Source organism: Juglans regia, chromosome 7 (assembly GCF_001411555.2).
Source record: "Juglans regia cultivar Chandler chromosome 7, Walnut 2.0, whole genome shotgun sequence".
NCBI classification, from domain to species: Eukaryota; Viridiplantae; Streptophyta; class Magnoliopsida; order Fagales; family Juglandaceae; genus Juglans; species Juglans regia.
Genome location: NC_049907.1, coordinates 36,193,621 through 36,336,285, shown reverse-complemented (window position 1 = coordinate 36,336,285; position 142,665 = coordinate 36,193,621). Strand labels below are relative to the sequence as shown.

The following is a 142,665-nucleotide window of genomic DNA, read 5'->3' as shown; positions in this document are numbered from 1 at the left end:
TCAATGAGCTTATGATTTTGTAGCTGTCCACCCTGCACTTAAGTTTCTGTTTATGTGGAATTTCAGGGAATACAAGAGGCTGATAGATCTTCTGAAGGGTTTTACATCCGTGCCGGCGTTACAGTCATACAAAAAAACTCGGTAATCCTAGATGGTTCTGTGATATAACAATCTGTCCATCCTCTTAAGCCTTTTTTTATTGGTTCGGATAGAAAGCAAGAGAGAACAACACTCGTGGTCATGTTTTCCACCATAACCATCAATGTAATGAAAACAAAGGAGATCAAAGCATGTGTCATTGGATGTGTTCAATCCTTATCCGTTTATGAAAGAGAGAAGTTTTTATCTATCTGAGAAACTTCTAACCTTCGTTTTCTTTTTGGATGAATAAACCCAACGTCATAGCTCCGTTTTAAAACATTCCAAATTCTTTATAAGAAAGAAAAGAAAAAATCTTATTAAGGTATGCTGAAGCTATACATGTTTCCTGCTGGGGGAAGAAAAGGGACTTGGAAATGAAACATTTGCCACTTAATTGGAAATCCCCAATAAGACAAGATTGTCGAGTTTTTTCACTGATATACATCAGTCACTATTCACCTCTACATCCTATACCTGATAGCTTTTTTCATTTTTTTTTTTTTTCATAATGTAAGGTAGTGAATAGTGACTGATAAGAAGAAATATTCATTTCTAATATGACTAGAATATCAAAGCAATACTTATAAAAAATTGTTTTAGACAGTCCTTTATAATATTTCAGTTAAGATGCTTTTCAATACAATGTTAACACAGAAGGAATTCGATCACTTGTTATGTAGATCTTGAAAAGGTAAACTGGTTTTTCGTCTTTCATTTATTTTTTGTTCTCTTTTAAAAAGATCACTTCAAACATACAACAGATTAAAAAAAAATGCAAAACCAAAAAGTGGCTTGTTGGGGCAAAGTTTTAAGACAAGCAAAATTCATAACTCATTTTGTTAATACCCATTTGAAGGTGCGTTATCACAAGATCCTATTAAGGCACCATGTATGCCGTAACATCCAGTTCATCAACAATTACCTTTAACATAGTGAGGTGTAACCAAAAGCCTATTGCGACATATATTATTGCTTACAAACTCATCGCTTCTTTGACACAAAGGTGGCACAGTTATGCAGATATATGGAGAAGCATATACAAGAAGAATAAGAAGCTTTTTTAAGTGAGTAAAATTTCATGATCTCTCCCCCCACCCCCCAAACAAAAAAAAAAATTCTCTGCTCCCACAACAGAAACAACTGCTTCTTACACCAATCGGCGTAAGCACAGAGCTTGTGGAAGGATTTCTGCTCCCACAACAGAAACCCTTCCACATAAAGTTCTCTGAATTGATTTTGTGAAAGCACACATTATAAAGTCAAGTAATTCATTCACTTGTCAAGATATGGCATCGGTTACATGAAAATATTGGTTGTCCATAAAGGAAATACATTGCAATATACTTCAGCTAGAAGCAACCATTATATTATAGAGAGCAATTTATCCAAAGATTCCCCAATCTGTTCCAGCTGAAAACCTTCATATGCTCTTCCAAACTAAACCAATTACAGAATTTTGTCCTTTGTCTCAAGCCAAGTTAGATAAATTCACACTGGTGCACCGAACATTTAGGGTATCACTTCCACCTACTGTATCTAAATGCATGTTTTCTTTTGGGTTTTTTTTTTTTTTGGGGTGTGTGCTCATTTTTCTGAATGAATAAAACCCCCGAGTCTATAAAATAAGTTCTTCACAGTTAAACAACAATTCATTTTCGTATCTTTTCAAAACAAATCGCTCCTCTGACAATAGAATGCTGGTAACAGTACATTTGTTCTCCGAAAATGGTTTCCTACCTGTTCTTCCAGCTCGATGAAGATAATCTACAGCAGTTCTTGGCAGATCAAAGTTGTATATATGAGTTGTTTCTGGCAGGTCAACTCCCCTAGCCGCTATATCCGTTGCTACTAGGATATAGTTTCCTCCTTGTCTCACTTCCTGTATTGAAAAAAATGGATTTACCATAACTAGGGATTTTGTGTTCTAAAACCTAAGAAAACAATTTTCCTGAAACATTAGTCCATCTTGTGTGCGCCCCTGATTAAAGTCTCATACTTAAAAAAGAACCAATCTCTCACATTCATCCATAGTGGAACTGAACACCACTTACTGAGAGAGAAGCTGCTCGTAAATGGAAATTCGTGTCTTCTTCCAGAAGATGGATGTCTGAGCAACCCACATATGAAGCCTTCAAAAACTCAACTAATAAAGTGGTTGATGGGGTATTTCCAGCCTTCTTTGACTTCTCAGACTGCAAAAGTAGATAAGATATAGATCTTAGTTCACCAGATACATCCTCACATTTATTTCAAAAGAGAGAACTATTGATCCCAATCCAGATCCAGATCCATCTCCAGGGATCAAAATCTAGTTGATGACTACATCCCATACAAACTAATGCAACTGTGCTACCGATTCCTAGCTTCAAAGATCTCAACTGTACCTGGTCTTTTTCATTCCTATTGTGGGCTAGAAAGATTAGTACATCACTACATCTTGGTCAACGAATACAAGGCTCGATTGATTGTGTTGACATGAGTTGAATCGGTCTATTAGACAATTGGGCAATTTGGGAAAGGGTGGGGGACTCAAAGTTGGAATATATTGCAAGATTTATTGATGCAGCATAATGATCTTACATGCTATTCATAAAAGATATATTTGATGCTAACATACCACATTCATGTCAATATATTACTTTGTGGTTTGGACGTTATATCTTCACTAGACCCATGAGATATCTATATATACCAGGTGATTTGTCTGGCAAAATGGCCAATAATAACCACAACACCTAGTGGATATCTTCATAAAATAATACCTTCAAAAAGACATTGACATACTCACCAAATTAGTTTTAAGAAATGAATAAATAGAGAAGGATATATTCTGTGGACCTGCTCACCAACGAAGATAATGCTAGACTCAGGTGCATCAGACAGTAGTAAAGAGAGCAAAATCTGATGCTTTCTGTTCTTGCCATAAATCTGTCATGCAACACAGGATTAGCACGTTTGAAATGAGAAGCACAACAGAGTATGACTTACACCCTAAAGATTTCTTACCACGAATCTATGATATAGGCATGATGGCATGGGCTGAATTGGATTGGCATGGACATGAATCACATCACTCTGTTAATTGTATGAAAATCATAATATGCTAGAAAAATGGTGGTAGTATCATGTCAAATCCAAATGAAGATAACAGTGTAACCAGAAATATCAGCAAACCTTGGTCCACTTTTGCTGTATACAGTCATGCAAAAATCGTCTGTGCTGAGGGATGGAGGCACTGGCAAAAACAGTCTGACGGTTGTTGAGTGATGAATATGAGGTCAAAAGCTTTCGAAGAGAACCGACTTCTTTTGAAGAATTGAACATGAAATCAACCTAACACAATTATTAAACTTGAAATTTCACTCTTTGTAGAAGACTATTTCATAAAATAAAGGCCTGTAGAAAAGGAATAAATAAGATGGCAACAAATAGAACAGTTCAAGTGAAATTAGTCTCAAACATATTTTTGGAACAAAAAATCCTCTAAAGCAAATGCTGCCTTCCCTAGTTTTCTTAAAGTGCCAATAGAGCACATATAAGATAGTCAAATCCGTGCTTTTGTTCCTCTTTTTAAACAAATATTGTCTGAATTCCAGGAAGACTCATCTAACATTTTGTAAGCATAACATTCGTTTACACATCTTTAAGCTATAAAAAGAGTAGCCTTCAAAACAAAAATTAAAATTAAAATTCAATTACCTCATCAATTATCAGTACCCTCATTGATTCGAGCTTTAAGGTTTGCTTCTCCAGCATCTGGCACAAACTTCTTATTGTTGCAACAACTATTGTAGGGGGCTCTGCCTGAAATTTTTATGCTTTGAAAAATCACTCAAAAGATATGCATAATCTTTTTCTGGCTACATAGTACTATCAGTAACTGGTCAATAAGCAAATGCGGAAAGCTAAAAATCTCCATACCAATTACCGCAATGCCACAAAAATGACAAACAAAACAAAATTGCAACCTGTTCAGGTCAGGACCATAGTCTAAATCATATATATTATTGCAAACTATAACATATCATCTGAAATACCAGAAAATTCTACAAATGAAGAGGCTAATAAAAAAGAAACTACAGAGCCTTTCATGAATCTGCATATGAATCCACCTTGCACTGCAACTTATAATTCAATTACACTCCCCATCCGGCTATTCAGTCCAACTTAAGACCCAGTCAATATACGTCATATTAAGACTTAAAAAGCTCCTATTCACCAAGAAGATTTTCCATTAAAATGCGAACACAAATTTCAGCCCTTTTTTAGAGCAGAATCCCATATGCTTAGAATCAACCGACTCCACAGTCACTCCTCTGCACGACTTCTTTTTTTAATTGGTAAACAAAATTTGTTTTTCTTATGATAACTTGTTATACATTCCCACCTACTATGGCACCAAAAGAAGCAATTATGTAGTCAAATTGTATCACATAGGGCACTGTGAGAGCAAAATAAGCTCTAGCAAGAGGAAGACCCAAGGGGAAAAAAGCAACTAATTGTTTCATTTTTTATTGTATATTTGTTGCATGTTTTCTCAGAAGGGGAGGATTAAACCGATGTTTAAAGTTCATTCAGAATGTTAAGCACGGAACAAAAGTTTCAGCAACAGACATCGGCACCTTATCAACTACTAGCCTTTATTTCACGAACATCAAAGCCATGAAACTTTATAATGAAAACAGAAATATGCAGCACCTTTAGCCAACTATTGTGCCTTCTCAACATTCCTCCATCTAAAAGAGCCATGACAGTACAACATTTCTGCTCCAATTCAAGTTCAACATGCTTCGCAGCCAACATCCGAGCAACTTTCGTGACCTTTTATAGAGAGAGAGAGAGAGAGAGAAATAACAATATTATTATAGTGCATAGAAAATGAGAAAAATAAAACTTCAAGCGAGAGAGAACTCAAGAATGACACTCTTACTTGCATGCCAAGTTCCCGGGTGGGCACTACTATCACTGCTTGCACAGCGGATTTTTGAGTGTTTATGACAGAAAAGATCAGTAGAAGGTATGCCAGTGTCTTCCCAGAACCTGTCTAAAGGACCCCAACAAAATATATATATATATATATACCACATAAAGCCTGGTCAGTACTGACAGTACACATCGGGACAGACATGAATCATACGAAAATACTATTAATTAAAGTGAAAAAATAAAACGCGAAATCAGTTCCGATGGCGCAGACTTAACCTGCGCATGAAGAATGCAATCGCACCCTGAAAACAGAATTGGCAGTGCTTGTAGTTGTACGTCTGTTGGTCTAGTATATCCAACCTCCTCAGCCCTTGAATATGAACGTTTATTTCAGCTTTATTGCATTTCCATTTTCTAGTATCTCTCTTGTAATTTTCACATGTCATTACCATGTAATCAAATGATGAACTTTATTGATGGTATGGTAATAGAAAGAACTGGTTTAAACACAGTGACAGAGTTAGAATTAGACCTGCGTATTACGTGTTCGGGAACGTGACCTTGGCAGATTTCTCGGAGAGTGGGAGCTTTCTTTCCAGGATTTTCTTCGATGGATATGGAAGAAGAGTTGGGAAGGGCTTGTAAAAGCCTTAGTTTGGATACTGGGTTGGGGAAGATAACTTGATTTGTGAAATTAGTGGAGAACGGGATTCTGGGTTTAGGGTTTTGTGATTGGAAGAGAAGCCCAGTAACTGAGAGAGTACCCATTTTGAGTTCCGCTGAAACTGCGAGCGAGAGAAGGCCAAGATATGAGCTTGGAGATGACCATATAGCCGTCTATGAGCGCGGTACCTGGACTCTCAGCAAGGGACTCGCGTGTAGGGTAGTAATAGCCGCTGGATTGACTTTGTGTTGTACGGAACCGTTGATAATAATTAATTAGTGCTATCTTTTTAAAAAAAAAAAAAAGCACTAATTAATTATTATCAACGGTAGATTTTTTTTCTGAATAGATTTTCTTGTAGTGCTATCTATGCGTACAAGAGTAGATTTTCTTAGCGTGTATTCTAGACATAAGTTTCACACTTCTTATATCACTAAAAAATATATAATTTTACTTTTTTATAAGATTTTTATGTAGCATAACTCTTCTTTAATAATTATGATCACTTCATTCTAATTAGTTGAAATATTATGCATCGTGGTTAATATTTTCTGAATTAGGTGTGATTTAAATAGTTAAATGAGATGTGATAATTTTAGATAAAAGTTAAATGTTGAATAAAATATTATTATAATATTATTTTTTAATATTATTATTATTATTTTAAGATTTGAAAAAATTAAATTATTTATTATATTTTGTGTAGAAATTTAAAAAAATTATAATGATGAGATTAGATAAAACAATATAAAACATTTTCAATATCCAAATAAGCCTTAATAAGTTCAAAAATTGAGGGAAAAATGACACTTATTAATACAATATTATTGAATTGGAATAAGGCGCAAGAACCTCTATATTACAATCACATTCTACTCTTATCCTATTGTAACGATATTATTCATCAACGGTGAAATTTTTTATTTAAAGACTAAGGGCCGATTTAATAGTCAATGAAAACGCTACAAAAACATAGTGTAATAAAAGTAAGGCTTGAAAATATGGTTTGATTCCAATTGATTCAAATTAAATCAGTAAGAAATCGAATCGATTTTAGTGAACTTTTTGAATTATTCACTGAACTGCTTCAATATATCAATTTAGACCAATTCTAACTGATTTTAGACTTGTTTGAATCAATTTCAACTGATTTAAAACTGTATTTATTTTTATGTAGTTTAACAACTGAGATTTCTTTTAATAAAAAATTATACTTATCATTTCTTATATCACACACTAACATGTGATTTGTCATTTTTATTCTTATACTTCAATACATACATATTAATGTGTAAATATATGTGGTTAAATAGAATGATAAATCACATATTGGTATGTGGTTTTTTTAATTCTCATACAAAAATATGAGAGAAATAATTATATATTAACTTTATCATCATTTTATTCAATAAGAAGTTAAGAACCGCAAAAAATTAAAAGATAAAACATGTACTTCTTTTTTCCTCTATGAACCAAAAAATTTGGAGATAAATGAATATTTTAGATTAAATTATGATTGCACATAAAATACTAAATTTGAAATGTGCTTATAACTTAATGATTTTTATCTTTTTGGTATACGAGGCAATAAAATGTGGATAATTGTGGTTAAATATATAAATTACAAATTTATTGAAACTATTTGGATTCATATCATAATTTTATTAAAACTAGTTAATAAATTTATATTTTATACTTTTGTGTATACGACATGAGATGCTTGTATTGCATTATATGTGATTTTTAATATTTTTATCTATATTAAAATAACCAATTCAAAATTGTCATGAATCACTCAATTCGTTGAATCAGTCCTTACCTGAATCTGTACCTGATTCTAATTTTTCGAGTCTTGAATAAAAGTGAAATGAAAGTTAGCATCTGACATAACTCAAATGGGTAGTATAAGGGGATTTCCCCCTCACTCATAAGCCCACTAGGCGCTCGGCCGAGAATAATGGGCCTCGCCCCAATACCTAGCCCCAAGGCCAAACTTGCCCATGAAGTAACTTGCCGATAAGGAAAAGTAAGCAATGATGGCTGATGTGATGGACAGGCCTGATGTCGCTTGGTCGAACCCTGCTCATGGGGACTCATACAAGGCAAAACAAGAAAGACGAATGACCTTTGATCTTTTGACATGAGAACATTGACAAACCATCAAAGATACCAGCAAAGTAAGGCAAATCAAGGAACTACGGTACATTAATGGCACTACTACCCAAGCTACACACTACATTAATGACACCGTCAGAGATGCACCCTGAATTAAAGGGCTCTGATAAAAGGAATAGTAAAAAGAACATGAACTCCATGGGGGCAAGCACGATCTGTCCCCCCTCCCCCTAAACTCCCAGTATAAATAGTAATTTACAGGTACGACAACGCTCTCTCATCTCTAGACTCTCTCATTATTTACAAACTTCTAAAATACTCTACTAACTTTGGCATTGGAGTCTCCCCAACTCTAAGGCTACCCTATCCTAGTTTCTTTCTTCTCTATTTTCGCAAGCCCAATTTTGAAGATCTGAGTTGTTGGAACCTGGCTCAAAGACGTACGAAACACGACGTTAATAGTGGCGCCGTCTGTGGGATCCTTGTAGATCTTGCATGTACTTTGTATGCTTGCAACACTCCATTCCAAACAACTCGAAAGCTCACCAATAGTGCTGACAAACATGGAAGCTGACCAACAAGGAAGCAAAACTCCCAGGATTGGAGGAGGAGACGCCGCAAAAGAGAGGCGAGAACATACCCAAGAAGGGGTGCCTCCGAGTGGTAGGGTGAACGCAGTATGCCTCACGATGGATGACTACACCTTGCCGCCACCGCCCGTTTGTGCCCTAGCTAAAGGTGAAATCCAAGATGAGCAGAGACTTAGAAAGGTAGAACCAAACGAGCTATTGGAATTTGTTCCCTTAAGCTCGAATCGACCATAAGCCACGAAAATGATCGATTGCAAAATGTTGCCTGAGGTGCAGAGCGCCATGTAGCAACTCCTCGTCGAGCACCAAAATGTATTCACTTGGAGCTACAAGAACATGCCCGGAATAGCCCCCAAAGTCATACAACATAGCCTTAGGATAGACCCAAATGCCCAATGGGTGAGGCAGAAACGTCGAAGTGTTAGTGTGGAAAAGAATGTCGCCATAGCTGAGGAAGTGCCTCTTAGCCGTCGGATTCATCCGAGAAGCCCACTAGCCAGAATGGTTGTCCAACGTGGTTCTTGTGAAAAGTCCGAGCGGCAAATGAAGAATTTGTATTGACTTCACCGACCTCAACAAAGCCTGCCAAGAGGACAACTTCTCACTTCCCCGCATCGATCTGATCGTCGACTCCACGTCAAGTCATCATATGCTCATCTTCATGGATGCTTACTCTGGATATAACCAGATTCACATGAATCCAAAGGACGAGGAGAAAACCTCATTCATTACCGACCGAGGCATGCATTGTTACACGACAATGCCTTTTGGGCTGAAGAACGCGGGGGCTACCTGCCAACAGTTGGTCAACCATATGTTCAAAAATCATATAAGAAGAAACATTGAGGTCTATGTGGATGACCTGTTAGTTAAAAGTGGGACTCTGAAGAAACACTTGAACAATCTGAGGGAGGCTTTCGCAATATTGAGACAATACCAAATGAAGTTGAACTCGGCGAAGTGTGCCTTTGGCATCAGATCAGGGAAGCTTATGAGATTCATGGTGTCAGAACGCAGAATCATAGCCAACCCTGAAAAGGTGGAGGTTATCCTCAACATGGCTCACCCTGAAGCATAAATGAGGTGCAAAGACTGGTTGGTCGAGTGGCGGCTCATAATAGGTTCGTGTCAAGATCCACCGACAAGTGTTTGCCTTACTTCAAAGTTCTGCGAAAGACACATGTATGGAACGGCGAGTGTGACCGTTAGGGTTTTGTTCAACATAATTAAAATTAATCTATTTAATACTCTGTTCATATCAGCTCTTGCATATTCAATGCTCAGTTCAAGCAAAATTGTAGAAATAACGGTGTAGATGCTAGCTATCGAATGTATTAATCTAGATTAGATGAATGTATTAATCTAAATTTTTCTGTATATAATAAGATGAATGTAATTAAACTAAATGAATCTTTTGTTGTATGTTAGGTTGGTTCTTGATCTTCGATATAAAATGCGTTGTCTAGCATTTTATTTTGAAGGAATATATGATGATAATAGTTCAAAAGTTCTTATGTTGGTGTATCGGGTTAAAGATGCCTTGACTCGTTTATACGATAGTTATTGTAAAAATGACGGAGGTGATGTTGGGGCACAAGATCAAACTATAAGCCAATCAAGCGAGAAATGAGCTAATACTACAAGTGCAATTGCTTGGGCAGGTGATTTTAGATCATTTAAATTGGCTTAATTTAAGAAGCGTTTGAAGAACTCTTTGGTAAGTAAATTTGAAGTGGAGAGATATTTTTCTGGAAAATGTAAATAAGATGATGCTAAATCCAACTTGTTGACGTGGTGGAACGTTAACCCCATTAGATAACGCGTGCTTTCAAGAGTTGTGCGGGATGTTCTTGCAGTTCTGATATCTACAGTATCCTCTGAATGGGCTTTTAGCACAGTAGCCCAAGTACTTGATTCTTTCCGTAGTAGCCTATCTTAACTTATGGTAGAAGCCCTTATTTGCACACAAAATCGGCTCTATTCTTCTTCTATCCCGATTAACATTCGCTGTTTAATAGATGATATTGAGGAGTTTGAGAAATTTGAGAAATTTGATACAGGTATGTAGTAAGTATCATTCACCTTTTCTTTTACTGTCTCTAAAGTGTATATCATATTTTGATTTGTTTTAATTATTATGCTTCTTCTTTTTTCTCTTTTGTGTAGAGCTTATGGAAGACCTATGGAGTTCTTCAAGACCTACTTCTTTGGTTGGAGATAATTAAATTTAAGGTAGGTCATCTTTTTATATCTTTCCTCAAGTTTTTCTTTTCATTTAATGTAATTAATAACTTTTTATTGGAATTAACTGCCTGATTTATTTTCATACAGTTGCAAGGTTTGTTGAATGAACTATTGGAGTTGGTGGCTTAGTGCATAGCTATTTTGTTCTAATTGTAAAGTTTCTTATTGGATGTTCTTGTAATTTGGACTTGTAATTTGGATTTGTAATTTGGACTTTTAATTTTTTAATTTGGACTTTTAAACTTGTAATTTGTTAGACTTTTGGACTTGTAATTTAGACTTTTGGAATTTAGACTTTTAATTTGTTGAACTTTTAGACTTGTAATTTAGACTTTTGGACTTATTTTATTTCATAGCAAATTTCTTCTTTATTGCAGATCTTTTGTTTTCAATTTTTGTAGCAGTTATATTTATAAGCTTAAAGTAGATTTTTTTTTTTACAACATATTTCTATTTTCAATTTTTGTTTTATAACAGTTTTTTTATATCATATTTCTTTTACATAACAGATTTTTTTTTTTTTATAAAGCATATTTTTGTAAAAGTAACATATTTGTAAAAAAACATATTTTTCTAAAACAGTTTTTTTATAAACAGATTCTTTATGAAAAATTTGCATTTTATTAAAATCGAAAAATCGGACCGAACAATACCGGAACTGGTAAAACTGGAGGTACTAATTTAGGAGGGTAATCAGTGCGTAATCGGTTTTTGAAAATATAAAACTAATACATACCGGTTCGATCTTAAATTTTGTCTAAAATCGAATCAAATTGGACCGATTACATCCCTAATGCCTCATTAAATGATCATGACAAAAAGAACAGTAAAAAAGACATAGACTCCATGGGGGTAGGTACGATCTATCCCCCCGAACTCCCAGTATAAATAGTAATTTCCAGGTACAAGAACGCTCTCTGATCTCTAGATTCTCTCATTGTTTATAAACTTCCAAAATACTATACTAACTTTGGTATCGGAGTCTTCCTAGCCCCAATACTGCCATTTCCCAGTTTCTTTCTTCTCTATTTTCGCAGAGCCAATTCTAAAGATTTGAGTTGTTAGAATCTAGTCTAAAAACGTACGAAACATGACGTTAATAGATAGTATGTTTCATTTTTCCCATTTAATGATGTACTATACTCTCATTTAGCTTGTATCATACTAAAGTGACTCAACAAATCCAGCAATCATTAGATTTAACTATCATTTGTTAAGATAAAAATCTCAAAAACTGACTAATCATCTACCTAGTAGGAGTGAGACGTGATAATATGAAATAACCAAAAATACTTCTATTCATTTCAAATGAAAATGAAAATATTTTTGTTCGACTCAAAAAGTGAAATGATAACATAGCATAGTTGCACTTTTTTTTAGTCTTGAGTCTTGACCCCTCTATTTCGCTGTATTTATTAAATGTCTATCTAATATTTTTTTAAAGTTTTTTTTATTCATCATATGTCGATGGTATCATTGTAGCGTGAGTGAGGGGGTAGGGTGAGGGTGAGGGTGAGGGTGAGGGTGAGGGTAACTTCCTACCAAACATCCAAGAATCTAAGATGGAAACGTGATTATGTTTACAAAAGATGCCATTTTATTTGGTGTAAAGCACAAGTAGTTTGTATTTTGATGGCAATAATAAAACTGCCCCTCCCTCGTATTTGATGGTCTAAGACTCTACAAAATACACATTTTAGTTGTGATCCTTTCTTTCCCACAAGTCCATAATATCTTAAATGCTTTTCAGATGATCTTTAAAAAAAAAAAAAAGAGTGCTATCGTCACAAAAATATTACATAAAAATAATTTTATAAATTAACGTGATTTTATATCATCTTTAAATTTATTTTATCATAAAAATAAATTTATAAATAACAAATCATATCAAACCACGTCAATGCGTGATATTACATTTTAGTTATCAACACTAATCTTTATTGAATTACTATCCAAATAAAACAGAAAGAAAAGGGTTTAAAAAAAACTAGGATTTCTAATATGTCGACAACATTTCACACGATGAGACGACACGTGTAACCTAAGTTGAAGGAAGTTTTTTGTTTGATTGTTGTTGACTTTTTATGTTTGAAAGCATATGTTCATTGAAACGATGACGTATGTAATTATATATATAAATGAAGGAAACTAGAGGGGGAGCATGATGGTGGGTTTCAACGTCCAAGTTTATGTTTTTGTACGGATATATGTATGCAAAAGAGCATTAATTATTGGAGAATCCAATACTAAATTTAAGGAAAAAACTCACTGAAATCTGAAACGATAGAAACTCGTAATTAAAACAGATTAGTAAGCAATAAATAATTGAGATTTGATTTGATTGTATCAAAATCAAACCGTCTGAATCGGGTTTTTCTTTCCTGCGTTTTCTGCCTTTCACTCTTCTCCTCCACAATTCTTTTCTTTGACCATTTACTCTCTCCCTCTCTCTCTCTCTCTCTCTCTCTCTCTCTAATTTACTAGGGTTCCTTTCTTCTTCTTCTCCTCCTCCTTCCTCTCCATAAAAGTCTCAGTTTTTTCTCGTCCATTGTCTGCAATCCTCTTCCAACTAACTCTGCCACCAACAATGGCAAATATTGCTCCCTCTTCTTCTCCGTCGTCTTCGTTGCAGAATCCGGTGGTTTCAGCTGCATCTTCTTCCTCTGGAGTTCCCGATGATGCTTTCGAAGAATCCTGCAGCATATGCCTCGAGCCCTTCATCGCTGCTGACCCTGCAACTGTATGATCCTGACATTAGAATATGTTTCTTTATAATTATAGTACGTGTTATGGGTTTAAAAGAGTTCTGTTTTTTTACTGAGTTGGAAAGAGATCGTGGAGTCTGTTTGGCTTCGGAAGTACTTTCGTTTGATTCTGACACTAATGGCGGAGTTTATTTACTTTTTGGGTTTCTTTTCTTTTTTTAGTTGTTTGTTGGTCTGTTATGAACGCGAGGAAAGTGGTTTCAACATGCTAACCTAAGTGATCCTGATTAATAGCCCCTACTTTCAAAGGAACAGGAACGAGGGAAAATTACATAAATTATAAGAGACTTGGACATGGGCAATTGAATTATTGGAATTTTTATGATATTAATGCTCTTTCTATTTTAGTGGGCGTTGGTTTTCGGGATGCGACTCTGTACCAGCGATCATAATGATCACTGTGTCGTGTTAAAATTATATAATAAGTGGGGAATGTTATTCAGATCAATACTCTGATTTATAGTTGCCCATTTTTGCTCTCTGAATTAGTTACATTTTGTTGTGATTTTCTTATAAAAATGAAGTTCTATTTTGTTGTAACTTGGAGGTCATAATTGACAAATGTGATCTAATCTTTCTTTACTTGGAGTCACTGATTTGTGTTCAATCCGAATTTTATATAATTGTGAAATCTGGAAATTTTATCATGATCAGGAGGATGAATCATTTTATAGTGAGTTACCTTTTTATGATATATATATATATATATAGATCCTTTTATAGTGATTTACTTTTTTATTATATATATATATATATATATATATATATATATACATATATAGGAGAACATCTGTTTCTTGAACCCAATTGAAATATACCAATAGTAAAGCTTATGTTTTCCATATTTCAGTGGAGGTACGAAGGCTTGGGAATTTTGAATAGAAACAATTGAAATCATTATTGCATCCAGTGTGTTTCCTTCTATTTGCTCTGGTTGATGACATATCCAGTTATGATTTATAATAATTCCATGTTGCATGGTATATGATATATTTAGATAAAAAGCATTGCACGTATAGAAGAATGATGCAAATATGTATACGCATCTCTCGAAGCAAAACATGCTTGTTTTTTTTTTCCTAAAACTTGCAGCTTGGAGGGAGTTGCACCTGGGTTAACTGTTAAATGGAATTCTAAACTCCTCGGGCCTTGTTTCCTCTTTCAGATTACGAGTTGCAAACATGAATATCATCTTCACTGTATCCTTGAATGGTAACATAATCACTTAATATTTAATTATGTTTATTTTCTTCAGCAAAAAGTACATGATTTATGCCCACCACACATGCATGCCTGCACACATATGATGTTGGCAGTTTCTACTTTATGGATTTATGTATTCTTTTAGGTCTCAAAGAAGTAAAGAATGCCCAATATGTTGCCAGTTACTTGTCTTAAAGGACCCTGCCAGGTATATAATTCTTTGGGAAAAGATCCTGCCCTCCTCCTTTTATCTTTTTTAATATCCTTGATTAATTCTGCTACCGTAGCCAAGAGCTTCTAGCTGCTGTGGAGATTGAAAGGCGTTCAAGGTCAAGGAACATTTATTCATCTGCTCCCACAGCTCTTCATAATTTCCACGAGGACTTCGATGTCGAGCACGTGAGTTATTTTATTTAATATGAATTCCAGTATCAAGAATCTGTAGGCTTGGTGGTTGGTATAGTGTGAAAGAATTGCTTGTTGATAAGAGGTGAAACTAAAACTTCCAGGACACTTATTATTCAGAAGACTCTGATTTTGATGAGCGTATTATGCAACGTCTGTCTGCTGCTGCTAGCAGAGCTCGTTATATTCACAGAAGGGAAAGACACAGATCTTCTGGGCTTGGTCCTTCCCAAGTTCTTGCTTTCACCTCTCCTGCAAATATGTCACCGCAAACATACATGACCTCCCCAGAAGATTATCCAAATTTAAGTTATGGGTCACCCGAGGGTGGTTCACCATCTTCTGGCATGCCTTCTGCTATCAACTTTCGACCTCCAGGAGCAGTGGATGTTGATCTGGTCCCCAGTACTTATCTCAACAGAGACAACCCTGTTAATCCCAGGTATGTGCCCTGGACTTCTAGTCTACTGTAACGTGATTTCATGCTTTGGTATTGATTAGCCTTGCTTGTTGTGGCATCATCTTGTTTTTGCCTATGTTGAGTTTTGTCATCTGGTTTGTTATATGTTCTTTGGAATCCATGCTAGATTTTTATTTTTAGAGGAATATATTAATCTACCAACACAGCATTACTTGTTAAGTAGTTCTTCCCATGTCTTATTACTGTTATGTGTCATCATCCAGAATTATTTATAGCCAGACACCATCTGATGGTCCAAGAAGACCAAGTGCATCTGAGATATTCTTTCCAGAGACACTCAAATCTAAATTGTCTGCTGCTTCGGCCAGGTAGATATGCTGCCTTTCAGTTCTCACTGTAGCTGATGTTTCCTCATTTTGTCACTTGTATTGTCGTGTGTGGATGTCTTGTAACAGATATAAGGAATCAATCTCAAAGAGTACCCGAGGCTTTAAGGAGAAGCTACTTGCTCGTAATAACTCGGTAAAGGAGCTAAGCAAAGGAGTTCAGCGTGAGATGAATGCAGGAATTGCTGGCGTTGCTCGAATGATTGAACGCCTAGATCTTACTTCAAAACGAACTGGATCCTCTATTCCTGTTCCCAATTATACTGAAGGCACTTCACACTTCTCCTTCAAAGGGAAGGGTGTGGAGGAAAATGTTGGTGTGCAGTCTCTTAACAAAAGTAGTGGGCAAGCTCCACGTGATTTAAGTCCAGGTGCAACCTATATCTCTGGTGCAATAGTGGGACAATCAGAAGATCCTCATGCGCAGGTTCTAAAATTTTTTCTTTAGATGTTCCTCTAACACAACTCATTGTTGAAAAATTCATCTTTAACATAGCATTGGAATTCATAAGCTGGTGATGTTGTAAGGAGACGCCCACTGCAGTTTCTTGATGTTCCTCAACAACATGCTGAGTTCCCCAGGGACTAGCTCAGGTTGAAGGGCATGGAGTTTGGGCTGACAGCCAAACAACTTGATAAATGACTAAATATGTATAAAATAGAGTAATCCAAAAAAGAAACAAAAGGGAAAAAGAGGATGGATGGATTTTTAAAAAGCAAACGCGCAGATTCAGTTTATTGTATTCCAGTGCGCACTTGTGTGAAAGTTGAGTAATATTTTATAGATAGATATTCTATGCTGAAGCATGGCTAATCAAAATTTTATTTTCCCTTGTAGAGTGGACATTGATGCTGCCAAGTCTGGTACTGGCTCTTCCACCAAGTGTGTTTCATGAGCACACCAGGAGGCATATGGTGCAAGTGACGAAATGTGTTTTAACCAATCTGCTGGTTGGTTGGCGTCCTGCATACCTGCCTGTAGCCTGTATATGCGACTGTGTTTCCTTTCTTCATAGATTAGTTTAAGTAGATAACAGAAAAATCTGAAGAGCTACCATAACCGTTTGCATTTTTTTGTTTTTTTTGTCAATTTTAAGGTCTTTCGTTGTGTTTTCTAGTTTATTTTTGTTAACTGTTTCCAACATTATATGTGGGTAAAGCCTTAACGTTGATTAGGTGGCCGTGGATTATATGGAAAAGGGTGAATGGCTAAAGAAAGTAAAACTCATCATCCTTCCGTGTTTAGACCTTTTAAAACGTCGATGTGTTTAGGAACCCATCATATTTTGTTTCCAGAGGTAGGACATGTAGCCGGGACTATGTAATTCCTACTATAATGGCGTAGGTTTAGCACAGAGTTCGTCAGGAATATGGAATCGTTTTGATACTGTGCTGTGCATGTGCTTGCAATCGGCATCAATGCTGGTTGCAGTGACATGCACAAGCAGAGGCGTGCAATAGTGTAGCTTACAAAGCTTTCCAAGTGCATGCGACTCGTCTCATCTGCTTCAAGGCAATTAATTGTATACCCGCACTGCCGCTGCAACCATTATTAAGGTGTTTGAGTTCCCTCTGGGTTAACCGAAGACTTTTTCAAGCCATGTCTCCGCAATCGACGCAGACAAAAATAAATGAATATAGAGCCTTCACACCCTAGCTGTCATTGTCCTCTCGCTCTAGCATTAACGCCTAGGTGGCCTCGTCCTTTTCCACGTACACTCAGTGACGCCGACAAGACGAGCGTAGCACAGTCTTCCTTTTTCAATTGCAAGATTCACCTCCGATCACAAAAGGCGGCGACACGGTTTGTTAGGGCTATAGCAAACTCTTCAGTAACTTATACAATTCCCATATTCAGGCAAGTTGTTTAGATAGGGGGGAGAGAGAGCGAGAGGAGAAGAATAAAATCAGGCCCGCAGGCTACAACTACAAGGGGATCAAATGCTTCAATGGATAGAGTTTTTAAATATTTTCCATCGCATTTATATAAACAATATATTGAACCTGAACTGTAATAATATTCTTTTGTTGTCCTCACCAAGAGAATGCTTCAATGTCCCGCGGACCATTTACTCCAGTAAATTTTACATAGCATTTGAAGCCATAAATAAGAATCCAAGACAGAATGAAAGAGAACGCTCCATCCATCTCTTAATACTCTTGGCTGTTGATTTTTTGGACTGTAGTGTGGATGATCATGCCAACTGAATTGCTATAACCATGGAATGCATGTTTCATGTCAAGCAGGTTTGCGACCCCTTGCTATTGAGGACGATTGTTCTGCTTTCTGTCTCGTGTAACCCAGGTGGATTAGCTTTTGTACCAACAGCTTCTCAGCTTCGGCCTGAGGAGAAGAAATAGATCAGTAGACAAATCTCTAGGATATCCAATTCATACAGCCAAATGATGTATTAACTAAACTAATAAAACCCATATGGCAAACCACATTTAACTAGCTAAAACTTTCTGGTTTCTATTTGGTCCCAAAACTTTTGATTTTGGAAAAATTTTAACAATAAACTTGAGCAATTTGTTTCAATGAAAACCTTCAACCCAACGGTCACTTCCCTACGACTAAATTTCTGTCTTTTCACTCTGCATCTCTCACTTATGGCCACATGAGGGAGATATTACACAGTGAGAGATGCATAACAGCAAAGCGTGAATCAGATGCTCAGTGTTGGTCAAAACTGAAAGCAGGCTATTGGAAGATAAACATTGAAACAAATTGCAAAGTATGGTAAAAGGGCCAAAATGCAAAAATGGAAACCCCAGTTTTGAGGAGCAAAAATGAATTTGCCCAAAAGTATATTTACACCAATTGTGGGTCTCTGTGTGTGTGTGTGTGTGTGTGAGAGAGAGAGAGAGAGAGAGAGAGCAAACCTCAAGCATAGGACTATTCTTTGGAATATTGGAAGCCAGGATTACATTAAGACCAGTCTTCAACACTAACAAAAGTATTGCACGTTATTCCACGCACCAAAAACATAAGATCACAGAAACATCACTAAAAATTCTAAACTTACCTAATCGTCGAGCAATTCCTGTTCCTGTATTATCAGAAGTTCCTCCAAGTATGGAAGTAACACTAGCCATATCCTTCTGTTTGAGTCGCCAAATAGCGAAACATAACGTCAAGTTACGATGATTATAATTTATGAGCATAAAATGAACATCATGCTCAATATGATCATCGGTAGGAAGCTGAATCCTTCGTCCAAAAGAAGGAAACTTTGTTTCAATGATACGCAGAGACCAAAATATAAAATCAAATAACAAGGTCTAACTACTCACAGGACGTGTAGGCGCAGCTGCGTATAAGTTTCCTAATTTGGCAGAGCTGCAACCGATCCACACATATATCTACACTCAACATCATTTTCCAACAAGGTAAATAGAAACCCATTAAAGATATAAGATAAATAAAGAATTGGTATCAATAAGAGTTACAAGTATGAATATGCTAAGTAAAAAAAAAAGAAAAGTAATTTGGACAAATTACACAGCCTCATCAGCTAAATTCCCTGAATTTTTTTAATTCAATTTTATTAATACTGACTCAATCCAAAAATTCTCGGAAACTGACCGAAGTTCGTAAAAACAAAATGATGATCAGCTTCATCGATTAGTAAAATTATAGCCAAACAGAAGGGGTCGGAGATATCGATGGAGGACCTGTTTGGGAAGTCGGAGAATTTGAAAATGAAGAGGGACGTCGTTGAAGACGTCACTGAAGCAAGTGATCTCTAAGCCAGCACCGTTTTCCTCCTCCGCGTCAACGCCCTTATGGTTAAGATCAGGTTGTTGCAGCAGCTGCTGCTGCTTCCCTTCGAAAATCTGGGCGGAGTTTAGGGCTTGGTTCAGAGCATCCACATCCGATCCTCCACTAGCCATTAGCAACTGCAGAGCCAATTATGCGGTTCAATTCTCCGCTAGGGTTTAGGGGTTTTTCTTTAGGAGATTTTGCCGCTGGGGTGGAGAGAGCGAGAGACAGAGATGAGGCCCAATAAGAACTGTGGACTGTGGGGGGTTGTAGTGGTCGGCAGATAGATAATTTTTTCCCTAAAGCAAATAAATATTTTATTCATATGGACGGTATTTCAAGTCCAATATATGAGTTCCAAATCAAAGCCCGAACCTCAAGCAGCCATTCGGATCTATTCTTGCAAAGTAATTTTTGATCTTTTAAAAAGTTTTTTATACAGAATTCGTTAATCATTGGCTTTTCATTGAAAAATATGGCTCTAAAAGATTATTTACACTCATGACGTGTTGAATCTTAGACATTGAAGGGAATGATATTCTAAGGCCAAGGCCTTCCCCATTTGGGCCAACTCTAAGACTATTCATCCGGGTATAATTTTTATCCAGCCCGGTCCGGAACCTGGATAACCGGGTTATCTGGGTTCCGGTTATGGGTTCCAGCCAGGATTGTATCCAGGCCGAAACTCGCATCACTCCTAACTGGCCCAACCCGGGCCGGTTACGGAATTGCATCCGGGTGCTGGATTTTAACCCCGGTCCCAATTTTAATAATTAAAAAAAAAAAAAACTGAAGCCTAACTCTAAAGCCCCCACCTACTCATTGGCTGAATCCTATCTCACTGCTCTCCTCTCTCTCTCCCCCTCGAGCCATGAAACCCTAGCCTTCTCCTTCAAGTTTTGCCGTCGTCGTTGCTAGCCGGACTTCCGATCGGTAAGTCTCTCTTCTCTCTCTCACTTCGGTAAGAATCTCTTCTCTCTCTCTCACTTCAGTAACTCTCTCTCTCTCTCTCTCTCTCTCTATGAGCAATGCCTTTGGACAAATCTTATGTGGGTATAGAGTATATGCAATTATTTTTCTAGATTTGCTCTTTTTTGTTAAACATGGGTTTTTTTTTTAAGTTTTTGAGGGTTTACGTTTTGGTTCTCCTAACTCTCTCTCTCTCTCTCTCTCTCACACACACACACACACACACGCCGAAACCCGCTTTCTATCTCTTGCTCTCACGTCGAAACCCTAGCCTCCTCTGCTGATCAAAGCGTCATCTTCATCCTCATGTTGTCGTCTTCATCCTTGGGTATGTTTTATTCTCTCTGTTTGTTTTATTCTCTGTTTGTTATTTTGAGTTTGTTTTGATGAGAATGTTTGAATGTTTGAGGAGTATTTTTATGGGTTAGATCCTTGTGCCGTTGTCTTCATCCGTGGGTATGTTTTATTCTCTCTATATGTTTTGTTCTCTGTTTGTTGATTTTGAGTTTGTTTTGTTGATTTCGACGAAGGTCTTGTGAGATTCAATGCTTTCTCTTTAGCTTTGTTTTTAGAAGATTTGTTGTTGGTGGTGAAAATTTTGAAGTTGAATTTAATAGATAAGAAGTAGCTACTCCATATATATTACAAACATGATTATTCGGTTGTGATGAGTTTTAGACTTTGGGGTGAAAGTGATGGATTAATGTTTTCCTATATCTCCTCTTTTTTCTTTAACATGGGTCGTTTTTCACTACTGATCTGTCCAGATCTTAAGTTTCTTCAGCTAAAGATCTAGAAAGGAGCAGAGGAGCAAATGCTGCTCATGACCTCATAGACCCTTTCCCCGTTCTAGCACATCTGGGTATGGAACTCTCTCTCTTTTGTGTGTGTGTGTGTGTCTTGGTATGAGTTGTTTTCTTGAGAGCCAAATAGAATGTCTTCTACCTGTATTTTTGAAAAGTTTGACTTGTTATGCAGCAGTACTGAGAGAAAAAAAAAATGTAAATTTTTCATGTCTGAAAAGTCTTTACAAGGGTTACAACTTCCCATTATTGATTTAAAAATAGAACTCAGTGATCAACATCTTTTTTTTTAGTCCATCACTAAACAAGTCTTCAAAGATATTGTATCTCAATACAATTTTCTATTGGAATCTATGCTTAGCATTGTCACAATTTTCATTTACATGTATATATATTGCAGAGAAAGAGATAGAAGATAACCCAAAGGCTTTCATGAACTTGACTTCTTAGAAAACAATTTAATAAAATAAAGGCTTTTACTTGAAAAAAAAAAATCCGGGTACTACCCAGAACCCAGATTTTTGAATTTAAAAAACCTAGATCCATCCGGGTTCCTGCCCGGGTTAGGGTTCTGGCCCAAGTCTAACCCGGACCAACCCGGTCCAGATATATCTGAGTTTCCGGGTTGGAATCCTAATGAACACCCCTAGCCAACTCCTTGGAGTTTGCTAGGAATAATATTAGATATAATTATGAGTGATCAAGCATAAATTTAATATTTACTCACTTTGTTAAAAGAAATATGCAACATTTGCACACCCTATAACTACAATTATCATTTTTCTTTATCTTGAGAGAGAAACTTGAAGTTATGCTCTTTCAAAGGGATTTTATTGTTTTGAAAAATACATCCTCGCGACACATTTGGAAAAAATCCAGGAAACCAATAGATGAATTTTTCCCTTTCTAGTTTATATGTTTACTCGTTTAAATGTTACTAATTTATCATTCTTACCGGTTGACTTGTAGTTCAATTGGTATGTCCTCCTAACAAAAGAAAGCATGAGGTCCTTAAGTTGTAACTTTTACGTGGAATGCACTCCTATTAGAAATATCGAAGTGGAAGAGGAAATTACAATTACCATCGGTGCAGCGCACAACGTAAACGAGTGATATGCAGCACACTTGAAAACTCACATCCTGTAGGATAAACGCCCAAGTTTGGATACTGAGAATATATTCTCAGAATACTTCACTACTATTTATCATTTTATTATTAATTTTCACATACTTTTCACTACTATTCAATATTCTATTATTATTTTTCACTACTATTCACAAAATACTTGAGAATACCTCACTACCCAAACGAAATCTTATTATTATTATTTTGTAGAGAAACACTTGTCACGATGCAGGAGAACCACACCTTATATCCGATAAACAAGGATAAAAGGGAGAAGATAATACATCCAAGATATCTTTGGAAAACATCTGAAATGCCAGAGACCACACTTTATGAGTTTTATTACCCCGTCGATGTGTCATTGGGGTAACAGATTAGATATACAACTTCACAAAAGATTCAGTGCTCATCTTATATTGCATACAAAAAAAAATTAAGCAGCAGCTTCATATCTGCTTCAAGATATGCTCCCCACCAGAAACTTTGAAGTCGGACGGATTTTCCTCAACATTAAGAACATTAACTTTCCCATCGACCACCAATGCAGACCATCTACACCAGAACAGTAGCAATGTCTTAAAAGTTTAACAATCTTAGTGTAACATCCGCCAACCATTCTTGCCTATGTTGAATGAACAAGGATCTCTCCATTTCATTTGAAATGATTTCCAAGAAAGTATATGATACAGGTGTTATACCTTTGAGAGCGAGGTCCAAGTAAAGCAGCAGAAAGATCTTTCTCCAATCCCAAGCTCTTATGGAAGCTTCCATCAAAGTCCCCATAAAAGTCAATCTATCAAACCAAATATTTGAAAAACAGACCATGTTACTTCAAGGCATATCAGCACATCTAATTATGAGGAAAATACAAATGTTTGCCATAAACTACCAAAATTGACACTTTATACTCTCTGATTCCCATTGATTACCAAATAACACTCTCATCCAATTCTGACTGGTAATATTGATGAAAAATATGTGAAAATAAGTAACAGAATACAATATTAACAATTGAATTTTAGCAAAAAAAAAAAATTTGAATTTTAGCGAAGGTGCACATTATATGGTAGTTGGAGGATGCAACAAGTCAGTTCTAATAGTTGAAGGAGCACATTGCAAAGTGAGTGTTGGAGGGTGAAAAGTGTATTTTTCCAGCTACTTATTATTGCTTCAGATGAAAAAGTGAGCCACAATATCACCATCTTAATAAAGCAGCATCAACTATAATATTGTATTATTAGACTGCTGAACACATTATGTGAAAAGAAACTGACAAATTTAGGTGAAGTGATAGTTCAAGCATGTCAACTAAGTCACAAGCACAACAATTGAGAAAGCGGGAGATACAAACGTAACTACATAGAGCTTCAAATGCAAGTGAAGATACAAATGGAATTAAATACTTGGCAGAAAACAAGCGACTCAAAATACGTTAAAGTTGGTTATTTGGATGGCAAGGGGTTGAGACTTCAGGATAAGCTTACAACATCTTTGGCTTCAAGTTTCTCTGCCCAGGCATTCATGGCATATGGATCATTAACGGCAACACAAATTACAGAATCAACCTTTTCAGCCCTGAACTTATCAATGTTGTTCTTGTAACTAGGTACATGCAGTTGTGAACAAACTCCTGTGTATGCACCCTGTAATATGTTAAATGCAAATCATTAATATACTTCTAACCAAAGTATCAGATTAGATTATATTGCAGATATAGATTTGGATTCATCTGTGTCTTGAACATAACTACAAGAAGAATATGATAAAGTAAATTCACTGATCTTCCATTGTAAAAATCATTATTCATAGCAAACAACTTTCGAAAAAAAAGCAAAGAAAAAACTATAATCAAGTTAACTACTTAAAAAACTATAATCAAGATAACTACTTTAGATTTACTGCTCAATAAATTTTAAAGCCTCAGAATAATAGCATTACTTTGAGATGATCGAGAAACTGGTTTTGATCACCTCACTGTTTATAAATGATCAGCAATCAAATAGCTTCCAGATTATGGCGCCAAAACATAAACTTTTGGTTGGACAAAGTTGCAGAACTTTTGGTTGGACAAAGCATGTGGAACAGCGAGAATATATAATCGAGTCAGTTAAAATTTCTGATTCTGATGATTATCACTGTTTTATTGATATAAATTCCACACGAAGAGCCTTCATCATTTCCTTATCAAATAATAACATAATCCCTTAAAGATACAAAAAATCCCAATGATTGTCAAACCATATGTTACACACCGTGTTGCTTCCGCTTTGCAAATAAGGTTCCAGCAGTCCTCAGGATCAAGTATTCAAGAAATCAAACACGCCAATCCCAAGAACAGATTTTTTTTTCTTCAAAATACCAAAGTGGGTGCTCTCCATATACCAATCTACTGGCCCTTTGCTTATATTATTATATAAGTATCCATTGTGATGTGCCCATTACACACCTCTTTTACAGTCATAAATATCCTTTTATACTCGTATCAAAATGTAACTCAACTAACGGATGACAAAAACCACGCCATCACTTGCCTGCATTAGCTTCAAAGAAAGTTTGGCTTATTGTATTAAACCCAGTTCTAGTGACAGTCCAGCCTAACTCACATCTCACAGTCCAGGAGATGCTCGAGACTTGATCTCACACATGAACTCTCATTCAGATGAGGACATGGACAGAGCCTCACCAACCTAATATACATATCATCATGATCATCCCAAGACGTTACTGCTAGCTAAAACTTAGTTATTAAATAAGCTGTAATCTTGAGTTATCATCTGTTGTAAACTTTGAGATGGATACTATGTCTACTACCTGATTGTATTATATAAATACATCAATACACTGTTCTGGTTAAGTTGACCAAAACCACTCATCATAGATTTCTTTCATATTGGAGCTGAACAAAATCATCAAAAGGAGTATTATCCAACTGAACAAATATATGTTACATACAGATACGGAGTAACTTACAGGGAGCCCAAAGATGACCACTCTTTTGCCCTGGAATATCACGCAACAAAAGACCCCCCAAAAAAGAAGAAGAAAACATTAGATTAACAGTGGGTGGGTCTCAAAATATAAAATAAAAAAATAAAAATCAATTTTAGTTGTGCAAAAATTGAACGAAATGAGAGGTTGATGATTTTAAAGAACAAACCCTGAAAATGTCTTTGAGAGGAGTGGTGGCGAACTTAGAGGACACACCCTCATCCCAGGTACGAGCCTTCTGCAGAGAAACATCCGGTGCGGCAGCAACAATGTCAGTTCCCGCCTCCACCTTCGCCGCAAAGGCCCTAAACGACGTCGCCCCGGTTCTGATAAATCCCGCCATTGACTTCATGGAGGAAAAGCTTGTTCGTTTCAGAATGATGGACGCCATGGGATTGGACTGGGGCTCAACTCGGCCGGTTGAAGATGCTAGTTGAGTGATGGTCGGTAACGCAGGAGGGAAGTGTTTGGGTAGTGCAGCCTTGCAGGCGAGGATGGAAAGTTGGAAAGCATGGTTTTATTAGAACGGCCCGTCCAGTTAGAACGGACTGCGAGTCTGTGATCAGGACTGCTTGAGCTGGGTTTGCAATTGTAGGCTTGTAGCCCTTTTTAATTCCTTTTAACAGGGCAAAGTTGAAACAAAAAGATAAAAAGTTATATATATTTTTTTCTGATTAAAGTCTACGAAAAGAAATGATAATTGAAGTTATAAATAAAAAAAATAATATGTAATTATTTAAAAAAATAAATAAATATAAGACTCACATAAAAAATATTAATTTTTTAATAATAAACTTTATTTTTTTTCAAAATGATTACACGATACTTGCGCACTCTACAAATGTATGTAGCATTATTCTTCTCTGAATATATTACTCACTGTGATATTCATGATTATAAGAGCAATTAAAATAAAAATATCTTTTTTTACCAATCGAAGTGATAAACTTCCACTTGGACGATATATTTCATCTGCCAATAAAGAAACTTACAAATAGATTTTTCAAGGAATTAAGCATAGCTGATCAGTTCGATTGTGATCATCTGCGAGTTTTAACTATTTGCAAGGTTGGATTCTTATCAGATTCTGGTTACTTTTGAGCTCCTTCTGCATACATTTGAAGGTAAACTCACTGTCTACAACATATCAGAAAAAGATCTAATTGCAGAACTATTCTAGTACAGCTCAGTAACTTTGCGCCATATGCAAGAAAGGGAAGGGGTGGAACATAAAACTAAAAGTATACTGCAGATACAAGAAAACCAAATTAATACAAATGGGTAATGAGAAGAACATGTCCGCTCATTTTACGCAACATGGTATAGCCGCAGGGTTGAAAAAGAATCTATCTAGTAACTTCGGGGGATCTAGAGCAATTCATGGTGATCAGCAGACAGCCGCCATCCCAAGGTATTCATTCATACCCACGGCAAGCATCAAGAACTTCTAGGTCCCTATAAATAAAAGATCATAGTAAAGTTAAATCATCTCATGAGCAACCCGAATTCCTTACATTCAGATGCAAACATAAGTCCACCAAAACAAGATTAAATCTATCTGTCTTCAGATTGTTATGCCAAAATCTGGTAGAACATACAGTGAATTAAAATTAAATATATAAGGTTAGTTAGGCATACATTATTTATTTCAATCAGATTCCAACCCTACTCTGGTTCATTATGAATGTGATAAATGACTGCACTTCATCTTACACCTATGGGAAGAATGATTTAGTAACACTTCAGTTCAACTGCAAAGCTCCAGACATTTTCACTTGGGAAGTTACGAGTGCTACATCAAGCCTATTTTTTTTTTTGATCGGTAACTACATCAAGCCTATTTAGCATAAGGAAAATGCTACTTAGCTCCCTCAATGTTACCGCTCAAAGTTACCACTCGAGTATTTTAATTTTTTAATTTTTAATTTTTTTACTTAATAATTAAGGAAGTTAGTGAAATTGTATATTTTTTTAATTTTTTCTTAATGATTAAAGATGTTAAAGAAATATTAAAAAGAAAATAGAACAACAAATTTGAACTAGCGGTATGCCCAGCAATAAATGCTAGACGACATTTGAACTAGCACCGTAAATGCAGTAGTAGTTTACATCCTAGATGTATGGATCGATGACACTGTTGTGAACATAATAATCATAAAAAAAATGCCTCACGACTTGAATTCAAGGAGAAGGAAAACTCCAGACATCAAGCTAGACGTAACTTCATCAAAAGTCAAAAAACAAAACAAAAAAAAAAAAACAAAGTATGATAAACCAGCAACCATCCTATTAAAATTAAAAGAAGCGCATTTGGAGCATGTTATATGCAACAAAAGGCCAGTTTGAAACCCTAGCTAAATATAAGAAAAGAAAAAAGGACCGGTTTCCCAGGTTAACCTATAGCAACAGATAAATAAATTTGATCTCACCAACTGGAAGAGAGATAAGAACCACATAGTTTTATAATCCAGAAACCGATCATAGGTGCATTTTCTGCATAATTGTTTTGTTTTCTTTTTTTATGGATCATCAATATCACATTATGAACACTGAAAAGAACAGGTCAGATCAGTCAATCGTTCAAACTTGTCTTTTTGCACGTTTAAAACAGATATTCCTCAGTAGTAAAAGAAAATAAACAAGATGAGGGGGCGAGGAATATTTTGAAAAATGCTTACTCTTTATTTGTGCGTGCCACTTCTCTATACTTCCATACCAATTCCACTGGAAGCATAGACCAACAAAACGTACTATACCAGCAGCAACAACCTCGACAAAAGCCATCAGGAATGATCTCTGAGGGGATAAACCAGCTGTCGCTATAGACAGTAACAGACCCTCAAAGTTGCAAGGAATAATAAAGCCACCAGATTTTATGCCACTTAAAGCTCTCTTGGCAACTTCATCAGCTTTCATTGAACCAGAGGAGGCTGCAATGATACTGGTGAGCTGTGGTCTTTTCTTGTTTTCTGCAATCAGTGGGCACAAATCCAAAATTCGAATTTAGCAACAGACAACACAGCAGATTAGAGTCCTGCAAAGTTGGAAGCAGACACATGCCAAACAAGCAGGGAAACAGAGAAGCACACATTGGTGCCTCATACACATTTTCTACCAAAGGATACATATAAATAACACAATAGTCATCTTAATCATAACCCCATGCTAGTGAAAGCAACGAAAGATGTAAGTTGGCCACTTTTGGATTAAATAGGCGACAAGAAAGGACGAATGTATCATATCATCGATGCAGATTTCGGAGTACCATAAATTTTACGAACTGTTGCGATCTGTAAATGCCTACATGATTATCGTGTAAGGTATTTATAATTTAGAAAAGCATAAACTTCTCACATCTAAAATGAATGACTGAATGAGTTGGGAATATTTCTCATGATTCAACGTGAGCTCCTAAGTCCTAATCTTATCATGCCCGTCACTTGTAGCAGTACAATGTAACAACCATATGTTGGAACCAAGAAAATAAATTCTGCAATTTCACACCTTCGACGAGGCCGGGAGTGTCAGTGTCCGGAGGGAATATAAGAGAGACATGGATGTCATCCGCAATGACCTCTTGCTGCAAAGCCTCTGCCAAACCCCGGAGCCCAAACTTGCTGGCGGAATAAGCTGTGTAACCGTATATACCCACCTACACAGATACAAACGGTCGAAAAAACTTTTGCTATGTGATAGAAGTAATTCACTTCAATTTAATTGAATTCAGTTCTGGTTCTGTCTCGGCTAATCCTACCTGGCCGGCCTGGGAAGACATGAGAGCGATGGAGGCGGGGCCACGGTCCCTCCGATGAAGCTTCATGGCAGGCAAAGCAGCTTTGATCATATTAAAAGTCCCCATCAGATTCACGTCCAACATGAACCTCACCTCATCCAGTTCCTGCCTCTCCAGCTCCTGAGGTATGAACACCCCCTGATTCACGATCAACACGTCGATTGGCCCTGCCTTCTCCACTGCCCTCGAAATGGCGTCGTAGTCCCGCACGTCGGCCGCGAACACCGCCGCCTCGATGCCCGTGGCGAGCTGGATCGCCTGCTTCGCTTCCTCGAGCTTGTCGAGGGAACGGGCCAAGATAGAGACGCGCGCGCCCTCTGACGCGACCTGGTGAGCCAGGGCGAGGCCGATCCCGCTCGATCCTCCGGTGATGAACACGTGTCGGTTCTTGATTGGGATCCTGACGGGGCGAGGCCGGACTATAAGGTAGAGGAAGAGTAAGAGAGACAGAGGGAGGAGGAGGAGGAGGAGAAGGAAAGAGAGATAAGCGAGGTTGGGGTCCGCCATTGATGAAGCTTCGAAAAAGTAATCCAAAGAAACGGAAGCGATGTGTTTTGACTTCGAACTGTATCCGCTTCAGGTTGTTGTTCACGCTCTCCTTGTGGAAATATACCGCAAACTAGGATTTCATTCTTTTTCCGTAGTTGTGATATATTGAGATAAAAATTATAAATTAAATAAAATATTATTAAAAAATATATATTTTTTAATATTATTTTTATTTTAAAATTTGAAAAAATTAAATTATTTATTTTATTTTATGTAAGAATTTAAAAAAATTATAATAATTAGATGAGATGAAATAAAATAAAATAAGAATAATTGTAAAAACAAACTAGAATATTTATGTTTAAATGATTTGATATTTTTAGTATTTTTAGATGATTTTTGTTTTAAATATATGATTTTTTTTATAAAAAATTTTATAGACAAACGCGTTGTGTCCCCATCGCGGCATCGGCGCCCATGTGGCAAAATGAAAACGGCATCGTTTCGAATGAACAACAATCCCTCCTTCGTTCTCCCATTTCCCTCTCTAATTTTTTCTTTCCTTCGATTTCCCCACCTTTCCTTCTCCGAATCCTCCTTTCCCCCCAGACCTCTGACCCCTTTGATCCCTCCTTCGTTCCCCCCTTTCCCTCTCTGGTTTTTTCTTTCTTTCGATTTACAAGTGATTTTCATGAAAGCTGCGAGTGCTGTTTGTTAGTTGGAGACATCTGCAGGTAGGACCTTGGTGATGCTATCAAAAGAAAAAGAGAAGGAAAAGGAAAAATCAAAGGCATCCTCCGCTGAAGCTGGATTATCTTTCGATAATGTGTTCGGATTTCTGAAAATAAGATTCATGATGGATCTGGTAAATGCTCTAAAAGCAACAAAAAGATCCCTGCAATCTCACTCAAGTAATCGATCAACTTCTTGATATAGTGTTAAAATACGGTTTGCCAAAAAACCACGAAGTTGGTGTGAGTAAATTATCTTCTATGGAGGTTGATAAACATGCTACAAAGGTAAAGGGTAAATCAAAGGTCGATGAGACAATGGAATTAGAGTCTGAAGCTGAAAGATCTGCAGGGCTTGCTAAGGTGACTTTTGTCCTCAAGTGACGTTATCCTGATGTATGTACATGGAGTTGGAGTTATACTCAAACGGGATCTTAAAGGTGGGGAAATTGAAGGAAAGAAAAACCAAAGAGGGAAAGAGGGAACGAAGGAGGGATTGCGGTTGTCTATAGAATTTTTGTTTTTTTTATTAACGTTTGGATAGTGAGAATATTTTAGAAGTGTTGAGAATGTTTGTGAATAGTTATGAGTAGAGATTGGAGTGAGTTTATGGGTCCCATTGAGAGTATTTTGAGTTGTTTTGATGTATGAAGTATTTTAAATTGTTGACTTTTGAATAAGTAGTTGAAAAATATATGGGTCTCATCAATGATTGATTTTATTAATAATGATGATGAAATGATGATTTTATTTATATATTATAATGATAAATATAATGGCATAATAAATAATCCACAAGACAAATTAAAAATCAAAATTTGAATAAAAAATGAAAATTAATTATATTATTACAAATTAATTATAATTATTAATAAATAATTAAAAAATACAAACATTTCTGGTATTGTAGTGAAATAAAAAATTTATATATTATTACAAATTATAAATTCATGGTTTTCGATAACGTGTTATTACAAATTACAAATGCATGCTTTCTGGTAACGTATTGAAATACAAATTTTGGATTTTATTACAAATTAAAAATTCATAACGTATTGAAATATAAATTTTATATATAACATAGCCTAAATCAAAATTATTTGAATGGACGACGGGTTCACACTCGTATTCAAAATTATTATGCATTTCATAATTTGTTTTGTATTATAGGAAATTATTTAAATAAAAATTTATAAAAAATCAATCTTTTGTTATATATTAAGATATGTTTCCAGTGCGCTATTTCGAAATTTTTGTTTCACTCCAAAACTTTTTTAATTAAACTCATTTGAAATTGCCGGGACATCCTCATGCTCCCCTATTATCAATTTTGTCTTATATATATGCTCATAAACACGATAAAAGCTAATATACGATCTTCTACATATATTCCTACCCAACGTCACATCACTTGCATTTCTCATTTAACAAGTATGATAATGATGAATTTTGATTTAAAAAATTCTTTCTACCAAAATTTATTGTAATCAAAATTTGTAAAAATCAATCTTTGGCTATATATTATGTTATGATGACAACTCTCAACTGCGCTATTTCACATTTTTATTCACTTCCAAATTTATTTAATTAAACCCTTTTGAAATTATAATAAAAATTAGAATTAGTTCATACATGCGAAAATCCCAAAACATACAAAACATAAGAAATTCCAACATCCGCAAACACGTACAAAAAAAATAAAAACATACAATACAAAAAAATTAAAACAAGTGTCAATGGGCCTCCCTATGTGCCCACATATTTATTGCGATAGAGTCCCTGGTTCCAGTCATGGCTTGTGCTAAGGCAGATGGCATGTCAGACATATGCAACAAATATTTCGGATTATCCTCAACAGTTTATCCTTCATAAAGATTCGGATTGTTAAATTTACGACATATCTTATCATTCGGTGTAATTGATCGAATAATGTTATGCATAACACAACATGCAATGACAATATACCGCTGTCGTGTCACCCTGTATGGGTTAATTGATTTCAAAATTTGAAACCGTTTTTTTAGCACATCGAATGTACGCTCAATCACATTTCAGAGGGAAGAATGTCGACAATTAAAATAATCTTGATATCCAGAGAATAAGCTATTGGTATGCCGGTCAGACCTATGATACCGCACCCTGGGGTGCGGGGGCATAAATCCAAGTGTGCACAGAAAGGCGGAATCAACCAAGTAATAATAACCTAAAAACCAAATAACAAAAAAATAATGTGGGATTCAAGCATTACGTCAGAACAAAAAATCGTAACTTAATAAATTAATGAAAAACAATTCTTACCCTCAGGAGGCAATGGGAAATTGATCCCTGGACGACTCAACGCATCCATAAATATGCGTGCATCAGGGGTAGTGTCTTCCCAGCCAGGGAATATGAATGTGAATTTCATGTCGAAATCACAGGCTGTCAGCATATTTTGGCTAACTCATTGATGACGAGATAGATACACGTTAGTTGCCTCTGCAGGCACACATGCATCGATATAAGTCCTGTCAATTGCACCATAACATTTCTGCAATCATATATTGTAAAATTGTGAGTTCTCCAATTTTTAATAAAATGGGACTGACCATGGTCTCTTAATTTTCAACCATATATTTCATTTTCTTAAACCAGAGTAACAAATTGTTATCTCGAACTATGGATAATGTGTTGGATTGCCTTGAATATAAGATGCCACCCCAGTTGTATGTGGTACAATCATATCAGGAGCAAGATTACATAGGGTAAGCATCACTGCATGGACATGCCAATTAACGGTTTCAGTAGAGTATTGAAATCGGTCGCCTGTGATTCGTTGAACTTGGGCATGTGCTACTGTGTATGCAAACATTGCCAAAGCTTCCTCCACCGAAACCTCTCTTGCCGATGCCAGATATTTATTCGCCCGCAATGTATTGCATAATGCTTCAAATGCATATATTTCCATCCGAAACAAGTTCCAACAGTTATTCGGATGTCCATTGAGAATTGCAACTATATAGTCTCGTCCACGTAAGCCAATATTATGTTCTGGCATTCGCTCAAACACTGGCAATGTGCTTTCCTCTGCTACTGCCATTGTAAGCATAAACATGTTATCCCACATCGAATTATCACGCTTCCTCAAAAGTAGGTATTCGTCCCACATTGGAGGCTGGTTACTACTATATATATCACGCCTCCTCCAAGCTTCGTAATCATCCCACCTTAGAGGCTGGTTACCACTTGATTCAACTTCGGTAGTGTTGTTTGCCTCTACTTACGGCTCATCATCTGACCCACTTCCAACATTCATTCTGTTGTGTGAAAAATTATTATAAAAAATAACACTTTGATCAATGCTAATAACTAGTAATTCTTTAATAGAATAACAATAGAACACTTAGCAAATAATGCAAGTGTTTTAAAAATCGCATCATTCATAAATTGTCAATAACATGTTCATCTGATACAGTGTCATAAAATCTTACACATAACAAGCACAATAAATACTAACATCCTAAACAGCTCATAAACAACAATGTCAATGAAAACAATATCCACAATAATGAACGTAAAATCAGTTAGATAACAGACAAGCTGCGTCACTGCAACCCCCAGATCCAATCAATTTTGCGGTTTGGGGGCATCATTAAGAATCCTTCAACTGCCTTATCATGCATAAACTTTTCTACTGCTTTTTTATATTGATGTGCAGGGAGCGACGGGGTTATCTCATCCAAAAACTTCATACAAGCACCCAGCTTGCTATATGATGCATCCGAACCAAAGTCAGTCTCATCGCCTTTGCTGCGCTTTCTACTACATTCCTCTAAAAACTGCTTATCCAACTCATTTCTCATTGCGGTGCTGGCGGCCATAACTTTTAAAGTTTTGCTAAATTCTGGGGATATGCTACCCTGGACCAGCTCCCTTCTTCGAAGACGACCTTGTCTCTGTCTCCCAGCTGGCCCATCAATGTCTGGTTCATCTATGTCTATTGGATCCTCCTCACTCGTAGGGGGTTGCTGCATGGATGCAAAATGGCAAACAACTATCACCACAGACTGCCCAAAAATGGTGCATAGGAGATCGTAGTCTCGACAACTATTAGTCTTGAATTTCCTCCATTGGCTACTCACCTAGCCCAATGAAAAAACTTATATTATAATTGCCATATACACTAGAGAATGAGAAGAAATCAATCCTAACATATAACTCGAATATGTATTACAAATTATACTATAGAAATAATTTTTTTACCTTTATTGTGTTAGCCCAATGTTCTTCTGTAGCAATTACAGTTTTTGTCTGTGGGTTCCAACCCATTCCTATTTGGCCCATTAAATCTGTGAACAGTCGTAGCCTCTGCCTCAAGCGAGCGATTCTTCCCCTAATTTGTGACGCATCAATTGCCTTCCTCCCAACTTGAGACAAATTTTCTGCAAGTCTCAAATGATCTCGGTTGGTGATTTTCGACCCAACCAATTTTCCTTCAATGGTCTCTTGGTAGAGGATGTCTACCAACATCTCCTCCAATCCATCGGTCCACAGCTCGTGATCACGTTAGACCTCAGACTCATCCGTCGAGTACTGGTCATTGAAAACATAAGTATGCGAGCAATCCAAAAATCGTATTTCTTGGGGTAGTAGTTGACTAGTTATAAAAATGTTCATAATATTATTGTTTAATGTGAAATAATCATAAATATGGTTTCACTAATTTATTCACATACAACTTTAACTCATATTTATGAACATGATAAAATAACATAGTACCAATATCACTTGATAGCCCTATTAGTATGGTAAAAAGCCGAGATACAATTAGAAATTTAACTAATTAGAATAGTAACAGAAGTTTTACTAACATGGTACCAATGTTAATTAATAGCCCAATGGGTATGGTAAAAATCATGGGTACAATTAATAATAAAAAAAAAAAACTAATCTAGTGCTTTGTAAACATCATAGCAGTTTAACTAATAGCCTAATGCGCATGGTAAAAACAACAAATATTCATACCTCTCTCAAAGCACGCGTTGAAAATTTGAGGTAGTATCGTTGTAATAGATCAACCGCAAAAAAAGTAAGGCATGAGAGAAGCAATTTAAGTAAATTGAAATCAAATTTGATGGTTTAGATTTGCAACCAATATGGGTTTACTGAATTGAATGAAATTCTAAAATCCAATATGGGTTTACTCAATTAAAATCCAAAGAGATTACGTGGAGTTTCCACTATAGTATTTGTTTTTAGAAGTTTAAAAAAAGGCTTAGCTTTAGGTAACGTTAGAAATCCCAAAAACAAAAGGATGTAAACGGAGTACATGAAGATATGAACCAAATTCACAATGAGTTGGATAAGCTTAGGAACATTGTTTAGATGAAGACATTTCATATAGTTTTCTTGTTCACAATTGCAAAGTTAGATAAAGATGTGTTCCACTATTTTTAAAATTTGCAACCAAGAAATGATTTCTTTAATGCATACAAATGGTTTCAAGCTAAAAATGTCAACACCTCCTCAGTGCTCTTGCAGCTTCTTGAAAGCAATAATCTTATAGTCAAAACATTTGATTTCTTTAAGCAAACAAAGCTCTATAAACTGAAAAAATAAACTTTATCCTATATGCTTTTGGAGCTGCTTGAAATCAAAATGGCTAGTAGATGGGGACTAATTTAAGCGCATACATAAATATATATATATATATATATATATATATATATTATAGGTAGTTTCCTATATTAGTCCAAACTGAGAGAGGGAGGGGGAGTCCACAGATGAACAGGGAGGATCAAATAGTTTCATGTCAAATAATAACTTGTGTGCAGATATTTTTTAGAGCAAATAAAAACTGTAGTTAATCTGTAAATAAAGCAAGGTTATGATTTTATGGTATAAGTAAAATTTAAGATATATAATCAACCAAAATCTTCTTATAAAAAGGAAAAAAGAGTTAAAAATCTACGACTAGAAAGTAGACACTTTACTCAAAAAAATGCGAAGGCAAATGGCTTGACAGTACTTAACCAAATAAAGCACCTCCAAAGATATGAATTTGTAACAATGACAAAATTGAGATTCCAACCATTTGATTATGGCATACACCAATTACATCTTCAAATCATTGTAGTCAAACTTAACTAAAAACAAAGAAAAATGATTGAAATCAAATGCATACAAATCTTTGGCTAAAAGAACATGTCATAAAGCTACATTCAAACACTACAAACCAATTGGAGGCTTGATTTCATTCAAATCAAACAAATATTTCTGTTAATGTTCATAGTGCAGGGGATACATGGCCAAATTGAAAACAATGTAATCCTGGGTTGTCACATTGTAATCATGGGCAGTCCAACAAAAAACAACTTCATTTCATTCAAATCAACCTAATCTACGATTGTAAAAAACATATTATCTCAAACACCATGGATTAATGTTTGGCCTCCCAACAGTTATAAAGATGGACAATCGTCTATGTATAAAGTGTTGTTTAACAATATAGGCTCTACACATTTTTAGCAAGCAGTTCCCACTCCTATTCTGTAAATCCTCAGTAATAGGTAGTTTGCTACTTAGTTCATAAACAAAATAGTTTGGGAAAATGTGAGTTGTTGATTAATGTTACCTTGAAAGACCGTGTTCTCAGCCCCGTGATGAAGGATCTGCTGGAAAACCCTATGGGTTGTTTTGATCGAAGGGTAATGCAAGAAGAGCAGCTGCGTATTGTGCCTTTGACCATGGTTGCGTTATAAAGAAATTTGGGGAAAAACTAGCTCACGGGTTCACACTAGGGTTGCGCTCGTCCTTTGTTTGGGAATCTCCCGTAGCTTGGAAATTATGTCCGAGATAGGATGCGGCCCTCGGGAGAGTCTATCAACTCATTTCAGTGCCAAAATCGAGAGAGAGGGAGAGACGGTTTCACAGTGGGGATGCTTGAAGATAGAGAGAGGGTTTCGACAGAGGGAGGTACGATTACTAGACAGAGGAGTTTAGCTTTCACTGTTGATGGACTCCTCGATTGCACACTGGACTCTTCACTGCTTCGACGGTGATGAGAGAAAGTAATCGAGAGAAAAAGGGAAGGGAATGGGGGAAGTTGTCGAAAGAAAGGGAGATAAAAAGATGGGTCAGCTTGGCACTGGTACGATTGCTGGAGGTTCAGCTTTCACAGGGGTGATTTTGCTTGGAGTGTGATGGGTGAAAGAAAGAAAGAGAGAGAAAAGGAAGAAGAAAGGTATTGGGGAGGGTAGCCGAGAGGAAGGGAGAGAGAGAAAAGGTTGGTGGGAGAAATAATTGTTGTTAGTGATGAAACAGTATTGAGATGCCCATGGGTCTAACAGAAGTCTGGAACGAAGATGGTTTGCAGTGTTTGCATTTGAAGTATTTTGATCCGTATGAAACTACTTGGAAAGTGTTGAGATATTTTGACTACCCAAACGTAGTCTAAGAGAATCATTTTAGCAATAAATTTGAAAGAGTTTAATAACAATATTCTATATTTAAAGGATCGAATGGTCTATCATGATCGTGCCACGTCATCGAAGCACACATTACGTGGAGGGCGCATCTAAACGATGAGTAAAATAAAGATTTGTCAAGAAGTAGATTAACGTACTGTTTGAATAGTAAGATGAGATAAAATAATTTTAAATGAAAGTTAAAAGTTGAATAAAATATTATTAGAATATTATTTTTTAATATTATTATTATTTTAAAATTTAAAAAAATTGAATTGTTTATTATATTTTATGTAAAAATTTAAAAAAATTATAATAATAAGATAAAATGAAACTGTTTCTATATCTAAAAGAAGCCTTAAAAAACAGGAGTAAAAGTAAGTAATGTTAGAGGCATGATAAATTTTATTATATGCCATTTTACTATGTTTTACAAATCAAAACTTAAAATTAAAAAAAAAAAAAGAGTCAAATATTTATTTATTAAAAAATCTTAATTTTATTAAAACCTTCGACTTGTAGTGAAAGAATACAATTTACCAAGAAAAATTGAAAGAGCTCTGACATTGAAAAACTGATAATGATAAGCTTACTACCTCTTACCACATATTTACTATTTCATAGTGTATTTAAAACATTTTTTTATTATTTTTTTAAGTATTTTTTTAACATCCTTAATCATTAAGAAAAAAATAAAAAATATACAACTTCACTAATAGTTATTTTCTTAACTATTAAGTAAAATAAAATAATAAAAAACAAAGAGAGTAGTGAACTGAAAGTAGGAATTAGTAAGCCATTATCCAAGATAATATGTAAAACTTGGAAGAGTAATTCTACTCTTAGGCCACTTAAGTCTCCAAGTTTCCAGCAACACACACCAGCTGAGCTAGTTTTTTTTTTTTTTCTTTTATTTATTTTCAAAACGATTCGTTTTGAAGACTAGTCCCACATTTTCGACCTTCTCCCCCAAATCTTCCATTCGGATTTGCCCCTCCGCCGTTTCCTTACCAACACCAACACCAATTGAACATTGTAGTGGATGACATGGTTGAACAGAGTGCTAAAAGAGAATATGAGCATCTTGCAAGTGTCCATTGGGGGATATAAAACATAAAATAAAGGGAAATTTCGTGGAAGGTGACTTCATCTTCGTGAAAAAGAAACCAAAGAGTTGTTGCGGTCGCTGTCATCATCTTCGCCTTTGTCTGATCCCAATATTCCGTCTGTGGTCGTTGTCGTGGGTAGGACCGAAGCTTGTTGCGGTCGTTGTCATCTGGCGTCGTCTTCGTCTGATCCCAAATGTCATACCATATCTCTCTATCTCTCGCGAATAAGAAAAAAGATGGTAGCCATCAAAACCATTCAAACCACTTTCACGGCAACCAAACATGGAATTTTCGGCACAAAAAGACCCCTCAACACAAAGATTTTTTTCCTGTGCCTCAGCAAACTTTTCAACTGTTGAAACATGCAACGAATATAGAAACTCGAAATTATCTTCTTCTTTTTTTCCTTCGTTTCCTCCATTTTCTTAGGAACCAAACAAAGCAAGATTTGATGGTTACCTTTAATAAAGCAGACGAACGTTAGTAGTAGAGCAAATCCAGTAATGTGTAATGCAGAGAAAGTCATTCGTGGGGATTCGCCTGGCCTTTGCAGATGGATATGCTTTCATGGGGATTCGGCATTCGCAAATGGAGATGCATTTTACTCGAAGGAATTGGACTGCTTAGGACTAGATTTTCTCAACTTGGAAAGCCCACTCTACCCAAGACAAAATGCCCAAACAAATGAGAAGGTAATTGATCAAATAGAAGAGAAAGAAGAGTCATGCCCTACAGTCCTCAAAACATGTGAAATATTGCAATGGATAAACGAGAACAGGGTTAAAACATTTTCCAAGGAGGATGCAAAGACTTTTGAATCCAATTCACTACCAATAAAGAATATGTTTCAATCATCAAATCTTTGAAGATTTAATTCATAGCAAAAGAGTAATCCATGTTTTAGAGCAGAGATCTCAACAAAAACATTTGAACCAAAGCTCAAGAAAACTGAAAAATCATGAAAAGAAAGGAGCAATCATGAGCCTAATAATCATACCTCTGTATCTAGCCTGTTGAGAAGTCTCACACGGCTTAGGAATAAATTTATCCTGGTCTTTATAAGGAATTATCACACTCCTCCTATTAGGCCTTTTATGGAGAGAAATGAGTGTCTCTATACAGCCAAACTCGGATTTCCTTTTGAGGCCCCATCCAAATTTAGTTTTAGCTTATCAGCAAGATGAGGCAGCCATTTAACCAAAAAAATTGCTCTAACATTAATCACATGAACTATCAGCTTAGTTTGTAAGACTTGTACTATCTTTTATATTTTGTTGCAGGAAAGGTTTAGGACAAATAATTATAGAGAATCTTTGTCGTAATGTTAATGGAAAGCGTATTAACGAATGTATGTTGACAAACTCAATGTGGGTTATGGCTATCAAGTGTTTTTTTTTTTTTTTAGTGCTGCTTTGTTGACTTGTTTTGTATGATCCTTTTGAATGTAATTGTCGGGGACAAGAAGTGGAACAAAGCAGTTGCATTTCCAAAGATCCAGAACGAGAAATGAACAACATCCACTATCCTCAATGTTTTCTCCACCAAATCTTGTAAGGAGAAGGAGATATCTCTTTTTATTTCTTGCTTGTTTGGCAAACGTTTAGAAATTAGGGGCAACGAAATGAAATAATATTGGAAGCAACCCTTGTTTTGAGTAATCCGGATCACACCCTACGTGTCACTCAGTAAAATGACCAAAAACACCCCCACAATAAAACTCACTTCCCTCATTCACACATTTCATTTATCTCTCTCTATCCTGTCTCGCTCAAGCCCCCGTCCCCGTCCCCGCCCTTTGCCCATCCTCTCCCCCCACCCCCACCACCAGCCCGTGGCATCCTCACCCCCACCCGGCGTCGGTATCCTCTCCCCCACCCCCATTCAACTTCTGGAACCGTGGGTGGCGGCATACGACTCAATAAGGGGCAGAACCCGTATGGGCGAAACCCATTTTGGGAAAGAGAGGGAGAGGGCTATCGTGCTCAGCGGGGCTAGGGGGAGGTCAAGGGGCTCAGTGGTGCTCGACGGTGGGGCAGGAGGCTGACGATGGCGGCGGTAGCAGCTTCAAACCGTGTAGGAGAACCCATTTCGGGTTTCGCATGGGGGTGCTACGCGTAGGGCTTCCGTGGAGGTGTGAAGGTGGTTGGAGGTTGCCGGCGTGAGGAGCCGATGGTGGTGGGCGGTGGCACTGCAGGTGGCGTACAACGATACTGGGTGAGGCAATGAGCCGAGAGAGGGAATCGAGTGGGGGAGAGGGAATCGGGTGGGGAGGGGAAAACGGGATTTTGATTTAAAAGAAAAAAAAAATGCACATGTAAGGTGTGCTACGGATCAGCCATGAACAGGAGCTGAAATTTTGAGCTACAATGCATTCTAATTCATCTTCAAATTTGAAGACTCACTATTCACACTCTATAACCATTATTTTATTTACTTAAATTATTATTTCCTAATTTTGAGCCACAATATATTTAAGTTGAAAAATAATAATGTAAGTATCAAATTAAATTATTAAATAAAATATAGTTAGTGTAATTGTAAAATATGAAAAAATATATATTAAAAATATTATTATTAAAAAATAATATTATATTATTATTTTGATGAATCTAATGACTAATCCAACGTGGGGTTATGGATAGAGAGGTTTTGAATTTATAGAAAATATATATTTTTCATCAAATTCTAGAGATAAAAATGATGAATCCAATGCAAAGGCATTGTCAAATCACTACAAGAAATCTGACATTTTCCAGCGCTACATTTGATCATTTTCGACAATTTATAAATCGCTGCAGGTTCGCCGAAATCCTAAAGCCATTTTTGATCAATTTTGGTGATTGGCAAAAATCGTCACAAAAAAACTACTATTTCCGGCGATTTTAGTCTGTCGAAAATGTTCAAAAAATCGACAAAAATGACCTTCCGGTTGACTTTTAAAATCGCTGAGAACTACTATTTCCGGCGATATGTGTCGTCACAAAAACTTAATAAATCGCCGCAAATAACTTATTATTTTTCTCAGCGATTTAAGATTATCGCCGTTATGAAGTATTTCCAGCGGGTAAGTTTCGCCGCAAAAAATATTTTTTGGAGATTTTATGTCGCCGTGTATATATATATATATATATATATATATATATATATATATATATTTCAGCTATGAAAAAATTATTTGCGGCGAACAAAACTCGCCGGAAAAGATGTTTCAGAAAATAAAAAAAAAAATGCACAAAACAGTATAGAGAAAATATTATACACTTTCAAGTTTTGCAGGCTTCACAAAAAAGATATTATACTATGGATTGCCCTAATATTCCTTTTACATACTCAAAAAAGATCCAAAGTATGAGCTAGTAATATGACCAAAATTGGCATGAAGCCTAAAAAAAACCTATTGATCTAAAATGCCACTGCACAAAAAAAGAACCACAATTGTCTACTACACTAAAATGCCACTGCACTAAAAAACATGGCTGCACTAAAATAGAAGCACATAACAAATGACATGAACCACATTTACATACTCTACCTATCACTGCACTAAAATCACCTACATGTTAAACACATGTAGAGCTCTACCTATCAGCAAAAGCAGGTTCTACCTATCAGTAACTACTTTTTTTTTTTTATAAGTAACAAATAAGAATCTGATTTTGGGGTAAAATAAAGTGGCTTCATTGTAGCTTCTTGCTTGGATAAGATGCTATACAACTGATGTTCATGCCCAATTTGTGCTTTCCCAAGTCTTCTGATTGAAGAAGGGGCAAGGGGAGGTGTTTTTTTTTATCCAAAAGCATGTAAACTAAAATACTTTTCTTGTTCAAGGATTTAAGTACCTGGAAAATGTTTAGCCAAGCTCCAATTGTGGTGGCAGCACGAGGGATAGGCCTTTTAAACATGGTAAGCAGCTTTAATGCATCAGTTTTGATTTCTGTAATGTTGTTCTGCGTTGCATGGAACTTAATCACTCACTTTACTAAGAACCAAAACCAACTTAAAAAGGGAAAAAATGGTGTGGGTACCACTAAAAAAGCATTATATACCAAAGCAGCAAAGGCAAATGCGAGAGGGAATGCACAAGCAAACATCATGATCATTCCAAACTGCAATGCCAACTCCAAAAAATCTGCAGGTGGATTTTGAGTTTAATCAGTCAAAGAAATGGACAATCTCTAAAATCTCATGGTTGTTTAAAAGAAAAACAAGAAAATGAACCTATACAGTTCTAATTTCCAAGTGTACCAACCACACAAGTTATTCTGTTAACATCAAATCAACAAGCCAGCATTATCATTGAGAAAATTAAGGAAAAAGAAAAGGAAAGACCCAAAATATCCAGCACATGAAGTAAATGTTTCATCAACCCTATCCAGTTTGACCCAAAATATTCTGAATTTAGTCCCCTGACCCTTCCCTTCTCATGAGAAATAAAAAGTAAAGAAGGATTGGAGCAAATGGAAAAGACAAACCATGTAGCTTACCATCATAACCTAGAAAGTTGAGATAATGGTAGTATGAAGCCGCCACCATGAAAAGGAAGTAATGTATGACTGCCATGAATACAATACATTAGTAAGGGCCATTAATTGATGTTGAATCTAAAACTGTGGATACACCCACACATAGTAAAAGAGCTGTTACCATAAAGCAGAACAAACATTGGGAAGAAAGAGTTGCAATGAACATCCATCATCCATGTTTTCACAAATAATGACATTCACAAATAACTCATTCACAAATAATGAGGGAGAAGAGGGACTGGGTAGAGAGATGGTGAAGGGCGAGAGATGGCTGGAGGGAGCGAAATGAGGGGAAAACCTAACGCGGGGGTTTTAAATTTAATAAGTTTTTCCGGCGCTTTTGACTCGCCGCTAATAACTTTAAATGGGCGCATTTGTTTTTACAGCGACAATTTTCGCCGCAAATAGTACATATTGTGGCGATTTTATTTAATCGACGGAAATTTAATGAGGCTACAGTAATACAACATTGTTGTGACGACACAAATCGCCGCAATAGGTACAAATGTCGCCGTAAAAAGTAATTTGTACATTTTCCATCCATGATTTCCCATCATCGCACCGAAATTAAGTGGCAACTTAAAAATCGCCAGAAATAACCTATATTTGCGGCGATTTTTGTTGCGACGATTTTAAAATTGTTGAAAAAGGCTAGATTTCTTGTAGTGAATCAATCTTCAAAATTTGAGAATATGTAACTTTTTAACTTTTAACTAATCAAAATATTTAAAATCTACATTAGATTAGTCATCACATTCTCTATAAGAATAAAATATTATTATTTTTTATTATTTATATTTCTTTAATTTTTAATTAATTTTCAAAATCTTCAATAACCTCTAATAATTATATTTATTTTTATTTTCACAATTCAATAATCTATAATATAATAATCTCATATGTACATATTTGTGCATTATCTCTTATGTAAATAAAAATATCATATATACAATTCATAAAAATTTTATATATTTATTTTAGACTTATTACAGTACTTTTCAAATATGAAAATAATGATTACTGTAACTCATATTTTAGGTGAAATTAATTTTATTAATTCAATATGGGTCAAATGTGAATGATTTAGATAAATTTTAAAATAAAAATGTATTTAACTAAGCCAATCCTCAAGGTGGAGGTTGTTCTTTCCAAATTTGGGTTCAAATACTGCATCATTTTGGACTATTTTTGGACTCAGTGCCAGTTGGAGTCCACCTTTTGAAAGCTACAGCTTACCAATTGTGTGTAAACTGTAAAGTAATAGGGGTGGGGGTGGGAAAGTGGACACCCACGACATTCATATTGTCTGTTAAATGATTTAACAATTGTTTGAAACTTCGAAGAGTGGCACCCATATATGAAGTGTATTGGTTATTAGATTTCAAAGCAAATACTCCGTACCCATATCCATGTTTCTACCTTTGTTTCTACTCTTTTATTTCATTCTGTGCGACTTATGACATTTTTTGAAGGCAAGTTAAGCATTTTATAGATAAACTAAAGTATTATAGGGTACAAGTTTTAGTAGGGTGGAAATTTCCTACAGTCATTCTAAAACTAACAGATATATCACATAAAAAAGAAAAAAAAAAAAAAGAGAGATCTGGAGTCAAGTAATTGACGCACTTGACTCCCACCCATGTCCCACTGGAGAACGCCGTTTGAAGCGATATTTGTATAGTCCGTTAAAATAGATTATAATACTTCGACTAAAAACCACAATAAAGGGGGTTGTGCGACTCATGACTTGATCACTAGTTTAGTTTGAAACAATTACCAATTTTCGTGTAAAGATTAGAATATATATATATATATATATATATATATATATAATACCCATCTTCTTCTTCTTCTTCTTCTTCTTGTTTTATTAATCCTATATATATAATAGTTAAATGTTTGAAAATGATAAACTGGGAACTCGTTTGAATGAAGGTTTCATTGAACAATTTCTAAGAGAAAGTATTGGATTATATTTCAGGCATTTTCCACGTACTCAAAGGTGGGGCGTATATCCAGGGAGAATCGATGAGAAGTTTACCGTTGGCTTTCAAACAAAGTTTAGTGTAGGATGATCGAATCTGGGGGCTATATATGGCGCCAGACCCACCTAATAGTGTCAAGCTAAAGCTTCCAAATAACTGGTAAAAGCAGAGAATTAAGTCAACAGAATATCATGAGAAATGGTAAATTTGAAAGTTTGATGCCAGCGCTGCAATTATGCATCTATCTTGCCGCTAGCTCCAACGGAATCCAATAACCAGAGGGAGCAGGAGCATATATTTTTGATATCTTAGTTTCTTTTTCTTTTAGGTTGGATTACAACCAGAAAATTGCTCAAAAGCTGGGGGCTGCGCACAGAATCTCTCTTTTTCCCCCCCACTTTACCCTCGTGAAAACATAAAATCTTCTCCTCCCACGTAGATTCAACCAGCGAATGGACTTACCTTTTTAGAAGGTTGCAGCTACGTACATCTTTATCTGAACTACTGAAATATCTGACTTCCATTATCTCAGCAAAAATAAGAAAAGTAAAAGAAGAAGATTGCTGTGATTTGAGCGGTTCATTCACTTAAAACCAAGTCTTTTATAGCAATATTCGATATTGTATTATGTATGTCTGGTGTGGACCCAAAAGAAGAAACTGATATTCTGCCACCAGGATATATATATATATATATATACACACACACATTGCCAACTATGTTCTTTAATAATTTGGTCATTGCTGTCTGTTGAACAGCAGAAGTTGTGTGTCTAAAAAAGATGAAATCGATGGTCAATCCCTTAAAATTAATGAACGGTACAATTAACAGCTAGCCATACATGCGGCCTATCGTTCACAAATATTGGAGGGGAGAAGAAACCTTTGAAAAACCTGATCTCCATGATCGCCATTTACAAATCTTAATATTTTAGGAATCTTGCCTAATTATTGAACTAGTACTAGAAATTATTCAATTATACATTTCATAAGGGTCTCTACTGATCATCAACCTTTTCTCGGTTTGAAATTAGAATGATGGTTTGAAGAATCTTGAGAAACCATCCTTGTAGTATCAGGCTTTCTACGGGATATTGTGTTGTAAGAAGCAAATGATCTTCCTTGTCTGTGCTTCCTTTTAGGCTGTGACAACTGAGGGATGAAAACTCCGGTCCCTTTGCTTTCTCTTCGGCATGTAATTTGCTCGTACGGAATTGGAGGAAATCGCTCAGGTGGATGGATTGCTCGAGACAAATCCTGCATATATATTCACAACCACACTCGCTAATTAACCTTTCTTACTATATATAAGAAAAACTGATCAACTGTGTACGTACATATATAATACGGGAAAGTCCTACTTCCTAAACCTTTCAAGAGATCAAGGAGATGAAGAAGAACCTGGTAAGACACTGGAAAGTTTGCAACTTGGTCATCTTCCTCGTCGTCCATGATTAAAAGAGAGATCTGTTTGTTTAAATCTGCGAAGAACAAATCATCTTCAACTTCCACAGCCACTTCCATGATCTCTACTCAAACTAGATGTAGCAGATGAAGATCTTGTTTGTCTACTGGGTACAAGGCCAAGGATGAAATTCTATGCTCTTACCTTTCTTTCTTTTTTCTCTTTTTTCCAACTCAATGAGATAAATTGGGTTTAAATAGGGGAAAGGGTGGCCTGGGATGGGTAAGTAGAAGTATTTCATGGATGTAGCAGCAGCAGCAGCAGCAGTAGTAATAAAGAAGTAGAGATGGATGTGCATGTGAGGCGGTGGGGTCCGGGATGTAGTTGGACAATCTGGCTAAGCCCCACTTAACCCTCAAGAATCATGGAAGTGTTATGATATTATCCAGTTGAAGAACGGGATGAGGAACAGCCGATAGGAACCCACGCCCAGATATCCGATCCAAGATAGCCTCAATCTCCACCACTCTTGCTTGTCATTCAGCACCATCTCTCTCATCCTTTACCCAAATGACACAAGCTACTACGTATAATTAATTATATGGTTCATAATTCATAGTCCTCTACATCTTAATAAAATAAATTAATTCTAATAGGGTAATAATGTCCAGATGAAACTTTAGCTAGCTCTTATGCGTAGCTCAAGTATCAAGATATCCAATTGAATAATATTACATACAGTCGTAAAATATACAAACGTCGTGCAATCATTTTAAAAAATAGTGAGATCTACTATTATAAAATTATATTTCTTTTCCATGTAGATATCGTATTTATTCATTTTTTTAAATGATTATCCGACACTTTTATATTCACATCTGCAACTATCATTTCTCTATTCAATAAATTAACTGGCGGCAGAAATTGAGGAAGAAATGAAGAATGTTTTAATATAAATGAAAGATACCAAAAAAAAAAAAAAAGCAGAGAAATTGAAAGGACCTGTGCAAGTAGGACCACTATTCAGTAAAGAAAGAATGAAAAGTTAAATATTTTTTAAAAATTGGTATTGTATTCGTTACCTAGAATGACATTATATTAGAGGAGACAGACAACTATGTTGCCCACAACAAGTGAAACTGCGGTCCGCTTGTGCATGCAGATAATTACACAATGGAAAATTCTTATTAATTCACGTTTGTGGGGATTTTGACAGAAATAAAGATAAGATAAATAAGATAGATTCATTTGCCACAGGGGAACCTTGTTGCAGTGAAAGACTTGTGGTGTGGGGCCGCTAGTCATAATTAAGAAGACAGATTGTTGGTACAGCTCAACATGAACTTGAAGGGTCACGGACCATTAATTGAACCTATGGTTGTGAGAATTCTATTTTCTAACTCTCAGAAAAAAAAAAGAAAAAGAAAAAGAATCCAATAAACGAGAAAGATGACACTATTTTTCTATCCATTTTTCATATTTCGTGCATTTAGTGGATAGCATTAGCATGTTTCATAATCAAGTACTATTCTGCAAACTTTGATTTTGCTCTTTCTCCGGAAAGCAAATATCGAATTATAGATATGGGTATCAGAGTGGTCCACATTACACACTGTTTGCTGGCGGCCAGGGACCCTCTCATTTTGCAGCATGATGGTGCATTGATCTTCACGACCCTTCATTATGATATCGGTTATTCTTAATTATACCATGAAATATGAGCATTAGCTATCATTCAATGGTAGATTGCACTTGTGACTTAGCCGGCTCTCTCTGTTCATCTTTGGATTCTTCCTTTTATTAGCTATCATGAAAGTTTAAGTTGGCAATTTGATTATAGAAATTTCAACATGTGTGGTCAATTCCTAACTACGGGGAAACAAGTACAAAAGCCGAGAGATTTCAATGTCAATGAAATGGTGGAGGATATAAAACATCATTCTAAGGAATGCTGCCAGAATAAGCCTTTTGTTTCAAAGCCAGCAAATACATATATGCAGAAAAAGCATCTTCATTAGTTGGTATTTATCCGAAGCTTTGAAGATAAACAATAAACATAGGTCAGGATCCAGTACAAAGGAAAGGAACAACTGTATAATTTGCATGTAAAACGCCTTAGGAGTCTACTTGTCTCCCATGTATGTCCAATCTCGCTCAGAGGCCTTGTTGGCAGTACTTCAGTCTCTCCTTTGGAAATCTGTCTCGCTCCATTTTTAAATATCTCGAGTCTTGTAAGCGAGACTTTTCTCCAATAAGGTACCCCAAGTTGAGAGTTTTTTTTTTTTTTTTTCTGTGGCCTGGAATTCTTCTCTCCGTTTGTATGGACTTGGATTTGGCATGATTAACCCTGGCTCTGCTCCATACGCTCATCAATCAATTGGTTTCTTAGCCCCAATTACTCAAGTTAGTCAAAAGTATTCGTGAGAGGAACTTTCAACATGTACACAAGGGTGAGACAAAATTCAAATGAACATTATGGGAATCATCACCAATCTAAACCGAGCAAGTCATGCCTGAAGATTAAGAACTATGTAAACTAGCTCTGTTCTCTTGGTAAGGAATTCACTGAATTCAAATATTCTTTAGAACAGTCATCTATGGAAAAATTTTACACAATCAAATCGAACTAACCCTAGGCCTCACCAATTAACCTTTCCTGCCCTAAATTTTCAAGTGTAAATTAGGCACCACCAGCTGTATCCATGTCTGTAACCCCATCAACTCCCTTAAAAACAACACGCAATTTTCTCAGAACAGAGGTTTTCTTGTCATTCTTGCTGGTTGTACCAGTCACATGGAGAGTCGTCTTTGTAGTTTTACCCATTAGGTCGAAAAGTGGTAGACTTAGGTTGGATCGAGTCATCTCTTCCAGTACGGGAGGTGCTTGCATATACAGATTGTTTCCTTGGTGTGTGACGCTAGCTTTTGATAATAGCAGCTTAGGGTGCTCTTCGAGCAGGCCAATGAACTGTTGCCACAAAAAGTGAATCAGGACAAGCATTAAGTAAGCTAAAATGGCAAAAAAATATAATTCAGACTCAAAATGCTTTGAGCATGCTTATAAACACTAGCTCTGTTTTGAGAAATACTACAAAACTTCATTGTGCCGACTATTAAATGAAAATTTGAGGTGTACCATTTTTGGAGTGTACAGCAGCATACGTTTATTGTTAAATGCTAAAATGTACATAACATGAACATCCAGTGGCTGCTGAACTATGTTATGTCAGCATCCTCCATAATCGAATACCAAGTAAACTAAATCATATTGAAAGAATTGTGAGAGGAGACATAACATCAAACAGCTAGCCAAAGTATCAAAACATATGGAGTCTAGTCATTAGATTTGGAGAAGCAAGTGGGAATGAAGTAGAAAAGGCATCACTAAATTTGGTGTGTTCATCTTCAATAAATTTAAACACTGTAAAGTAAAATCACCTTTTGCAGGGTAATTGACGTTTCTAGCTCAATAAGAACGCCTGGACCACATACAAGACAGTCCTTGTCCCTTACAAATTCAGTTACTTTAGTATGAAGACCTTCTGCCCCATTATACCTACAAAGATTTAGATCAGTTTGTAAGGTTTATCAAATGATTGATTAGAGAAATTAGAACCACCACCCAATAAAAGAAGAAAAAAAGGAAAGAAACACAGAGAAATTCCTGAAGTTTATTTTTCCACCTTCAAAATTGAACACCAAATTCGTTAACTTCATTGCTTCAATTGACTAAAACAAAACACAAGCTTCAGTTCTGACAACTGTGAAATTCAACTCTCTAAAGCATTTTACTAAAAAAATATCTCTCTAAAGCTCAAGCATAAGCTTCGATGTCTATTAAACTTTCTCTGAAATGCTTGATGTACGAAGAGATCTTACAAACTGATGTAACTTGATATGATATGTTAATAGCAGACATGAAATTAAAAAAAAAAGTTCAAAGTTTGGAAAATGTAACTTAAACAAAATTAGAAGTAATGAGGGGTCGTAACAAGTACGAAAGATGCAAAACAGACCATTTTGATTATCTCAGATCAATCATCCACAATGTGTTTATGTATAAAACAAAACTAGTAACCAAGTAAATGAGAATGAAAAATAATTTTAGTTTCAGTCTCCAAACTATGCAAGACATAAAGCCATTTATCCAAAAGCCCACATACTGATCAGATGATTATGAATGCACCAACAATTGCTCTTATAACACATACTCATCATCGAGGATGGAACCAGAATTTCTAATCACAGGGCCAAAGCATGAATGAGAAAAAAGGGAGGCTGCGCTAGTTCAGTCTTTTTTTTTTTTTTTATGTGTGCATGGTTTATTGGATCAAATTAAGGGCTATAGGTAAATGGGTATCAAAATGGGTTGGATTTTTGTGCTGCTCACCAACTGTATTGACTTTTGGTCCTGGGCTGTATGAAGAAGATTCTTTATTTTGATAGAAAAAGCCTAATTTTAGACATTAAAATAACTGTAACTATAGTGAGAAAATTTATGAGTAACCCCATAGCGACATTAGGGTATAGAGTCCTTTTGGCCACGCATTTGGGAGTGCGAAAAGGCATATTTTTAGATTTGGGACAAGCACCAATTCGAAGCTTTTAACTTTCCCCACCGCATTGCTAGATGGGCTATGTACCCCAAACCTCCATTTTTTTTTTTTTATAAGTACCCAAACCAACATTTGAAAGGTAAAAAAGACAATGTTAGACATGTTTCAATATCTTTTTTTTATTATTGGCACTGGGTGTTGGAGAACAAAGTCCCGACTAATCCCGAAGGTACACAGACCCTTAGCAAGGAGTTTCCTGCAAGTGCACCTCTAGTAATTCAAGGGGAAGTTCCCCCAGTCCGATGGCCCCTAGAAATTGTTTGCACCCAAGAGGAATCGAACCTTAGACCTGGAGGGAACATGCCACTAAGACCAAGGCCTTTACCACTTGAGCCAACCCCTAGCGGTTTTCCAATAGGAAAATGCTGCTCTGCCGCCCCACTATTACCACTCTAGTTTCCCCATGGACGTGGTATGCCATGTTGCATGCCAGTTCATTAAGTTATTAAAAAAAAAACAAAAACAAAAACTAAACCCACACCAGGACAAGCCAAACCCAGTGGCAGAGAGATTTCTTCCAGTGGCTTTGTGGACAGCCTTCTTTTTTCTTCGCACACTTCCTTTTCCACCAGTGCGAATGGCACTAGCCATTTTCATGAGCCTCTCACGATCCATCTTTGAGAAGTATGAAGTGCAGAACAAAGAATTATGAAACGGAGAAGAGAAGCACCAAAATCCGGCCATTGAAGAAGTTGACCTTTTCTAGGACGATGCTGTCATCCAGTTTCTCAATCCCGAAGTGCAAGCTTCAATTGCTGCCAACACTTGGGTTGTTGCTGGTGAAACCTTTGAAGAACAAGATTTTCACCGGAAATGGGTCTGGCGACATGAGGAAGGGAGGAGGCAAGGGGGAGTCTCTGGTCTAGGGTTCCAAATCTTCAAATTCAAAATATTCCGCTTGATATCAGTTTTGTGGTCTGCTAGTGTTTTTTTTCTAAAAGTAAGCCACGTGGCATGCCATGTCAAGCGGGCACGCCGGGCGGTAACACTCAGGCGGCCTGCTAGCAGAGCTCTTTTCAATATTCTTTCATTTGTATAATGCTTTTTCTATAGTTTTTTTTTTTTTTCACTATAATCAGATTTTTAAATCAGGGTAGGTTAGAAAATCTTTATAAAAAACCATTTTCATCATCTATTCTCTTGATTGCATGTGAGAGAAACGGCCAAAAGGTTGAGACTATGGTGCATTTGGTTTCTGCAACGGGTTCAAGTTTTCATTTCCCTTAAACATAAAGACATCATGGACAGAACCAGGGGGACCATGACCCCCTGGTTCCATACTCAAACGGAGTCAAAGCATCAAGGAAAATATTCTACGGAGTTTGTTGCGAAGCAAAAAATAAAGGAAAAAGTATGACTCACGTTAAATAGTTTGATAGAGTTTTGCTGCATCCTGATGCAAGCTTCAATGTTTCAAGTGCACAAGCAGCTGAAATAATTGCATTGGTGGAAGCAATAGCTGGAATAATATTCTTCACGACCCCCTGTAAACATCAAGGTGAAGCAACATATATAAGCATCTGAACTTTGACCCTCACTTTTTTAATGAATTCTGGAAACTGTATAAAAAAGAACTTCAAGTGAAAAATAAACAATTTTCAGAAGCATTATGATAACATATAGTTACAGCAGGCACCAAAAGCTAAAGTATTCTTAAATGGATTTTGAAAATATATGGTAACCAAAGAACACCAAATCCAACCACAGGGAAATGGGAAGAAAATAGAAAACAAATTAAGCTTTTGAGTAATTTATACCCATATCCTGATAAATATACCTGAGTAAGAGAATATGTGACCCCTGGGATACCAAAAAGCTCAGCTCTCTTGACAGCCTACATATACAGGTAGCATAAACCACATGACCAATAATGAAAATATATATTAAGAAAAAAGTCACTAGATAACACCATTTTATCAACCTCATTATAGACCCACTTCATATGTTCTGGGTCATCTGGATCAAAAGCCTTTCCACTATGAACCTACAAATAAGATGCATGTTTAGAAAATAGAGATCAATTTTTTGTTTAACAAATATAGAGGAATCAGTTTAAACTAACAATTTGAAAATGGGAAAAGAGATAATAATGAGCAAATTATTACCTCATCCCACTTGATTAAGTGGGCATATTCAATACAATGAGCAGCAGTTCTAGGAGTTTCAGCGAGGGTGCATAAGGGAAATTTTACTTGAGGGGGGAAAAGCCAGATTGTGCACTCAAAGCAAGGTGTGACCCCTGGCAAAATAACCCTAGCATGGCCCTTGAAACCTTCAGTCCCACCATCTACCATAGGTTTAATCGTTTCTTCTCGAGCGTTATCATCACAATCATACTCTAAAATTCCCAAACCACAATGAGACATAGCAGATTAGTGCAAACAGAGTCAATACCATCTATTTACTTCGAGAGTGACACATAATGAACCCAGCCCGTAACTTAAAGGAGGCTGCCAGTCAGTATCAAGATTCCTGTAAACCTTTTGGGATTTTCTTTTGCATGTTAGTTTACAAGAAAACTCTAACTGTAGCAATTGAGATGCTCAAAAGCGAGTTGATTAGATGTGTTGTGGATACATACCAAGAAAACTACAAGCTACAGCATTGATGTAGCTCCGAGCCTCAATTGAATCAAGACCAAGGGCAATAATAATGAAATCACTGTAAAAGTCAATCTCTTTGTCCTCGATTCGACCATAATGTGGCTTGATATTTACACCACTGACTCTTTCCATGACACGCTTTGCAGCAACCTCAGCTTTTGGCTTACCAACATCTTCAAATCTTAAATGGAAAATCAATTATTCAACATAACATTTTCAAACTACAATTTGTTTTTGATAAGTAACATTTTCAAACTACAAATTGAAAAGCCAATGCAAGATATGACACATAAAACAAAAGAAACTGTTGGATTCATTATTGCATGGCAGTCAGGGCAGAATCAGGAAATTCAATTTGGGGTAAAATTATAAAAATTTCTTTTGGGGGGCGAAATTAAATTTTAAAATCTGTCTCATATAAAAACCATAAAAAATAATTTTTTTTATTTTTTTTAAAATTGGGGGGGATGATGCCTAGTTCTGCCGCCGATGGCTCATAATATTTTGATGATGGCACAGAAAATACATTGCAAAGATTACATATTTCTTGGGCTTATAATCATTTGCAATACCATTTAATCAGAATGAAGTACACGCTATTTTAGCAACCTCACCTCTAGATGTTTTCAATATACTATTTCAGTCATAAGAAAGATTAATGCCTATTCTTTGATAACTGTCCTCTCAAATCAAGCAATTCGACCGCAACATGTGAAGAAATAATTGGAAAATACGAGGGTTTGCCCATTTTATTTGCTCCTCAAAGGTAATCAATACATACATAAATACATATCATCAACCAGATGGCATATATGATTTGAACGATGCATACATGATAACTCCAAAATTGCAACAAACAAAATTTACATATTATACCCAAGTGTTTCATCATCTTCAAAATACTCGTGCCATGGGTGTCATTCATATTCTCGTCCATATGAGAGAGAATCAAAACTATTGGGCAATAATGAACTCCAATTCAGACAAAACCAGAAGCAAATAATAATAATATAATAGCAATAACAATAATAATAAGACAAAGTTAGAAAGGCTAATAGAGTACCTGAAGAGGAATTGGCGATTGAGATTGGTGACCTCAATTCTGTCCATGTCTATGACCTCGAGATTTTGGAAACCCGAGAGAGCCAAGTCCTTAAGCAGCTCACAGCCTAACCCACCAGCTCCTACCACTAACACTTTAGCAGATTTTGCAAGGTCGTCTCTTAACTGCAAAAACCCAGAAAAGAAAAAAAAAAAGTAAGAAGTTATGACGTTAGAAGAAATTGTAATCCAAATGTTTGCGACAATGACCGATATAGTGAGAGGGAGTGGAGATTTTACTTCTTCGCCGGGATCGAAGTTAGCGCCAACGAGATTTCCGGGGCGGAGGAGCAGCTTGTCGAGGTCCCTCGATCGGCTTGGTTGCGCCTCGGTGTCCGCCATCACTATATCTCTTCCTCTCTCTGGGGCCCTCTCTCACTCAAGAGACTTGGGATTCTGCTGGGAAAGACAGGAAGCCGAAACTCCAAAGGTCCAAAATATCACACAGACGGGGGGGGGGCAGTGTTGTGTCGTACAGTAGCGGTAGCTTGGATTTTACGCTTTGGATTTTAGAGCATCCCATCCCAATTCCCATACCACTATTATCCCTAAAAAATTTAAGAAAAAGTTCAAAAACCTCCTCCCATCCCATTCCTTATTTTAAGATTTTGATTTAGGAAATGAACAGTGATATTTAAGGAATCACTATTCATCTCATAAATCATTTTTTATTAATATTTTATTCAAATAAATAAAATAAATTCTTTTTTCAATCAACTATATTTTCTCTTATACTCATATTTATTATACTTTTAAATAATATTTTTAAAAATAATTTAAAAAACTATTAAAATATAAAAATAATAATTTTAAAAATATTATTAAACCCTTAAAAAAAAATTTAAATTTTTGTTTAAAATATTCACTATAATAATAATTCAAAACATAAGACAAAATATTAAGTAATTAAGTTTGAAAATTGAAGTGAGAGAAAAAAGTAATAAAGAAATAATAGAAGAATATTATTTTAATAGAATAGAGAAAGGATAGGGAATGAGATGTAGAAGGTTTTTTAAAAATGAGTAAAATTTAAGATAAAATTATAGGGAGTGTCCTTTTTAGCTAAAATTTAGAGAAAAATTTAGAGAATCGGATATGAATGCTCTTACAACAACTTTAATGCCAATGCATTGCACACCGATTACCCAATTTATACCAACTTTTTTTATGTGTTTCATACGAATATATTTTCAAAATATGCGAATTTACTATTTACTAAGCTATATTCACTAGAATCTGTGTCACTAATTTCAATTGAGAAAGGGTACAAATTATATCATTATTTGATAATACTTAATAATGGTTTAATAATTTAATTAGTCGTTATAAAAATAAAAATTCAATAATATCGAAAACAATATCATATCACAGAACCAGATAATAGTTTCTTGTATTAATTATTTTAATTTAAATAGATTTTGACCATAATGATTTATATTTTATAGGATAATGATTTCAAGATCCTTATGAACTAAAGGCATGGGTACTATGTAAATGATTGCGCTAAATCCATGGAATCATTCAAATGATTACATCAAACTCCTGTAATTAGCATATCTTCAGATTGTGGCAATTAACTCACATTTCAAAGGTAAGGGTTTGATGGGGTAGACAATAGGGGTAAGGGGATTGTGCAGAGAAAATGAGAAAAGATGGGAATGCAGAAAGGTAGGAGTGGTATGAAATCTAGGGATTTGGATAGTTTCAATACAACCCTTCTTGCAAAACAAGGATGGAGGTTTCTTAAATTTTCTAATTCCTTGACAGCTGCTACTTTCAAAGAGAAGTATTACAAAAAATTCAGCTTTTTGGAAGTTAAACTGGGTTCACAGCCAACCCTTATATGGAGAAGTATTAGCTCAGCTAGGGATTTAATTGAAAGAATGAATTAGATGGAATGTGGGGGATGGGAGAGACATCAAGATATAGGGGCACAAGTGGTTTCTAAGTCCATAATCTTTTATGGTACAATCACTAGTTTCTATGTTGCAGGAGGGTGCAAGAGTTGAAGCTCTAATTGATCAGCAGAAAGGGGAATGGAAGGAATAGGTGATTAGATCGATTTTCAAAATTGAAAAGGTTGAGAAAATACTGATCATTCATTTGAGCAGAGGTAGAGTAACATATAAGTTGGTTTGGGGGCCTTCAAAAAAGGGTATTTTCTCCGTGAGCAGTGCCTACTTTGTGCTTAAGGAAAAAATGGAGAAGAGTAATGGTGAGTGTTCAAGAGAAGTTGAAGGTGATGGATGATGGAGAATGATATGGGATCTAGAAGTTCATGCTGTGACAAAAATGTTTTTATGGAAAGCTGGGAATGACTTATTACCTACCAAAGCAAACTTGTTTAAAAGAGGAGTGGTAAATGATAAAACTTGTCCTATGTGTGAAACTGAAGATGAAACTCTTATACATGTTTTAGAGAGTGTCATTTAGCAAATGATATTTGGGAAAGTGAGAAAAGCTGTGTTCAAAAGTGGGACAGACATGAAGCTAACTTTTGGCTGCTATAGGAGAAGTGTATTACTTCTCTTAACAAAAGTCAACTGGAGGAAATAGCAATGACTCTAAGGAATGTGTGGTTGAGGAGAAATGGAGTGGTGTTTGAAAATAGAATGGAAAGTCCTATGAGTTTATTGTTATTTGCCAAGGCTACTGTAAGAGACTATCAAGTAGTGAGGAACTTTGAGAAATTAGACAGACAAGTGCAAAACAGAAGGGATATTAACCAGAGGTGGGAAAAACCAGAAAAAATATATTTCAAAGTGAATTGGTGAGGAACTTTGAGAAATTAGACAGACAAGTGCAAAACAGAAAGGATATTAACCAGAGGTGGGAAAAACCAGAAAAAATATATTTCAAAGTGAATTGGGATGCCTCTTTGGATCAAAAAAAGAGGAGAATGGGTATTGGCATCATTATTGGAGATGAGAAAGGGAAACTTGTAGCAGTTGTTTGTGATTAGAAAGAAAATGTTGAAGAGGCAGTAGTTGCAGAAGGTTATGCACTGAGGGAAGCAGTAGAATTATGCAGTACTCTTAATATTCAAAAAGCAAACTTTGAAAGGGATGCAATGGAGATCATTAGGGTAGTGTGCAGTGAAGAAGAAATGCTTATTTCTTATGGTTCCTTAGTTGAAGATGTTAGATTTTATTTCAAAAATAGTGCAAATTGGTCTGTCCAATTTGCTTATAGAGAGAAAAATATAATTGCTCATACTTTAGCAAAAAGAACTTTGTTTTTAGAAGGAAAAAAAGTTTGGCTAGAGACTATCTCAGATTGTATAGTGGGATGTTTAAACAGAGATATCAATTCAAATTGTATTACTTGATTCATCAATGAAATACAGAGGTTTATTAAAAAATAAAAAATGAATTAAGTTCGAACTCATAGCCTCTCTCTTACCAAAAATATTAAACATTTATAATTTTTAACTCTGTTACAAAGTAATAATAATAATCTTTCAATACGATTGTATTAGCAAGTTTCTAATCTCTTTTGTTAGGGGTGGCGATTCATATTTTCGAGTAATGTTCGTGTCATATCAAGTCATGAATATTTGACTATATGAGTCAATGCAAACTCAACTCGTTAAGCTAAACGTGTCAAACTTTCAAAGTCTAACCCTACCTATTTAGATAACGGGTTGTGTCGTATTATCCGTTTTGATTTATTTAATAATTGATTAGAAATTTGGCAATACGACACGACTCATTTAAACCTATTATGTAAATGGGTTGAACTAACATATATAACCCATTTGACCTGATTAATATAATTTTATATAAAAATTAAAATCTATATTTTTTAGCAGTCACAATATTTAAAAGAAAAAATAAGACTACCTACTAACAAAAAAATCAATATTTTTCAAATTTTAACATATAATAAAACCAATATTACAAACCTTACTATGGTATATCTATTGGCCAGCTAGACACTTTCAAGAGGAGTTCAACAAATCAAGGCGGTGTGGAAAATGATCTTGATCTGTATTATGTGGTGTATATGGCAAGAGCGCAATGATCAAACTTTCAAAAACAAGGAGCGCCTAAGTGGTCTTCGAAGAAAATTAGAGCTCTATTTTTTAGTACTTTATTTCTATAGGCCATTACTTTAAATTTTAATGGCCTAAATTTTCATAACTTTTTAGTTTCCCTTACTTCGACCTAGATATATCTAATCTCTTGTATACCATCTTGTGTATTTGGCATTTGCCTATCGTTATTAATATATTATTGATTACTTATAAAAAAAAAAATTACAAACCTTACAATAATAAATATGAGTATAGATATAAAATTACAATCTCAATAATAAAAATATAAGTATATTGAGAAGTGCCAATATTACAACTCAAAATAATAAAATTGTAATTTTAAAATAAAATTTAAACTGGTCAAAACAAGTTTATTTCGGGTTAAATGGGTTGACTTATTATTAACTCATTTATAAATCTTGTTTTAACTGATCAATCCATTTTGATCCGAACTCGTTAACATCAAATCTTAACCCACTAATTTCAAGTCGTACTTGTGATGGATTAACGGTATCACGTGATCACACCACTAATGAAAAGCCTGAAAATCTCACCTGCCTGGGTTAATCCCAGAAGGGGTAAAAAATGAAAGACAGGTTCCATGGAAGTGAAATATTCGAAGTCATTGATTTAGACAGAACTCTAACAATGTGATTGAAAGGACATTTTCAATTGAGACTTGAGAGGACCCAAATTTTCTTAGGACTTGACATGCCCTTGGAAAGACAGGTCGACCATTAACCAATTGGTGATCCATTGTCAATTTGTCAAATGGATGCATTAACCAATTCAATTGGTGACCTTATACAATTCTATCAGAAATCCAATGGACCTTCTTGCAGGGACAGTAACAGTATCTTCTTCTTCTTCTTTTTTTTTTTGGCAAGCTACAGTAACAGCATCTTAAATTGCATGTTGTGCTGCTTTCTTTTCTAAATTTACAAAAAAATCATTGTCCTGCCTTCTTCAATGAAGTGCTTTTTCCTTGCAGTTATTCTCTCTCAACTGATCAGCAATGTTGGAATGCTATTTTTCATCAAAGAAAGAGGAAGATACATTTGGTGCTTGATACAAGTTATAATATACAAACAAAATTTTGTAAATTAGGTATAGAACTATACCACGCTATATAATCAAAGCAAAAAGACCCAATTTAAAAATGTTTCTTTACAGTGTCATGTCTTCATTTCAAAAATCCTTGCTCACCCCTGTATCAGCGTCGATATATGAGATCCACTTGAACCCATATAGCAAAACTCCTGTAACTGTCTTAAGTGTCTGTTTTCTTTTATTCTTTTGTCATTTTTCCGAAGTTTGAGTAATCTGTGCATAAATAAATGTCCATCTTTTTTTAACATAAATAAGAAGCTTTTTTTTTTCACCTCGTAATGCTTTGCACCTGATACTAGGATGAGTTTCAGGTTCTAGTAGCCTCACGCTTAAGGAGGAGTGCATAGAGTAGCTCATTCCATGTATCAGGGACTCCGGGGAGACACCAATGACTACAATCCTGGCGATGGATAGCTGCAGGGCCTATATCCGGACCCAGGTAATATAAAGATGAATGTCCATCTTTTCTGCGTGCAGTCATGTGAGTTACATTCAATACCTCAAATTTCATTTCTTGTGATGTGTTTGAGTGAGCTGATAATATAGCATTGGCTACTTTGAAATGCGCCCAAGTATCAGAAGGAACCAACGAGGTTCCCAGATCTGGAAGTGTCTCCAAGTGACAGTTTCCTCCATTCCTCCAATCCCCTCCTCTGTATAATACATAACATAGCAATTTAAATTCCCAAATAGGATGCATACAAGATTACTTCACAAGAAAAGGGCAAAGGATGCATACACGTAGAACAATAGAAAGATGACACAGTTTAAGTAACCAAACAAACCTGAAATGTACAGGGGCATATGTGCGAAAGAAAACCTGAGTCTTGCTTGTATTTAACCGAGTGTGTATCCAGTGCACCACAGTCTCTATGGACTTCTGATATGCGTGCTCTACTTTCATATCCATCTTCACCTCTGCACCTTCCTGGAAGTGACAACCCCTGAACAAAATACATGGATCTTTAATCTTTTCTCCAGCTAAAAAGGAAAAAGAAAAGGGAATTATGAGGCCAGTAAGTTTCCAAAGATGCTCAAAGCTAAAAGATTGATTTCAGGCATGTCTTGTCTCACAGGTAACAGCCACTGACGTTGCCACACTGCCTAACAATTAGCTTTCTCCTTCATACCATGTATTCATTACCCACATTCACAAATAATTAAGTGCAAAAGTCAAATTGGAGATCTATCGACCGAACTCATACACTGGAAATCTCACTTCATTTTAAGTTAAAGATGATAGGATGCTGGGTCCATTTGCCATCATATTATAAGCAACCATTAATAGGTTCAAGGACCCACCCATTCCATCAGTTTCAACTAAAATTTTATTATCTAGGCCCAGGTACCCAGTACGAACATTACTTATCATGGGCATCTTAATCCTTTTCACAGTTGCACCTTGTATTATGAGATAAGTACATCGTAAAATCAAACATAACAAAAGAGTGAAGCTCCTGGAGAAGTAAAGAGAAGCACAAATATAAACATCCAAGTTGGACGAAGAATATCACTCCAAGAACCAAGGAACAGCTTAATCCTTCCCCCGTAAAAAAGAATAGAGGCTTCACCTAGAAGTGTTGGGTTGTTTTTTATTAGCATATATTACTTCATTTATCACTCTTTTTTCTTCTTGAACACCTCTGGCTGGGCCCCTTGCAGAGATCCTTCAATGGAGTTTTTCTTATTTTGAAAACCAGTCCAGTGTAAATTCATAATCAATTATTAGGGAGAAAAAAGCTCATTCCAAATGCAAATGACCATTGTAAACAGAGAGAAAAGAAAGAAATCAATTTCTATTGGATTAAGTTACCCTCTTATGGTCTTCGCATTATTCCACCAATGCCCTGTGTTTAAGACCAGCACATCTGCATCCCTCCACGTCACACAGTTCCAGTCCATTTTATCCAATTTCAAGGTTGTCCTTACCTCCGGGGGAGCTCCGGCAGGGGGCCGGCTCTGTAATACAAGAAATGGAGATCTATAATACTCCACTGTGCAGTTGAAGTCCTTAAACTTGAACACTAAGAACCCTTTGTGCTTTGTAATCGGGCTTCCATTTACTTCATAGATTGAATCCTTGTTAGGAACTGCGGATGAGAGCATGCAGAGGAGGGACTCCCATTGGTTTCTCCCAATTGAATCACCAACAAACACTAGCCTTTTGTTTCGCAGATTTTCTAACATCAGTTTTGCATTAAACCTGTTTTGATTAGTGAGAAGAAAGTGACATACAAATTAGATATCAAAACGTTATTGGTGTCATAAACTCAACCATGTAACATCAGAGTTTATCAAGCATTAACTTATGGACAAGAAAGAAAAAGCTATACAGCAATATAGAGCAATAAGATTTCAATCTCGAAAAAGAAATGGAATTTGTTTTTGTTGCCTAAGATGGTCAAAACAGCATTCAAAGGTTCACGATCAAAGCTACCGTGCGGAGGAAACACTTCAAGTCTAGGAAAGCAATATTTGACAGACTATAAGATAGTGGAAAGCAGGAAACGAAAAAGACAATATATAAATCTTGACAGAATTTAGTTAAAATGAAATTTTTAAGCCCACAATTTTCGTCCTTGCCAGAATATCCACTTATAGAATAAATTTATATCCAAGGCAAAAACTAAAATAAATTGCTCTTTCATTAAGTAGATAACTTTTGGTTGATAACTATGTCCATTAGAACTGACATAGAAATCAAGCTTACGCGTTTTCTGTTATTTTTTTTGTTTTAGGTTAATAATAAAAAAGAAATAGTTTCTTAGACATTTTGTCTATAAAGTGAAAGTCTTCTCCTTCTCTGGAAGGTGGGATTTGAAATCTCTGCTTTAAGCAGAGTGTGATCTCTTAGACGAATTGTCTGTAGAGAGTTCTAGAAATTAAGACCGTACCAGTCACAAAGGAATTTGTGTACTGGTGGAATCCTAACCGTGAATAGTTAGCTTGTAATCAGGATTTTTCCCTATATGTATTAATCACAACTGTACCTTCGCTTTCATAAATAAATGCAGTCTATTTCTCAAAAATAAAAAATAAAATAAAATAAAGCTTACGCAAAGTACAAGTATTAGAATTTATAAAATGATTAAATTCCCACTTACGATAAGCTCAAGTTTTCGGGTACCAGTGGTAATCTTATCAATAGCCAATAAAAAACTTCTTGCCTGCAATAGTCTAAACGCTTGGTTTGCCAAGAAACATTTTCATGGTATAATTAACGTTTTCCATGCTTGCTGGCATATACAATTTCAGAGATAACAAGGTAGTCACTTTCGAAGGCAGACAAATTATAATGAAAGTTTGACAATTAGCCCCACTAGCCTGGCGGAGAAATCGACTAAGAACATAACAAATCCAATAAAAGGTCCCAAGTAAAATAATCAAATCCTTCCGTTGCTGTGAAAATACAGGAAAGTAGAGAAGATTCAACCTTTATCATTGCTGAGAGTGCGAGTATCTCAGCCTCTAAAGTCCGACGTACTTGAAAATCTAAACACTTCAATAATTTTCCTCCAAAAATTAAATTATTTCCCTTGTCTACTACGTTCTCTAGAACCAAATAGTACTAAAAGCAATGTTTATAAGGAAGATAAGATAAGAACCTGGGCAAGTTGCAATATTTGGGTTGCCATCTCCACTTGGTGTAAAACAAATCAGGCCTCCCATTCTCAGAGCACCGGAATCCTTCATCTAAAAATCTGCAGTCTTTAGATCGATACAGAGGATAGTTGTCATCCCACACCCAATCCCCTACAAATATATCACACCCGCCACCGTTTTCTTCAAGGAACTCCACCCTTTGGTCCTCACCGGACCCGTTATTCTGCAACCACATGAACTTTTCCGACTGGCCGGGAAATATTGACCCTTTAGCCACAGCTCTATGATCCAAGTAGAAGAAGCAGCAAATCACAAAGACAGTGATACAGATGAATCCCAGAACACCCACGGACGGCTCAAACAGTCTCAAACGCTTAAATTTCTTGAAAAGTTCAGAGACTGGCATGGCTTCGAGGTCCGGCACAGATTGTTTCTCAGACATTTGAGCTCAAGAGAAAAATCTGGAATCTGGGAATTGTTCCCCTGGTGGGAAAGACAAAATTCGGGTGAAGAACAAACGCAGGGGCAAACGCGTTGTGTGAAAGCAACATCAATAAGTCAAGGATGGCGGAGTTGAAGCATGTCTTGAACAGCTTTGCTTGGTCGGTCAGTTTCGTTTAAGCTATGAATGTCAGTTCAAAAAAGAGAGAGAGATGGGTGCCAAGGAAGCAAGGAAGCGTTCATGCCGGATTTATGTATACTTTCCCATTTCTTCCTCCTTTTTCAGTTACTCTGTAGTTTATATATACACACACACGCGAAGAGACACGAAAAGAGAATGGTTTTGGCAGAACTGAATAAGGATTAAATAGTCGTAGGTATGCTACGGCTAACGAGAATTTAGTTTCCAAATCCGATAGATAATTTTATTCATAAAAGATCCGAGAGGAGAGAGAGATTAAAATAATAATTATGTTTAGATGTTAAATTAAGTTTAATTGAGATGATAAAATATTAATTTTTAATATTATTATTTTAAAAATTAAAAAAAATTAAATTATTTATTATATTTTAAGTTAAAAATTAAAAAAATTATAATAATAAATTGAGATGAATTAAGATAAATTTAAGATCAATATTGAGAGAGAGAGAGAGAAAGGCGGCTCTGTGATTAGTGGAATTAGAAATGTTTCGTGGGGAAGAAAGTGGGCTAAATGGCGAAAAGAAACTGGTAACGGCTAGGAGGCGGTAATCCCACCGTTTCCTAAGAAAGTGTGGAAGAAAGCAATTGGTTGATATGGATTTTAAATAGTTTATGATTGGGTCATCTTGTCCACGTGGGTGATATAGCGCGTGGGATCTCGACAAGTACGATGCAGCTGTTGAGAGATTGAATGGAAAATTCCTAATATCGCATAATTGTTTAAAAAAATATAATTTATTATTAAAAATTAATTTTTTTATATAAGACACATATTTTATTTATTTATTTAATAATTATATAATTCATATTTATATTTATATTTAGTTCTTGTTTATTTTGATAATTTTTTTTAATTCATCTCATTTAATCATTATAATTTTTTTAAATTTTTATATAAAATAAAATAAATAATTTAACTTTTTAAAATTTTAAAATAATAATAATATTATTAAAAAATATATTTTAATAATATTTTATTTAATTTTTTAATATTAATCTCCACTTCTCTCTTTTACAAAAAAAAAAAAAAAAACCACGTCTTAATTATTCGGATTTTTAGGGAACTACACCCAAAACTGGCCCTACCTTACGGACTATACCGTTCGTGGTCATGGGACCGACCACACCTATGATGCTCATGGGCCGCGTTTTCGGCTGAGAATGGCCGACTTTCCACTGTCTTATTCAATTGTAATAGGTCCGATGTTATTGCCATGGACGGTGTTGTCCTTTATGAATTCTATTAAAATAATATATTTTTTTACTATAATTATATTTCTTTACACATATTAAAATATTTTATGTAAATTGCAACAAGTAATAAGAATTGTTATTTTTTTTTCATTTTTGTAGTTTCATAAAACCTTACTTCAGAAAGTATTTATTTTTCAATGGTAACTTGGTCTTCTCATTTGACCAATTCTAACTTTTAAATATTTTTTTGTTTAAGTATTTGGAAAAGATTTAGAATAATTAAGAATAAAAAAATATTTATTTTAATTTTACATATCCTATCTTAATTTTTTTATTAACTGACTCCTTTTAAAAAAAATAAGAGCTGATGAATCAGAAACAATCAATTAAAAATAAAATTTTTTTATTTATTTTTATAGAATATACATACCGGTATTTATGGATCATATCTTTCATTCCATTTATAATTCCTATATTAATAGGAGTGGAACTTCTCCTTTTTCGAAAGATAACAAAAACTCTTCGCCGCATGTGAATTTTTCCTAATGTTTTATTGTTAAGTATAGTTGTTTTATCTTTCTTTGAAATCAGTCTCTTCAAGAAAATCTGCATTATGTAATTTTCTAATCACCCAATCAGTAAAAATCCTTCTCCATCTCACCATTCTTTCTGTGTGAATTATATTTTTTTTTAATAATTAATTCAAATATTAATAGATGATAAATGAGATGGGAGAAGATTGAGATCTACCATTATATTGTACTCTATAACATAACTATTTAGATAATAATAATAATAATAATATATTGAAATATATATTCCAATATTTGTGAGAATGATGCTTTGATGGAAATATATATATATATTTATATATAGATATATAGGGGAGGAATTACCTTAAGGCTTTGGCCTCCCCAAATTTTTTAAAATTTGATGAAAATTAGGTTTTAGAATGTGTTTTTACAAAATAGACTATATAAAAATTAGTATTTGACAATTCCAAAATTATTTTTCTTAACTTGGCCTCCCAAACTAGATTTTTTGATTCCTCCCCTATATATAATATATATATGTGTGCGCGCACGAATTATTGTATTAGCGGGTTATTTTGATTATGTGTGTTTGTGTATTGATAAAAAGAGAAATGCTAGATTTATAAAAAAAAAAAATTACAGAAAATTTTTTATAAATTGACGTGACATAATGTAATATATAATATTTACATTAGAATAAAAATAGATCTATAATCTAATGTACCACATCACGTCTCAACAATTTGTAAAATTAATTTTTATAAAAAAGTTTATAGGCCAAGAATTTCTCAAAAAAATAAAAAAACTTGTACGAACATACGGTCATTGACGCTCATAAAATTTATTAAGATATGAGTATTTATTTATTTTGGAAAACCTATGACTCTTTCTAAAAACGTGTACGTGTTGTGTCTTGACATGACTTGCTCGACTTTGACATATTATCTTCTAAGTTGAGAGTTGGGAAACCTTCTTATATATCTTTGAATCTGTGATCTAGCTTCGACGTTCATGTGTGGATATAAACACTACTCAAGAACGAACTTGATATTTCATATTCCTTCAAAAAAATAACAAAACCACCAATTGAGACGACATTTATGCAACTTGCTCGAAAATAATAGATTCCAAAATTGTTTCCATCGTTGGAAAAGTCAAAAGCCAAGTCGTTGAGAATATCATTAGATCTTTTTTTGTGTACTATAAGATAAAAATTCCATATGTCCTATATTCTTTTCCAATAATCAAAATCCAGGACTTTCTTGGGATCTAAATCTCTAATATATATAACATAATTTTAATTTTAATTTTATATATTATCACTATTTATTGACATTATTATATTTTGTTTAATGAAATGATAAGAATGTAGTCTATAAGCAAGTTCGCACAGAGATGGCAATTGATGTGATTTGATGCCAAAGTTGATTGGTGAAAGTTGACTTAGCTTCATCCATGACGGCAAGCACCGTGCAATATTCAAGATGAGATATGCTTTGTATGTGGCGTTGAGTGTTGATTGATGCCTAATGAATAATGGGTTAGGACCAAATCAAAAGAAAATCATTGCACCACATAATATTCAAAGGAGTGGCCATAAATAATAGAAAACGAACAAAGTCCGAGCAAGGAGGCATTGGCAATAGCTAAATGATAATATTGCATGCTGCAATTTTTATATAGGAACTATTCAGAATAGAATAAAGATATTGAGACTGTTCGAGTTTGTGGGGATGGATCGCATACGAATATCAAGGAGAGTGAATCTGAATCACATGTCGTTTGTCTTGGGGTTCTGAGGCATAAACAGCATAACGTATCCGCCATAACCCAAATTAATGGTTTTCACGTTCTGGGATTGTTTTTGTATTACATAATCTCCTAGAAAGTTGGGTCTAACAAGAAATAAAGGGAAAAAAAATGGGGGGAAGGAAATCTTGATGATCGAGCCTTTTGAGGTTTTATCAGATTATCGGACTTCCGGATCAATATACAAAGAGACAGGCAGCTAAACAAAGCTTATATCCAACATGCACTTCATGGCGTGAACGGCAGGTTTCTTTTATGAAATACTAAACTTTTAGATTTTGATAGTTTGGGGGTGCAATTTGCCCTTATTTGCTAGGCTTTTTGTCATCGACATATCGTGGAAGTAGGAGACGTTTGGATTCGAAGATGACTTGATATGACTTGAGATGAATTAAGATAGGTTGAGATGGATTGTGAATAGTAATGAGATGAGTTGTGAATAGTAGTGAGATTTGTGAGTTAAAATTGCTGAATAATAATGAATAGTAGTGAGATGAGTTGAGATGAACTGAGATGAGCTACGATGTTCTGCGAATCCAAACGTCTCCTTAAAAGGTCTCGTGTCCTTTACAGCCAGGGAGGAATCATCATTTTTGTCCTGTGTCTTGCTTGCTAGTTGCCAGAGATGACGAATAAACCATTACAGAAACTCGATCGTCTCAGGTCTCCCAAATGCCTCTATGAAATTGGGCTTGCAGAAGCTCAGAAAAAATCATAAATGTACAGCATTAATGGCGAGGAAACATGAATAAGCATCTCCATCTTATCCATGATGTTAGGCCCATTTAGGCCCGTTTGGATAGTAAAAACGTTTTGTTTCATCTCATCATTATAATTTTTTCAAATTTTCGTACAAAATATAATAAACAATTTAATTTTTTCGAATATCAAAATAATAATAATATTAAAAAATAATATTCTAATAATATTTTATTCAACTTCTAACTTTTATCTAAAACCATCTCATCTCGCCAAAGGAATGTGGCCTGAATGACATATGTAGGAGAATTAATCTGGAATGTTTCTATCACCCGAAATGCTCAACAAACTCAAGAGTGAACAAGAAACTCAAGAGAGATCAAGAAGATCTTAGAACACGAATGAAGAAGGAACTTTAAGTTCTGTATTATGCAGAAAACTGTTCCGTGCAGAATACAAAGTAATCTATCAACTATATATACAAATGAAAAGAATACATGTGCAATACACGTGCAGCAGTAAGACTATATTTACAATTAAGGGTCTGTAAAACTAACTATTTTACAATAACTATTTACATATTTCAATACTCCCCCTCAAGATGGAGTGTGAATGTCAAGAACACCCATCTTGGAAAGAAGATAGAGAAACTGACTAAGAGGCAAGGCTTTAGTGAATGTATCGGCTAGCTGATGCTGAGAGCTAACATGTAGAGTTCTGAGTACACCAGACTGTATTTTCTCTCGAACCAAGTGACAATCAATCTCTATGTGCTTAGTTCTCTCATGAAAAACAGGATTTGCTGCTATGTGAATTGCAGCTTTACTATCGCAAAATAACAATGCTGGATAATCATGAATAATTCCAAAATCTTGAAGCAAAGCAATTAACCAAGTTAATTCACAAGCAGTAGAAGCCAATGCTCTATATTCAGCTTCAGCTGAAGATCTGGAAACAGTATCATGTTTCTTTGATTTCCAAGAAATCAAAGAATCACCCAAAAATACACAAAATCCAGTCATTGATTTTCTAGTGTCTTGACAAGTTGCCCAGTCAGAATCTGAAAAAGCTTTCAGATGTAGAGAAGAAGAAGATGGCAGAAAAATGCCCTGACCAGGTGTGCCCTTAAGGTATCTTAAGACATGATGTGCAGCAGCCAAGTGTGTTTGAGTAGGTTTATCCACGAATTGACTTAGTGTTTGTACAGAATAGGCCAAATCAGGCCTTGTTATTGTCAAATAGAGCAACCTCCCCACCAATCTTCTATAAACTGTGGGATCTTCCAAGAGTGTAGAATTAGTTCTTGTCAATCGTAAATTAGAACTCATTGGAACTTTGGCTGGTTTACAGCCAAGGAAGCCAGAATCAGCCAAGATTTCCAATGCATAATGTCTTTGACAAAGTGAAATTCCTTTAAAAGTTCTAGCCACTTCTAATTCAAGAAAATATTTAAGATCTCCAATATCTTTAATCTGAAAAGTACTATGGAGAATGGATTTGATGTCTTGGACAGCTTTAAGATCATTGCTGGCCACAATCACATCATCAACATATATCAAGAGGGCAATAAAACTCGAACCAGAAACTTTAGTGAATAAGGAATAGTCACACTTAGATTGTTTAAAACCATGTTGTAAAAGACAGTTAGTGAGCTTACAATACTACTGTCTTGATGCCTGTTTTAAGCCATATAATGACTTAGTTAACTTGCATACCCGAATCTCCCCCTTATTGCCATATCCTTGAGGTAAAGTCATATACACCTCCTCATCCAAATCTCCGTGCAAAAATGCATTATTTACATCTAATTGATGTAAATACCAATTTTGAGAAGAAGCAACAGCTAGTAGATAGCGGACACTTGTAAGTTTGGCCACAGGAGAAAAGGTATCAACAAAATCCAAACCCTCTTGTTGAGTGTACCATTTAGCTACAAGCCTAGCTTTGTAACGTTCAATGGTTCCATCTGATTTATATTTGATTTTGTATACCCATTTACAACCAATGGGATGTTTATCAAGAGGCAAGTCAGTGAGAACCCATGTATGATTTTTCTCAAGAGCAGATAATTCTGCTGTCATGGCCTCTTGCCAATGAGAAAATTTAATTGCTTGATGGTAGAATTTGGGTTCAAACTGAGATGAAAGATTAATGGTGAAAGCTCGATGTGTGTGAGAAAGTTTATTGTAAGAAAGGTAAGTAGACAAAGAATGAGGAGTACTTACCTTGGGAGAACCTGTAGCAATGGAAGGACCAGAATTTGATGAAGAAGAAGTGATTAAATCACAATGATATTGCTGCAAATATTGTGGTGGATGTTTGATTCTAGTAGACCTTCTAACAGAAGGATTATCAACAGAAATATGAGAGTCTGAAATTTGTTGGGACTGATCAATAGGTACAGAATCTGAATTTTCTGTATCAATAATGGGATGGGAATCAGGTGTATTAGTCACAACAGGTGAGTGAGAATCTTCTGGAATATTAGAAGGAGAGATAGGTATAACAAAAGAATCCAATGAAACTGATTTAGGGTCTAAAGAAAGATTGTTTCTGTTTTTATATGGAAAGAAATGTTCATAAAATATGACATTCCTAGACAAAAAAACAGATTTGGAGTGTAAATCATACAATTTGTATCCTTTGACACCAAAGGGATAGCCCAGAAAAATACACTTCCTAGCTCTAGAATCAAATTTTGATCTTTGAGAGACAAGAGTGCTAGCATAGCATAGGCAACCAAACACTTTTAAAGTGGAATAATTAGGCTTGTGAGAAAAAAGAAGTTCATAAGGACTTTTGTTAGAAAGAACAGGAGTTGGTAGTCTATTTATGATATATGCTGCTGTTAAAACACAATCTCCCCAGAAACAAAGAGGTAAATGAGCTTGAAATCGTAAGGCACGTGCAACTTCTAGTAAATGTCTATGTTTTCTTTCTACTATCCCATTTTGTTGAGGAGTGGCTACACAACTCTTTTGATGAATGATGCCCTTAGTAGAAAAATAAGAAGACATATTAAACTCTAAACCATTATCGCTCCTAATAATTTTCACCTTAGAACTGAATTGTGTTTCTACAAGAGCAATGTAAGAAATGAGTTTGGCTCTAGTTTCAGATTTAGTTTTCATTAAATATACCCAAGTGGCTCTTGTGAAATCATCAACAATAGTAAGAAAGTAATGAAAACCATCTAGAGTAGGAGTAGGGAAAGGGCCCCATATATCACAATGGATTATTTCAAAGGAACAAGAAGTATGATATTCACTATGTGGAAAAACCAATCTGGTTTGTTGGGAATAATGACATACATCACAATTTGTATGCCTAGAAGAGGTTACATCAGGAAAAAGCCTATGTATTAGACTTTGTTTTAGAAAAGAAGGATGACCTAGGCGATAATGCCATAGGTCCAAATGAACAGAATTAGAAGTACAAATTGAAGGTAAAACAAAAGATTTACTAGAATCGTGTACATCAGATATTGATGTTTTATTGTGCAGCAAAAAATAAAGACCACTTCTTTCTTCACCCAGACCAATCGTCTTCCATGCACACAGGTCCTGAATGAAGCAAAATTTGTTCAAGAAAATTAGACAACAATTAGAAGAATGAGTAAGTTTACTAGCTGATAGGAGATTGAAAGAAAATGAGGGAACACACAGGACATTGTTAAGGACCAAAGAATCTGAAATTTTAACAACTCCTGTATGTGTAATTGGTGCTTTGTGACCATTTGGCAATGTAACAAAAGCTGATTGGACAGTTGTGTAAGAGGACAAAAATGAGACGGAACTAACCATATGGTCAGTAGCTCCAGTATCAATAATCCATGGAATATCAAGGTCTGAATGATGTTTCTTAACAGAAAATAAGCAAGGATCAAAAGTCAGATTAGTAAGTGATTTACCTGACTGATTGAAAAAGTTCTGAGGATTTTGCCAAGAGTTGGTACCAACTAAATGAGCTGAAGCAAATTTGTCAGAAGAATTATGTATCTCAAGCAAAGAAATTAACTGTTGACACTGTTCTTGAGTAAATGGTAAAGAAGGTGTTTCACTAACTTGCTTATCTTGTGAAATATTACCAGTGAAATTACCATCGACAGAATTGATTCTAGGTTTATTATTCTTGTAGCCAGGAGGATACCCATGTAGTTTGTAACATTTTTCTTTTGTGTCCTGTCAATCCACAATGACTACAAATAGGCTTCAATTTCTGGAAAGAAGATTTGAATCTTGGACCAGACTTCTGAGAATCAAGTGTAGTAGAAGCAAGTACAACAGACTTCGAATTGGAAGGTTTCAAAACATGAAGGCTACGATGGCGTTCCTCTTGTAAAATTAAAGAAAAGACTCTGTTTATGGGTGGCATTGGATCAAGCAACAAAATTTGGGCCCTAACATTCGAAAATGTATCACTAAGCCCCATTAAAAACCTCATCACATATTCTTGTTGTTGGTATTCTAATGCTTTTGTCAATACTCCACAGTTGCCATTCGGACCAGAACCATAATTCAATAATGGTCTAAAATTTGACAATTCATCCCATAGTATTTTCAACTGAGTGTAGTAATCACTTACAGACATGTCTCCTTGAAGCAAAAACGAAATCTCCTTCTGAAGTTGAAAAATCCGTGGCCCATTCGACTGTGAGAACCGTTCTTTGAGATCAGTCCATAGTGCAGCAGCCGTATCAATGTAAATACAACTTGCTGCAATATTCTTGGAGATGGAATTCAAGATCCAAGAAAACACCATGTCGTTGCAACGGAGCCAAGCATCACACGTAGGGTTATCACGCGTAGTTGAATTCGGAGCCAAAGGTAAACTACCATCGATAAACCCTAATTTGTTCTTTGCCCTAAGAGCAATCTTCATGGATCGGCTCCAAGAATTGTAATTGTCGCCAGTAAGAAGCTGAGAAACAAGAATAACGCCTGGATTGTCACCATGATGGAGGAAATACGGAGATGAAGAATTATCCGTGAGATTGAGACGCGGAACAGGGGATTCATCCATCAATAATCAAAAAAAAATTTCTTCTGATACCATGTAGGAGAATTAATCTGGAATGTTTCTATCACCCGAAATGCTCAACAAACTCAAGAGTGAACAAGAAACTCAAGAGAGATCAAGAAGATCTTAGAACACGAATGAAGAAGGAACTTTAAGTTCTGTATTATGCAGAAAACTGTTCTGTGCAGAATACAAAGTAATCTATCAACTATATATACAAATGAAAAGAATACATGTGCAATACACGTGCATCAGTAAGACTATATTTACAATTAAGGGTCTATAAAACTAACTATTTTACAATAACTATTTACATATTTCAATAAATGACATAAACTCTCAACCTCTAAAATAGAAATTTTGGATTCGAAACGCCCCTCCCCAAATATATATAAAAATAAAAAATAAAAAATAAAAAACTAATCTCATATCATCTCACTAACCTTGGACTTTTCTTCAAACGGAATGCACAAGCAAGTTCCCTTCTAGCAACAATAAATACAACTGTCAAGTAATTTATGAAGAATTGATGATCAGGTAGAGCATAAGAAACCAATAATCAGCATCTCTGCTCCACAACCCAAGTGTTGGCCCCCACACAAATCGCTTCGCAAGTACATAGCACACGTATTACAGTTTAGTGAAGGAGCAAACCTGCTTAGTTCAACCAGAAGAATATTACAAGTTTACAACCAATAATCTGCAAAACTGGTTCTTCTGATTTAGTATCAGCAAGAGCAAAAGTACAAACCTGAAACTCTCTACAGCTATGGTTATGGTTATGGCATAAAAATGTGCCCAAGAAAATGTCCTTTGTATGTTGGCGTGCGAGAAAAGAAGCCTTACCTGTTGATGCGTCGATTGCCAAGCTTGGTATACCTTTGGTCTTAAAATGTAACTGTTGTGTTATGTCTCAGCAGGAAACGATTGACCATGTGTTATGTGGAGGCGAGTTGGCGAAGAAAGTCTGGGATTACTTTGCTGCAGTATTGGGAATTCGGCTCTCTCAAGTTCGTTCATGGCAAGGGGTGATCAATCTATAGTGGATGCGTGCATCGTGTTTTTCTCAAACTGGGCTCTGTCGTGGTTTATTCCCAGTGATAATTACTTAGGCATTGTGGACCACAAGGTGTGAGATAAGAATGGAAGAGAGATCCTTAGATTGGCGTGGGACAATCAAACAAATTAAGGGGGCTTTGTTGGAAATTTTTTCACGGGATTGAAAGTTCAAATACTTACGATCCAACGATGTTAAAATTCTACATGAGTTAAATTGTCCTCTGGCATCAATTGTGAAGAAAATTATGAAATTAGTGGCTTGGCCAAAACCAAGTAGGGGCTGCTAGCCTGCTACAAACTCAATATAGATGGTAGCTCTATGGGGAATCCTGGAACTACAGGTGGGGGTGGAATCATTCGAGACTCAAAGGGATGTGCTATAGTTGGTTTTATGCATAATTATGGTGTGGTCACTAACAATGTGGTAGAAGGACGTGCACTACTCAATGGACTCAGATTGGCTCAACAGTTGGTAGTCAGAGACCTCATGGTGGAATCAGATTCTTCTGTGGTGGTGGGCTGGTTCCAAAATGGTGCGTGTAATTTGTGGTATATGTGAGACTTCTGGAAAGAAATTAAAGTTTTGTTTCGCGCCATTGATTGTAGTATATGTCATATCTACCGAGAAGGGAATATGGTAGCAGATTTCCTTGCCAAGGAGGGGCCAAACGGTAGAAATTGGATATTTGTTGGATCAGAAATTGGTACCGGGACGATTCGAGTCTTTTGCGCATTGACAGTTGAGAACTTCCTTATTGACACTTATAATTCTTTGATTATTATTTTTTTGATGTAAATGGTAATTCCTCCGCCATAAGTGATGATTTTTTTTTTTTAATAAAGATGAGAAAGGGTCACTCTGACCAAAAAAAAAAAAACCTCTCTGCAGCTATGTGAAGCAGTTCTGCACATCATACAAATGTAACTATTGGTGAGCATGATTTTACTTTCAAACCAGATCAAAATAACAAATGATATTCCTCACAAAAACTTATCCCCCCTATGGATACTTGCTTTCAGCAAACTTCAAAGAGTCCCTCAATTTCATCCACAACAATTTGTAGTATCAAATCGTTCCACAAACAGAAGCAATCCCCCAACCCCATGAAAAAAAAGTGCTTGGAAGTCACAACAACAACATTGTTGAACAAATTAAAGGAAAAGCATATGGCAAGAAACAATATTTCAGTCCAAACCATAAATTCGATCTAGTCTCATCCACCATAACATAAGCTTATCGAGGATCTGGAGGACCATACATCATTTGTAGAAAAAATTTCTTGGGTTCGTTAATTGGGCAACCAAAGAATTTTCTCACACTTGCAGCATCTTCAATAAGGAAAGTGTAGGCTCTGTAAGGTAACTTCTGGTCAACACCATGTTCAACATGACCTTGGCCACTCTTTATAAAAGCATTTTTCTCTCTGACTCTGAGTGTGTCTGCAACATCTGTGATTGCTTCCCTAATACCTTGAAAGTCTCTCTTACACTCAGCATCCCCTCAAGTTTTCGGTTTTTTGCTGTTCAAACATACCACAGATTTATATCATCAAGGTGTCTATGATCGAATCCACGACACAGGTATATTGCATATACCATATAACTAAGAATTTGAGCCACCACCATTTATATCCTCGAATTCCAATTCAATAACTAATTTTAGTCTTCATCATAATGTTCAAATCGTTATTATAAAAATGAAGCTTATCTACTTCGTTAGTTCGTTCCTTTTTCGGACCCAATCGTTATCCTCTATTTACACGAATAGCATCCCAAGTGACAAAAACTCACAAAACAATGATAACTTTGTGGTTTTTGTCATTCCTTGAGCTCAATCATTAAACTGTAGCAAAAAATCACACATAAAACAAAAGGGTTTGGAACAGACTGCTTCAAGTTTGTGTACTATGAGTGATAAAGATTGAAACAGGTGTTAACGAGCACGATGCGTGGTTACCGCCAACAGATGCAAATAGTAATCTCGATGAAGACTAGATACAGCAATAGCCAGGAAGCAAAATAAAACTAAATTCAGTAGATGAGATTGGGAAAGAGTCAAAAGACGTAAAATAAAAACAGGCTCAAAACAAAAATGTAAAGGCCACGCATTGCAGCCCAAATGGCTTGGAAAATAGTATCATAGGTGGCTGGATATATATATATATATATATATATATAAAATCTCCTTTCTTTTTCAACAAAACAAAAATCTCTATCCAAATTGGAGCCAAACAAAATTGAGGAAAAAAGCTTAAGCGAATCTGTGTGTCGTGTAGAGAGTCAGTGACCCAGTTCTTATTTTATTCTTCGTGTGTGTATGAAGAACGAGATTCAATCCCATTCACATCCATTCGAATTAAATAGACAGCATATCCAATTCCACTAAGAAATTGGAAGGGGTCTATAAACCATACCTTTCTCTCTAGTTGCCTCTTAATCCGAAAAGACCTTAGCTAAGTACAGCACAGAAAAAGGAAGAAAGAACCCAAAAAAAAATATTTAAGATGGTGGTAATTTATTGGGAGGGAGGAGAAGGGGGGTCAGATTTTTCGAGGGTTTCTTGAGCTTTCTCGAGAAACGGCTTGAACCCAAGCTGCAAGGTTAGGTATCCGAACGCCAAAGCTCCCACCACCACTATTCCAGACCTTATCGCATTCATCTTCGCCATTTGCTTCATCCTTCTCTCTCCACCTCGTTCCCTCTTCGCGAGCGATCAACAGATCTAGGAGCAGGACTCGGAAGTAGCGGGTGGACGTGGAAACAGTGGAAAACCATATTACCAAGGTAAGTGAAAGAAAGAACCAAACGCCGTCGTTGGACAAGGACACTGAATAAACGACTCGTAACAGCCCATAAGTCCAGCCCGCTCATTCCGAATGAGGCCCATTTAGCCCTTGACCCATGATCTAGAAATCGTGAATAACGTAGACGTACGCCTCCGTAATGGGCTTTCATGATTCATCACTACGGCATGCCCATTTGTCGAAGTACGGCTCGTTGTTTCACTTGCCTCTTCTTCTTCCGCATCTACTCGCAAGTTTCAGCTAAATTTGCCGACTTTAGTTCTTGCCCATTTCGCAGTCTAAATTTGCTGACATTAGTTCTTGCACATTTCTCAGTTCATATGTTGCTTTCGTTTCGTTCTGTGTTTTCTATGTTGAAGAAGGTTGTGGTGTTTGGGTCGGCTTGTGTTTGATAAACATAGCGGCATGAACTCTTAGTTTGCCTTATTGGGTAACGCAGAAGATTGTACGTTGTCAAATGATGACTCTAGTTTATTCGATGAGTCACATAAGGAATTTCTAGAATCTATCGAGCAATGTGAGTATGGGACGGAGCCAGCCTCCATATTCTCTGTTCTGCGTTTGGTTTATACAGCTAATTGGAAATTTTCCTTTTTCTATTTTTTTTCGAAGAGCTTTGTCATTTTCATTTATTTATGATCTGCCAATTGAATGATTTTAATATAAGCGCCTTGTTCATAAAGTGCTGAATTTGTGAAGTGAATGAGCAAGATGCTGATGGGCTAGCAAACTATGGAGTAGCTGGGAATGAAATTTCCTTTTCATCTGTTTATGCAGCTTCCAAAGAGATTGGTCGGGATACTTAACATAGAGAAATCAGGTTTGCCTAGTTGACGTGGTACAATCTTCATGGTTTGATCATAATGGAGGTTACAAAGTGTCAATCTGTGGTGGTTCGAGGAGTCAGTTTTGGTAGTTTGGGGTGTAAAGTGCAAAACACTTGATAGTTTGAGGGTGTGGAGTGTATTTATCCCTTAAATTCATCTATTACTACTTAGTCGCTTGCACTTATTGAGTCTCAATTCTATGTAGTCTTGCCCTAGTTTGGAATTGGTTCTTTCCTTAAATATGTGATTGTTTCAGCAAAACTAATCCACCAATACTGGGGTGTATTTGTTAAGAGAGAAGGGAGACGTGTTTGAATAATTTTGTATAGTACGAATGATGTGACAATCGATCTCAATGTGTTTAGTACGTTCATGGAACACTGGATTGTGTGCAATGTGAAGTGCAGACTGATTATCACAGTAGAGATGGAAAGGCTCGGGATGAGGGATGCTAAGATCAGTGAAAAGTTGCTTTAGCCAGGTGAGTTCACAGGTGGTGACAGCCATGGCGCGGTATTCAGCTTCAGCGGAAGAACGAGCAACAGTAGTCTGTTTTTTTGTACGCCATGAGATCAGACTGGTACCGAGCTGGATGAAGTATCCTGTGGTGGAACGACAAGTGGTGGGGCAGCTGGCCCAATCAGAATCAGTATAAGCTGTAACCTGAGAGGTACTGGTAGAGGAGAAGAAAATGCCTTGGCCGGGGCTCCCTTTGATGTAACGAAGAACACGCATAGCAGCAGTCATATGAGGAACACGAGAGGCATGCATAAACTGACTAAGAATGTTGATGGCATAAACAATGTCAGGTCGAGTGATAGTCAAGTAAATGAGACGACCAACAAGACGACGATAAATGCTAGGATCAGGAAGTAGAGGTCCATCTTCATTGGAAAGCTTCAAATGTTGTTCCATCGGAAAAGAGGCGGTCCGGGCACCAAGTTGGCCACTGTCAGAAAGTATATCAAGAGCATATTTCCCCTGATTCAGAAAAATACCTGCAGAAGAACGTGTAACTTCGAGGCCAAGAAGAACTTCAGAGAGCCAAGATCCTTGGTTTTGAAGTGAGTAGAGAGAAGATTCTTGAAAAACTCAATTTGGGGAAGAGCATTGCCAACAACTAAGATATCGTCAATATAAACAAGAACAATAGTGATACTTGTGTGAGTAATAAGGGTGAATAAGGAGTGATCAGCCTAAGATTGACGAAAACCTACATCAAGAAGCACAGTAGTTAGTTTGAAAAACCAGTTGCGGGAGGCTTGCTTGAGACCATATAGGGATTTTCTGAGTCGACAAACACGGGTCTCCCCCTGAGTGTAATAGCTGGGAAGTGGGGTCATGTAGACTTCTTCATCAAGATCGCCGTGCAAGAAGGCATTATTGACATCGAGTTGATGACTGATCCAATTTTTTGTAGCAGCAATGGCTAATAAGCAGCGGACAATGGTCATTTTGGCTACCGGAGCAAAAGTCTTATGATAGTCAAGTCCTTCAACTTGAGTGTAGCCCTTGGCAACTAGTCGGGCTTTGTATCTCTTAATGGATCCATCAGCTTTGAGTTTGGTTTTGAAAACCCATTTACAGTCAATGGGTTTCTTACCAGGTGGAAGATGGTCAAGAGTCCAAGTGGAGTTAGCTTCTAGAGCTTAGAGCTTAGAAGACATTGCCTCGCACCAATGAGGATGTTTGAGAGCATCATAATAGCATGAGGGTTCAACACAAGAGGTGAGAGCATTTAAATATGTAATATGTGAGGGAGAAAAGCGAGAATAAGAAAGAAAAGCATATAAAAGATGAGCAGTACCTAAAGTCGTTGTAGCAGGTGAAGACGTCGTGTGCTCTGTGTGTAAAGTGGGGCATATGTAATCATGGAGATAGGAAGGTCAGGTAGTATGGCGGCGAGGACAGGAGACAGGTGGAGGTGAAGGTGAGGAAGGTGGAGTTGAAGGAGAGGAAGATGAAGGAGGTGGATTTTGAGGAGGGTTTAGAGTTGTTTGAGAAGTAGGTAAAGTGAGTTCAGGAACCGAAAGAGGAATGATTGGAGATGAAGAAGAAGAAGAAGAAGTGTCTGAAATATTCTGAAAAGGGAATTGTTGTTCATGGAATGTGACATCACGATAATAGAAAATGGATCGTGTATCAAGATTATAGAGTTTGTATGCTTTGTGAGTGCTAGGGTAGCCGAGAAAGACACATTTAGTAGCACGAAGAGAAACTTTATCACGGTGAGTACAAAGAGTTTGTGCATAACAGAGACACCCAAACACACGAAGGTGATCGTAGTTGGGTATTTTGTTGAAGAGAACCTCAAAAGGTTATTTATTTTGAAGAGTACGACTGGGAGTGCGATTGATGAGATAGGCAGCAGTGAGAACACAATCACCCCAAAAAGGGAGGGGTAAGTGTGCTTGAAAACGTAGACTATGAACAACATTAAGAAGGTGCCGGTGTTTACGTTCCGCAACACCATTTTGTTGAGAAGTTTCAACACAAGTACGTTCGTGAATAATGTCATGGTCAAGAAGATAAGTTTGAAATTGATGAGAGAGAAATTCTTGTCCATTATCAGTTCTAATGATTTTAACATTGGTGTTAAATTGAGTTTTGACAAAAGCAAAAAAATGTGTTAAATGAGTGTAAGCTTCAAATTTAAAACGCATTAAATATATCCAAGTGGTGCGGGAAAAATCATCCACTATTGTAAGAAAATAATGTGCTCCAGATAATGAAAAAGTATGATATCCACCCCAAATATCACAAAAAATACGATTAAAAGCAAAAACACTTTTATTAGCAAAAACTGGAAAGGGTAATCTTGTGTGCTTAGAACGAGCACAAACATCACAATCAGAAAGAGTACAAGGGGAATCTAAAATATTAGGAATAAGAAAACTGGAGGGATGACCTAGACGTTGATGCCATGGGGTCTATTAGCAGTGGACTGAGCAGCAAAAACCATAAGGGGGTCTGGACGGTACACGTAAAGCCCATTGCAGAGTTCACCCGCTCCAATCAGCTTCATCGACTGTGGGTCCTGAAATAAGCAATTATTAGAAGAGAAAGTAATAATGCAAGAATTGTGAAAGGGCAATTTGGGAAACAGATAATAGATTAAAGGTTAAAAGAGGGACAAAATAAACTTGAGTGAGGGTTAGCAAAGGAGAGAGGACGCATGTGCCGAGACCCTCGGCAGGAATATCCTGATCCGTGGAAAGCCGAATCAAGTGAGGGGTTGCAAGGGGCTGAAGATCAATGAAAACTTCCTTGTGGTGGCAGATATGGTGGCTCGCGCCACTGTCTACCACCCAATGGAGGTGCCGATTGAGAGGAAAATCAAGGTGAGGGGAGAAGAGATTACCAATGAAGTTGACAGAGGACTCAAACGGAGAGAAGCATGGCTCGAGCAAGCCAAGAAGCTTATGGTAAAGCTCCGGTGACAAGCCAGGGACCGGACTTGAAGTCGACGGAGCAGTAGTGGTCTGGACGGGGGCTGGCCGAGAATAGATGGCTAGGTCTTGAGTTGCGGGTTGCGGCCAGGGGGATAACCCACGAGGGTCCAACAAAGATCTCGGGTATGTCCATCTTTGCTGCAAGCCGTGCACTTGAAGGGGGGTTTTGGGCGCCCGCCAGATCGAACTGCCATGGCCATGGTTTCCGATGAAGGTGGTCGAATGTTGAGCAGCCTTTGTTGCTCTTCTTGAAACACAATAGAGAAGACTTTGCTTATAGGTTGGAATGGATCCATGGCTAAGATTTGAGTGCGGAGGGAGGAGGCGAAGGAATCGTTGAGACCTAGGAGGAACTGGAACACATGTTCATCATCGGCTTGCTGCTGTAAAGCTTTGAGGTCAGTGCTTTGTTGGAGATGACCGAGTTCATCCCAAATTTGTTTGATTTGATTATAGTAATCATGAACGGAATTTGTAGTTTGGTGTAGGGAAGAAAGAGTCCGTTTGAGGTGGTAAATTCTGGCATTATTGCCATGACAAAATCGAGAGGAAAGATCAACCCAAATATCTCGTGGGTTGGTATGATATTCAAGAGAATTGGCAAGAGATGGGCTGATAGAATTGAGGATCCAGGTAAGAACCATATCCTTCGTTTGGTTCCATTGGGTGTATTCGGGTGTGTTAGGTTCAGGAGGTTTGAGGGTGCCATCAACAAAACTAAGGGCAGGTTTGGGAAGTGAGATGAGAATTTTGTGTTTTGTTTTGAAGTTTAAAATATTATGTTTTAATATTATTATTGTTTTGGGATTTGAAAAAGGTGTATTGGGATTTGAAAAAGTTGAATTGTTTATTATATTTTATATGGATATTTGAAAAATATGTAATGATGAGATGAAATGAAAATTTTGTGTTTTGTTTTGGTTACCAAACATGCCCTAAGTTTGTTTTTGGCATTGGGGCTCGGGTCATGATTTTTTGCCATTTGGGATAGTTGTCGCTGGTTAGGAGACCATTGACATGGGTTAAGCTTGGTGAATCTGATGGATGAAGGAGGTAAAGGGAAGGGAGATAAGGGGAAGGGAGGGAAGGGAGAGGTGGGTTGGAGGATTCAGCCATGGTGTTGCAAGACTGAGTTCTAGTCTGATACCATGTTAAGAGAGAAGGGAGAAGTGTCTGAATAATTTTGTATATATTTTTTGTATTCTGCTTTACAAAATATATAAATGTACAATGAAACTAATTATGAAAATTTACATATAAGGAAAAGATATTATTGTAACAGATGCCTAAAAATAAGAAATTCCTGATTTTGTGCAATCAAAAAATATGGGAAGAGATGATTCTATCAATAGTATTGCTGGGTCCGCTTTCATGAGGAAGGCGGCATCAAGCTTTCAGATCCTTTTAACTATCAAAGAGGTGACAAATGATACCATCGAAGCAAGACAGGAGATTCCAGTACATTAGCTATTTGTGTTTTTATTCCGCAAAAATCCACTGGCATTTCCTAGAAAGTGTACCAGGCATAATTAATTGGCATCTTGTGCGGGCTCAAATAAACAAGTGCTAAAACAAGTTATATTGGGAACAGAAAGCTTTTAGGTAGCCATTTAATCTATTTGGAATGCAATAAATATAATGCTTTCACTTAAAGAGTGGGAAAGATATAAAATCTACGCAGTTACTTGCTAAAGGCAAGGAGGCAAATATCATCAATTTACTTTTTGCTGCATATAAGACAGAAAACTTGCATTTTGTTAGCAACGGAGTTTTATTGTCGGTTGCAGGTTTAAGGGTATAGTCTTGTTGGTCCAATCTCTCGAGACGCAGGGACAGCTCGACTAGTAAGCATTAAAGTTTTGTTCTTTCTCCGGGAGGGAAAACGCTCTTTGAAGATGACAAGAACAAGGGGCATCATGTTGAAGAAACATGATCATTTCTGTTGATTCTAAATGCAATAGATTTGGCTACAATGATAATCAGCCCAATGAATCAAATCGCCTAGCTTGGCATTCTACAACTGGAAAAAAGGATGTAAAGGTCATATATTTCACATACTAATAAAGGGTCCATAAAATCAAATTATCTATGGTACAAGAGACCACGCCTATTACACGATGGGGAAAGATGTATCAAATGACCAAAACAAGCACTTTTTAACTGTAATAACTACATATTAAGAACAGTGACCGACTTGTGCTGCCCCAGAGAGAAGCACATCTAAGATTCAAATTACAACCATAAAGTATCATAATTAGCTAACTCACTGTCCTTCATGTTCCTAGTCAGCTATTCCTTTCACTCAAGAATCCGAAGGCGGCTGCTCCTGTTGCATCTGTGGCCACATTGTCTGAGTCATGTAAGGGCGAGTTTGTTGGCCATAAAGAGCTTGATCCATTACAGGCTTGCCCACTATCATCCCTGGAGCACCAACCTGTTGAGCATGCTGAGGTGGCATATAATAGTAAGGAAGACCCTCGCCTCCAACAGGAAGATTCCCTCTAGGGATGGATGCAAGAACCTCATCCTTCAGATCCTCCCTTGGGACAATATCGACCAGAAAATCAAATATATCAGTCCTTGTAATTGCTGCAGCGATGTCATTTTTCTGGAGTGTCCTCCTTTTGTTCTCCTCGGTGTGATTCCAAGACCGCAGCGTCAACTCCAGAATGAACATCTCACAGGCCCTGGCAAATATGACTGGAGCTTCAGCTGATATCATCCTTACATCCTCATCAGCCTTCATAATCTTCTTAATTCTAGCCAATGGCAGGCTATGGTTTTTGAAATCAGAGGTTTGCTCAATCTCTTGGTACTGATTTGCCCAAAAATTTTGGAGTTGTTGCTGCAGTTGCTGTTGCTGTTGTTGGTGAATGTGCTGATAAGCAAGTTGGTTTTGTGCAAGCTGAGCTGAAGAGGCAGAGAGACCTGCTGTCTGACTAGGAGACTGCATAGATACCACAGATCCAGGTTGGGAAGCCCCAATCATTTGGTTAGATTGATATGGGTTGAGGCCATATGACACTTGAGCTGCACTACCAATTGCTGGGGGCTGTCCATGGCCTTGCTGATGCTGATCCATACTAGTTTAGGATTGATTGGAAGAAATTCTAAGTGCAAATAAGCACCTAAAAAAGATGAAACTATTAAAAAAAAAAAAAAAAAAAAAAAAGATAACAGTCGATAATTTCCTGTTAAAATTTGCAGACATAAAATATAAACAATGAGAACAACAGCATAAGCTGTGGACCCTCCATACCAATATAGAACAAAATCTCAGGTACTCGAGCCCCATGAATTACATATGACCCAATCCTAATCTTAAGACAAATCAAATGCAGAAAGACATCTGAGATCTAATACTAGTGGTGTCTTGGAAATATTAGACATGTTGAACTGAATCTCTGAGGAAAGGGAGACCACTACAAGCAATTTTGGTCAAGTAAGTTTAGCTCTTCTCTGCTCTTCATCCCTAACAACTTTATTCCAAATAGCCATGGATCTCACACAGACTGCGGAAGTCACAAATAGCTAAGATCCTAAGATCCCATATTGAAGCTCAAAGAAATTAAGTTTTCAGTCTAAAGGGAGGAAGAAGCATAAACTTTTACATAGTAATTGGCAAGCAATGTAGAAATTTGATGATATACATAGTAAGATAGCTCTATTAAAGAAACAGTTTTTCCAAAATTTCCAATAAAAAAAAATAGAAAGAAAGAAGAAGAATAAGGGGAAAAAAAGAGACAGAGAGAGAAAAAAGAAAGAATCGGACCAACAACTGAAACATCACAACTGGATCTCGTATAGAGCGTGTCACGACAACAACAAGAATATCATCCTACCAAGTGGCTAAAAATCTAATTTCATTGTTGTCCTGTAACCCTAACCAACACTTTTGTTCAACCACCATCTACACTCACCGAAAATTACGCAGATAAATTTCAACCAAGAACCTATGCACAAAAAAAAAAACAAAAACTCAAAAATGGAAAAGAAAACGCGATCATCTATCTACCCAACAAATAGCTAGTGCACACAACCGGAAACAAATAAATATTACAGGAGAAAAAGAGGGTTCACCTTCGTGGATGCGTCTGGTCGAGGTTTCAGGGTCTTTCTTCTGAGTCAGTGAAACCCCAAAAGAGATCGAAGTGGGAAGATGAAGGATGGAGGATGGATGGAGTGGAAGATTGACTTTATAGGTGGTGCTGCTGCTGTGAAGTAAATGGTTGTGTGAGGTCGTGACTCTTCTCCGCACTATAAAAAAGCGCGACTCCCCCAACTATTAACTTTCCGTTTGACCTTTTTCAAGAGCAGTTGCTTTGCATCTATACGTGAGAACCGAGAAGACTTCACCGATAAACAGAAAATATTACAAGAAAATCACACTCTCAAATCATAAAAATCAAATTTTAAACTTAATATTCTTAAAAAAAAATATAAGACTGATTTATAATAATAATCATAAGAAGAATGCTTATTATTCACATACAGCTCATGAACGAGTTCTTTTCTTTGTCTCACTCAAAGGCTCTCTCTAGTAAACACAATATACTCCATATTTTTTTTCTCCTCAATTACACTCTTCTTTCTTTTTTGTTTTTATAAAGCTTTACAGTGTTCTCTCTATCTCTCTATAGATGTTCAGAAGAACTCCTAGGGATCATGAGGCACCAGACTTAAAAATCTCGTTTGGTTATAGAGATAAAATAAGAAATATATATATAGTAATGAGATAGTTTATTAATAATAATAAAATAATTTGAGTTAAGATATTTTGTAAAGTTTAAAAAAAAATTAATAAAAAATTATAAAATTGTTATAATATTATTATAATATAATTTTTTAATATAATTCTTATTTTGATATTTAAAAAAATTGAATTATTTTTTATATTTTATTTATAAGTTTGGAAAAATTATAATTATTAGATAATTATTAAGTAAAAAAATTAAAAATTAAAAATTTAAAAATATTTATATTTAAATATCATTTTAATATTAAGATAAAATGAGATATTTGTAAAACCAAACCGGATCTTTAGTAGGAAATAGGAATAGTATTTTGAAAGGTAAAAAGGCACTTTACATACTTGGTGGAGGGAGAGAGTGGAAGATTTTTACCTTTCATTTAACCTATTATTCATAGGTAATTAAGGAAAATGATTTAATTACAATTATTTTGTAATTACTTTACAACTCTACAGGAAATAAATGATAATTTTATAAAATTGACTTTTTTTTAATGGAGGAATATGATTATATTGGTTAGATTGAAAATAAATTATAAATGTATTATTACCCGATAATTAACTGTTCAATACAGTAAATGTTAGAACTTAATTAACCATTAGTCTTTAATTGGCCCCACAGCGCATACACCCCTGGCATAAAGTGTCCATCTGGAGAAGCATTAGCGAGGGCTAACCATTCACAAAAGAGTTAGGTCCAATTATAAAACAACCGCCCCTATTATCGTGTCCTTCAAGAATAATATTACATATAATCATAGAATGCATAAATATTATATAATCATTTTAAAAATAATAAAATTTATTATTAAAAAATTAATTTTTTTATGTGAATCATATATTTATTTATTTTTTAAATAATTATACGACGTTTACATACTCACGACTGTAAATATCATTTCTCATCCTTCAATCTCTTGTCTTATCGTCACATAATTAACTCCTAATTCCTTTGTTTTCTCGTCATTTTTTTGCAAGCAATGTCACCAACAAAACATATATATATATATATATATATATATATATTTAAATGTTTGGTATCATATGATAAAGAATAAATGCCACTTTCGTGGTATGCTTGATTCCATCATCGACCTGCCTGTTAACAATAATATTAAAATACTATGCACCATAAAATAATAAATAAAAAAAATCCATTGACCACCCCAAAGTAGATATATATATATACCTTAAAAATCATAATATTCATATATCTTTTGTAGCTTTATTACTTCCCGAACCGTCACAATGTACGTCGATGCTATCAATTTTTTTTTTTTAAAAATAACTATTGACTATGTAAGTGGATTTTTCCCACTTCACAAGCCTACTAGGCCTCGGCTCAATACCCGGCCCCAGGGTTCAAGATCACCCATGAAGCAAGACAATTACAAGGAAAAGTAATCAAGTGGCTGATAGAACAGACCTGTCTGACATCGCTCAACCACACTCTGATCATGGGAGCTTGTATAAGGCATAGCAAGAAATATGGAGAACCCTCGATCTCCTAATATGGGAATATCAACAGATTATCAAAGACAAAACAAGGTCAGGGAGCCATACTGCATTAATAGCACCACTACCCGATGTACACGCCATATTAATGATGTCGTCACAGACCCATGCCGCATTAAATGACTCTGACAAAAGGAATAGTACTAAGGGCACATACTCAATAAGGACAAACACGATCTATCCCCTCCCCAGACCATGGTATAAATAGCAACTCCTAGGTATGAGAAACATCTCTCTGATCCCTATACTATCTTACTTTTTTGCAAACTTTTATGAGAATTTATTGACTTTGGCATCGAAGACTCCCTGGCCCCAAGACCACCCTCTCCCAATTGCCTTCTTCTCTATTTTCGTAGGCCCAAGTCCTGAAAATCAGAGTTTCTGAAACATAGCCCAAAGGCATACAAAACAAAACATTAACAATGGCGCCGTTTGTAAGATTCGAACCCACGACCACACGGCTGGCCGCGAAGTTGGATATGAGTAGGTTGGGCTGCTCTTTGTCGCAATGATGGCTGAGATCGATTCTTTGGGTAGTCATGGGGCTGACTCCGCTCTCTCTTCTCCACGGGGAGATAAGGCGGCCTCTAGCTCGACGTATCTCATTGGTCTGCGAGGAGGTAAGCTGTCCGAGCTGTCTGAAACTGGACCCGCCCTCCTCTGTTAGCATTTTGTATTTAATCTTTGGTTAGAAAATAAGGATGCTGTCATAATTTTATTCTTAAGGGTAAGAGTTAATTTCGCAAACCTGGCCTCTTGGCCTTTACCGTAATGTGTTTGTTAATTTTTTGCCATTTTGTCGATGTCTGTGTTCTTTGGTGCAACATTCAGGCAGTCAGTGGACTCGACCTGCACTCCATTGGGGAGAGGTCGGAACGTCTCATGCCAAATCACCTCTTTGTTCCCCAGGGAGGTAATTCAGACAGCGATGTGGCTGGTCGGCTCCTTCGCCGCGGTGGGAGTTGGGGTAAGTATTCGGGCAGCCTCGGGGATCGACCCGCTCTCCTTCGCGGGAAGGACAAGGCAGCCTTAGGCTCAACCCTTCCCGTTGTTCTCGAGGGAGGTAAATCGTTCGGGCAATCTGCTACTGCACCCACTCCCGCCCATTGACACTGCAGGGAAGGGTAAGTTTGGGTCAGTCTGGCGCTGATCCCACACTTCGTCGTAGTGGAGGTCGAGGTACGTTATTCGGGTAGCCGTGGGGCTAGTCCCACTCTTCGCCATTAGGAGATAACGCGGCCTCTAGCTTGGCCTATCTCCTTGGTCTGCGGGGAGGTAAGTTTTTCGGACTTTTTGTATCTGGACCCGTTCTCGCCTATTGACGCTTATGCGGAAAGTAAATCTTCATCTTCAAGTAGCTGAGGACTACCTGCACTCCATCGGGGATGGGTCGGAATGCCTCAAGCTAGACCGCACCTTTGCCCCCACGAGTAGGTAATTTGGACAACAATGTGACTGGTCCGCGCCTTCACCGCGATGGGGTTGGGTGAGTATTCGGGCAGCCTCCGTACAAGGCGGTCTTTGGCTCAACCAATTTCTTTGTTCCTCGTGAGAGGTAGGTTGTTTAGGCAATCTGTATCTGAACCTGCTCCTGCTCGTTGACACTGCATGAAAGGATAAGTTTGGGTCAAACTGGCGCTGAACCCGCACTTTGGTTCAGTGGAGGTCGGGATAAGTTATTTGGACCTCCGGGTGGGGGGGGGGGGGGTATCTGCCCTCCGTTCCAGGGAAACTAGGCGGCCTTTGGCTCGATCTGTTTCCTTGGTCAGCGGGGAGGTAAGTTGTTTGGGCAGTATGTTACTAGACCTACTCCAGCCTGTTGACGCTTACAAGGAAAGTAAGTCTTTTTCCTTCGAATAGCTGAGGACTGACCTGCACTCTGCCACATGAGGGATAAGGCAACCTTTAGGCCTACATTTCCCTTTGGTATCTCTCGAGAGAGGTAATTTAGACAGCGATGTGGCTAGTCCGCTCTTTCATCGTGATGTGGGTCAGGGGAAGTTATTCCGGCCACCGGGGGGTTGGTCCCACTCTCCTGGACAAGAAGGTTGAGCTGCCTACTCATCTATCATCCTTTGTGGAGATGTAGGTTGTTTGGACAGTTTGGGACTGGACACGTTCCTGCCCGTTGACATCACAGGAAATAATATGTTGGGTCAGGCTGGCTCTGATCCCACGCTTTATCGCAGTGAAGGTCGGGGTAAGTTGTTCAGGTAGCTGTGGGACTAATCCCGCTCTCCGTCGAGGGAGAGACAAGGCAACCCTTCGACCTACCTTTCCCTCTAGTATCCTGCAGAGAGGTAAGTTGTTCGGGTAGTCTGTAACTGGACCCACTCCCACCTGTTAACACTCGCGATGAAGGCAAATTTTTGTCTTCAAGTGGTTGAAGGTCGACCCGCACTCTTCCGTAAGAGAGATAGGGCAGCCTTAGGCATTACACTCGTCCATTTTGCCTTGCGGGGAGGTAAGTTGCTAATGGAGATTTCGTTAATTTCGCTGATGGAGATTACATTGATTACGTTGATGGAGATTACGTTGATGGAGAGTTTATTGGTGGAGAGTTCGTCGATGGAGAGTTTGTTATATCCCTGAAATTCGCCATTGAAATAAACACTTTTTTTTATTAAGGTCTATTGTGCCTACATGGAAATATAAATTTACAGCAGTTGGGTTAGCTTAGCAATAAAATTTTCGTAGATGTTTTGCAGTCCAGGGATGCGGCAGCTCTTTCACTTGGGAGTCTTGGAGCTGGTAAGACCCCGGGCGGTTTGTGGCGGTTACCATGTAGGGGCCTTCCCATTGGGAGCCTAGATTTCCCTCGTCCCATGTTGTTGTTCATGTCTCTTTGAGTACGAGATCTCCGACCTTGAATGTTGTCGAGCGCACCCGCTTGTTAAAGCATCGCTCGGCTCTCCTTTTGCTGGCCACGGTTCTTATCTCGACCTCCAGTCTGAATTCCTCCAACAAATCAAGTTGTTCCTCCAATCGCCTATCATTGGATTCTTGCTCAAAGTGCTGAACTCTGTAGGTGGGAATTCTAAGCTCTACTGGCAGCATCACCTTGTGGTTGTAAGTGAGGGTGAAAGGAGTTTCCCCCATTGGCGTTTTCACTCTGACCCGGTAGGCCCACAAGACATCAAGAAGTTCTGCCCACGCCCCATTCTGTCGTCAAGCCGCTTCTTGAGCATTCCCATCAACATTTTGTTGGTCGCCTCCTCTTGCCTGTTAGACTGAGGGAGCCCCGAGGATGAGTATCAGAACTCAATCCCCAATTTTTGGCACCAAGTACGGTAATGATCGAAATCAAATTATCTCCCATTATCTTATATAATAGCGCGCGAGATGCCTAACCTGCAAACCACCGACAACTCCTCGAGGTAGTAGTACAGAGTAGGTATGTACAAAAAACCAGCCAATCGACCGGGACTGACTCAGACCGGCCGCTGTAGCTCAGAACCGGCCGAAACCAGTAGGAAACCGGTCTGCCATCGGTGGTAAATTATCAAAACCGACGTCGGCCGGTTCAGTCCCGGTTTGAACCAGCCAAAAATCGATAAACTGGCCGACGTCATATACATTTATTTTTAAAAATATATTCCTTCATTACACGACACCGTTTCACTTAAATAAGTGAAATGGCGTTGTTTGCATCTTAAGTTTAGAAAAAAATAATAATAAAGGGAACAACGTCGTTCTTACTAGGGCATATTATTCCCCAGCCCAGATTCCCCCTCCCTCTTCTCAGACTTCTCTTCTCATTCGATTTCGAGCCCCCTTAGTCCTCACTCAGCGCCGTCCACTCCAGTGACCAGTCCAGTGACTCCAACCACTCACCAACGCCCAACGGTCCACCGTCCAGCAGCGACGCAGCCTCCAATCTATTTTTTAGGTATGATTTTGTGAGATTTATAAGGATGAAAATTCTGAAATTTTGTTTTAAATTTAGTGATGACTGTCGATTGATGAGTCTGATTAGTTATTTTCTTGAAATTTATTTTTTGATAAGAGCCTAAGAGGACCAGAGGGCAGAGGTTGTGCCATTGTGCCTTGTGGTATTTGGGTCTAGGGTTAGGAATTGTGTTTTCTGGTTTGGGATGGTGAAATAGTGAATCGGTGATGAACATTGATGATCGAACACCATGTTGTGACTGTGCAGTGTGCATTCACGAATTGAAGATGTTTTATAGATTTGTACAATGAACAATCAGTGGTTTTTGATATGTAATTTGATAAATGTTCATAACTTTATTGACAAATGACAGTTGTGTTATAAATTTATTGACAGTTTTGTTGATTGACAGTTTTGTTGAAAGTAAATAATTTGTGGTGTTTATTGAAAGTAAAATTTATGATGTGTCATAAATAATTTGTGATGTTTATTGACAATAAATGTTCATAATTTATTGAAAGTAAAATAATTTGTGAGATTTATGAGCGATCTAAAATATTGATTAGAATCTTAGATTTGTGATGTTTGCCACATTGCAAACTAGCTTCTGTGTAATTGACAATTGTGTTGATTTTTTTGTTCTTTCTTGGTTTTACATGTTAGATGGATTCATCGTCAAATCCAATTGATCTTGATTTGAACTCCCAAATATCAAAACACCCAGCTTCAAGTGCCCTTAATAGTAGTAATTGTCCACTTCCTAAGAAACGGAAGGGGAAGGATTCGTCAATTGTTTGAAACCATTTTACAAAAGTTGATGGTTGTTCCGTAGATGATTCTAAGGCCAAGTGTAATTATTGTGGCAAGATATACGCTTGCCACTCGAAGAGGAACGGAACTTCAACCATGCAAAACCATCTACCTTCATGTCCTGAAAATCCTCATAAACGTGGGCCTTTAGATAAATACCAAACAACATTGACAAGTGAGGTATCCTCGGAAGGGTTTGGAGAGAGTGATAATTCTTTAAGAAATCTTGTAACCTATAAATATAGTGAGGAGGCTGTGAGGATGACGCTTGCGGAGATGGTAATCTTCAATGAATTACCATTTGGAATTGTTGAAGGGCAAAGATTTAAGAAGATGGTTTGGTTGCTTGAACCTAGATTTAAAGTGCCATGTCGAGTTACGGTTGCAAGAGATTGTATGAAACTATTTGCATCTGAAAAAGCCAAACTTAAAAATTTATTTAAAGATGGGGGGGAATGAGAATTTCATTAACTACCGATACATGGACATCGGTACAAAATCTTAATTATATGTGCCTAACTGCCCATTTCATTGATAGTGATTGGAAATTACAAAAGAAAATCATTACTTTTTTTTTAATCCCTAATCATCGAGGGGATACCATTTGAAAATATGTTGAATCGTGCCTCTTTCATTAGGGCATTGATAAGATATTTACTGTTACTGTTGATAATGCTAGCTCAAATGATACTGCAATTGTATATTTGAGACATTTTTTTATGAAGAATATGTTGAAGGGAAAGTATATGCACATGAGATGTTGTGCTCATATTCTGAATCTTGTCGTGAATGAGGATCTTAAGGAGTGTAATGATACCATTACAATGGTTAGAAATGCGGTTAAATATGTGCGCTCCTCCCTTGCAAGATTCGACAAGTTTAAGAGATGTGCAAAAAAGGAGAAAATTGATTGTAAAAAAAATGTTGTGCCTTAATGTGCAAACCTGAAGGAATTCAACTTACATGATGTTGGAGGCTGCTGAGAAATTTGAGAAGGCTTTTAGGAGAATGGAGAGTGAGGACTACAATTTTCTTTCTTACTTTAAGGATGAAAACAATTGGCCTCCTAGAGCTGACGAGTGGGAGACAGTGCGGGTTTTTGTGAAATTTTTGAAGATGTTTTATGATGCTACTTGTCAATTTTCTGGTTCTTTACATGTCACGACAAACACAAATTTTTTAGAGATTTGTATGCTCCAAAAAGAATTGGTTAGACTGTGTGAGAGTGAGAAGACTTGTTTGATGAGCATGACCATAAGCATGAGAATGAAATTTGATAAGTATTAGGGTTCATTGGATAGAATGAATTTGTTGTTGTTGATTGCAGTTGTCTTTGATCCACGTAGTAAGTTGGGGCTTCTTACTTTTCACTTGAAAAAAATTTATGATCAGAATTGGGCTGAAGATTTGTTGTCGAGGGTGAGACAATTATTACCAGACATGTATGCGAAGTATAATGCGACGTTCGGTTCTTCCTCGAGTAGCAGAGAACATGTTTCCCCTCCGACATTTGCACTTCCAAATGATGCTAAAAACAATCATTAGTCACAACTTTTTTATGAGTGGTTGCTAGCATCGACTGCTACCAAAACAGAGATTGACTGGTATTTATCAGATGATTGTGAGGCATTTAGCTAATCTTTTGACTTGTTGAATTAGTGGAAAGTAAATGAGCCTAACCATCCTATACTTGAGAGGATTGCACGAGACGTGTTAGCCATGCCTGTTTCCACGGTTGCATCAGAGTCAACATTTAGTACGTGAGGTCGTGTACTTGTTCCTTTTCGAAGTTCTTTGGCTACAAAAACTGTTGAGGCACTTATTTGTACTCAGAATTGGTTGCGACATCCGTCAACGCCAATTGATATTCGAGACTCCATGGATAATGTTGAGAGCTTTGTAATAGAATCTGGTAATGAGTTTTTCTCATTCAGTTTCCATATTCATTTATTTTTATAATTTAATTTTTTTTTTCATTATCCTAATTTATTAATATTGATTATTTGGTATTTTTCTTATAGAGTTAGGAGCATCATATATCACAACTATTGATGATTGAAGAGTTGAAGACTACAGTTGAATAATGAAGATTTTCTGGGTTTTATTCAAGAACAATTGTTATTTGTTGCTTACTTAAGACAATTTGCTTTTGTTTGTAATGTGTATTAAACATCTAGTGGAGTTTTTTTTATTTATCTAGTAATTAGTAATTTAGTATATAAGATAATAAGACTATAAAATATAAGTAATATATATGTAGTAGTTATTAGTTACTAATAATATATACATGGCATGATTAAAATTAAAAAGAAATTGAATAAATAAAATTAATTTTAAAAATTCTCTAAAAAAAGTCTAAATGTAGATGATCTTGAATAACAAATTGAGCCCAAACAGAGTGGCTCAAACCGGCCCAATATGCTTGAGCAGTCCAACACAAATCTAATATGATATATTTATAGTGAGTGGCGCTGGAAACCCTAATCTGGCAAAAACTGTGTACTTCGCTTGAGCGTAGTGTCGAGCGCGACTCGAACGAACAACCAAATGAACGTTGGCTCGAGCAGATTGTCGAGCGAACACTAGGGTTTGTGTTTCGCTCGAGCGGAGTGTCGAGCGGGCATCGAGCGAACTCTCGAACTTGATCTTCGCTCGAGCGGCATGTCAAGCAAAGTCGAGCGAACTTGGCTCGAGCCAATTTTCAGCAAACACTTTTTCAACTCCAAAACCAGTCTCCACATATACCCCAACAATCTCCCACTTGGAGACTGGGTCTCCACATGCCAGCCACTGTTTCCAGCCAAGCCCTATCATCTCTGCAGCTCACAGCTCCCGTTTTCAAGCTAGAAGACGCACTGAAGTCAAGCCCGACTTCAGTCTTCCACATACATCGCCCTTAGTCAGCACATCCACAGGGCGATTCACAACTCCCACTGCACCAAGAGTATCCGATCTCGAACCGATATTAGCAACCTTAGCCAACTTTCTCAGACTTTCATGAGGAACGGCAAAGCTTACTCCCTTTGGCTTCCTCACATGTTTTGCACGATCAAGCCTGCCTTTTTTCACTCTTGTATTTCTTGCACATCACTAGACCATAATGTTAAATACAAAGAGTTTGATCTCTTACCATGCGCTAAGACCAGCACACCCTTAGTGATCTTCCAAGCTCCTCCAGATAACACTACTGCAAAACTGTTGTCATCAAGCTGTTCCACAGAGATCAGGTTTTTCTTCAGATTTGGAACATGTCTGACTTGCTGTAAAGTCCACACGCTCCTGTTTGGAAGTGTGATATGCACATCACCCACTCCCACTACATCCAATGCCTCTCCATCAGCCGCATACATCTTTCCAAAATTACTAGCAACATGATTTCTCGATGTGAAGTGCTATGGAACGAAGACCCTTAATCCAACACCCAATCATCAATCAGACTGTGTACTACAAGAAGTAAGGCATCATGAATTTCTTCTGCCACTACATTCACAGCATTATCATCAGAACTTTATTGATTCTTGCAGGTTCTTTTAATGTGACCCGGCTTGCCACAACTCCAGCACGTGATCTGATGCCCAGATCTTGTCTTACTCTTTCCTCTACTCTTGGAGTTTGACCTGTCATATCCTCTGCCTCTATTGTCAAAAATCAGGGCCGATCCAGAACCCGAGGACTCACTCAAGTCTCTCCTATGTACCTCTTCAGCAAGCACCATGTCACGTATGTCATCGTAGTTCAGTTTTGCCTTGCCTGCTGAACTACTCACAGTCATCCTCATGGCCTCCCAACTGTTTGGCAAAGATGCCAACAGAATCAACGATCTAATCTCATCATCAAACTCAATCTCTACAGAAAACAATTGATTTGTAATCGTATTGAATTCATTCAAGTGTTAGACTACAGACATACCTTCAGACATCTTCAGATTAAACAATTTCTTCATCAAGTACACCTTATTGTTTTCCGACGGCTTTTCATACATACGTAACAAAGTCGCCATGAGATCCACCGTGGTTCTCTCATTACTGATATTGTGTGCCACTGTTCTGGACAAAGTCAGCCAAACAAGACCTAGAACCTATTGATCTAACAGGGTCCACTCAGCATCAGCCGTGCTTTCCTGCTTCTTTCCCAACAGTGGAAGGTGGAACCTCTTCCCATAAAGATAATCCTCAATCTGCATCTTCCAGTACCCAAAATCAGTGTCGTCAAACTTCTCGATCCCAGGTCCGTTCACTTTATCTCCAGCCATCATTCTCCTTCAAATTCGACTTTGGCTCTTGATACCAGTTGTTGTGAAATGTTATGCAAAACACATACACCAACGATGACAAGTAAAGTAAAAGCAACACAATTAAGAACACGACACACAATATACGTGGTTCGGCAAATTGCCTACATCCACAGAGCTGCAGAAATCTTATTAACCAGAAGAGATTACATTCACTCAATCTCAACTCACACTCGTTAGGGCTTTTTGCTCTCTCACACAATATGCATTCACTAGACAATCATTCTCTCTCAAAATATGCTTGAGCAGTCCAACACAAGTCTAATATGATATATTTATAGTGAGTGGCACTAGAAACCCTAATATGGCAAAAACTGCGTGCTTCGCTCGAGCGAAGTGTCGAGCGCAACTCGAGCGAACAGCCAAATGAACATTGGCTCAAACAGAGTGTCGAGCGAACATTAGGGTTCGTGTCTCGCTCGAGCGGGACTCAAGCGAACTCTCAGACTTGATCTTCACTCAAGCGGTATATCGAGCGACGTCGAGTGAACTTGGCTCGAGCTAACTTTCAGCAAACACTTTTTCAGCTCCAAAACCAGTCTCCACATATACCCCAACATGAGCATCTCGTCCGGGGTTGCGCTAGAGAGATGAACCTTGTCACTATCCACGGCCCCACATATGGTGAAAACGGGGAACGGACGCCGAATGGTCTGCTCGACAGGAAACTCCCATCTATCATCAGACAGAAAAAAAAGAATTGGCACTCCACCGCTTCACGTCGATATGTCTCTCCTCCAACCGAGCTAATGCCTGGATTGGCTGGAAGCCATTGATGTGGCAAGCTTTCCTCAGAATGTTGTGGGTGAGGAAAAACTCATGCCCTGTAAGATCCGGGTAGTCGGGCCTGGCCTCCTCCAATGCGCGACATCAGATGATGTGTAGCATGACACAAGAATCCTCCACGTGCTGGGAGGGAGATGAGCAAGCGCCAACTCGAAGAACCCAGTACTTTTCGCACTGGTTAACAGAAGGGCAGCCTAAGGCCGTAGGAGAACATGGCAGGGTACACTACAACCTTGGTAGTGTAACCCTCAGAATCCATCACCCCTTCGGTAAGAAGAGGCACCACGAATTCTATCTTCCAGGGAACCCTATAGGTATTCCTCAATGACTATAGTTCAGCAGGAGTCACCTCTGAACGCCACGAGAAACCAACAAACTCCTCCGTAACGGCGCTGCCTTGACCACCAGTGACACGGGCAGTATCGAAAGGTCTAGCCAATTCAAAAGGATGTGAGGATTTCTTGGGAGCCATCAATAATTAGAGGGAAAAAAGAGAAATTAGAAAGGAATTATGCAAAGAAATGAGTCTAGAAACGGAAAAAGAACACAGAGCACCAAATAGAAGAGGGAATGAGCGAAATGAACCATTGCAGAGGGGGGAAAGGGCTTTATATAGGCAGGATTGACGATTGATCTCCCGAGGCAATAGAAACCCACATGTCCTACTGGGTACCCGAATCCCTCGATCGCCGCGATTCCAACAGAGCATATCCACTGGTGCGACATGAGAAGTAAATAACTGCCTGACACGGGATCATGATGAAGGGACCGAAGGAGCGCCATTCAATGTGGAACAGAACCGTCAAAATGCTACCATAAAAGCAAGAAACCAACCGTTGCAAGATATAGAATAAAGGCGAAAAAGGCCACATAGTCTTGAGTACAAAGGCTAGTTAATCAAGGGAGCAAAGGAAGAATTCCCCTCAAACTTATCCAAGGGAAATTGGTGAGGTACCTGTAAGGAAATTTTCCCCACTTCACAAGTCTACTGGGCCTCGACCCAATATCCAGCCCCAGGATTCAAGATCACCCATGAAGCAAAATGCCTACAAGGAAAAGTAATCAAGTGGCTGATGGGACAAATCTGTCTGACATCGCTCAGCCACACCCTGGTCATAGGGGCTTGTACATGGCATATCGGGAAATACAGAGAACCCTCGACCCCTCACATGGGAACATCGATGGATTACCAAAGACAAAGCAAGGCCAGAGAACCACGCCGCATTAATGACACCACTATCTGAGGTACATGTCACATTAATGACATCGTCGTAGAGCCACACCGCATTAAAAGACTCTAACAAAATGAACAGTACTAAGGGCACAAACTCCATAGGGACAAACATTATATGTCCCCTCCCCAGACCACGGTATAAATAACAACTCCTAGGTACGAGAAACCTCTCTCTGATCCTTAGACTTTCCCACTTATTTGTAAACTTTCAAGAGAATTTACTGACTTTGGCATCAGAGACTCCCTAATCCCAAGGCCGCCCTCTTCCAGTTGTCTTTTTCTCTATTTTCACAGGCTCAAGTTCTGAAAACTTGAATTGCTAGAACCTAGCCCAAAGGTTTACGAAACACGATATTAACAGACTACATATATCTAAATTATTAAATGCTCATATATTAAACATTGCAGCTTAAAGTAAAGGGGGAAAGATCAAGATGGTTAAAAGCAGGAGATGCTAAAGATGTAGATCCAGTTGCGTATGACGTTTGCAAGAAATAAATAATGCAAATAAATTTTAGCTGGAAAGGAGTCTCTCGCATCAGCTTTTCAGAATATTAGACGCCAACCCAATGCGTCCGTGTGCGGCCTGGACGAACCAGAGTATATTATATGTGTGCCATGAGGTCACACAAAGAATCCGGGAAATCACCATTTAAATAAATAAATAAATAAATATTTAATCATTTATTGTCAGTTAATCTTAAAAAATGTATCTGATTCTGATATTCCGTCCAATAAAATATTGTTGGGCATTGAAGTATCTGTTGAATACTTGATGGGCCATCAAGTGACATAGTTTTTTTTTTTCTCGGCCATGAATTGATTAGTATTTGGTTCACGGGTCTGGTGGCGAACCCCCACCAAACCCAATTCAAATATTTTTATTTTAGAAAAATTAATTTTACAGTTAGTGCGTAAGTATTTTTTTTTAAATAAATAAATACAAAATTTACGTAAAAATAATTAATATTTTAATAATAAATTATATATTTTTTAAAATAATTGTACATACTTGCATATTCATGACTTTTTTATCTTAGAGAATCAAAAGAAAATGGGAAGAAAAAAGACAGTACTTTATTACTTATTAGACTAGAAATTACAACTGTACATTCGTTCAAGCTAGAGCAAAGGATAACTTAATAACACAAAACTACCCACAAAGGCCAAGCCATTTCCATTACCAACAGTTGTTATCACTCGTTCAGCTATTTTAATTTTTACATGGCCCCAGAGCATAGAGGATGCATCAGCCATTGCCATATAAAAACCCACCCTCTCCAGCCCAGTTGGATATAGATTTTGTTTTATCACACTCACTCTGTAGCTGCAACAACCGCTGGCCCTTCCACCTGAAATTTTCAGCCCCACCAATTTGAGTCATTGACAAATCAGTACAACAGAATTTCATAATATGCGGGGGATTTGAACTCCATCAGACTCCTTAGCTGGTGGGCATACCTAAATCCATGCCCCAAAAATGGAAGAACAAATATAAATTACACACACAATACTTATGGAGAATGTTAAGTCTCTCTCTCATAGCTGACAAAACACCCTTCTTTTCATACTTCAATGTCCACCAACAAACCAATGGTGTATAAATCCATTTGAAATATGCTAATTATAGATTGGAAGATGATTATAGATCAAACGAATTGAAATCTCTCTTAGAATTCTCCTGTTCAAACGATGTTTATTACTGTTTGTGTGGGATGACAGATAGTATTAAATGTTGTGTGTATATTCTTTTCGAAGTTAACTTAGAATGGAAGTAAAAGAATTTCAGGTAATCCTTATTATAGATTATACGTTACCATTACAATATTAGACGGGAGAAAGTAAATGGCAGACATGATAGGATACTAGCTAATAATGATAGGATGATCCGGAACAAATTACAAACTCGTACCAAAGGCGTGTATAAAAATGTGTACCTTGAATGTTGCACCCCAGATCTCTTCATCAGTAGCAGGTACCGCAGTGATCTTATTCTTTGGGTTCTCATAGCTTCTCAGTTCTCCGACGGTCGTAGAGAAGAAACATCCTATCGAATCCCAGGCAGAATTGTGAGCATAGTATAGTGAATTAGAGAACAACGAGAGAGACAAGATAATGGAAAAAAATCCGAATTCAATTTGAATTGTAAGAAAGTAAAAATCCTATTTTGATTTTGTTCAAGTATCCTCCGCACACACACGCAAGTCTATAACATATTTCTCACCCACCTTGAGGGAAAGAAGCAAGTGACTTGCCACAAGCACCTTGAAGCAATTCTGCGTTGTCAGCAAAAGCGACATATCCATCAGCAGTGATTCCCCAATACAGAGGAACCTTACCATATTGGTCCTGTAACACCACCAACACCACTCAATTATAAATAGCTATTAGCTTTAATGGAGGCATTTGTTGGTGGGTGGGCACGGCTAACTTACAGAAGCAACAAAGAGGGTTGAGGTAGACTTGTCAAAGACTACGAATGCAAAACTCCCGCTAAGGTGGCCAACAACATGGTTGGCAGGGTAGGGTGCACGGTCACGGAGTGCCTTGTAAGCCTCAATGACCAAGACCACCTCGTTCGCAGACTTGGCAAGCCCATATTGCTGCTTCAAACTTCCCAAGTTGTCGAGGGCTCCCTCGAACAAGCAGAATATCTCATCCTTCACTGCAAATGACCTGCCATTTTCCTATCCGTATTAGTTATACACTAAGATTTCCAGTTAAATTAGTTAGTCATGAACCTTACAAAAAAAAAAAAAGAAAACAACATTAGTTTACACTTTACACCACCTCAAACAACTCATGGCTAAAATCCATATGTAGTAAAGGAAATTCCACTATTCATGCGTAACACAGCTCGATCAATTAACACCCACTAGAATTTCAGGATTGAGATTTCAGACATAGAAATACAACATACGATGAAACTAAAAAGTGCGCTGGACTATAAAAGGTGCAGGTATTGTGACGGTAATTGTCAATTCAGCATCAATCACGAGATTATCAGAATATATTATATATGATAAATAGTTGATTAATATTAATGGAGTATTATTGTGTATAATACTACTCACTCCCTTGCTACACATGAAACGTTAGAGCTATATGGTTCCATAAAATAATTGTAAGTAGAGAATAGCTACAGCTATTCAATAAAAATAAATTCTCAAATTAATAGAATTTTATAAAATACGTTAAATTTATTTAAATAAAAAAATTTTACAATCTAAAATATTACTCAGAGAAAATTGTCAATTAAAATTTCATTAAAGGAATTGAATAAAATATTATCAGAATATTATTTTTAATATTATTATTATTTTAAAATTTTAAAAAATTAAATTATTTTATATAATTTATATAAAATTTTAAAACAATTATAGTAATAATAAGATGAAATTTCAATCCAAACGTTAAAGCATTCCTAACGTTTCGTATAATAATAACACGAAGGAACACCGGAACGTGTAATTCGGTTCCGCTACCTTTTTGGGTCCCCCCAACTTGACTCTTGGAATCCTTATCCTGACTCGACCGACTATATCCAGATCCCACCTACTTTCTCCAGTCCAATCCAAAAAAGTCATTACGGCACTCTCACTCAAAATTGATGTCTCACACACACACATATATATAATATGAAAAACCATTTACATGACAGGAACCAAATAAAAAAAAAAAAAAATCCTCCACACAAAAATACAATAATCCAAACTCCCATCCAAAAAGATATTTAGAAAGATAACCGTGACTTGCAAGTCTGTTGTAACCATAACATAAGATAGCCGTGACCCGTGTGCGTGCAATATATTTTAAAGATGATTACCAGGAATATGAACTCCTCTCGGTTCTCGCCATAGAAAAACAAATTCAGTTATTTTTAATTGTATTTATTGATATAATATAGTTTAAATAATTATCGATTTAAATATTACATTTATTTATTTAAAAGGTAAGGTATTAATAATTATAATTAAAAATGATAAAATTCAAGCTATACAAAGACACTTCTATTTTGTGTTTAAAAAAAAAACAGAACAATAACAAAAGACAACACTCGGCTCTTTTCAAAAGTGGGTTGGACCAATTGGTCCTCAACCGACGGCCACAACTAATTCAACCGTTCACCTCCAACTCACGTTTAAGATCATCTGACCGTCCACGTGCTGGATAAGACTTTAATCTATGGCAAATCTACTACGTGTGTACACAAACTCACGAAGTAACCCGAGACAGAGAATATTCATCAATACGTGGCTGAAGAGCCCCGTAAACGACAAATATCTTCTTGCTCAACACATCAATCAATATGATTGTAAAATCATGGCCGTTGGATCTTCACGCCCAACGTCCCGCGAGCTAGGCTCGTAGCATAATAATACTACCGCTCATCATTCGTCTTCTCCGCTTCTCCCTAGTCCTTGCCATCATCAATTCGACTCCGAGTCTCTGAATTTAGCAGAAATGAATTCGATCTGAAAATTTCCGTAACTAATGGATGGGAGTGATCTGAATCACAAGGACAGAGGCATACTACGAAAGCCACACGATCATGAAAGAAATCACCGTATAGGACCATATGAAAAATTGATTTGGTTACTGCTTGATACTCTGCTACTTCATCTTTCCCTTTTTTTCTCAGCAACCAAACGGTCAATATTATGAAAGCTAGGACATGGCTGAGTTAGAAGATGATCGAAAAAGGATCAAATTAATGTTACCGACCGTCCGATCTCCAAACTTTGCTTTCGGATTCCTGTTCCGATTAATGATCGAAAGACGGTCAGGTTTATTTGGTCCTCCCGGTTAGTCTATAAATTCTCTCTCTCTCTCTCTCTCTCTCTCACGCCCACGCGCCCACACACAGTTAACTCCTCCTGGAGTACTCATTTTCCATTCTATTTTTCCACAACACAGAGTATGAAAGGCCGGCATGGCGACGCAGGCAGCCCAATTTTTTCGTTTTCCATTTTTATTTTTATACATGGTTTTTAAATGTACCTGGGCAGCAACGGGGACTCCTTGTGGTGAGTGTAGGCCAACTGGACTTCGTCTCCGACATGTATGGACACCGCGGAGGCATTGGTCTCGATGAACCGGTTCAGCAGTGCCGCAGACGTGATCTTTGGCGAAGGAGTCCGACAGCCGGCAGCCACCAGCTCTTCCGGAGGCGAAACGATCGAGCCGCTGAACACCCCCAACATCTCCGACTACAAAATTCTCTCACTCTCTAGAAAGTCCCCTCTCTTGTAAGAAGTTAGAGCTCGAGAATAAGATTCAGAGCTGGTAAGCCTGGGTTTTGATTTATAGGCGGATGCCTGAGGGCATTTCAGTATTTGCAAATCACCGTAATTTTTATCATCCAATCAAGGGAAGAATGGCCACGTGATGTGTGGGGTCTACTCTAGGCGATGATTCCTGAGGACTGTCGATGAGGACGGGGTGACGTTTTTGAGGGCCCTACCGAAGGTTAAACATACTGTAATTTTATTTTTTCTTACGCTCGTGATTCTTGATATTTAAAGAAAAATGTTTTTTATTTCTTGAATTTCATTATCTTTAATTATGTGGATTGGTGTTTCTTGTTTTAAATGATTATATATATAAATAATTAATATATTATATTATATTATATTATATAATTAAAATAACAAAAATTAAAATAAAGAATAACGTTCATCCAATTAAGGAAAGAACAACTACATGAAATATGGGATCCACTCTTGGTGATGATCTCTAGAGAATATGGAACGAGGAGACGTTTCGATGTTTTTGTCGGCCCTACTAGAGGTTTTATTTTATTTTATTTTGCGTTCATACTATTCAAATTGAAAAAGGTTGTGTTTGGATATTGAAGTGAGTTGAGTTGAGTTGAGTTGAGATGATAAAATATTATTAGAATATTATTTTTTAATATTATTATTATTTTAAGATTTGAAAAAGTTGAATTGTTTATTATATTTTGTATTGAAATTTAAAAAAGTTACAATGATGAGTTGAGATAAATTTGGTAACCAAACTCACCCTAATGCTCTAAACTGTCATGAGTTACATTAGCGTTACGTATTTATTTTTAAAATAGTAAAATTTATTATTAAAATATTAATTTATTATATATATTTTATATTATTTTAAAAAAATATATATACAATATTTATACAATATATGATTATAAATATTATTTTTCATTAAAATTTAAAGAGAAATATCTTTGTTCATGAATTTATTTATCTTCAGTTATATGGATTGGTGTTTTCTATTTTAAAATATTTTACTAATTATTTACAATATATTATATAAATAAAATAAAATATTAAAATTAAGAATAACATTACTCGATGAGTAAAAATTGTCTATAATAATCCATGGAGGAAGTATCAAGAGTTCCTTGATATTATAGGCTGGTATTAGTACGTAAATGACTTGAGATTGATATTCCTTCTCGTCTTAAAGGAATTTTGCGCATAGAAAAGTTGGGTCTACTTCATATTAGACTTGTTTAATACTTTTAATAAAGGGTGGTTTTTGTTCGTTTGCATTATTTGATTATATGATTTTTTTTGGTATATTGTAAAGTGGTTGGATATTTATGGTTTTTTATGTCTAGATTTTAATTTTTTATGAATATTTGTGACTTAAGTGTTTGATTTGTGACCATAATTTTTCTCATTCATAAATGAAAGCTATTAATAAAATTAGGATACCATCCTCTTATTAAAAAAAAAAAATAAAGAGTTAAGATTCAGTCAATAGTAAATAGTAAGACTTGTACGTTTATATTTTATTCAGACACGAGCAGAGTTTGAATTTTTCATCAAGTTATATTTTATCTTTATCAATAACACATTCATTATTTGATTAGATTCAAGCTTATTTACAAGTTGTTTAATTTTTCCAAAATAAGTTATTAATATTATATATTGTGACTTTAACTACAAACCTTAACAAGTAAAATTTCTAGTTTTTGTAAATATCTCTATATAATTTGTATAAACATATATTAATGGCTTTGATTTTTTAATAAAAATGAGTAACTCACTTGATATTAGGAACATAATTTTCTTTTATTGGTTATAAATAATTAACATATTATTAAGATAATATTATAGAGATTCAAAAATTTGAAGTTTTACAAGTTTATACGTGTTAAATCAAATTTTATTATTTAATAATTGATTATAATTTGACTGAACCGATCTTGAACGATTGTTGAAGTAGTCCTCTCTATTTACAGCCCTAGATATGCATTATATGTCACGTCACCTTACCTTCTCCTTGTTACTACAAAAGAAAGGAGAAATCAATTAAATTACTTTAATAACAAGTTAGCCAATTATTTTATTGCTAATTTTGTAATAAAGAGTAGATATAGTATAAAGTTTTACTATATAGGTTTTGCAAGATAAATGTTGGGCTTTGAGTTTAGAGTAAAGTCTAAACTTAATTTCCCATGCAAGGTAAACCATGCTAAGTCAATAATATATATAGAGCATAACAATTTATAAATATAATTTTTGTGAGTGTTTCTTTTTTAAGGGAAATAATCATCATTCATTTAGCAGAGAAATTTACATTTATGACCAGATACATTTTGGGATGTCACCATATCAAACATGATATCATAAACCAAAATAATGCATTTGGAGCTCTACCAATACATTATTTTCTTTTGTGACTGGTCTAGTCTTCAATATTATTGTTACTCTCTATAGACAAACTTTCAAAAGACAATACTCTCTGCATAAATATAAACTCAACATCACCCTTCATAGAAAGAGATGATTCAACCTCTACAAACAAACGTTCGAGAAACAAACTCTTTTTTTATTTTAATTAACAATAAGGAAATCAAAAAGGAAAATAGTAAGATAGATGATGAATTACAGTTTGGATCAATTTTAGTAGACTCCAAAATTTGTAACGGTCTGTGAAGACAATACATTTGTCTCTTTTCAATCATGAAGGTAGATTTGAAATGTCTAGTGGTGGTAAGTCTGGTGATCTGACACTTGCTTCAAGAAGAGTTGCTGGAAGTGATAGCGCGTGAAGACCACATGCATATGTGGGCGGCGCGTGAAAACCACGCGTGGTGATTTTCGCAAAATTACTACTTTCCTTTAAATGATTTTCGACCTGTTAATTTGCTTATATCGTGCGTCTCTCGAGAATTGTCGAAAAGTTGTAAATCCATCTTTTTCAACTTTAAACAAAATAAAATAAAACTAAATAAAAGAAATTTTGATAGATAAAATAGGTAAATAGAAGAAGAATACAAGTTGAGTTAATAAGTTTGAAACTTAATGAAAATTAATATATATACGCTGTTTGACTTTGACTAACAAAGCCAAGAGAAACGGCAAGTGCTTTTGATTGAAAAGTGGTTTCCAAGGACATGCTTGGATATGAGTAATTTTAATCTAGAGAGTAGTTTCTTGTCCGTGTTAAAAAAAGAATTCCCTTTACAAACATAAAAGACTCTTTATCTCAACCTTTTTAAATTTTTCATTAAAAATATATTATTTTAATATAAAACAACATATCAATTTAAAGTGAGACACACAGTTTCATCTCACATTTAACAAATATTATTAAAAACTTGTTATTGTAATAAATCGTTTTAAAGTAGGACCCATGAATGCTGTCACCAATCAATAATTAAAATAAAAATAAGTTAAACCAATATTTATTACATTGGTGAGATGTAACATCTCGCTTTCTAATAAAGTCATTTTTAGAATTATTGAAGAATCGGTGTGTTATTAAATTTAAATTTAAAAACTTTTCTTCTAACACAACTCCAGATATGAAAGATATCAAAATAAATAAGTTAATTTTTATTAAATATTTAAAATCTAAAAAAGAATTTGCAGAAGTAATTATTTAAATTTAAAAAAATATCATGTGCTTATCAAAATAACTTATTAAAATTTAAATCATAAAATTGCGCATGACATAAACTATATAGGCATCTGCCTTCCTTGAGCCAAATCCTATCATGTAGTCTCATTCTCATAAATATCATCACCTGGGATGGTTTGAAAATATAAAAACATATAAAAATAAGTCGAATACTCAACAAGCAACACATCATATAGTAAACATAATAAACATAAGATTTCTTAAAAATATGCATACTCATAATTACATACGTAAATAACATGAACTTATCTTTCACTTGTCATAGACCGGTACCCACTGTTGACCCTGTAAGTTAGGATTAGCGAATTTAAGTAGATTCTAATTCCTTCTATGGCCATGGGTTGTGAAATCCATATATAAAGAAAACACACTGAGTGCACTACCAGTATGTACAACCTAGCAATGTAATATGCCCATACATTTGATACCGTCTTCATATCATAACATAGGCCGCTACATATTTTATCATTCATATTTCATCATAATCATGCTTTCATATGTATAATATCATAGATTTAAAAAAAAATTACATTCTTTCATAAAATTATGTGATACATGATTCCTCATATAAAATCATGATTTTTCATAAATATTTTAATGCAAAAATCTTCACATAAATTATGTATGACCTTTTATAAGTATTTTAATGCATAAGTCTTTTCATAAGATCATGAATTTTTATAAATAATTTAATGTATAATTCTTAATGTAAAATCATGAATTTTCATAATTTTATCATGAATTGGTTACATAAAAAATGGGCTTCCAGTGGAGGGTGTTCATGCATAATATTTTTATAAAAGACATGTCGTTTATCGCATCATTAATCCAATATTTCCGGCATGAAATCGATCACGTGAACTAGAAGGAGAGAGAAAACATAAGGGATGCTGGTGGACTAGAGGTGCCCTACGTGATTTTGGGTACGCAGAAACTACACTGGGGTTTGGAGATGAATGAGATATACCTAAAGTGTATGAGGTTGAGTGTATATATAAAGAGTCGGTTTAAGAGTTTTAATGTGAAAATGATTTGTAGAATTGTAAGAGAGTTCTATTGGGGCATGAATCTTAGTGGAAGGCCGAGACGTGCATGGCTTAAAGTTTGAGAAGATAGTCGGTTAAAGAATTTTAACATGAAGATGACTAGTAGAGTTGTATCCCTATTAAAATATGATGCCGATAAGTTCGAGTTGGACTCGGTCACAATCATTTAAGAATAGAGTTTGAATTTAAAAACACGATCTAGTAATTCATTTAATGTAGGATTGGCAGTGATTGAAATTGCATAGAAGATTTCAATCAGTGATGATTTTAAATAGAAATAAAAATTTCTAAAGACAAATCTTTAAATTCTAAAATGTGTCTAATTCATTCAATAAATAATAAATGAGATTTAATATAGTTATTGAGCTTAATTAAAACTCCTAATCAGTCTCAATAATTTATCGCTCTTGGACTTATCCAATATGACACATTAAATATAATTTAACCCCAATAAGAATTATGAATATCTCGATCTTAGAATTATTAGACCGGGTCGTTACATGACATGTCACCACTTAAATGGAGTTTATAATATTCATTTACTAAGATTTGTAGTAAGTTTAATATTTTATAAAAAAAAAAAAAGTATTACACTTAAACATATCTAAATATTATTAATAAAATTAACTTTTTTGAAAGACAAATTATATCATAGAGACAAAAGAATTTTGGCGAACTTTGGATTTTAAGAATAGAGAAGTTATTTTTAATAAATAGCAAAGAAAATTAGTTGAGATGAAAGTTTAATAGGTTTTTGTGAAAACATGGTCCTACTTTAAAACTATATATTACAATAATAAGTTCTTAATAATATTTGTTAAATGTGAGATGAAACTATGTGTCTTACTTTAAAGGAAAAATCTACTTGCAGGCAAGTTTGTGTACCAACTCATGCACCGATATTGATATATAATGTATATGTTTAACGAAACGATGTGAATTAAATATGAAAATAATTTTCATGATATAGGAGATTTTCTTCTTCTCTCAAAATATTTTTTTTAAATAAAAAAAACCATCGGTACGCGATATGGTGCACAAACTCGCTTGTACTTAGTAAAACTCTACTTTAAATTGATATGTTTTAAATTAAAATAATATGTTTTTAATCAAAAATTAAAAGAGGTTGAGATAAAGAGTCTTTTATATTTGCAAAGGAGGTGAGGATTTTTTTTTTAACATGGTCGAAAAAATACCCTACTCTAGATTAAAATTACTCATATCCAAACATGTCCCAAGAAGCCACTTTTCATTCAAAAGCACTTGCCGTTTCTCTTGACTTTGTTAGTCAAAGTCAAACAACGTATTTATATTAATTTTTTTTTATTAAAAACTCGTTTAAATAATAAAATGAGATAAAATAATTTTAAATAAATTATATAAAATATTATTTATTATTATTATTATTATTTTAAGATTTAAAAAAATTAATTTTTTATTATATTTTATATAAGAATTTAAAAGGGTTATAATGATGAGATGAGATGAGATGATTTTTGTATCTAAACGAATCCTAAGTTTCAAACTTATTAACTCGCAAAAAATTATATTTATAAATCATTATGCTCTATATATCATTGAGGTAGCACGATTTATTTTGCATGAGAAATTAGTTTAGACTTTATTCTAAACTCAAAGCCAAACATTTATTTTGCAAGACTCTTAAATTTAAATATCACCATTTTACTCGGATTTTAAAAGTTAAGAGCATTAATGTCTCAAGATTTTCACTATTTAATGTGAGTCAATTGCAAGACAATTCATCAAAGGCATGTGACCTGATTGGCATAACTCACAGCCTTCAAAATGGAGGTCTGAAGTTCGAAATCCCATTTCCCAAATGTATAAAATAAAATTGCAAGACAATTCCTTTGAATTTTAGGAAAAAGGTTGGGATTTTGTAGAATTCGTAATAGTTTTTAGTTTTTATTTTTTTATTTTTATTTTTTTCTAAGCAAGCTTGCATATATTATAAATAATAATAAAATTACAGAATTTAGGATGAATCATTTCCACTATCAAGAAACAACAGACATCTAGGTAATAAGTCATAATTCGTGATTTTTTTTTTCTAATAAAAAAGGAGAGGTGGGGGCGACCAACATAACTACTCTCTCTGAGTGTGACCATAGGAGCCCATTCCCGTTGTAGAATGTCCTATTTGAGCCATAATTACTATTCAATAGGCGAGCCCGTCACTACAGTACCACCAAACTGTCAGCCAATTGTGATAGTTGATTGAATGGAATTTGAATAAAGTGCAATTAGTATCAAAATTGGCCACCATGACCCTGTTGGATGAAGTCATAATTGAAGCAAACTTGAAACCACCTCTGCCCAAATACCACTTGCACAAAAAGCTATTACTCCGCGTCTACCTCTCTTTTATGTTGTTGAATGAATGCATCAATGGTCACATATCTTTTTAATATTTGTTTGAAAAATAAATAAAGAAAATGCTTTAGGATATTAATTACATTTGCTATATATATATATATATATATATATATATTGTCGAATTAAACTGTGAATATAATTACCGATTTAATATGGTTTAACTTTTTGGTATAATTATTTTAAAAAGAGTATTGATAGATAAAATTTTAGAGTGTGTAAATTCCGTTTATTATTTTTGAAAAAAGTAGTTAAATATAGAAACCACATAAAAAATTATTTTTAAATGTCATACTTCACTTTTTTTTTTAAAAAAAATAAATGTGCAAAATTTATACATTTTAAGACTGTAAATATCATTTAACTTTTAAAAAAAGCGAGACACACCAACAAAAGTTTATATTTTTACCATGGAACTTATTATTTTTTTTATAAAAAAAAGTTATACGAGACTTCCAAGCACGAAACTTACTTCTAACATTATTTCTATTCAATTATTCATGTATTTTTAAAAGAGTAATGTTACATACAGTCATGAAATGTGTAAATATCGTGCAGTCGTTTTGAAAAAGAGGAGGGATCTACTCATAAAAAATTAATTTCTTTTCACGTGGGTCTCATATTTATTCATTTTTTTCAAAATAATTATATAACACTTACACACTCACGACTGCAATTATCACTTAAATGCAAGTTCTTAAATCAAAAACCGTGGCTGGCCAGTGGTTCCTGTGTTCTGAGAGCAACTTGGACCTAAATTATGAGTCTGACCAGTGACCACCAAATACACTAAGTTTAAGGGAGACAAAGGGGCGGCTACATGGGTAAAGATTCTAAAACCTCCATCCAAATCAAATATTAATTAAAGTTAGCAAGTACCTTTTTTTTTTTTTTTTTTTTTCTAAGCAAAGTTAGCAAGTACTTAGTGTTGATGTTACAAATATATTATCAATATACTGATCATAACTTCGTAAATATTATTGTTAAATTATCAATTATTTCGTGAACTAGAACAAATATAGAGTGGTGGATTTAATTATTTATTAATTGATGTCTTAACATTATTTAGACATATGAGTTAGATCTTTTTGATTAGATCTTACATGTAAAATATTTAAATGAAACTGAATGAGTCTTGTTTTAAATTCAAGACATCAATTTTGATAGTACATTGAATATGAATCTATAAATTTAAAAATATATTTTAAATTCTAGCAATTACTTTCAAGTCATGTCAAGGCAATAATAGACCAATAGGATTTTCCAAAAAAATTGTAAGGATATGATATTTGTAGGTTTAAAGTGTGTAAGTCCTGCATATTCTTTCTGTAAGAAGTGAATAAACAAAAAATTTACATAAAAAACTTAATTTTTTTTATAATAATACTCTATTTGTTTTAAATAGAGTGTGTGAGATTTACATACTTTAAAACTGTATCTAACATTACTAAAAAATGTAAGAGAACTTGCAAGAGCAGTGTTACATCCATCGAGAATGTATCACAAGACCTATCCGGAGAAGAACAATTTTTTTTTCATTCATTTTTTTATATTTCTTAAATATTTTTTTTTAAGAAAAATTTACAAAATCACTATAAAATACTTCTTTAATAACTAAATAAAAAAATAAATAAAAATTTATCGAGACCCAAATATAGCATTTTTCAACTTGCAAACCTAAAATTTATTGGAGAAAAAAAGTTTCAATAATATACCAATTTGGGAAACATCGGCGAAAAGTATCGTGTAGTGTGCTTACGATGATTTCTATGAACCTTAACACTTTACGACTGGAATAAAAACAAGCATAAGATATAGAATATTCTTTGTACAGAAAATAATGGTGTTGGAGATTTTTTAAAATATTCAAATTTCAGGATTTCATTATTTAAAATTTATGGGAAATTAAAATATAAAAATAATTTGAATAATTTTATGAATCCTATGCATTTCGATCCATATGTATACAAGGGAGTTGGCAAGGCGATGAAGAAGCATAGACGAGATGGATGGCGTTGAAATGTCTGCGTTTGCCGTTTGGTACATCGGATGTAGAAGAAACTTACTTGTCCAAGTTGCATCAAAATTTAATATTAAAGTCTTATCTATCTAAAAAAGTGAAGAAAATAAAAAATAAATCAAAGTATTTTAATAATAAATTGACGTGTAATGATTCAGCATGTGGAGGAGTAGATAGGTTCCAAACTTTGGGCGATTCCCATGGTTTTGCGCGTGGCCCACAGTTTGAAAGGTGTACAAAGTTATTTAATAATAAATTTAAATTTCAAAATTCTGTAATTTATTAATAAAGATGCTCACTTTTACGTATTCTTTTTATATTTAATTAATGTGATTGATCGTGATATTTTTTTTAATATAAAATAATTTATTTAGTTAATTACATTAATAAAATAATAAAAAATATATAAAAATATTGTATATAACAGAATTCATTTATTAATATATAATAATTTATTGATTTTTAAACGAGTTTATATATTTATTAGTTAAATTAATAATTATTTAAAATATGTCATAGTTTATTTAAAATGATAAAATTTGAAATGAAATATATAATTTCTTTTTGTATCGAGTAATCGAAACACGAGAGTCTTTAGTTTACTTTGTACTATGAAATATTTTAAGTGAGTCATATATAAATAATTGACATTTGAAATTATGTCACAGTGTTACGTCAATAAATACTGCGATGCTAAATCTACTAAGAAGAGTAACATTACTCTTAAAACCATTTCAATCCTTTGAAAAAGATCAAAACCAGATGAGTCATGATACAGAATTTGATCGGATATTTTTCAAATCAAAAAGTTTGAATAGCTACATCAAATCTAAAACTAAAATAATCTAGAATCCTTACATAAATATGAGTCAGTACTTATCAAATTTGGAATCAAGATTTTTGAGTGATTAATCTAACTTCAGAGCTTAAAGTAGAAAAAAAATAGGTACGTTTGAAATGTTTCGTCTATATAAATATAAGCATAGGTCTATAATTACATTCCCAATAATAAAAAACATAAGTATATTGAAAAATACTAATATTACAACCTAATAATAATAAAATTATAATTTTGAAATAAAATTTAAATAGATTATTGTGGATTGATTTCTGGTTAAGCAGGTTGATCCGTTTATTAATCGTGTATTAACGGGTCAATCTGTTTTAACCCAAACTCACTAATTTTGTGTCGTGTTCATGTTGAGTTCATAGATCGTATAACATATTACCGTCCCTATTTTGAAGGATCCTAAATTAATAAATTTCCACGTTATAAAATGAAAAATTTAAATACCTTTTGAATATATTAATCCTCAGATCTACAGAGATTAAGAAAAGGATGAAATGAAAGTTGACTCCTAACAATCTAAAGTGATGAGATATGCAATATGCAAGACAATTGGCTGCATTTCTTTGTTTATTAATTCCTTCATGTATTGTACAAATATTTTAGCTGGGAGAGCAACATTTCTTCGAGATGACAATTTATGGGAGAGATTCTGGATTATATTCGTGTTCTTATTTTTTTTATAATCACTATTTTTAGGTAAAAAAAATAAATCTTGAGAGAGAGACTAATAACAACTACATAAGGAAATGGTAGCTGCACCTTCAACGTCTTCACCAATATTATTTTTGTAGACTTAACAGGATAAATCTCCATGATCACGTGTTTTGTGTCTGCAAATACCATGACATTGAAGGAGACTTGGCATCGGAATTATTTGCATTTAGGGAAGACATTCGATTCATGGTGGTTAATGTTGGTATTTTAATGTAGGAATAAAAACAGAACAAGAATATGTTCTTGTAAGAAAACAGAAACATCCTTAATTCAATCAAGATTCTTGTATGCTTGAGGGAGCAACTACCTCTCTCTAAGAAATCTTACTTGCACTAGAAGAAAAAAAAAAGAACAATTACTTACAATCTTATGAAAGCGATGTACCCTTCATCTTAATTCTAAAACAATGAGACTGGAATATAAGCGTTCGTGAGATAATATCTTTTGTAAGTATTCGATTTAAAATGAAGATCGCAAAAAATAAAATTTACAAATTAACGTGACATGATGAATGTTAGGTTATTATTATGAGAAATGATAGTATGCCGCTTGAGTTTATCATCTCACTTTGACCGCTCATGTATTTTATTTATTTTTTACTTAATAATTAAGAAAGTGACTTTTAGTGTATTGGTGTATTTTTTAAAAATATGAAAAGAAAAAGAAGAAAAAAATAAAAAGATAAATTTATACTAGGCGGTATACCGAGCAGTCATGATGACAGCTTAGCACTACTCTATTATTATTGGTATTAAGATTGATTCTATCGTTTATTTTAGTCATAAGATTGATTTGTTATATCATATAAAAATACACCAATTAGAAAAATATTGGGTCCACTTTTATTATTGGTATTATTTAGTAGTACAATTATTGTAATCTAATACTTAAAGTTATAATCAATTTTGAAGTTGATGTGACAATTGAGTGCGGACACTTACATTTGAGAAGGATGGGCTATCAAACTAATGTAGGATGACACAGTCACAGCACATTAATGTAGGCCTTATGTCTCAGCAATGACAATCCAAAGGGATCAAACCATTAATATTTGCATTTGAAAGGGTTAGAAATGAAAAGGGAAAATAGGTGGGGGGACACAGAACAAAAGCAGTGGACTGGTGGTTGGATGTGGTTTGGGACCATAGACGATGGATGATGTGCAAGAAACTTGGATTTGACATGGAACATCGATCCATCCTACCAAATATAATAGTTTTCTTTTTCTTTTTCTTTTTTTAATAGAAAGAGAAGGCATAAAGAGCGTCAGCACATGAACAAGTAGCACCAAAGATTAAGACGTGTAGCAAAATCTAATGCTTTGTTTAAGGCAGAATGAAAACCACTTCTCCCTTTTCCTTTGACCTTGGGCTTGGGGTTGGGGCCGCGTGGGGGCATCCTCCTAAAAAAAACGTTTAGACTCATGAGTTAAAATTATTTTAGATGAGTTGAATAAAATATTATTATTATTTTAAAATTTAAAAAAATAAAATTGTTTATTATATTTTATCTAAGAATTTAGAAAAGTTGTAATGATAAAATGAGATGAGTTGAGATGAGTTTCCAATCCAAACCAAGACTAAACGAATATTATTTAGTGTGCATTTTGATATTAAACTGAGTTGAGTTGAGTTGAGTTGAGATGATAAAATATTATTAGAATATTATTATTTATTATTATTATTATTTTGAGATTTGAAAAAGTTGAATTGTTTATTATATTTTGTATTGGGATTTAAAAAAGTTGTAATGATGAGTTGAGATAAAATACCTATTTTTTTTCCCTCAAGGAAAAGTAAAATAATAGGAGTGCTTGTTTCTTGAGATATTAGCTAAGGAGATGAGAACGAGGTTAAAGCAGCCAAGTAGAGGGGACGAAGCTGGGTTTTTACAATAATCACATCTTTGATACTGAACATCATAATTTATTTATTTATTTATTTTAAATCAAAAGTTTAAATTAGTAATTAAAAAAAAAAACCTATTTTCATCTCAGACATGATCTACGCCAATTAAACAGAGTGGCAGGAAAACTATGCAGGAGGAGGAAGGCCGGTGAATTGTTTTGTTTGAGGTGCAGATCATGGATCTCATTGGCTTATGGTGACGCAGAATCTTTTACTTAATTCAATACTTTGATGGTATATATATATATAATTATATATATAGTGTTATTGCAAGGAGACCATTGGAGAATCATAACTTTGGTTTGTTTAAATTGGTGACATGAGGCTCCCCATATTCCATCACGCACTACCAATAAATTAGTTTCCATCTCCTTGTGACTTGTCTTTTAGGCGGCTGAATAAAGAATAATATTAAACTCTCCATTAATTATACTCATTATAAAATTGATTTATAGAAATGCTGGACGTCCCAAATTTGGGATCTAAAAAGTGTCTCAAATGTTGTATTTTTTTTTAATTAGTGATTAAAAAAGTATTTTTTTAATAATATTATAATTTTTTTATTTTTTTTTAAAATATTTATGATGATTAAAAAAATACATAAAATAAAAGAAATAAAAAATATAAAAATACATTTTTACCTTTTTGGTAGATTTTCGAGCTACATCTCCCGGGAGATGTAGCATTACTCATTGATTTAACAATATATGTGATTGGTGCCATATAATTACCAGAATAATAAATAATTGGTGACGTATTAATGTATGTAGTGCATGTTATAACTCTTCTAGCATTATCTTAGAATAAAAAGTAGAACTACATAAAGATTTCATAAAAATAAATTTACAAACTGACATGATTTCATATCATATGTTAAATCTATTTTCCAATAAAAAATAATTTAATAATATAATATATTATATCAAGTCATGTTGATTTCTGTATTTACTTTTGTAAAGCTTCACCACCCCGCACGATGCCACCGTTGTCGATCTTGGTTTGACCATCTCGAGTGGCAGTCGCATGACCTGCTTCTCTCACATGGTGGCCTTTATTTTCGTTGGTGAGTTGCCACTCGAATACTTCTACATGAGCTGCATTTCCTAAACAACCGGTGACAATCCACCAAAAAAGAAGATGCAAAGAAGAGAGAGAGAGAGAGGACGAAGAAGAAGAGAGATGACGCATAGATGAAGACAAAAAGAAGATGCAGAGAACAAAGAGAGATGAGATCTTTTTGTAGCTAATATATTTCTCGTTAATTAAAAGGAGGGGGGCAACGGGGTCCCGCTACCTCGCCCCTACATGGGAAAGGTAGGGCACCGTGCTGCCATACGCCCCGATTTTCCCCTCCCTTATATATATATATATACATATGTATTTATATAAAAGAAACCCCGTAGTTATAAAAAGAAGTCGTTTTGTATCTGACGAAACGACGTCGTTTTATGGTTGCGGGGTTCCAATTTGAAACCTTAAATTAATTTAGGAAAACCCTAAATTAAGTTAACTTGGATTTGGTAATCGTTGATTTCATGTTGTAACATTACATGAGACGAGATCTACCTCCACTGCAGTATGACTTCGTGGTATTAGATCCACCATTGCCATTTGCCATACGTTTGTATAATTTGTATTGTCTATTAATTATTTTTCGTATTTATATAATTTTTGATATCTAATTATTTTTCTTCTATTTTTTTAACTTTTATAATCTTCATTTCATATGCGCAGCTCAAGCCTCAATTCTAATCTTAAGCCCAAGGATTAAAATTCAAGTGATCTATTCTCATCTTGATCCTCATCCCATCTTGGTTAGTCAGATTTTAGTTTTTAATTTTTCATTTCTAATATATTTTTGTAATTTTAATTTTTGTTTCTTGTTTATAATTCTAATTTATTTTCTTATTAAATTGTTAATATTTCAGATTTTATGATCTCACAGTAGGAAGCAATATTTACATGTCTTTCCACCCTTGGCCACCCGTGCCAAATGTCAAACAATTCACTTAGTTCAGTTGTATTCAATGATTTAGTTATTTTTAATGTTGATACAATGTTTTATGTTTGTAATTGTTTTCTCTAAATTTATATTATTGTAATAGCTTAGTTGTAATTATTAATTTATTAGGTTGTGGTAATACTTCATTTTCTCTTAATTTGTATATTATTTTTTATTATTGTAAATTCATTTTTTTTGTTATTTGTATTTTTTTTGTTAATTTTTGGGCCCACAGGGCCCCGAGGCCGCGATCAAAGAGCTGATAGTCCAAACGACTCGTAGCTTGAGGCCCCCATTCGTATAAAATGACTCCGGAATGCTTCCGTTATCGTCACCTCCACCTCCATTGTGGGCCCAGAAACATGTTCTGGGCCGTTGGCCAATTGATGGACGCCCCCCTTGGGGTGGGGTGGGGGGGGACGGATGGTTGTTCGCCCCCTCACCCTGGTACCCGAACGAGATACCCCACTCCCGCACACTGGAGGTGGGTTCCGGGGTGCAAAACCCCACCACTGCCCATGCGGGGCGGGATAGCCCCTTAGTTAATAGAAGAGGATTATACGAGATCCATTGGGCCCAAAACGCAAATAAACTCCAAAATCAATATTCTGCATACTTACGTGCTTTAACTTCATTATACTTGGACTTATTTTGACCCTATACAAAAAAGCTCCAATCCACACGGAAACAAAGACAAATTAAGTATATAAACTATAAAGCACTTTGATACTTTAAAAAATGTTGTGGCATCTGGCCGGTGGCTGCTTCTGCATTAGTTTGGTTACAAGCATCCATGAAACATGGCTAATCTAAATACATTCTGCACTAACTTGAGCCCAGGCCAAGGTATGATCCACGAGACTTGCCTTAAGAGGCGGGACAACATGAGCGGGGTTGAAGACGTAGGCCTTGATACAGAAGGGCACCTGCCACAGCTCCAATCACTGGGGCAGTTACATATATCCATAAGTCCTTGAATTTCCCTGAAATGATTGCAGGTCCCAATGACCTTGCAGGATTCATTGATCCTCCTGAAACAGGCCTGCAATGCAATTGCAAACCAGAGAAATTGATGTAAGAAATGTAGGAGTAAGAGAACAGAAGGGAACCGATCTTGGCAATTGTAGGCATCATGGATATAGTTTGTACCTACCCTGTGATTAACACGGCTAGTGTAATGGATATTCCAACAACAAAGCCAGACAAATGGCCTATCTGCAAGACGTTATAAGTTTTAAATGATGGGAATTAGGATTCTTCAATAAGGATCTTCCGACTGACAGATTAGGAATCAATATCCTTACAGAGTGATATTGGTCTGTCAATGATGCAGCAAGGAACATGATGATAAAAGTCGCAATGAGCTCCACCCAGAAAGCAGAACTGCAGCCATGGAGTGGCCGCGTGGTCAATATTTCTGATTTAAGACCATAGACAGACTGTCCAATACATGTTGCCAACACGGAACCCAGCGTTTGTGCCAATATGTAGAACGGAACCTGCACAGACAAGGTGGGAAGGAGAACTTCAATACTTAAAACATCCTCATAGACCAAGGGTGGAAAATTTATGTACCTTGGACCATGGAAAATGACCAAAGGTTGCAAAAGCTAATGTGACGGCAGGATTGACGTGCGCACAAGAGATATGACCAATGGAGAAAATCACAACCACCACCGTCAATCCTGCTGTGGTTGCATACTCCAAAAGACCCAATTCTCCTCTAATTAGCTGGGTGCACGCTATGATCCCGCATACAGAAAACATCAAAATGAAAGTCCCTACCATCTCTGCTAAAACCTGCATTTCATACATATATATATAGGTGAAACTCACCCGTATGCTTACCAAAATGTCAATAGTGAAGGATTCGGTAAAAGCTTTATAAAGCAACTCACATCTAGACAATGTTTAAAGCTTCTAGCTTTGATTATTTGATTAACATATTGAGCCTAGAAGTACTTGTGAGTTTGAAAAACTGGAAACGATTAAAAACATTTCCTCGCTTTCAAAAGACAAGGAATTTAACCGTAGTGTTGATTTAACAATCCGTTATGCTACCCTTGAGACAGTTCCATCTAGCAGCTCCTCAATCCCAGATGTATGACAATATTTTGTTAAACTTGCAGACTTGTTTAGTAGAGATGTCATCCCTTCTCTGCCCTGTCATTCTATACTGTACACTTAAGTATCTATAATAGAGAGTATGTTCATGATTTGCTTCTCCTCAGAAATTGATGCTTAAAAGAGTATGTACACTTGGTTTTCATGACCATTCTGACTCGACATCAAGTATAATGTCCGTACCACAAGTCTAAAATTGAAAGGATGATCATGTAAATTGAATTTATTGTTAGAAACGGTAGCATAAATGTTTAAAGCAGTTCAAACCCACAATCAGGAACAGAACTACATAAGAATTGCCTCAATCAGTGTGCATTTGAAAGGAGTTCACACTCTTGGCGAGGAAAATCGGGTGGTCTTATACTAAAAAAGCTCAATATATAGACAAGGCAACCAAGTATCGAAAAGGCACTTGTTGGTAGATTTTGATTTCTCTATTAAACACTTGTATAGAGAAGGCAACCAAGTAGCAGACTCTTTAGCCAAGGCCGGAGCGATGGGGGAAAATAGGTTGTTTACTAACTGTCTTGACTTACCGAGGTTGACTAGAGGGTTGCGACAAAATGGGCATTGCGTATGTTCGTTGCAAATAGGTAATTGTTTTTTAATGGGGGGGAAGTTGTAGTTTGCTTTTGGATTGGCTTGTTTTCTGTAAAGGTTTTCCTCCGCCGCAAGTGAGGTTCAATATAGCGTCTGGTTAATTAAAAAAACAGAAAAAAAATAGACAAGTCTCTTACCACCCGTCCAAGATTTAGATCAATTCCTTGTGGAAAGCAGCTAAAGGCTGATTTGTTCGAGACACCTCCACCCTTTGGCATGGCATTATAGCCCATTTCTTGATCATCTTTAGGTTGGCCGCTAGTTGATGCATCGTTTGAAATGTGAGGAAGTGGTCGCTCTTCAAATACGCTTTTCATGATTGAGTTTCTCATGCACTTGCAAAGAAGGAATACGGAGTTTGCAACTTTAAACAAGCCTGTAACTGAGTCTTTTAATGATCTTTCAGTTTCAGAAAGATAAATAGGTGCAAAGAACATTTTGAATAGAAAAGTTGGTTAACCATGTGCAATGGGAGAGTCACTGGTCAAGCAACGCAACTACGGTTAGATATAGTAGAATTGTTTGTTGTTCACACAGTTTTGGCTCCTTTTGGAGGGTGGAAGTTTGAGGGGGAGACTGAAGTTGGGGCTGCAACACAAATCATGTGTCTCCTTCAGAAAGGTACTGCATGGCAGAGAATGATCTGTGCTTCTTAACTGTCCTAGCATAACAAATCAACCATCTTTTACCCAACAATCTTGATTTGGTTTAAACCCCCCTTCCTCGCTCTCTTCCAAGCATTTTGATATATAATTACCTACGCACACTAAAAGAGGTTCTTGCCTCTTGGCAATGCAAAATAAAAAAAAGGAGGTCTTAACAAGTACGAGGAATGCATCAGCTACTATTCATTTTCACATTCTATATTTAAAGTTTTTTTTTCATAGTGTGGGGGTGTGAGTTAATGAATAGTAGTCGACGAGAAGAATTTTTCAAATTGATTTAGAAACAGATGTTTTCTATGAAAAATACCACCACACTCAATGAAAAAAAAACTTATAAATATGAGATTTGAGAGTGAATAGTAACTGATGCATATCATTGCTAAATCAATTTTATCAGTCCTGTTTTACAAAGCTGAAGTTGCTTCTAAATCATGTGTCGTTTTCTTTTTCTTTTGGGCCAGAAATAGTATTATCCAAGTTTCAAATTCTGGGCACAGGTCCATGATGGTTTACAAATTATTCTCCTACCATTTTATCGGTTTGGTCCTTGCTGGTGTTAATTGAAATCAGTTTGCTCTTCGTTGATCTGAAGCAACATTCAGCATCTCAATGGACTTCCCCAAAACTACAATTTGAAAGAGCTAGAGACGAATGTTGAAGCGTTAATTGCTTGATCAAATCTTGAAGTGGACCAATGAACTCATGCCACAAGAGTCACGCTACTTAAAAAAAATTAGTGTGTTAATAAGTGTATCGCTGAGTACTGCACATCAGTTAAAATAGTTATAAAAACAATCAAAGAATTAAATCTTTTTTTATACTACTTATAATATTGTGACAACTGACGTGTCAGTTTTTATATCAAATTCTGAATAATTTTTCTTATTAATCACTATTCACTACTCCACATCCTACATCCTATAAAAAAAAAATTGTCAAAATATAGAATGTAGAGATAAATAATGATTGATACGTAGCAAAACCCTTATTATATATATTAATAAACTTGCAAATAAAATTTCCCAATTTGACAACTGACCACATCTGCTTGCTACAAGTGTCAACAACAAATATCACAAACACTTAATTTGTGCCTGACTATGTACTGTCACAAAAATCATTTGTTGTTTCCATTACTTCTCAATCTAAGTCGAAAAATTACCAAGAAGCTAAGAATTATCCTGAATGGTGCACATCCATGAGAGCGGAGATTGAGGCTCTTGAACATAATGACACTTGGGCTTCAGTTGATTTGCCTCCTAATAAGGAAGCTCTTGGGTGCAAGTGGGTGTATAAGGTTAAATTCAATGCTGATGGGAGTGTGGAGAGATTTAAGGCAAGACTAGTGGCAAAGTGGTACACTCAACAAGAAGGTCTCGATTACCATGAGACCTTATCACCCGTGGCTAAACTAGTTACTGTCAGAACCTTGTTAGCTCTAGTAGCAATAAAAGGACGGAATCTTTACCAATTTGATGGAAGTAATGCATTATTGCATGGGGAGTTAGATGAGGATGTGTATATAGAACTCCCTCCTAGGTATTCTAATGGTAATAGCAAGAGGGTGTGCAAACTTAAGAAAAGTTTATATGGATTGAAACAAGCATGACAGAAGTGGTACTCTAAACTGTCCAAATTCATTGTTGAACAAGGATCCACAAATCTAAAGCTGATTACAACTTATTCACCAAAAAGACCAACAGTTTATTCCCAACTGTTTTAGTGTATGTGGATGATATTATTGTGGCAGGTGATTTCATTGACACCATCAATTATCTCAAAGCCTCATTTCATGACAAGTTTAGAATCATGGATTTGTGAAAGTTGAAGCACTTTCTTGGGATTGAGGTGGCCAGGTCTGAACTTGGCATTCACATATGCCAAAGGAAGTTTGCTCTAGACATTCTAAGTGATTCGGGGACCATCGGTTCTGCACCTGCTAGGATTCTTATGGACCAAAACATGAAGTTAAGGAAAGAAGAAGGAGAATTGCTTCCAGAATGAACACTTTACAGAAGGTTGGTTGGTCATTTGCTATATTTAACAATAACAAGATCAGATATTTCATATCCTATACAATTATTGAGTCAATTCATGGATAATCCTCAGGTTCCACATTTACATGCAGAACATAAAATTCTAAGATACATCAAAAGGGCTCTAGGCCAAAGGTTGTTTTATCCCATAAATTCAAAGCTGCAGTTACATGGATATAGTGATTCAGATTGGGGTGCCTGTCTTGATATTAGAAAATCTATGACAGGATATTGTGTTTTGATTGGAGAGTCATTGGTGTCATGGAAGTCTAAGAAGCAGCAGGTGGTTTCTAGGTCCTCTTTAGAGGTTGAATATAGGGCTATGGCAAATCTATGTTGTGAATTAACTTGGCTTAGATATTTGTTTGAAGAATTGCAGGCAACACATTCTCAAGCTGCCATTTTATATTGTGACAACAAGTCTGCTGTGCATATAGCCACAAATCCTATCTTTCATGAAAAGACCAAACACATAAAGCTTGATTGTCATCTAATCCGAGACAAAATACAAGATCGAAGCATTGTCATTAAGCATGTCTCGAGCAAATCACAGAGTGTAGACATACTTACCAAAGCTTTGGATTCTCAAAGTTTCTACTCATGTATGCTCAAGATGTGAGTAGTAGATATCTACTCTCCTTCTTGCGGGAGCTATTGAAAACCAATGAAGTTGCTGATTTGGAAAGCCAACAACACACATCAGCAATTGCTAGCATCTCAGTAGGAAATGAGGAAGAATGTTCTAGAGGAAATAGAGAGAAATATTCTAGTATATAATTTTTTGTCTTCTTGTACATCTATTGTTTTCCTTTTTTGTTGAGGTTGTTAGCTAGGGAGAAAATATAGAATCTTTACGTTAGCTGTCATATTCTTTTATAAGCTTATATAAGCAATTTTTGTATAGACATTTTATCAAGCGAGTGAAAGGCAACTTTCTTCCATAACTTTTCCATCGCCTAGCCCAGATTCTGTTGATTCCATTCGCATTTATTTGCATTTCTTTCAGATCCGTATTTTAACAGAGAGCTTTACATCAATGCTATATGAAGCAAAACTCTTTTCAAGTTCTAGTTTTGAAAGGTCACGAGCCCCAAGTGATACGAGTTGCTGCCCTTGGAAAGTTGGCCTCAAAATACTCATATTCTTGTGTCATAGGTAAAAGGGAGTCAAACGCACCGTACAAAACTATTTTTGTTGTAGTAAGTAATGGCATCCATCCGCTCGTAGAAGATACCGACCCTTTAGTTGGAATTTATAATGAGATTGATTTTGAGCGTACAGGAGGTTTAAGTTAAGAGTGTTGTTGTTGGTGATGTAATAAAATTGCGTGAGCGAGGCCTCTATCACGTGGAACTTCACCTTTGTCGGAAGGAAGATGAGCCAGAAGAGCAAAGGCGAAAGGGTCAAGAAGAGGCTGAGCCAGAAGGCGAATTTACACATGCACGTACAAGTCGACGTGACTCACAACTTAAAAGAGCAAAAGTTGTTCTTGTTGCAACGCCAGGTACGTAAAAGAGTTGTATTTTTACAAGGAAGTTGTTCTTGTAGCTTCATTAATATTAATTTCCTAATATTTTATATGCTCCTTCAAAATAAAAGAGTTATATTTTTACAATGTGAGTGTCTGCCTTGTATATAGAACTTGAAAAATTATATTTGAATTTTTATTGCAAATCAAATTTTACTGTATTAGCGATGTAAATGAATATTAAAAAAAAAATGAGATATTAACAAACCATTCTTAATGTGGAAATAAAAATAAATTAAAAAAATGTTGAAATAAAAATGCAATCCTAAATTAATTAACTCTGATCATATATATTTTTAATATTCGAAGGTATTTTATGTAGTGTATACAGGCCCCAAAGAGCGGTACAAGATGGAAGAATCTCATTTAATTAATATTTAAAGCCAACCCATATAATTAATCCTAATTAATGTCCAAGTTAGTAATATATTAATCAAAGTGGAAAGCTGCTCAACGAAGACAACAAAGACTTTTCTTTCGGCGTTGAATGATATATATAATTAAAATAATTAATATTTTCTTTAATTTTCTCATTAACTAAAAAAAACTTTATATTGTTAAAGCGAGATAGTACAGCTGTAGATCTCAAGATTAATTAATTTCTTTAATAAAGTTAAAAAAATATCGAAAATATTCATAAGAAATCTTGATCTGTATAATTGTATCTAAAGTACTTGAATAGAAGGAAGTGTTGTGAAAAACGATGTAGGAAAGTTTAGTACACGATGCAAAGATTTGCTTGGTTTAGCAATCTGTCAACGTCAATGGCGTTGCAAACGATTTTATATATTATTTTGAATAATGATAAAATATAATTTGAGACGAAATTATATTGTTCTCGACGATCATATTGTTCATAATAAATATATATATAGGATTGCATAGTAGAAATCTTAATTTTTTAATCATTATGTTATTTGGATTGCAAACTCTGCCTGAATATTGCTTGAGCGACCTGCCACGCAAATGTCGACCGAACTTTATTTCTGATGATTATTGAGCCTGCACTTCATGACCCAAGCTTAATTGAAACTCCACCAAAAAATAGTGACAAATTATTATCAAGTCTGATCATCAAATTGAGCCGTTACAAGAATAAATCAAGATCTATAGACCCAACAAAAAGTCATATGTTATTATATATTAAATTGATTAGAAGCATTGAATGAGAAGCATTGAATGAGAATATGTCCTTTTACAAACGTAAAAAGATCTCATGGATTCATACGATATATTATATATACTTTACAATAAAAATAATTTTACAATTTAACATAACACATCAATTTGCATATTTATTTTTGTGAGATCTGCTAAAATATTTTCCTTTATAACTTCATCATCTCTTATTTCTTTTCTTATTTCTAATTTTTTTGGTCAGAAATAACTCGATATTATTCTTTGAAAACCAATTTCCTCAAACTACACAAATATATAAAACAAAAGGAATTAATAAACAATGCTAAAGGCCAACACACAGTTCACAAGCAATCAAGGCCGGTTATTCCTTTCCGAGATCTGCAATCGAAGCATTATTGCAATATTGCTTGTATGAACTTTAGATTAATCGATCCTTCAAGCATTAGAGGTAAAGTTGAAGTTGGCGCAAGTTGTCTGCCTGAACAATAGCGAGGAGCTGAAGCCAAGCCTCGATGTAGCTAAATCAAACTGCAGAAGATTGTCCTCCAGTTGATGCCCTCCAATCACAATAGATGTCCTTGGGTTTGAGCCTCCATCCACGAACCCCAGACACAGCACATCGTCGCTGACTTGCACCATGGAGTTTGCGCCGAATATCCTCCAGTACACAGTCTGACTTTGCAGAACAAAATCGATCTGAGGCACAGCCGGGCCGACGCGTGTGCTGCCGATATTTTTTGAGTTAAAGCATGCCCCGAAGGGTGCCACCGATGCCACTCTGGGGACATTCGGAAGTTCTTTGACGAAAGCATTGATTACAGCGTTGTAGATTGTGGTCTCCAACACGGTAAAAGGGTTTACAGTGCTGATTTTCGTTCCTCCAAAGCCTTCTCTGTTGATGGACAACAACGACGAATTTAATGGCACACGTTTCTCCTTGATTTTGATAGACTTTACGCCAATGAAGTATTCGGCTGAAGAGTCGCCCTGTGAGTAAACTGAGGCTGTACTAACGGGGTTGAGGATCAGAGGGGTATAGATAAGCGACTCAGAGACATCCATATTTGGAAGCAAAACATATGGACCTTTACCGAAGAATACAACACCATTAGCTCTCGTCGAAGAACTCAAGCAAATGGCAAACTTTCTATAAAAGCTGAAAGCTGCAGAAAATTGAGATGGAAGCGAAATTCTAGTCCTTCCCAGGCCAGCCATACCCTTAACACCACTAGTAAGGCCCTCAAGGAGAAACGTTGCGCCGCAAGTGAAGAGAAACTTAGGCACTGACACCACTCTACTGGGATTAGACCCGTCAGTGGATTGTATGGAAACAACATCCTGGGCGAGCTCACCGCTGGTGGCGGTCCGTGTCACGGTGTTATCTGGGAAGAGACCGCATGTATTATTGTTGCAGCCGGGCTTTGGGGCAGAGAAGCACTCTCCACAACTGCTAGCCTTAGCAAGTGAGCACTGGGCTGAGCGGCACCGGGCAGGGTTGTAGGTAGATGAAACATAGCCCTGATCACAGTCTACCCAAAGGAATTGGCCGCCAAGGTCAAGGGTTAGTTTGACTGGGACGAGAGGGGTCCTTTGGTTGAGTTTGGCAAGGTATTGGAGGGATGAGGGATCCTTGGAGACTGGAAGAACAAGAGCTTTGGGACGAAAGGTTAATGTTTGAGCTATGGAGGGGAAGATGAAAAGCAGCAGGGAACAAAAGAGAAGACAATGAAACGAGGAATTAGGCATAGTAGTCATTGGGGTTGGAGGTTATGTTTTGGGGTGGGTGGGTGTCGTAATGATAGTGAGTGGGCATGTGTAGTAAGGATGCTTATACTTAATATAGGGGGAGTTTGGAATTTGTTTAATATTTGTTTCCCGTTGCCTATTGTTTAATATTTGATAGTGGATGTATATATGGGCATGTGCTTGCAAGAAAATTATAATCACGTGGATGAAGTAATTTAATAAATAGTAATAATGTCATGTGGGTCATGGTCAAGATCTACGGGGAATATGCCTCGAAAAGCCGCGGACGCTTGAAACCATCAATAAAGGCCATATCCAACTCAGCCTGTCGATAACTGCATACTTCTCCTGTCGGTGTGTGCAAATTTTCTCATTTTTATTTTTATTTTTATATTTATTTTTATCCATCAGTTTTAGATTTTGAACGTGGAAGCCAGCCATGTTGCCTGGCCAAAATGCAACTTGATTAAAGTGTGCTCAGAAAATCAAATTTGTAAAAGAAAAGGAAAAGGCTCTCTTCCATCTAATAACAGCTACCAAAGCTTTCCTTTGCAAAGATTATTACGATAAGAAGAAAGAAAAATAACTCATAATTAAAGGGAAAAAAATGCAAACCACCAAATAACTGTCAAACCAAACTAAAATCAATAATTTCAGGATCACGACCAAACAATCTCCCGAACGAAATCCTACTTACATTGTTGGTACAAAACCTCTGTAGTTTCAAAGCCTGTAGTACTACTACAATCAAGATCTTGAGTTGGCATGCATGATTTGAAATTTTATAATCTCGACTAGATCATGAAAACAGCTACCATTTCATTTTCATCTGATATTTGAGTGTTGAAGTGGATATGCACATGGACACCAAATATAGAAAAGGGTTAAGGCAAAGCTGGGTTCAAAATTCTAAAACCATCTCTACAGCATCAATTCATAATTAATCCTACAAAGTCAAACTGAACCAGAAATGGAGAACTGTGTTTCTTTTTTCCTTAATTGTGTATTCTAATTCCAAGCCAGAAGGGGCTTTTACCTCTCTGTACTGGCATCTTGCAAGCTAAAAAATCAATATGTTTTTATTTTATGAATCTGAAAATCGCAGTTTAAAAAAATTGGTTAATGACAATTTAGCAAGCAAACAAATATATATATATATATATTTTATCAGTAGCAATCAAACAAAGAAGTCAATATCCAGTATAACACTTTCTAAACTATTATCCCCTTTCCAATTTTCTTTGTTTTGTAAACATAGCAAACCGACACCTTACACAACAATCAGTTGATTGGCAAGGAAATGAAGAACCATATTGTAAGGAATAAAATAGGACAGACCCATGGTTATTTCTTAGGCCCAGCCTAATGGAGGGAATCATGAGGAGGGAAGAATGAGAAGAGAGAGGGAAATGACAAAAGGCTGAGAGAGTGCAGAGTGTTCGGAGGAAGAATGGGAAGTGATATAAAGTAAAAGAGAAGTGACATAAAAAATGGGTGAAGGGACGTAAAACAAAGGGGGCAGAAGATAAAAGAGGAGGGAGCCAGACGACTTGGGGGGAATTTTGGCTAGGTTTCTCCGAGACTTCACATTCTTCAACCTCACTACAAAGACTTTAGCGAGAGGATGAAAACCAAATGATAGAACTCAGATCTCCATTGTATAGTGAGGATGAGAGATCATGCAACATTCCGCTTCTCAAAAAGACATTTTAGAATTTTCGGAGAGCCAGTGTGCTATTACTAAACTTGAACTTAAAAACTTTTCTTTTTAACAACGCGCCAGATGCGAAAGTTTTCATAAATAAAACAAACTTTAATAAATACTTAAAATTCAAAATAGAGTCTGCGAAAGCACTTATTTAAAAAAATACGGAATTCTCATGTGTTTATCAAAATAATTTATTTAAACCTTAAACCAAAAAATTAATCATAGCATAATTTGTCTAGGCCTTCGCCTCGCCTCCAAGGTCAAGTCTTATCTTGCAGTTTCATTCTTATAAATTTCATCACCTGGGATGGTTTAAAAACATAAAAATGTATAAAAAAATGAGCTGAATACTCAATAAGTAACACATCATACAGTAAACATAGTAAACATAATAAACATAAGGTTTCTTGAAAAACGTGCATACTCATAAATACATACGTAAATAACATAAACATGAATCTGAACTTATCTTTCATTTATCATAGGTCGTTACCCACTATTGACCATTGTGATTCAGGATTAGCGAATTTAAGTAGATTTTGATTCCGCCCGTGGCCGCGGGTAGTGGAATCCATACGTAAGGAAGACATACTGGGTGCAGTACCAGCATGTACGACCTAGCAATGCAATATGCCCATAACATAAGTACCGTCTTCATATTATAACATAGGCTGTTACATATCTTATCATAATCATACTTGCATACTTGTCATATCATAGATTTCAAAAGAAATCGCATGCATACTTGTCATATCTTGTCATATCATGTCATAGATTTTAAATGAAATCGCATTCTTTCATAATTTCTGTAATACATGTTTCCTTACATAAAATTAGGACTTTTCATAAATACTTTAATGCATAAATCTTCACATAAAATCATGCATGGCTTTTCATAAATTATTTTAATGCATAACTCTCACATAAAATCATAAATTTTTATAAATCTTTTGATGCATAACTCATTGCATAAAATCTTGAATTTTCATAAATAACTTAATGTATAATTATTCACATAAAATCATAGATTTTTGTAATTTTATCATGTCTTGGTTACGTAAAAAGGGGCTTCTGATGGAGGGTGTACATGCATGATATTTTTTTATAAAAGACAAGCAGTTTATTGTACATACGTATAAGGGTATGATCATGCTACTTACCTTGCAGTGCTAATCCACTATTTCTGGGGCATGATTGATTTCCTATAAGATAGACACATAGCTTACGTCAATTTCTACTTAAACACATACCTTGTAATTAAACATGAAATTCCAACTTAATCCATATTTCCATAAACTTTGGTCATTCATAACTCTAAAATCACATCGACTTCATAATATTGAAATCAGTTTTGTATATCTAGAATTTATATGCCAAACTTAAAATACAACTCTATCACCATGATACATGTCAAAAAAATCCTCAAGCTCAACCCTCTATTGACTTAAGAATACACTGGCCGTATGGCTTAGGGCCCAAGGGCATGTTATGAATCAAAGGGTCTGGAGATAAAAAGAACACATGAAACAAAAATAATGATGGAAATGTCGTGTGTAAAGGAAACCGAGGGCTCGGGAAAGAGAGACGTGCGATATTCACTAAGAGGAAGCGGCACGGTACAACAACTTTGGGTTGGATGGAGGTGTCGACAACGCGACTGGGTCCTCTGGGTAGCATGGTGCAATGCTGAGAGAAGGAGGGAGGGAGTTCTGCTAAGCCGAAAACAATCGAGAGAAAGAGGAGGGCGGCGATGGTCGTGGGCTTACTGGGATGGAGTGGGTAACATAGGGTTGCACTGGTCGGTAGTTTCTAGCACTGTGGATGGTACTTCGACGTCCCTTGAAGTGGTGTCAGCGTGGTCTGGCAAGGAGGTTGCCACAGAGGGGCTACGGTTTCAGAGGAGGAGCTGCGGTGATAGGAGGTTCTGTGCTCGTGGTAAAGGGGCTGGCGAGGTGCAATTGTTTTTGGCTCAAGGTGGGGTATAAAAACTCTGTTTTGAGTGTGTAAAAACAGAGGTGGTGTTGCGGCGGAAGGCTAAAAGGTTCACGGCAATTTACGGAGTTGCAGGCCAGGTTCGTTGGGTTTGTTGATGGGAAATTGTGAGGAGGAAGAGAGGATTTATAGATGAGGTGGAGGGAGATATTGTGAGTGATAAGGAGATTGGATAAGTTGGAGTTGGGAATTGGTTTTGATCTAAGAATTTTATTCAATTGGGAATCCAACAAAATAGGAAGACATGCACACATGGACTTGGGAAAGAAATTCAAAAAAATATAAATATTGTCTAGAAACCTATCTTAAAATATATATCAATTTAATCCTTCTTCATCTATAAAAATGTCAACTGAAAAATAACCTAATTATCAAACCCAATAAAATATTCGTAATTATCCCTAATAATATAAGATCAGGTCATTACAAATCATGAGAGACTGTAAAACAAGCATATTATAGTGGACTCTCCCTTCCTCAAACCCCCGTGGACGTAGGCCCAGTGCCAAACTATGTAAATTTGTATGTTTATCTCTCTTTTATATTCTTAGTATTTATTTTTCATTCACTGTTATGGACGTATGCACAGTTTCACCGGACCGCTGAAAGCTCTAGACTATATCGATCGAGGCCCAGATCATCATAGCGGGCCGGGAATGACTCTTTCTCTCATTCCAGACTGTTGTGCGATTTTTGGCATTAATAGTTGGCGCCGTCTGTGGAATCAGAGTTACTTTTTACACCGAAAGCAAAAAAATGACGATTTTTAGACGCGCTAAATAATCTCCGAAGGAGCATATGAAAGTTTTCTAGATTAGTATTCTTAGCCATCCAACTTTTATATTTATGAGTATTTAACAAAAAATGGCGAGCAGGCCTTTCTTGCCCGAGTAAAAACCAAATTCCTTAGCCACTTGAGTTGCAAAATATTCATCTTTGAGTACATTTTACAAAAAGAGCAAGGGTGGGATACACCCACGATACACGAAGAACACAACATATTATGGAAGTGCACAATGCATGTGAAAATTGGGCATTGTGCACATGGCATGCACAGTGTCATGCACAGTAGTGCGGGGGTGCACATTAAGGCAGGACCAGCAGGGAAAACCCCACCTGATCCACGCTGCACGAGGCCCACGAGCTGGGGGGGATCCATCCCTCTAGCCACAAAGGAGGCCCGAGAAAGCCACCGGCAACCACCACGAGGGGCACCAAAGCTCGTGTTAGGGATGCACACTTCATGAAGGTCCATGGGATCAGAGACAACCATTGACGGCCACCATTGGGGTCGCTGGCGGTTTCTGACTCCAAAGGATCCTCCCCCCACCCGAAGCTACGACGTTCGCCGAGGTATGCACATCTAGGATGTGCATCACGTGAGGCTCACAGTGGCTGGTGGGCATCAACCTTCCAGCCATCAATGAGACATTATGGCTGCTGGCTTGCTGCCTCTTGGTGACAGAGAATGGTGGCGAGATTTTTCCTACCAGCCATGGTCTTCCCGGCCACGTGTGGCCGTGTGTTGCTTGGACAAGGTGCCTCCTCCTGACTCGACACCGCAACAAGTCCTGCCTCGACACCACTACATCCCGACTCGGACAACAATGGCAAGAATCTCCCAATGGCAAGGCCAAAGGACTTGCCCAACCACTGTGGAGTCGCCTAGCTAGTCACGAAGTCGCCTAGCCAGTCATGGAGTCTCCCTGTCTTGCAGGGCCATGCACAAGCAACGAACTTCCCGTCCAGGCACCTTGGACAGACTCTCCCCAGGCATGCAAGCACCTTAGACTAATGCTTCTCGACCACTTGCTCCTCACACATGGACTCACCATCCAAACCAGCGTCCATAAAGTCGTCATGCATGTGGTTGAGTCACAGGAGGAGCTCGACCACTAGATCATCGCGGGCAGGAGGAGCTCGACCACATGGATGGCGGGCAAGAGGAGCTCGGCTACATCCATGGCGGGCACGTTGCCTGCCACCTTACTCAGCGGGCAACATCTCGACAAATTAACAGCCAGTGTTTATGTGTGTGCAGCGCATGTGTAATGCACATCATGCATGAGTCATGCATGGTACACATGATGGAGAACAAGACACCACCCAGTGTTCCACTCGCCCACAGTACATGACTCGAGGAAAAGATGAACATGAAATTTTCTAAGAGATGGTTAAGTCCACATCACTTCTAAGATACTTAAGGATGAACGAAATCCCTAGGAGTAAACTGACTTAGTTGAAAAAAGAAAATAAAAACAGAGAGAAGAAGAAGAAAAGCAAAAAAGAGAAGAAATAACAACCAATAGCGGGCAATTTTGATCAAGCAAAAATTGATCACAATGGCTAAACACCCGGTTTACCTACCTCAAAACTTATGTGGATTTTGTTTTTACTAACATAATTGATTCCTGTAGCATGGAACACTAGTTGTACAGCCCCACTCGGATATCGTTCGAACATCTCAATATTTCTCCATCGAAATAAACTCTTTGGCATTCACATGCATATGGATAAGCGCCTCTCCTACTTACCTCCCCACGGGATCCGAAGGGATGGGTTACACCTAAAGGCGGTTTTATCCCTCCCATGGTGGAGACCGGGATCAACACCAACCTGACCTGACACTTACATTCCCTGTGGCATCAACAGGTGGAAATGGGTCCAATCCCAAATTGCCTGATAACTTACCTCTCCGTGAAGGTCGATAGGTAGATCTAGCCCCCTAGCGGTCTGACCTCCCTAACGGAGAAGAGCGGGTCCAGGCTTTAGGCTTCTTGACACCTTACCCCGACCTCCTCCAGGACAAAGAGTGAGATCAGCACTAGCTTAACCTGAAATTGCCCGATAGCTTACCTCCTTGCGAGAATTAGTAGGTTGGCCTAGCCCTCCCGACGACACAACCTCCCTCGCGGAGGAGAGTGGGCCTAACCTCTTGATCGCCCAGTAACTTACAGACAACTCCTTAGCTATCCGACAACTTACCTCCCCACGAGGCCCAAAGGGACGGGTTATGCCTAGGAACTACTTTATCCCTCTCGTGGTGGAGAGTGGGCCTAGTTTGACACTTACCTTCCCCGTGAGCATCAACAGCCAGGACGAGTCCAATCTCAAACTGGCTAGCAACTTACCTCATCGCAAGACACAAAGGGATGAGTCATGCCTTATGACTGCTCTATCCCTTCCGCAATGGAGAGTGCGTCCAGCCTCACTGTTGTCTAAAAACTTACCTTGACTTCTGTAAGGACAAAGAGCTGGATTAGTGCAAGCCGACCCAACACTTACCTTCCCTGTGATGTCAACGGGTGGGAGCGGGTCCAGTCCTAAATTGCCATTCACTTACCTCCCGGTGAGAGTCATGGGTCTAACCCCCTGGTGACCTAAACTCTTTCACGGAGGAGAGCGGGTCCAGCCTCTTAGCTGCTCAGCAACTTACCTCGACCCCCATCACGGTGAAAAGAGGAATGACTCCTCAGTTGTTCGGCAACTTACCTCCCCGAGGGACTAAGGAGGCAGGCTTAGCCTAAGGCTTCTCGACCTCTTCTCCTGTGGAGAGCGGGTTTTGTCTTTTGACTGCTCGATATTACTCCCGGGACGTCATCTCCTGCAACGGAACGCCAAATAGATAACGCCTCAGACTCTCGCCAAAGTCAATCTCCATCAAATGAGACACCAAATGAGTAACGCCTCAGACCTTCACCGCACCTCAGAAAGAAAGCTTAGGTTTATGAATTTCGCACCCGTGATTGGAGATTATTTATACTAACCGGTTTGACTTTTGCAGCATGATCTAACATCTCCTACTTACTTTTCCATTGAGGGTCAACAAGTGGGTCCAGTCTTAAGGCGGCCTGGCCTACCTCATGGAGAAGTGCGGGTTTAGTTTTTTGATTGCCCGACATTACTCCAAGGATCGCATCTCCTCTAGCAAATGCCGAGCCTCTGATCTTCGCCACACTCCAGGATAACGATTCAGGTTTGCAAATTTCACACTTGTGATTGGAGAATATTTACACTGGCCAGTTTGACTTTTGCAGCATGGCCAAACATCTCCTACTTACCATCCCATTGAGGGTCAACAGGTCGGTCTAACCTTAAGGCGGCCTGGCCTGCCTCATGACGAAGTGCGAGTCCAGCCGTTCGGCTACTTGACATTACTCTTGAGACAACATCTCCTCTAACAAATAAAGAGTATTTACAATTGAGCTATGATTGCCTTTCCTGGGATATTTTCAACAGCAAGTTTACAAACGAGAAGGTCTAGGGGCCGCTCGGCCACCCTGGTGACCAACAAACTGGTAGGTCACTCGACTGCCGGACCTTCGCACCTTATGCTGTGGAGTACATCTCCTGCCATAGTTGAGCTATGCACTTGCAACTTATGCGATGGAGTACATCTCCCGCCATAGCCAAGCTATGCGCTTGCAACTTAGGTGTTGTAGTACATCTCTCGCCATAGCCGAGTTATGCGCTTGCACCTTACGCGGTCATGCACATCTCCAACCATAGCTGAGCTACGCGCTCGCGCCTTACGTGGTAGAGAACATATCTAGCTAAGACAAGCCCCATGCTTGCACCCTACCCGTTCGAGTTCATCTTCCGCTTATCTTGCCAAATCACGCACCGGGCTTGCACTCTACGTGGTCGAGCCTATCTCCCACTTATTTCTCTAAGACGAGCTCCACGTTCACACTCTATGCAGTCGAGTTCATCTCCTACTTATTTTGCCAAGACGAGCCCCATGCTCACGCTTTATGCGATCGAGCCTATCTCCCGCTTACCTCATCAAGATGAGCCCCGCGCTCGCTCTCTATGCTATTGAACCTATCTCTTGCTCACCTCGCCAAGTTGAGCTTTGCACTCGTGATCTATGCAATTGAGTTTATCTCCCACTTATCTTGCTAAGTTGAGCCCTGTGCTCGTACTTCAAGCGGTCGAGTCCATCTCCCGCCTAATCTTGCGCTTATAAATCCTTATTGCTTAAAGAAGTAAAAAGGATAACCAGGGACCAGCTCCCGGAATTTATTTCTCGATTGACTTGGGCTGATTAGTTTGATTGTATATTTTATCTTTGAAGATTCTCAATGTCTTCTTTTAAAAGAAAATTGCCATTCGGAGTAGCGGACAACTATATGGGATAAAATATAACAGGCCCATGATATTTCCTAGGCACAACCCAATAAGGGGGGACTCATCAGGAAAAAAGAATGAGAAGAGAGAGGGAAATGACAAAAGGCTGAGGGAGTGTAGAGTGTCAGGAGGAAGAAGGGGAAGTGACATAATGAAGGGGTGAAGAGACGTAAATCAAGGGGGCAGAAGATAAAAGAGGAGGGAACTAGATGAGTTGGGGACTTTTGGCTAGGCTTCTCTGAGACTTCACCTTTATCAACCTCACCACAGAGACTTCCACGAGAGGATGAAAACCAGAGGACAGAACTCAGATCACCATTGTACAGTGAGGATGAGAGACCATGAGAGATTGTAAAATAAGCATATTATAGTGGACTCTCTCTTACTCGAACCCCGTGGACGTACGCCTAGTGTTGAACTACGTAAATCTGTGTGTTTCTCTCTTTTTTACATTCTCAGTATTTATTTTTCATTCACTATCATGTACGTACACACAGTTGCACTGGTCCACTCCGAGGGTTTCAGACTACACCAATCGAAGCCTAGATTTTCATAGGGGTTGTGAATGACTTTTTCTCCTCTTCTAGATTGTTATGCGATTTTTGGCATTAACACATGAAATGAGAGTTTTCTTACCTCCAATAAGCAGTGATGGGCTTTCAGAGCTTAGTGACCACGAAATATCCACCACTTTCTCTTCGCCCTTCCTTATCTCTAGGTCAAACCCTTAAGCCTTCGCTCTCACCACCAACATGAGTCTCGGCTTGGCGCTACCCACATGATAGAAAGATAAAGACTCAAAGTGGGTCCTAAAGATGGTTCCTCCTTTGCTTTTCTTGAGGCACTCAATAGGTGACTTGTTGTATGAGAACTTGACACTTACCAAGCTTAGATTCGACGCAATTGAAATGGAAAATGGGTCTCTGAAACTTTCTTGGTCTGAATCAGCGAATCCCTGGCTCTTTGTGAGGGTAGGTGAAATATATTTTGGAATTGGAAGGTGGGTGGGTGACGAACTTGGGGAGGGCATGCCCCGTCGCAATTTGAGAAGGAATAATGTGGTGATAAACGAAAGGAAAATAATTCGATGATGAACAGAGGGAATGGAGGCGATGACCATGTTGATGAACGAAGGTGGTGACAATGAGGAAGGGAGTGGGGAGGGCTAGCCGGGTAGGGTTTGGTTTGGATTCTACGCTTAAAATGTGACTTTAGGCTAGTTGAATCTCAAGTTCGACTCGAAAATTTGTTTAACCCGCATTTATCGGTCGAGTTGGATTGGGTCATTCAAACAAACTGGGCCTGCGATTTTTCTGCAAAGGCCCACACATGTGTCTCTTTCATAAAGGTATTGGAAGAGAATAATCTACGCTTCTTAACTTTCCTAGCATAACAAACCAATTACCATCTTTTTAGATCCCCAACAATCTTGATTTGGTTTAAACCCCCTTCAATTCCTTGCTCTCTTCCAAGCATCTTGATATATAATTAGCTAGGTATAGTAAAAGATATTTGGTTCTTGGCCATGCAAAATAAAAGGGAGGGAGGTCTTAACAATTTTATCTGCCCCATTTTACAAAGTAGAAATTGCTTCTAAGTCATTTGTCATTTTCTTTGGGCTCGAAATCCTATATCCAATTTCAAATTTTGGGCACAAATCCATGATGGTTTACAATTATCCTACCATTATAACTTGAGGTTGATTTCATTGTCATCGACTTCACTTAAAACAAATAGAATAATGCTACGTACAAGGTTCAAATAGAAAAACCTCATACAAACCATTTGTAAAAAATGGGTCCCACTAATAAAGAATAGTCTTTTTACACTTTTTTTAGATGTGGTCCACCGTTTTACAAGGGTTTGTATAGGAATTGTACAAATCATTTCTCAAACATTAAACCTCATTTTATTGGGTTTGAGGAGACTGGTTTATTGTTGTGGTGATCCGAATCGATAATAATTGGTTATGGTTTTTGAGTAGATTTTTAGTGAGACTTGTGCCACAGAGGGCAGGATTGGTCTGGTAGGCAAAAAGTTCACTCGACTTTTAGACTTTCAACTCGAGCGAAGATTAAATAGAAAGTCCGGTCGAGTGTCGCTCGACAGTGGGTTGGAGTAAATCTCAAGTAGAGAGTTTGCTCGACAGTCGCTCGACTTGGCACTCGAGCAAAGCCCAGGCAGAGAGTTTACTCAACAGTCGCCTGACACTATGCTAGAGCCAAAACCAGACAGAGAGTTCGCTTGATGCGCGTTTGACTCTGCTTGAGCGAATATCGCAGAAAAGTGAAAATTTGATTTTCCTTCATGTAACCCTATAAATATGTTTATTTTAAACAGTATGGCCATTTTGAACAGTGAAAAATCACTCCAAAGTGTATCTTGTGATTCCTCATCATAATATAATCATTTGCAGTTTCGTGGATGTAGACACATTGTCGAACCACGTAAATTTGTGTCATGTGATTGATTGTTTGATTATTTCTTGTTTACTTTTGTTTTATTGTCATCATTTTCCTTTTTTATTTTTTCTGTTTGGTCCATGTTGGACCAAACAGAACATAATTATGTAAGTTAAATCTATTGCTTTTTTAAATTAAACCTTATTTAATATATGGTGTTCATTAATGGTGATGTAGAATTTGATGGTTCAGTGATTGAATGAGAAAGACTTGGATGGGAACATGGATGAATTAGCTAATGCAGTGTTCAAGGTGGTTTTAGGACATCGACCAGGTTATGCAACGGGTCTAGGCCACTCTTTTATACCTGAAACTTCTCTTTCATTGCGCAACAATAAGGATCATCAACGCATTATTGAGGAGAACGATAAGAACAAGAATGATGCAAATTTGTACAAGATCCATTTTTGGCACTGAGATCTGATTTAGTAGAATTTAAGAACCAATTTCAAGACTGATTTGTACATAAACGTCTTTGGTGGCAGGTGTCAGAAATTTATCTTTCTTCTTGGACCAGTGGGTTTCCTTGTAGAAGTCCACCAAATTCTCATTTTCAGCACGCTACATGTGTGTGGTATGTGTGTATGTAACATGTTCAATCAGATAACATGTAACATATGGTATGTATAAGCTTAATCAGACATAATAGACTAACCTTTTGGAAATGCTATAAAAGACTTCTAGATCATATGTTAGAGAAACCATGGGGATATAACATATCCCATGGTGAAAGAAATCACCAAAAATACACATTGTGTGAGTGTGTGGTTGCCATGATATGAATTTACAAATGGCCTTGTGTTGTGTGGAGAATAATTTACTCCAAACCTTATACCTTCTCTTCTAGCATCCTCACAAAGGATTTTCGACCTGTTGTGTGGTTAATTTTCAGCATCTTTCTATTCTCTGGATTTTTACTTGATATAAGCTGCTATTAAAAACCATCAATGTAAGCAAAAGTACACGGAGGCTCAAATATACAATCTGGTTAGGGGAGTTATTACCCAACTTGTCTCGGTATGGATTGAACACCCAAAATGCATACCTTGAAGGCCTCGCTACCCCATCGTTCACAGAGCTTAAACCAGACGAGGGGGCTGACCAAACTAGTCCCAGTCACCAATACCTCGTCATGGCTGCCATATGACATATATATCTTATGCAATTCGTGGTGGAATGCATTAAAGCGCTTACAAAGCATCTTTGTCACGGTCAATCGATGGTTCTCTAATTCCCAATCTAATTCAAAATCACCCTACATAGCACATTAAAATTGTGTGTGATCACTCGTGAATTATAGTACGACCTCTTTCAATCCATCAACATCAAAGTATAAAAGTCTTATCCGAACACGATCGATTAACTCATCCTTATGCGCTTGGGGTACATCACTCCATCTAGGGTGGCTCATGTCGCAGTGATGTTTAATGATCCAGGTTAAACGTGTTGTAAACATGTTTGCAGTGATGTTTAATGATCCAGGTTAAACGTGTTGTAAACATGTTTGCATTCTCGCAGCATGGTGCTGTTTCTCCATTATTTATCTTCAACAACATTTTTCCATACTTACGCAATCTTTCAAATTCAGTGCACTTTGCCGGCCCACGTCCACGTCTCGTTTGTGTCTGGTTTACTACAGGTAACGACGAGATGTCCTCACTTGTATGACATAATAACAATAATGTTTGGTCAGGGGTCTCATTTCTTTAAGTCACACATACACACAAATGATAAAACCCATAACATCACCCCGCATCAAAGTAAATTATACCAATTTGAACTCTATTAGGTTCTGGTTCTCCCCTCGGGGAGGGTTCTCTGTTTGCTTCGACCTCTGAAATTGGGTTCGCACATGGAGGCTCCCATGGATGGCTTGGAGGTTGAGTTTCATCATCTGAGCTGGCCTTATCAGCCACTCTCGGGTTGTGGTATGAACTAATGTGGACTCCGCGTGGCTTGCTTGCCCTACATCTGTACGGTACAAATCTCTTAGCACGAATTCCTCGGCCTTTGGGCCGACCTTGGCCACCGTCTCCCACCATGTCACCTACATTTAAACGACATTTCATTTATGTTAGGATCATAGCTAACACAAAATTAGACTACTTAATTGTGAAAATATCTACCTGGGCCGTTGATGCTCCTCATTAACTTAAGATATTGAGATGGTATTGCAATGGATTTTTTAAGGACACTCTGCCTAGATACCTCCTATTTCCAACCCCAAATAGCTCAGTCACGGTGGAATGTTAAACCGTTCTTTTTCCGCCCACCTGAGATTTAATAATAGCAAACATGAATTACATTAAGC

General features: G+C 36.4%; 13 protein-coding genes and 2 long non-coding RNA genes across 20 annotated transcripts in view; 2 read left to right on the top strand and 13 right to left on the bottom strand.

The window, feature by feature from the left end:
- Positions 1–349, top strand: part of LOC109010468 (glucose-1-phosphate adenylyltransferase large subunit 3, chloroplastic/amyloplastic) — a 7,550-nt gene extending 7,201 nt beyond the window's left edge. Inside the window, exon 15 of the mRNA XM_018991316.2 lies at positions 67–349. Coding sequence (XP_018846861.1) covers positions 67–168 — 102 coding nt within the window. The 3' untranslated portion in view covers positions 169–349. The remainder of the gene's footprint in view (positions 1–66) is intronic.
- A 1,379-nt stretch (positions 350–1,728) lies between these two features.
- Positions 1,729–5,910, bottom strand: LOC109010470 (DEAD-box ATP-dependent RNA helicase 58, chloroplastic). 2 transcript variants are annotated; one of them, XM_018991317.2, is made up of 10 exons: positions 5,600–5,910; positions 5,344–5,437; positions 5,072–5,185; positions 4,840–4,962; positions 3,841–3,945; positions 3,316–3,474; positions 3,148–3,216; positions 2,980–3,069; positions 2,193–2,333; positions 1,729–2,020 (listed from the first exon to the last, which is right to left on the bottom strand). In XM_018991317.2, the coding sequence occupies exons 1-10, from the start codon at positions 5,833–5,835 to the stop codon at positions 1,757–1,759; spliced, it is 1,395 nt and encodes a 464-aa protein (XP_018846862.1). In that variant the 5' UTR covers positions 5,836–5,910; the 3' UTR covers positions 1,729–1,756. The 2 variants fall into 2 exon arrangements, with proteins under 2 accessions (XP_018846862.1, XP_018846864.1); XM_018991319.2 differs by lacking the exon at positions 5,600–5,910 and having other exon boundaries at positions 5,072–5,181.
- A 7,125-nt stretch (positions 5,911–13,035) lies between these two features.
- LOC109010471 (E3 ubiquitin-protein ligase RHF1A) lies at positions 13,036–17,112 on the top strand. The gene is made up of 8 exons (XM_018991320.2): positions 13,036–13,420; positions 14,611–14,657; positions 14,794–14,856; positions 14,936–15,047; positions 15,158–15,495; positions 15,738–15,842; positions 15,930–16,287; positions 16,699–17,112. The coding sequence occupies exons 1-8, from the start codon at positions 13,268–13,270 to the stop codon at positions 16,708–16,710; spliced, it is 1,188 nt and encodes a 395-aa protein (XP_018846865.2). The 5' UTR covers positions 13,036–13,267; the 3' UTR covers positions 16,711–17,112.
- Positions 17,113–17,814: 702 nt separating this feature from the next.
- On the bottom strand, positions 17,815–19,914 carry LOC109010472 (proteasome assembly chaperone 4). 3 transcript variants are annotated; one of them, XM_018991322.2, is made up of 5 exons: positions 19,536–19,914; positions 19,155–19,223; positions 18,887–19,064; positions 18,744–18,808; positions 17,815–18,204 (listed from the first exon to the last, which is right to left on the bottom strand). In XM_018991322.2, the coding sequence occupies exons 1-5, from the start codon at positions 19,752–19,754 to the stop codon at positions 18,100–18,102; spliced, it is 636 nt and encodes a 211-aa protein (XP_018846867.1). In that variant the 5' UTR covers positions 19,755–19,914; the 3' UTR covers positions 17,815–18,099. The 3 variants fall into 3 exon arrangements, with proteins under 3 accessions (XP_018846867.1, XP_018846868.1, XP_018846869.1); XM_018991323.2 differs by having other exon boundaries at positions 18,887–18,962; XM_018991324.2 differs by lacking the exon at positions 18,744–18,808 and having other exon boundaries at positions 18,104–18,204.
- A 2,780-nt stretch (positions 19,915–22,694) lies between these two features.
- LOC109010473 (peroxiredoxin-2F, mitochondrial-like) lies at positions 22,695–26,099 on the bottom strand. Its single transcript, XM_018991326.2, has 5 exons — positions 25,679–26,099; positions 25,492–25,521; positions 24,006–24,164; positions 23,220–23,314; positions 22,695–23,073 (listed from the first exon to the last, which is right to left on the bottom strand). The coding sequence occupies exons 1-5, from the start codon at positions 25,898–25,900 to the stop codon at positions 22,968–22,970; spliced, it is 612 nt and encodes a 203-aa protein (XP_018846871.2). The 5' UTR covers positions 25,901–26,099; the 3' UTR covers positions 22,695–22,967.
- A 487-nt stretch (positions 26,100–26,586) lies between these two features.
- LOC108982880 (3-dehydrosphinganine reductase TSC10A-like) lies at positions 26,587–29,923 on the bottom strand. Its single transcript, XM_035691995.1, has 4 exons — positions 29,264–29,923; positions 29,014–29,161; positions 28,188–28,478; positions 26,587–26,964 (listed from the first exon to the last, which is right to left on the bottom strand). Exons 1-4 carry the CDS (start codon positions 29,807–29,809, stop codon positions 26,957–26,959), a joined length of 993 nt encoding a protein of 330 aa, XP_035547888.1. The 5' UTR covers positions 29,810–29,923; the 3' UTR covers positions 26,587–26,956.
- Positions 29,924–46,357: 16,434 nt separating this feature from the next.
- LOC109017985 lies at positions 46,358–47,288 on the bottom strand. The gene is made up of 2 exons (XM_019000170.2): positions 46,985–47,288; positions 46,358–46,840 (listed from the first exon to the last, which is right to left on the bottom strand). Exons 1-2 carry the CDS (start codon positions 47,105–47,107, stop codon positions 46,592–46,594), a joined length of 372 nt encoding a protein of 123 aa, XP_018855715.1. The 5' UTR covers positions 47,108–47,288; the 3' UTR covers positions 46,358–46,591.
- Positions 47,289–49,439: 2,151 nt separating this feature from the next.
- Positions 49,440–55,814, bottom strand: LOC109010475 (NEDD8-activating enzyme E1 catalytic subunit). Its single transcript, XM_018991328.2, has 9 exons — positions 55,549–55,814; positions 55,271–55,434; positions 54,186–54,388; positions 53,710–53,942; positions 53,526–53,588; positions 53,382–53,438; positions 52,967–53,088; positions 50,427–50,544; positions 49,440–49,956 (listed from the first exon to the last, which is right to left on the bottom strand). Exons 1-9 carry the CDS (start codon positions 55,648–55,650, stop codon positions 49,669–49,671), a joined length of 1,350 nt encoding a protein of 449 aa, XP_018846873.1. The 5' UTR covers positions 55,651–55,814; the 3' UTR covers positions 49,440–49,668.
- Positions 55,815–60,350: 4,536 nt separating this feature from the next.
- LOC109010476 (protein trichome birefringence-like 10) lies at positions 60,351–64,864 on the bottom strand. Its single transcript, XM_018991329.2, has 4 exons — positions 64,060–64,864; positions 62,268–62,657; positions 61,240–61,398; positions 60,351–61,107 (listed from the first exon to the last, which is right to left on the bottom strand). The coding sequence occupies exons 1-4, from the start codon at positions 64,497–64,499 to the stop codon at positions 60,762–60,764; spliced, it is 1,335 nt and encodes a 444-aa protein (XP_018846874.2). The 5' UTR covers positions 64,500–64,864; the 3' UTR covers positions 60,351–60,761.
- A 9,337-nt stretch (positions 64,865–74,201) lies between these two features.
- Positions 74,202–75,277, bottom strand: LOC118349059. Its single transcript, XR_004802036.1, has 2 exons — positions 74,801–75,277; positions 74,202–74,608 (listed from the first exon to the last, which is right to left on the bottom strand). It is a non-coding gene; the product is annotated as an uncharacterized LOC118349059 (long non-coding RNA).
- Positions 75,278–76,031: 754 nt separating this feature from the next.
- On the bottom strand, positions 76,032–77,539 carry LOC118348982. Its single transcript, XR_004801901.1, has 2 exons — positions 77,428–77,539; positions 76,032–76,533 (listed from the first exon to the last, which is right to left on the bottom strand). It is a non-coding gene; the product is annotated as an uncharacterized LOC118348982 (long non-coding RNA).
- Positions 77,540–84,117: 6,578 nt separating this feature from the next.
- On the bottom strand, positions 84,118–86,405 carry LOC109010478 (nuclear transcription factor Y subunit C-9-like). The gene is made up of 2 exons (XM_018991330.2): positions 86,177–86,405; positions 84,118–85,224 (listed from the first exon to the last, which is right to left on the bottom strand). Exon 2 carries the CDS (start codon positions 85,176–85,178, stop codon positions 84,399–84,401), a length of 780 nt encoding a protein of 259 aa, XP_018846875.1. The 5' UTR covers positions 85,179–85,224; positions 86,177–86,405; the 3' UTR covers positions 84,118–84,398.
- Positions 86,406–100,426: 14,021 nt separating this feature from the next.
- On the bottom strand, positions 100,427–104,686 carry LOC109010479 (stem-specific protein TSJT1-like). Of its 2 annotated transcripts, none has more exons than XM_018991333.2 (5): positions 104,373–104,686; positions 101,807–102,047; positions 101,600–101,720; positions 101,309–101,418; positions 100,427–100,723 (listed from the first exon to the last, which is right to left on the bottom strand). In XM_018991333.2, exons 1-5 carry the CDS (start codon positions 104,573–104,575, stop codon positions 100,688–100,690), a joined length of 711 nt encoding a protein of 236 aa, XP_018846878.1. In that variant the 5' UTR covers positions 104,576–104,686; the 3' UTR covers positions 100,427–100,687. The 2 variants fall into 2 exon arrangements, with proteins under 2 accessions (XP_018846878.1, XP_018846877.1); XM_018991332.2 differs by having other exon boundaries at positions 100,427–100,832; positions 104,373–104,652.
- A 15,130-nt stretch (positions 104,687–119,816) lies between these two features.
- LOC109010480 (probable aquaporin NIP7-1) lies at positions 119,817–122,471 on the bottom strand. 2 transcript variants are annotated; one of them, XM_018991335.2, is made up of 5 exons: positions 122,085–122,471; positions 120,799–121,023; positions 120,528–120,722; positions 120,377–120,438; positions 119,817–120,265 (listed from the first exon to the last, which is right to left on the bottom strand). In XM_018991335.2, exons 1-5 carry the CDS (start codon positions 122,382–122,384, stop codon positions 120,091–120,093), a joined length of 957 nt encoding a protein of 318 aa, XP_018846880.1. In that variant the 5' UTR covers positions 122,385–122,471; the 3' UTR covers positions 119,817–120,090. The 2 variants fall into 2 exon arrangements, with proteins under 2 accessions (XP_018846880.1, XP_018846881.1); XM_018991336.1 differs by having other exon boundaries at positions 120,153–120,265; positions 120,373–120,438; positions 122,085–122,402.
- Positions 122,472–127,544: 5,073 nt separating this feature from the next.
- Positions 127,545–129,165, bottom strand: LOC109010481 (probable aspartic proteinase GIP2). The gene has a single exon (XM_018991337.2). It carries the CDS (start codon positions 129,069–129,071, stop codon positions 127,752–127,754), a length of 1,320 nt encoding a protein of 439 aa, XP_018846882.2. The 5' UTR covers positions 129,072–129,165; the 3' UTR covers positions 127,545–127,751.
- Between the last annotated feature and the right edge of the window lie 13,500 nt (positions 129,166–142,665).

Excerpts from the sequence above, each read along its gene's own strand:
- LOC109010473 (XM_018991326.2), bottom strand. The coding sequence starts at position 25,900 with ATGGCGTCCATCATTCTGAAACGAACAAGCTTTTCCTCCATGAAGTCA. Across the intron at positions 24,165-25,491 it reads TGGTCATCTTTGGGCTCCCT|GGTGCATACACAGGAGTTTG; the intron begins GTAAGTTACTCC and ends AACATATTACAG. Across the intron at positions 23,074-23,219 it reads CTTGGACCTCGCTCTCAAAG|ATGGTCTGCATTGGTGGTCG; the intron begins GTATAACACCTG and ends GTTCTGGTGTAG.
- LOC109017985 (XM_019000170.2), bottom strand. The coding sequence starts at position 47,107 with ATGGAAGTGGCTGTGGAAGTTGAAGATGATTTGTTCTTCGCAGATTTA. Across the intron at positions 46,841-46,984 it reads ACTTTCCAGTGTCTTACCAG|GATTTGTCTCGAGCAATCCA; the intron begins GTTCTTCTTCAT and ends ATATATATGCAG.
- LOC109010481 (XM_018991337.2), bottom strand. The coding sequence starts at position 129,071 with ATGACTACTATGCCTAATTCCTCGTTTCATTGTCTTCTCTTTTGTTCC.
- LOC109010470 (XM_018991317.2), bottom strand. The coding sequence starts at position 5,835 with ATGGGTACTCTCTCAGTTACTGGGCTTCTCTTCCAATCACAAAACCCT. Across the intron at positions 4,963-5,071 it reads CCCGGGAACTTGGCATGCAA|GTCACGAAAGTTGCTCGGAT; the intron begins GTAAGAGTGTCA and ends TCTCTATAAAAG. Across the intron at positions 3,217-3,315 it reads TACAGCAAAAGTGGACCAAG|AGTGATGTGATTCATGTCCA; the intron begins GTTTGCTGATAT and ends TACAATTAACAG.
- LOC109010472 (XM_018991322.2), bottom strand. The coding sequence starts at position 19,754 with ATGGCTAGTGGAGGATCGGATGTGGATGCTCTGAACCAAGCCCTAAAC. Across the intron at positions 19,065-19,154 it reads CAGCTGCGCCTACACGTCCT|CTTCCTACCGATGATCATAT; the intron begins GTGAGTAGTTAG and ends CGAAGGATTCAG. Across the intron at positions 18,809-18,886 it reads AGGAATTGCTCGACGATTAG|TGTTGAAGACTGGTCTTAAT; the intron begins GTAAGTTTAGAA and ends TACTTTTGTTAG.
- LOC109010480 (XM_018991335.2), bottom strand. The coding sequence starts at position 122,384 with ATGTTCTTTGCACCTATTTATCTTTCTGAAACTGAAAGATCATTAAAA. Across the intron at positions 121,024-122,084 it reads ATCTAAATCTTGGACGGGTG|GTTTTAGCAGAGATGGTAGG; the intron begins GTAAGAGACTTG and ends TATGAAATGCAG. Across the intron at positions 120,439-120,527 it reads TGACAGACCAATATCACTCT|ATAGGCCATTTGTCTGGCTT; the intron begins GTAAGGATATTG and ends AACGTCTTGCAG.
- LOC109010475 (XM_018991328.2), bottom strand. The coding sequence starts at position 55,650 with ATGGCGGACACCGAGGCGCAACCAAGCCGATCGAGGGACCTCGACAAG. Across the intron at positions 54,389-55,270 it reads AATCGCCAATTCCTCTTCAG|ATTTGAAGATGTTGGTAAGC; the intron begins GTACTCTATTAG and ends TTTCCATTTAAG. Across the intron at positions 50,545-52,966 it reads ACTCTATCAAACTATTTAAC|GTATAATGGGGCAGAAGGTC; the intron begins GTGAGTCATACT and ends AAATCTTTGTAG.
- LOC109010479 (XM_018991332.2), bottom strand. The coding sequence starts at position 104,575 with ATGTTGGGGGTGTTCAGCGGCTCGATCGTTTCGCCTCCGGAAGAGCTG. Across the intron at positions 101,721-101,806 it reads CAACCCTCTTTGTTGCTTCT|GACCAATATGGTAAGGTTCC; the intron begins GTAAGTTAGCCG and ends GTGGTGTTACAG. Across the intron at positions 101,419-101,599 it reads ACTTGCTTCTTTCCCTCAAG|GATGTTTCTTCTCTACGACC; the intron begins GTGGGTGAGAAA and ends GGGATTCGATAG.
- LOC109010471 (XM_018991320.2), top strand. The coding sequence starts at position 13,268 with ATGGCAAATATTGCTCCCTCTTCTTCTCCGTCGTCTTCGTTGCAGAAT. Across the intron at positions 13,421-14,610 it reads TCGCTGCTGACCCTGCAACT|ATTACGAGTTGCAAACATGA; the intron begins GTATGATCCTGA and ends TTCCTCTTTCAG. Across the intron at positions 14,658-14,793 it reads CTTCACTGTATCCTTGAATG|GTCTCAAAGAAGTAAAGAAT; the intron begins GTAACATAATCA and ends GTATTCTTTTAG.
- LOC108982880 (XM_035691995.1), bottom strand. The coding sequence starts at position 29,809 with ATGGCGGACCCCAACCTCGCTTATCTCTCTTTCCTTCTCCTCCTCCTC. Across the intron at positions 29,162-29,263 it reads TGTCTTCCCAGGCCGGCCAG|GTGGGTATATACGGTTACAC; the intron begins GTAGGATTAGCC and ends GTATCTGTGTAG. Across the intron at positions 28,479-29,013 it reads CACTCCCGGCCTCGTCGAAG|AAAACAAGAAAAGACCACAG; the intron begins GTGTGAAATTGC and ends CACTGATTGCAG.
- LOC109010476 (XM_018991329.2), bottom strand. The coding sequence starts at position 64,499 with ATGTCTGAGAAACAATCTGTGCCGGACCTCGAAGCCATGCCAGTCTCT. Across the intron at positions 62,658-64,059 it reads AAATATTGCAACTTGCCCAG|GTTTAATGCAAAACTGATGT; the intron begins GTTCTTATCTTA and ends TAATCAAAACAG. Across the intron at positions 61,399-62,267 it reads AATGCGAAGACCATAAGAGG|GGGTTGTCACTTCCAGGAAG; the intron begins GTAACTTAATCC and ends TATTTTGTTCAG.
- LOC109010478 (XM_018991330.2), bottom strand. The coding sequence starts at position 85,178 with ATGGATCAGCATCAGCAAGGCCATGGACAGCCCCCAGCAATTGGTAGT.